Source organism: Punica granatum, chromosome 3 (genome assembly GCF_007655135.1).
Source record: "Punica granatum isolate Tunisia-2019 chromosome 3, ASM765513v2, whole genome shotgun sequence".
NCBI classification, from domain to species: domain Eukaryota; kingdom Viridiplantae; phylum Streptophyta; class Magnoliopsida; order Myrtales; family Lythraceae; genus Punica; species Punica granatum.
Window position 1 is genome coordinate 9,895,936 of NC_045129.1, and position 121,896 is coordinate 10,017,831.

Consider the following 121,896-nt stretch of genomic DNA (forward strand, 5'->3'; position numbering starts at 1 on the left):
TTGTGCAAGCAAGTTCGATTTGGACTATTACGGTGATTTTTGGGTAACCAAGTTTAGATGTGATTGAGTGCACATTAATTCATCGATAGGTTTGTATACAAATCTCGCGAGGTTTGATATTTGCACATCGACGGATTAGAAGCTTGTCTAGAAGATGATATGCATCGTTAATTTATGTGTTTTCTTTTTTTGTTTTTGGTTGCAGCGACAATACTGGATTATGTTTTCCATTTATAACTTTATCTATGCATGTTATAGATTAAACTCGAATTCATTGGTTGTACTGTTAGTAGTAGACATTGGTAAGATGAAATCACATATATAGCAAACATATAAAATTTGACAATGGATGGGGAAGTAGTTGCCATTGGACGAAAGGGATTCATTTCACCAAATTGTATCTCTGTAAGCTTGTTGCCAGCTAGTTGATAATGAGCGAATTGATCAAAAATTTCAACAGTTACCAATCTGACAACAAGTTGACAGCTTGTTAACAAATCTTGGACGACCGATAAAAGCGTCGCCCAAAGTCTTGATTTTTTTAAAAAAATTAAAACGCCAAGCGGGAAAGGTTTTGCCCACCGCCCAGCCAAAGATTCAAAAAATAAATTCTTTCTTTCCTTTATCATTTCTTTGAAGGACTTTGGCTCTCATCTTCCACAAGGAAAAAAAAAACCCTCCCATCTTTCTATCATAAAAAAAACCTCCTATCTTCTTCTTCTTTTTCCTTAAGTCTGTAACCCCATCATCTTCTTCCTTCCAAAAATCTGCCACCTCCAATAAAAGAACCCTAGAGCTTCTCCTCCTCATTCCTCAAGTCACTGCCATCTTTTATCCCTTCAACTCAACAACCAGTAGCGCCACCATCGATGGTGTCTACCTCAAGCGCAACACCTCATCCCCGTGCACAATCGCCCAACATCATCTCAACAAGCTCAGCCTAAGCTTTCTCCAGTGTAAGTGACCACATCTACAGTGCACCGAAACCCCATGCCCTTCTTACGTTGACCAAGACTCTATTGTCAGCCCTTGACGTCGTTGCCCTCCTCTTATTCCTCAGTTTGTTGCTGAGTCGGACTCCACCTTCAGAGCTTCGGCAGTCCTTCGATGAGTCCAACCTCGAGCCTTATTCCTCAGCCTCGAGCTAAGTCCCCTCCCATTCTCGGTTCCTCTATCTTTATCTCTTTGTCGATCTTTGTCATCATCTCTATCTTGCAGCTTCGGAGTCCCAGCTGCAGCTCTCGACCCTAGCTACTATGTCCTGTTCTATAGCTCTGCCCACTAAACTCGTCTTTGATGTCTCATATCATCTCCCCCAATAGACTTGGACTCAACCCCTTTCTAAACTCCTTTCAAATAGTGGCTCAGCCGGTGATAAGACGAGGCTAGGTAAGATTATTGGCCTCGAGCTTGACTATCCATGTGTGGACTATATTGTTTATATATATATATATATATATATTGATTGTTGATACGATGAAACAGGAGAATCTATATGCCTCCCAAGGAGGAGAAGGAGGATGGAGCCGAACAATGAGCTTTGTAAAAAAAAACTCCGTGAGGAGGCAAAAGCTCAAGTATAAAGGGAAGAAGAGTATGGAGTTGAACAATGAGCTCTACAAGAGAAAACTCTAAAGGAGAGGGAGGCTGCAGCTCGATAGAAGTTTCAAGAGGCGATGTTGCTCAAGATTATCCTCTAAGTAATAAGGTCATATTGTATGAGTATGACAAATTTTCAGTTGTTGGGATTATTATTGGTAATATTTTCGTTGTTGTTAAACTTGTGATGTTGACCTAGTTTGGTCGGAAATTGTAACATTAGGTTTGATAATTATGGTGCAATAATAATTTTCGACATAATTATGTGGTGTAATTCTTGAGTTTACATGCATATTTATTGTAATTGTTTGGGTTTGATTAAAATGAATTTCACGACAGTATCCTGATGACAAACTCACAACTTGTTGACAAAAAACCCACCATCTAAGCATCGGGTTGCTCTATTAAGGTGATTCTAGGTCGACACAAATGTGGGTCGTCTCATGTTGATGTTAGGCGACGTCTGCTACTTATCAGCGTAGGTTACTCGAGGCCGACATTAGCATGATTAGTCACAAGGTGATCATGCCCGATGTTTACCAAACGTCGTCGTAGTCAGGTCTATGGCTATCCATACAAACGTCGCCCTAGATGGTCCTCCGCTGACTAGGGGTTACAGGGACTACTGTTATGGGTCGGCACAAACGGGTCTCTGGCGACGTTTCTTATAAAAGTAGTAAAGCCTTATCCTGACCGTACCTTAGACGACCCATAGCTAAATGATGCGAGACATATCACGACGCCTTTATGGGTCGTCCTATACCCTTTTTCTTGTAGTGCGAGGCCACCCAAAGAGAACCAGAATTAAGCGACAGTTTGTATATGTTGAATGACTCAAATTTTATTGCACATTTCAAGGTCATTAATGTCTAATCCACCTTCACCCTTTGATAAATAAATTTCTCCCATTTAACTTTCGCACTGGCAAACTCCTAATCAGTGCCTTTCACAAAGAATCTTTGCTTTTTATATATATAGCAACTTAATCACTTAGACATTATAAAGATGGAGCACCAATAGTTAGTGAAAGTTATAGAATTCATTAACCTTACTCTCCACGCAAACAAGAGAACATGTTCCATGATACTGCAGATAATCTTGTCATGCTATATTTACAGGTGTGGCAGGACCGCAATCTTCGAATTTCTCAGAAGAATACTAGCTCGATTGCATCTCTTTTTTGCAGCAAATAGCGGGCCTTGTAAAGTTTAGAGTGCATTCTATATTTCTAATCTTGAGGTTAAACTTGAGACCTCACTGGCTACTCGAAATTTCTAATGGTTTTTAGGAGTGTATGTACATTTTTTGATCACTAAAAGTTCCAATCACTTATAAAAAACATGAATATTTATTTTAAAAATAATTATTTAAAAAAGGTATAAATAACCAAGAATAATGGTGAGTTACTAACCCTTATCTGTGCAAGACATCAATGACAGAGCTTTACCATGCAAATTTTAGTAAATTTATCTAGTCCCGCCCTCTACTATTCGAGAACGAGCTTAAATGAACACAATTGACTATGAAATGCAATATAATCGACTGCAAAGTGCAACACAATTAATTGGAGCAGAGGGTTTTAGTAGATGTCGTCTGTATTGCACTTTCCCAGTCGATGGTGTTCATTTGTATCTCAAGACGGTATAGGGCAAGACCCAATAAGCTTCTCAAATCTTATGGTATTACAAATAACCATGGATTAAGGCTGATACTAGAGGCTGCCATCCCATCAGAGGTCCAATCCCCAAGATTTCTTTCTTTTCTTGTTATGCAAAACTAAAAGAACATGAGGTTCCGGTTATCAAAAAGTCTAGCATGACGGTCATCATGGTCATCCATTCGCAGGACTCAAGTGAGGCCCAAGCGTGATAGACAATCATAATTTCGGTATCACCTGACACCGGATCATGTTAGACTCTCCGTTTGATTATTAGTGGGCAATCGTCACTCTCCCTTCGCAGGCGGCTGTTATGAAGTCTATAAAATACACCACTGAGGTGCTAGTAGTGGACAAGCTGTGACACACACACATAATTGTTGTTATTAGGAAAATTGTGGAATACACGTACGAAGGAAAGATTCAAACCTAGAACGTTGGGTAATCAACTCAAGTTGTTCGGCGACCGGACTTTGTCGTGGTGCGTAGTCCCCGGTTGACTCTGGAACTGAAGCACCTTCTAGGGCCGAAAGCCGATGGATTCGATTAGACAAAATTAAACCAAGACATCAGCTTTACGATATCGGGTGGCCCATTCCTATGGCAATTGATGAGAACAAGGGCTTGTTTGCACGCCTTCTTTTTAACCAATGCACACTTCCTTCCAAAAACCAAAAAGGAAAGTAAAGAGGGCATCCTCCCCACCACAACACCAACACAATACAGAACACTGATGCAGTGGCATTATCCTTGATCCGGGTCATGACATTGACATTGATATAGAATCAAGATGTCTCACTTTTTTTTCGATATGTCCTAATATTCGGAAACCCAACGAATTTTGATTAATATAGTTCGAGTGGGGTCAACCAATTAATAAAATAAAATTCTCTTAACATGAATTAAATTTTTTATTTTTACCAATAAATTTTACTATATTCCTTCTTTTTCTCTGTTATGTTATTGTATGTCATTCTAGATTCACGATCGTTATTTATAATTGGAAAAAAAAAAATACAACCCCAACAAACAAGCCAATCAAAGGAGTGGAACCCACACTTCCCACATCTTCAAACTCCGCTTTCACTTTTCCACGGTCCTCTCTCCACCGTCCATGTCATGATCCTGTGTTTCCTTCCCCTCCCTTTCCTAGTCACGACCATAATTTGCCTTGGCTGATATGTGGAAATGGCCAATTCTCGAATCGAACGTGACATAGACGGATGGTCCTTTGCACCATTCACCTCCTTGCTTTGTACGACGAGAGATCGGGTCCGGAACCATATCCTACTTCTCGGGCTTCGATGTTGTACTCACACCTATGCTACCAAACAAAAAGAAATTGTTTGATCAGTCTCGTTCACACGGGGATCGTGATTAGTTGGTCATGTTCTCGATGTACTAGATGTATTCTAACAAGTTACTAAAGTCGGTATTTTGTATAACTAACAATTTCCATATAACAACAAGTGACAAGTAGTAGCACATAATTGCGCTGATTCTATAAACCGTATGATAAAAGATAATCTAAAGGAGAATTAAAAATTGCAAAATACCGATAAGATTACAAATATATCATAAGACTACATCGAAATGCTCGCAATATACTGATATCATATGTATCTTCCTAACATACCCCTAATACTATTTCTATATATAACTAGCTAGTACTCTTTGTACTCGTTTTTATCCTCGTTACCATCGCGGGAAAATGAAAAATCTATAACATGTACGATTTCTCTCGAGTAAATTCTTGCTTTCATGCGTTTCCTTTTGGGGAATTGGACTTGCGTCCTAACCCCGAAACTGCCACCAATTTGTTAATAAAGTCTCTAAGATTATATAAAACCATTAAGGGGAAGCAAAAGGTGCCTTGCCACTCGAAGAACGAACCTCGTATGACGTCGTATGCTCGCAAGTTGTCGTTCCACTTGTGCACTCGAAATTCCAACTCCCGAGAAAGCGCCACGTCCGCACTGTTCCCTTCAATTTTATAATAAGAAAAATAATTATTTTTAGTTTTTCAATTTCAATATATTAATAACAAAATTAATTACGAGAATAGAATATGACATAATGCCTATTAAACACACCAGTGGCCATCACCGACACAGCATGAATTAATTTCAATCAATAAGTTGAGGATCCGTAATTTCGTCGAGAAAAATAATAAAATAAGTGGAAATATCAGTGGTCGTGATCAAAACGACATGAATTAATCTCAACTAATAAGTGCGACACCCATAATTTCGTCGGGAAAAAATAATAATAAAATAAGTAGTTGGTGATTAGCACATTCATTCCATCCCCACCGTTACTAGCAGCCAATATTCTTCAGGTCGTTGCCTTCTGCAAGGACTACTACTGCTGGCGGTCCAACATAACACCCTCACCTCTCTCTCTCTCTCTCTTCCATTTCACGCCTCCGCTTCCTTAATCAGTCCCATAGTATCTTCGATCACTCCGTGTCTTCTTCTTCTTCATCATCATCATCATCATCAATCAGTCTGGTAAGAAATGGAGCGTTATGAGATACTGAGGGATATCGGGTCGGGCAACTTCGGAGTGGCCAAATTGGTGAAGGACAAGTGGACTGGTGAGCTCTACGCTGTCAAGTACATCGAGAGAGGTCAAAAGGTGATGAGGGGATCCGACCCCTTCTGCTTAAGCTTTCTGGGTTTTGTTCACCTTGGCTTGGTGTGTTCTGTTCTGCTCTGTTCATCAAAAGGTTGATTCTTGATTGGGGAGTTTCTTGGTATTGGTCAGATTGATCAGCACGTGCAGAGGGAGATTATGAACCATCGCTCTTTGAAGCATCCAAACATCATAAGGTTTAAGGAGGTATAAATACATATATATGTGTATATATTTATGTATTATGTATTTATTATGGCCATTTTACTATAATAGTTTGCTTGGCCTAACTTGGATGGAAAATTTCAAGCTTTTCATCATCAGCTGGGGAAACCAACAAGATTAGAGACCAGAGCTGTTGTTGCTAAATTAAAGCTTCGGATGAGGTTTATGTTTGCCTTGCTTTGTGGGCACTTGCGGCCGCTGCTCTGTTTTCTCTGTCACTTAGATTTGAGGCAGTTCTCGATTTGATTAGACCGCGATGCTTAGCAGCATGACTTCACCGCTTTTGTTGTTTTTAAAGGGAGATCTTGACTTGGAAAAGAGAATTTTGGGAAATATTCCAAGTTTTGCACTTGAGATTATGGTTTTAAAAATGAGAGATGATGAATCTACTTCTTGTAGACCAAACAATCTGAGGATAGTATCTGTTGCATTTCATTTGTTTGCTTATTTGCTTGAGCTGCAGGGTGATCCCAGAAAATAACGAAAAGTTAAATGAAGGCTCTTTATCTGCAGGTTCTGCTCACACCGACCCATCTTGCCATCGTCATGGAATATGCAGCTGGAGGCGAGCTCTTCGAACGGATCTGTAATGCCGGTAGATTCGGCGAAGACGAGGTATGCTGAATGGAACAATTTGGCTTGTGTTTCCATGGTTCCGTTCGCTTCCAATTCAGAAATGTTGATCCAGTTTTGTTCCTTGCAGGCAAGATTTTTCTATCAACAACTTATATCGGGAGTCAGTTACTGCCACTCGATGGTACCCCCCATTCCTTTGCCCATTAATCTTATGCCAATAGCTTACAACTTAGTTTCTTTTCGGTCTTTAAGAGATCTTGTTTTCAGCAAATTTGCCATAGGGATCTTAAGCTCGAGAACACACTTTTAGATGGAAGCACAGCACCGAGGCTCAAGATATGCGATTTCGGCTACTCCAAGGCAATTCACTAAACTTGATCTTTTAATTATCGTCCCTGTGCCATTGGTTATAAAAGCAATTGATAGCTTCAGTCCCTTTTCTTCCCTTCTGTTCAGTCCTCTGTGTTGCATTCACAACCCAAATCTACAGTTGGAACGCCTGCATACATTGCACCGGAGGTCCTGTCGACAAAGGAGTATGATGGGAAGGTACAAGAAGATATATTTTGCTTTCGAGATTTGAATTTCGGGCCAAGTTTGGTGACCTAAACAAAAGATCCTTCTTGATTTGTTCAAACTTGTGGATTTATTCTATAGATTGCTGATGTTTGGTCTTGTGGGGTCACCCTCTACGTGATGCTTGTGGGAGCTTACCCGTTCGAAGACCCAGAAGATCCAAGAAACTTCAGAAAGACAATTCAGGTTTTCAATTAGCTGCTCCAAGTCAATTTCTTTCCTTCTACTACCAGAGGTTTCTTGAAGTGCTAAAGATTTTCGATTGCGCAGCGAATCCTGAGCGTCCACTATTCCATTCCTGATTATGTCCGAGTTTCAATCGAATGTAAGCATCTCCTGTCTCGAATATTCGTGGCTAATCCTGAGAAGGTACCAGCTCTTGGAAGCTTTATCTCTTTGGTTGGTTTGACTTCTGCAATTCTTTTATTAGGCCATCATTATCTCTAATGACCAATGGAATTGTCTGTTGTAGAGAATAACGATCCCCGAAATCAAGCAGCATCCGTGGTTCCTGAAGAACTTGCCAATAGAATTCACGGACGATGGGATTGTGATGTTACAGAATGACAGCCTTGGTGAATCTACGCAAAGCATGGAAGAGATTTTATCTGTAGTTCAAGAGGCAAGGAAGCCCGGGGATGTTCCAAGAGCTGGTGGCGGTTTATTGCTTGGAGGCAGCATGGATCTCGATGACATCGAGGCAGACGCCGACATAGACGATATAGAGATGAGCGGAGATTTTGTGTGCGCCCTATGACTTTGGACTCAAGGACTTGGAGCGAAATCTTAAGGACGAAAGACACTTTAAATTTAAAAAAAAAAAAAAAGAAAAAAAAGAGGGGATGTAGGTGCGGATAAGGTTTGTTTTTTATGGAGGGGATCAGATGGTCTACGCTGTCTATGCCCGTTTCTCAATTGGAAGCTTCTCCTTCTGGCCTTGCTTGAGTTTTATGAGATAATATCCTGATGTACATGTCTGTATTTATAAATATGTAACTGTGACTCTGCACATAGTCATAGATCAAAAGAATGTGCAACTTCAGTTGCCTTTTCCCGGAAGAGCCGAGAAGTTTGTTTGTGTAATATTTATCGATAAGCCCCTGGGTGATTTGAGAATGATGATAGTCTGATGGGGAAGATCTCGGACAAAATCTGTGTTCTTGTACATTGCAAGTGACAGTTCAGTTCAAGATTCCAGGGATGCATGGAAATGCCCCCTCAGATAATCCATCTATGGTCATTTATGTGCCAGCGAGGAGACAGTACCATTTAGTTCAACAAGCCCGTACAAGCAGGTGCGAAGATGTGATTAGTTTAACATTGATTGAAACGCGAAAATATAACATCATGAAACCAAGTTCCGTATCTCAGCTTCTAAAAGAGTTCTGCTAGAGCATTGAAATTTAAAAAAAAAATGGCCAAAAAGGACCCACCTAAGCTCTGACCTAGGCAGCAACTGATGGTTTTGAGGCAGCAGAGAGTCTCGATCTCTTCTTCGCCAAGCTCTCACTGCGTCGCTCCCTCTGCTCCTTCAACCTGGTCGCGAGAAGTTTCTGGTACTCAGCCGCCTCTGCTTTGGCCTTGGCAATTCTCTTCTTCTTCTCTGCAATTCTTGCACGCTTCCTCTGAAGTGTTAATGGAGTCACCAGCCTCTGAATCTTCGGTGCCTTACTTACATTCTTGCCTGCAAGACATCCACGAGATTACTAACAATTCCACAAGACGGAAATCAATCATGAGAGGATGGTGCACTCACCAGATTTAGTTGTGAAGGTTCGGCGATAGGTGTTGACGTATTTCCTGACATCATCCTCCTTTGAGAGGTTAAACAGCTTCCTGATCTTCGATGCTCTCTTGGGGCCTCTCATTCTTGGCTTCTCAATGTCGGTTAAACCGGGAAGATCATTCTCCCCTTTCTTCACAATAACCAAGTTGAGAACTGAGAGGTCAGGGCTAACGATGCAGCCACGGACAGACTTCCTTCTTCGCTCTCCATTTCTCCTGCCATATCCACGGAAGCAAGGCGTACCTGTAGATGCAGAGTCAGTAGATAATCATATGTGGAAACCACAAATGCTTCACGCTTCCTTAAATGTCAAAATCACATGAAAGAATCGGCAAGAACCAACCTCTGTGAAGCAAGAGACGGACACGTCCAGGGGTCAGCACACCCTGTTTCATAGGGAACCCTTGCTTGTCGCAGCCTCCCATGATTTTGAACACATAGCCCTTGAATTCCTATGGAAAATTCCATCAAATCAACAACTAATTGGATAATAAACGATCAAAAGTTTATATTCGGACAGGAGATTAGAAGAAAGAAGCATACCTCACCCAGAGCATCACCGCTAACTTCTTGGGATATTCTCTTATCGAAGAATGCCCGGCTGCACCAGAACAATTGCTTTGAAGTAAGCAAATCCACTCAACAGAACCATATCAAGGACAGAATGCATCTAGCAAAACTTGGACATAGATTTGTTTGCAAGCCATCTGGACACAGTGTTCACACACTGGTGCAGCTTGCTTAATGTGGAAGACAAACTGCCAAATCCGAGGGCATTAATGTCGTAGGAAGCAACAAGTCAACTCAAATTCCATCTGAAGAGGCATACATGATCCATTGACTACATTTCAAATTACCAACAAATCGAGCATGCTCACAAAATTTACAGGGAGCAACCGCGGCAAAGGATTAAAAATGCAAACTTTCACTCGGAATGCCATGTTCTATCAATCCACAAGCAATCAGAAGTTCATATTGTGCGCTTACAGTTTCTGGTCATCGTCGATTTCGAGCTTCTTCTGGCACCCAGTAGTCGGATTCGCAATATTGAACTATCGAAGAAACCCAAAAAAAAAATAAAAAATTAGAAGCTGAAAAGTACAAGTCGTTGAAAAACCGTCACCGTTGAGTAGAAATCGGGTCAGAATTTCGATCGAAACCTTCATCTTGATCCAGGGGAAGTGGCCTCAGGTTGTAGCAGCCGACCAACTATAGCGAAATTAGGGTTTCTCCGGTTGAGCGAATATAAGGAGACGATGAAGGTGGGAAATTTGATTCTGCGCCCTTTAAATTTTGCTTATTTCCATATTGACCCCTATATTATGTATCATTCTATTTTACACCCTGAATTTTGGTTTCGATCCGGCCCACTTTGCACCATAATTAATCCTAAGTATACCAAGGAGAAATATTTACCAGAAAAAATGTGTAAGATTTACCCTCTGTCTTCTCAAGTACTACAATCTTTGGTCCGGTTATCGGTACCTCTATATACATTCAACACCTTGCCAAAATGTCTCACGAGTCTTGAAACGTATACGGATATGGATGTTGAAACCCTTCGTGGATGCGTGGAGGAGCTAAAGGTAGGGGGGAATTCTCTTACTGTCCTACCTGCTAGCAGTTCTTTCTAGTCTAACTTGTTGAATGCTAGCTAACTAAAAGCGACTAGGAGTAGGAGCAGTACCTATGCTCAACCAGGTCCAATCCAATCTGAGAGCCCAACCCGACTTGGAGCCCAGTTAAGAAATCAAATAAGACAGGAGGGAGGAGTTCGACATTTTCTCTTCCTCAAGAATTGGGTTAAACCATTAATGGTGAAGAATGGTTGGAGAGATGGTGCACGTTTAGTCGTTTTGATGGATCGAGAAGCCGCCCGTCTTCCATAAAAAATCAACGAGGAACAAGGTCTAGTTGGGAAGCTTACAATTTCTCCAGGTTCAAAAACCTCAGGGGGAGCACACTCAACACACCAGCACAAGCAGTAGTCGGATATCAATGCGTCCGGTCAAGACTAGTAATCCCCCTCTCTAAGAACCGTATTTGAGTATTTCCATCTCCTACGGGCCAAACAAAGAACTCAAATATATATATATATATATATATATATATATAATGGAGGGGGCAAAAGCTGGTACAGAAAAATTAAAATAAGAGAAATCAAAGCAAACAGAAACGGGATATAGAGGGAGTTCCAACGATATCTCCTAACATGAGATGACCTAAACTGTTAGGAATCGAGCTAAGGAAATGAAACCCAAGTGGAAAGGAAGAAGCTCTCCTCACAAGACAGCCTGTGCAACAGTTGCCTTTTCGATAATGTATGGACGACATGAATATCTCATTTCCTTGAAATAAATTCAAGAATGTTAGAGAGAATCTATCTAAACTTTTGTACCCAAAATAAGTTGGTGTACGACAAAGGAGTCGACCTCGACAATAATCTTTTGACAACCTATCGACCAAACAAGTTCGAGACCTGAGCAAACTCCCCACATATCAGCCAAAATAGAGGTTGCAACACCAACACTAAGAACGAAACCGCAAACCCAATTGCCACCGCCGGAATCACGAATGAGCCCACCTGCCCCAGCTATGAACCCAAATATTGCTTTTGTTGCAAGAGCTCCGCATCAAAAATGTTTCCTTTCTGTTTTTTACAGCCAAGTCTAGCTTTTTACATTACCTTGTTCTTGGTTTAGCCAAGTCATTCGTCAAGTTTCATACGTAACTTTCGATTCAATTTCCTTACGGTCTTTAGTTCGATAGTTGTTATCTTTGTCCACCTTGCTAGTTTAATGCAATCAATTCTCTTTATGGCAATAATGCTTTTTCGTACTTAATATTCTCTGGTTCTATTGCAACCCGAGTCTTTCAAAGTTTCTTTTTTTTATTACTCCTTCTGCATAGCGGAGAGACTGATGCTGCGTTTGGTTTCAATATAGGATTTTAAAATCAGATTTTAATTTTGAAAAAGAGTGATATAAATGAGTTTATCCTTTGACTTTGTATGTGTTATTTTGTTTTGTTGTTGAAAAAGAGTAGTATAAATGGGTCCACTCTTTGACTTTATATGAGTTATTTTGTTTTGTTGTGAATAAAATTAAGTTAAAGTTATGATTTTAAAATCACATTTGCAAACCAAACAAGTCATGAATCATTCATCTTTCGTCCATGTAAAAGTGAATTTTGCACACCACTCGCTCTCGAGATTCTTCATCTCCAGCACGGCCGTACCATGTAACCGGCCACCTCACGGTTTTAAATCAACAGAACTGAAATCAAGACATTATGGATGATATTTCTCAATTTTCCCTTCTACTCTTTCTTATATTAGTTCAATGAGACTCCTCTGTGAAAAAAGAAATATGGATGATACAGTGACCGGCAACCAAATTTGTGATATATGGCAAATGAAACCCCAAACCCTATAATTTTGATCCATTTTAAGGTCTCAACCAGTGACTGGCCCACCTTTTCTGTTGTTGATGTTGTTTTTTTTTCTATTTTTTTAAAATCTCGTTCTTCAAATAGTTTTTCTTGCTGGTTGGGTTACTGCTAAATTTGATTTTCTTGCTGTTTGGGAGATGATAATCGAGCATCTTAATTATGAAGAAGATCCTTTCCCTTCTCTATCATTATTCTACTCAAAGTAAATTTTTTTTTTTTGGGATAAGTAAATCAAGGTAAAACTTGTATGCCTCAGTATAAGAGAAATAACTTTGTGTAATATGAGATGGTATCCAAAATTGTTCAATTTAATCTTCCAAATAGGAATAGTTTCCTCTGCTTATAAGAAATTTTCTATTTATGTTACTTTAACATATAAATTCAAAGGATTTCTATAGAGAAAATTGAAAATAAAAGAGATATTAAAAAAAAAATTGCAACAACTTATTCAGTTGTTGTTTTCTACTCTCCTCCTTCTGCTGTACCTTCGACATGTTACTGGATTGCATCCATTTGTATGATTGTAATTGACTATGTTTAGATTTGGTTTGAGGGAATGTCTTCTATTTGCCCAAAAAAAAAAAGACTATTGTAAGTGGGAAATAAAACTTTAGAAATCATTTTTCATGATTTTCGATGTTTCTTTCATGAAGAACTCAAAGTCAAGAGAGTGCCTCTATCCCTCTACTATTAAAAGGAAAAGTATAATCTTCAGAAATGGTTTAAATGTAAAACATCTTATCGACTTGAGATTAACTCCAATTGATCAACGAAGAACTCCCATCGCCGCCGACCCACCAGCAGAATGCTAGAAAATGCCAAAATGGTTGCCTGAAGACCTTTGTTTTTTTTTTTTTTTGGTCAATAGGTTGATTGAAGATTGTAGAGTCCATCGGTGACCTTGACGGGACAATGGTGACTGGCAGGAAGGCTCCATTGTTCACTGCTCGTTCTCTCTCCATCTTACTAGTCGTCTCAACAAGGCAAATTCACTTTTCAAGATATAACCAAGCAGATAAAATTGATTTTTATACTATCATATTAAGGTCTAAGAAATGGACCACTCTTTTTTGTTTTCTTTTCCGAAATTACAGCCGAACAAGTGGAAACTTAGAAGATTTTCTGCCGGGCACTAAAGATACAAACGAGATCTTGGAGATAATAATATGGAAAAAGGGCATTTTTTATTCCCACTTGCAAAGGTGGGTTTGTCGCTATTGTTGACCTGACTCGCTCACTCACTGAAGAACAGAACACGACCACCAAAGTTGCTTCACTTTAACCTCTTTCAAAGATTTCAGTTACATGCAGAGATGAAGACAGCAGAAGACATTTATCTTATCCCACAAGACACAGCACCCCGATTGGGTTGGCATCCTCTCTTGTGTCTTCCCATTTCATGACAATTCCCCACCACTTATATCTCGACACCACCCACAACCAACCCCCCCATCGTATCCGTCCCGCTCCCATCAGCTCCAACTTGACGATTCCAAGCTCTGGCCGTGATTCGAATTACTATCTTATCGGGATACCCGACTTTGGACCGGTGACGTCTTCTTATGACTCGACAGACTTTCATTCGTGATCATCGGTCATTGTACGTCTTAGGTTGTAAGCAGCCTCGACCAATTGACATATCAACCTCTAGGCCAGCAGCAGTGAATGTTGATCGCATTTGTTGAAGGTTAAAAAATTATAAATCTGATGTCGAGTGGTTAGGTAAGAAACTCATGATGAGTCTGTAACGTAGTCGAATACTATTACTTGTCAATTTGAATTTTTATGTCGAAAATGTACTCAATCACTTAATAGAATAGAAAATTGATATAATATCTTATCAGGTTTTATGTGTCCATGAGCATTTATATTTCATTACAGCTGCATGGATGATGGAAGAGGAACTCTGTTTCAGTATTTGAACGCAAAAATAGTTAGCCTGCCCCGTGCCAATTATCCCCTTAATCCGAATGCAGAAGAGAAGCTCACTATGATCAATAAACTCGAGTACATCCAGCGAAAAAATAAGAACCCGAGTACGGGATAAGAAGCCCACAGGCCTCTTTGACAAGAGAACTTATCATCTCTTAAAATCCAAACCAAAAATCACCGGTAATGAAGAAAGGGCATCAATTGACAGCACCATCCATCGTATTATCAGGTCAAATCCCAAATTTAAGACAATGCATAATCTTGCATTTAAGAATCCTAAGATGCTTTTATCCTAAAAAATTAAGGTAATTAATAAGCAGTTATGCCGGCCAAGTCATCTGGCCAAAAGACTCCACCCAGTAATTCTTCCCACAATATTAAATCAATTTCCCTTTTTTGGGTAATAATATTAATCAACTAACACCTTCATTAAATATTTGCTCGTCTTTTTTTTTACCCAAAAAAATAAATATTTCTTCTTGTCATTTTTTGATTTGGTAAAATATTAAAATGTCTTTCACCGAAAAAAAAAAAATAGTCTCCCTTCAGACCCACAGGTTTTTTATATTTATAAGATCCCAAAATGCAAATAGGAGCAAATTGGTCCATTGGGACGCCAACTGACTCTCTCCACAGTAATCGACCCTCTCCCAGCAGAAAGAAAAATAAAATAAAATAAAATAAAAACAGAGCAAGCAAATGGCCCCTCCCTCCGCCGTCCCGTTCACCGCCGTCGTCCTCCTCCTCGTTGCAACCGCGGCGGCCTCGGCCCAGCTCCGCCCGAAATACTACTCCCAGACGTGCCCCGACGCGGAGAGGATCGTCCGGGAAGTGATGAGGAAGGCCATGATCAGGGAGCCCCGGAGCGTCGCCTCGGTCATGAGGTTCCAGTTCCATGACTGCTTCGTCAACGTACGTAAAGCTTTTTCTCTCTCTCACTCCATCAGAACATAAACTCTTCGGTTTCTCGTCCGTGGATTATTAGTAACCGTTGCTCATCAAAACTTTCGCCTGGTCAAATCATCGTGTTATCGTTGCAGGGCTGTGATGGCTCTCTGCTGCTCGACGACACGCCGACGATGCTGGGGGAGAAGCTGGCCTTGTCGAACATAAACTCGCTGAGGTCCTTCGAAGTGGTCGACGAAATTAAGGATGCCTTGGAGAGAGCCTGCCCCGGCGTGGTCTCTTGCGCGGACATCGTGATCATGGCCGCAAGAGATGCCGTTGCCCTGGTTCTTGTCTTTCCTCTTATTATATTTCCTCGTTGATTCATTCACTTTCATATCTCATCTACGAGGACCTCAATTTCAGTTAGCTTAAATTTTCAGCTAAATAAGCCGAGCCCGAATTCATCGGCAACCAATCCGATGTCGTCCGTAATCTACCTCTTCAACTCTTTCTCGATATATCTATCCCGAGTTTCAATATATTCCTATTTTCTTATAAATATGAATAGTCTTCTCATCCCGAAAACTACTTGATTAAAGGTTACAACTCTTCGTGGTTGCATCAATGCCTTCATCAAAATTCAGAATTTAAAAAATCTTTCTTTGACTCGGGCTGTCCCTATCGCCTCATCTTTCGCTTGGAAATACTCCATAAATTACAAAAAGGTCAGGCGGTGTGATCAATTATTAGTGTATGTGCCGCATTTCAATCATATATATTTTTTGGGTCGAAAAAGATATATTTTATTACCCAAAGGAATTTCTTTTCTGCTTTTCCTGGTAATGTACAAAGAAAATAATTATATGGCCAGGCTGTTGTCACCTGAATTTCTGCAATTGGTCCCCTTCTCATGTCGAATTCTTGAGCAGGTCCCAGATAAAAACATGTATTTATCAAGTACTATGCTTCAGCAATGATTCTTTCAGTGAAAAATAAATAACTAAAATCAGAATTATTACGAAAATTCAGCATGGCTAGAAGAGAACTCACCTAACTCTGCTCTTCCAAAAAAAACAAAAAAACAAAAACTGTATCATATGTTTCGTGATCATGCGATGAAGTGTAATATAAAGTCAGTTTAGTTTTAATCTGAATATAAAGAGTATAGTAGTACAGTCGATGTTTCTTTGGTCCTCAATTTTGTCCCTGAAAAGAATCAAAGGCTTGTACTGAACACTGTTTTTATGTTGTTATAACAATGTTCATTCGATCTATAATGTTTGTACTATCTAGACCGGAGGACCTGATTGGGAGGTGAAGTTGGGCCGGAAGGACAGCTTGACAGCGAGCCAGGAAGACTCGAGCAACATCATGCCGAGCCCAAGAAGCAACGCCACCTTCTTGATCAATCTCTTTGCTAAGTTCAACCTCTCGGCTAGAGACATGGTGGCCCTCTCGGGCTCTCACTCCATTGGGCAGGCACGGTGCTTCTCCATCATGTTCAGGCTTTACAATCAGTCTGGGACGGGCAAGCCCGACCCTGCTATGGATCCCGAGTACAGGCTCAAGCTCGACAAGCTGTGCCCACTTGGCGGGGATGAGAACGTCACCGGGGACCTCGACGCCACCCCTAGAGTGTTCGACAATCAGTACTTCAAGGACTTAGTGGCAGGGAGAGGGTTCTTGAACTCGGACCAGACGTTGTATACCATGGCGGAGACCAGAGACTACGTTCGGGCTTTCAGCAAGGACCAGATCGAGTTCTTTAAGGCTTTCGTAGAGGGAATGATTAAGATGGGCGACTTGCTATCGGGTCGGCCCGGGGAGATCCGAAAGAATTGTCGGGTCGTCAACAGTTGGCCCGTGGACATTTTGCTGGAGTCTTAATATAGGACAAAATGTCGTATTATTAACCATGGCCATGGGATAATGCATCGATCACGAAGCGAGGCAAATAGTAAATGTAGTGACAGTTTGGAAGCATATAGAGATTTAACTGATCTAAATCCATATTCCGTGTCCTTCATAAGATCATATTCTTATTGCTTGCAATTTCTTTATATGAAGGGGGTGGTTCGATTTCAAATTAGTTTAGGACCACGGGACATTACTCCGACGACCACTGAATTCAATGATCGTTTTAGCGATACACGAATCTGAGGGGAGGAATATGTCGTCCGGTTACGATCGGACATCTGTTGCGACGACCATAGGAGATCGATTCGAAAGTGGTCTTGGGTCCCTATCTCGATTAATTCCATTGATGGGAGGTCTTCCCAATTGGGATGAATTTGCTTTGAAGCTGTGGACCACTTACCACTTATAGCCACAAGACTTTCCAAAACCACAAAAATATGTCTTGCGGGTACTTTATTGCATCCTATAAACAAGCAACGTGCGACGTGGCGTCCTTCGAGTTATCACCATTTTGATTTTGGCAAGTCATAGTCTTTTGACTTATGATAGGGCTTTATGATTTGTGACCATTTTGCTCATATGAAATATGTTCTCAGCATCCTCTCATAATAATAATGTTTTTTTCGGTGCAAAGGGGGCGTAAACGCCCGCTCTCATAATAATAATGTGACATACTATGGATATTGAATTTGGAGACTGCTTTCAGAATGGTCGAAAGAATCTTAGACTAAACAAAAAGTTAAAAAAAAAAAAAAGCCTCGATTGAGGACAAATACTTACTAGGACTGTAACAAACTTCTGATTCAATAGAATTTTATATTCGTATCCAGTATTTGCGCTTTTCATTTATCATGTAACACATTTATACGAGGGAAATTGGAATGATATGCATTATGTGTGCATGTCTCGAGTTGTTCACATCTCACTCATAAAAGAGAGGTCCTCCTCTCCCCTCTGTTTTCTTCTGTTTCCCTCCATCCAAATAGAAGATTAGTGTTACTTACTCACTATGGTTGAGTAATAGCTAATCATAATGCTTGTAAGCGGGAATCATGGGACTTTAGTGCTGCCAGTGTTATGAAAGGTATTGCTCATTCAAGTGAATCCGTAATACTCGCTCAATATTCGCTCGGTAAAGAGTGGGGGAAGAACTTTTCATGTGCCGTACAATTGCAATTGGGCCGTCCAAAGGCTCTAATGGGCCCTCATCTCTACCATCAATAATTCATCACTGGGCTCAATGGCGCGGCCCAACCCGCCTGCTTTCAGTCTTCCGCCTTCGCGATCGCGAACGCAGGAAAGGCGCTCCTAGTTGAAGGAACGGTTCCTCAGCAGCACCAGCAGGCGGAAGCAGCGACCATGGGGGGCGGCGGCGGCGGCGGAAGAGGGAGGTCCCGAACTCAGCGGCGGCATTTCGCTCAGAGCAGGGAGAACACCTGGAAGCGCCCAAGGTCCGACCCTTCCGACGCAAACCAGGGAGAAGGCAACTCCCAGAGCGGCGACCCGACGTGGCAGCCCTTCTCGACTCAGAATCCCGCCTTCGATGAGTACTACAAGGTAGTCCTCGCTCCACTGCTAAGTTCATGTCTCCATTTGCATTTAGATGCTCATTCGAGCTTCCATGACAGGAGCAAGCGATAGTATCTCCCGAGGAGTGGGATACTTTCATCGAATACCTTCGGAAGCCATTGCCTGCTGCATTCAGAATCAACTCCAGGTGAGCTTGCTGTCATCCATTCGGAGAAATGGAATGAATTGAATTTACTCGTTACTTGTGGTTATCCTATATATGTGTGTGTGTGTTTATCGATTGGCAAGAGAACGGTCATTATGCGACTCCTGAGCTAAAAATGAAGTTAGGTTTGAATAATTGTGATAAAATTTCCGATTTTGATTTCGTTAGATTTGCACTGAGGAGTTCATTCATGGCGATATTCAAATGTCACTCTGTTTAACAATTTGGCATTTTCTTATGAAATTTGCAGTAGCCAGTTTTGTATGGACATCAAATCACAACTGGAGAATGACTTCATGAAATCTCTTCAATCTGAAGTAAGACACATCACCTTGTTATGTTTGTTAGCTTTCACAGTTGCTGTCATTTGTATCATGTCTTACTCCCCTGTTTATTATGTTTGACATTAATATTTTCCGTATTCTTTTCAGTTCGTTGGAGGGGATGAGGCAGAGGCCATTAGACCATTGCCATGGTATCCTGATAATCTTGCCTGGCATTCAAATTTTTCGCGGATGCAGCTGCGCAAGAATCAAGCACTTGAGAAGTAAGTGGTCCATAGGGTGAAAGTTTGTTTATCGTCTTTATAAGGGTTTGTTAAGTAACTGCTTCAGCAGTGTGGATAATGTCTCCTCTTATTTCCATGCATCATTGGCTATTGAATTTCAGGTTTCATGAGTTCTTAAAGCTTGAAAATGAAATTGGAAACATCACAAGACAGGAGGCTGTCAGCATGGTGGGTCTTTCTCAGATCTCCAGATTGTCCAGTCTTAAACATCGACTTTCATTTATCCATCTTACTTATTTACTTTTGATCCGTATGATCTAATGGCTGCTTCCTGTGCATGTTGTAGGTCCCTCCTCTCTTTCTGGATGTACAATCTGACCATTTTGTACTCGATAGTATGTGACTCTTTCCATCTTTCCAGATCACCTCTTCATGCTTTACCTATCAATGAGTATTAGTTGTTACATAGCTCGTACATATAAATCGCACATACTTTTATCATGAAGATTATCTCTTCTTTTTTTGCCTCTTCACAGTGTGTGCTGCCCCTGGATCAAAGACCTTTCAATTACTCGAGATTATTCACCGTTCAACTGGACCAGGAAGACTACCTGATGGACTGGTATATAACCTTTCTTGTCTGTCTTAATTTCTAATTCTCTCCTGCGGCTTTTCATGGCTATTTCCAATTTTGATCGTTCGGGAGATGCACTATCTTGATGATGATCAATCATTTATTAAACAATGATCTGTCAAACGATGTTTATGTGGTCGTGTAGATACGCATTCAGATTAGTTCTGATCAGCGATATTATATAGATAGGATCTTGTCGTAGTATATGATCTTCCTTTCTTCTTCTATTAGGTTCTTGCTAATGATCTTGATGTCCAAAGATGCAACCTTCTCATTCACCAAACAAAAAGAATGTGCACTGCCAACGTGGTGGTCACTAATCATGAAGCTCAACACTTTCCTGGTTGCCGTTTAAATAAAAACTGGGTTGGTGCTTCGGAAGTGAATGGTCAATCGGAGGCGAGTCCCAATCAACTATTATTTGATCGGGTCCTGTGTGACGTTCCTTGCAGTGGAGATGGAACCCTTCGCAAAGCTCCAGATATCTGGAGAAAATGGTAATTTCCATATTTTCAACGACTGTAATCTTTTCCTATGTTTCTATTTGATATTTGATGAATGTGTGGTTACTTCAATCTAGGAATTCGGGGATGGGCAATGGGCTTCATGGGCTCCAAATTCAGATCGCCTTGCGAGGTATCTGCCCAGCCACTTATTGTGATGGCAGAAGAAAAACCAAATAAGTTTTCTTATTTTGGAGTCTGTGTACAATTTTCATCCATGAAATTTAACCAAATCTGATAACCTAGTTCTTTCATGTGGCGATTAATAAAATGATTGTCTTTCGAGATGATAATTTCCTTATTATAAAACCCAGTTTTCCTTCTCAAAATCATTTGAGGTTTTACATGTAAACCTGATGAGCTGAGAATCTGACTCCTGTTTGTTTCTGTGCAACATCAATAATGTTCTATCTATGCCCTTGCAAAGATTTATAACCTAAGCTGGAATCCAATGTTCTACTACAGGATTGTCATTGCTCAAAGTTGGTGGGAGAATGGTTTACTCGACCTGCTCAATGAATCCAATTGAAAATGAAGCTGTGGTTGCTGAGGTGATGTATTTCTGTAATTCAGAAACTTCTTCCTCTAAGCTCATGTCTTATAGTGTAGCCATTTTGTAACAGGAAAAAGCTGATTGTTATTTGTAAACCATCTATTGTAGTTACATCAACATCTCTTTCTCTCATGTTTAGATTCTGAGAAGGCGTGAGGGCTTTGTTGAACTTGTTGACGTTTCTATGGAGCTTCCTCAACTTATTCGCAGGCCAGGCCTTAGAAAGTGGAAGGTCAGATCTAACTGCTACTAGTCCTTGATTGTTTATTTGCACTCAATTTATCAAATAGTATCATGTGCTACACAAGTTGGCAGTTGCCTATTGGGTGTTATGGCATGAATATATTCCTTATCTTGGTTCGTGAAGATCTTCATTTAATACAAAATAAGAATAGTTTGTAGTCTCTTTAAATTTTTCATTGAGCTAAGACATATAAGAAACATGTGAAGGGAATGTGCTTTTATAAAGCTCTCATCTGTTATCTTTTCTTTGGGCGGTGCAGGTACGTGATAAAGGCACCTGGGTAACTTCCTATAAAGATGCTGAGAAGTCTCGAAGAGCTGCTGTAATTCCCAGCATGTTTCCTTGTGGGAGAGGTCTTACAGATCCTGCTGATGAGAATTCAGAAAGAGATGACCTTGCTGGCCAGGAAACAAAACCTGAAGATGATACTGAGCAATTGGAAAATGATGCTGCTCCAACGACGGACTTAGAAGAAGAAATTTCTAATTTGCCTCTTGAACGATGCATGAGAATAGTGCCTCATGATCAAAATGGTGGAGCCTTCTTTATTGCTGTCCTCCGCAAAATAGCCCCCTTCCCAGGTATCTTCATAGCTTGTCATGGCCACATCATATTGATTACAGATGGTCACATGTGAGAAAATTGGTTGTCAGTTGTAATAAAAATAGCTGTTTTTTCTTTTGTATTGTTTCTTTTTCCTATATGTTGTTGTATTGATGTATTTTACTGCTTTGTCCACATTCTATGTCAACAGCCGGTATGCAGAAACCTATGAGCAAGAGGGCTAAACCTTCATCTGAGAAGGATGAACTGCCCAAAGAAGTACCAGATAAAGCCAGCGAACATGTCAATGGGTTGGGAGATAAATCAGCAGACGCGCTAAATGAGAAAGTTCCAGAAGCAGCTTCAGATCATACTGATGGTTCAGAAGCTGCTGTTTTGGAAATCGATTCTTCTAACATGCATGAAAGTGGAGATGGTAGCGCAAGGGGAACTGGAGTGTCCGGTAATGGGGGAACTGACCAAATGAAAGCAGGTGGAAAGAGGAAGTTGCAGATGCAAGGCAAGTGGAAGGGGGTCGATCCTGTTGTGTTTTTCAAAGATGAAGCTGTTATCAACGGCATCAAGACATTTTATGGTATTGTCGAGTCCTTCCCTTTGGATGGTCACCTAGTTACAAGGAATGAAGACACCAACCATGTAAAGAGAATTTACTTCATTTCGAAGTCAGTGAAGGAGCTTTTGGAGCTAAATTTTCAAGTGGGTCAGCCACTCAAGATCACTTCCATTGGCCTAAAGATGTTTGTAAGTATCATTTGGCTTATTCTTTTTCCTATTGCTATGTTCTTGCTAGAGTTACAATCCTGCCTCTGCAAAGTACCTGTTACAATCTCTGTTTCTTCATAATATTCATTCTTGATGCAATTTTGCCCAAAATGACTTATGCCAAAGTAATCAGAACTTTGAGCTGATGTTTTTGGAGTATAAATTTTGTAGTCTGATTGCTTATGATCTATTCAAAAGTGCATTGGGTCCATTTGGTGCTCTTTCTTGGTGCTATGTGCTCATCTAAGATGATATATTTGCTTCCTTTGGAGACTTTCTGAGAGACACGTTATTAGAATTTTATTGAGCCAACCTTTTTTTCCTTGTTCAAAATAAAGGAACGACAATCTTCGATCCAAGGTACCTCTGCCCCGTGTTCCTTCCGAATATCGTCCGAAGGGTTGCCCCTGCTTCTCCCATACATTACGAAACAAATCTTACGTGCCTCCTTGGTGGACTTCAAGCATCTTTTGCAGTATAAGAGCATCAAATTCTCTGATTTCGTGGATTCTGAGTTTCGCGACAAAGCATCCGATCTACAGCCTGGATGCTGTGTAATAGTTCTCAAAAGTGGTATGCCATAACCGCTTAAGATTTGTTCCTCATTGAAATAATATTTGCATTTGATTAGGGATGAAAAGTCACAGTTTTCGATTTCTTGTGGAGAAACACTTCGATATTATTCCCTTTTGTTATCTTCATCTCTCTGTTGAATCTGATGCAAATGATTTTTGTGCAGCAGAAGAAATGCCTTTGTCGGGTCTGGATACAGCAGACAGAATAGCCATCGGGTGTTGGAAGGGCAAAGCCAGCTTGAGCGTGTTGGTCACCGCCATCGACTGCCAAGAGCTGATGGAGAGGCTCGTAGCCCGCATGGAGACTGGGAAAGATTCTTCACTCCAAGAAACCGAAACCACCTCTGACAATGCAATAGATGAGGAGATAAACAAAGTTGAGAAGCCCGAAGATGCAAAGACCATAGAACCTGCCATCGAGGGCTGACTGTTGTACCGATTTTGACTATACGGAAGTTTGTACTGTAGTTGATTTCTAGTGGTATCCAATAGCTATAAAACTTGCTAATCCAGTTTTTCGACCCCTTCGGCCCTGTCTTTCTGTTGGGTTTGTATTTTTTCAGGGATGAGGCTACACTGTGATGCGCAATTCTTACAACTCAGGAGCTTTTATTCTATACGCGGCTTCAGTCTGCTTCCTTGTCCTTAGAAATGGCTTATGGAAACTTATTTCGAGAAGTTTGAAACCCTGCTTGATTCGCATTTCCAAGATTCAGAGCACGCTCTCCCCTTGCTCGTGTAAAGGACTCTGCCTCGCTCAAAGCCTCAAATGCAGAGCTGAAATCGAGGGTTTGGAGCGTGCATGTAGTCGATGAATGTTCTTGTCGCCGACTTTCCTCATCCATCAGAATCAATGTTGATGGGAAATTAAAAGCCAATCCACATTCCACCAGTTCCCTCTTCTGATGTCATAATTATTGAAAGACTGGCCTTCGGAACTTCTGCCAATCCATCTGAGCTGCGGCATCACCTCCGAAGCAGTGACTTGTGATCGTGCCTTCATCGGTTAGAAAATATGCCCGCAATAGCAGAGGTGAAGCTGAAGCTGGTTATTCCTATTTTCTTATCTTTAATGCAGTACCCACCGATGTCGCTGTATTCGGACAGACGGACTTGGAATTGCCAACCGTTCATTAAAATCGTACTGTGGTTGAGATTCATATGGATGTTGGTCCCTGTAGCTTGTCCTGACATACAAGGATGGACTGGAAAACCAACCTTCATATCCCATTACATGCACGATGCCCGGCAAGTGCAAATGGGTTGGATTCACTGAAGTGTCTTCGAGGCTTATGGTGTGCTGATACGAAGAGTACCGGTAATTTTGCAGCCCCGAGATGACAGTGGTTACATAACGGTCGTGTTTAGAGCCCGAAGTAAAATATTGCTGCGGCATTAATGGGAGGCCGTTTGATCTATTTTGGCATGAAAGAGATGCTGAATCTTATCGCAACTCTGCTGCCTGATAAGAACCCTCGAGCAACTCCATTGCATGTTACCTTCTTGACTGCCGCATCATCCGCTATTCATTATATATGTTTGGGGACCGATATCATTGGGATATCGAGTAGGAAACAATCTTAATTATGAAAACGGTCGCATCATCTTGTTCATATCGAGTTAGTTACCTGAATGAGTTTGATTTACTCGCAACCACACAACGAATGAAAATCAACAAGACCAATTAAACATGATTTCACCCATATCTAAGATCAGAAAAATATAAAATATATATATGATAGCAAACACAACAAAGAATAACCTTAACAGATCGATCCGGGATCTAGTGCGTAATATCTAGAGTTATCATATCTGATATACAGTGAAATTGCAATCTCGTATCAAAAATTCCTATTCAGGACCTAATACATCCAGCCAATTCTAGAGCCCAATACTCCTCTTCCATCTAACAATCAATTCAAGACGATCTACAGCAAGTGTTGCTCTTAGCAGGGATTACTTGTGCAGGACCAGGGACGACGATCTTCTTGCCCGACAACGAGGCCGGGTTACCATTGCCTTGACTCTCGTCTGCAACTAGGTTCTTCTTGTTCACAATGTTGAAGATCTCAGTCAACACAGTCAAGAAGGCTGTCTCGACATTGGTAGCTTCCAAGGCAGATGTCTCCAGGAAGAAGAGCCCTTCCTTCTCAGCGAATTCCTTGGCATCTTCAGTTGGGACAGCTCGCTGGTCTTCGAGATCGGTTTTGTTGCCGATCAAAATAATCACGATGTTCTTATCTGCGTGGCTCCGGAGCTCTTCTAGCCAGCGGGGTATGTGGTCGAAGGTCTGGCGTTTTGTTATGTCGTATACAAGCATTGCCCCGACAGCACCTCTGTAGTATGCACTGGTGACAGCTCTGTATCTGCTCATCATAAAACAGAAATAGAAGAGTTATGAACAGTAGATGGGCACCATCGATAACATGATCGATCCAATTATGACAATGACTTACATCAAACAGTATCGTAGTTCAATATAGTAACACATCATGCTTAATTGCTTACTCCTCTTTACAGTTCTGACTGAGGTTAAGATTTATCATTCATGATCACAGGAACTCCATACAAACATATCTTCAATCAAACGAGATCTATATCTTGCTTTCCATCAAAGCAAAACTCCACCTCAACAGAACAACCAACCTCGGGAAAGCACAAAACTTAAGGAATTGCAGAAAAGGAAGGTCTTTTTCAACAAGATTATATAATTAATGAAACCTACTTACCTAACATCCCTTTTCGATTACCTAACATAACTTTTCAATGAATTTTCGACGGGGCATCTTCACCCAGATTGCATGGTCACGCTCTCCACAGGTGAACGGAAAATGGGATCTGTCAAATGGATTGGGCAGTGAGGACCAACCGAAACTATTTTCCTTGTTTTCCTCTTTAACGATGAAGCACACTTCATCTATTCATATACCACTATGCATCAAGAAATGAAGACGAACCGATCCCATTAACGGCCTACTAATGAGATAGACAAGAAGCTCTTATGAAACCTACCATCATATCATGATCTGCCATATCGATGAACTAAAGGGTGCGCTACATCATGTCAACAGAGTTGACAACAAGCCAATTTATCGAGTTCATCTGATCGAGCTAAATCACACTCCTTAATCAGCTAGCACAATACACAAATGCATAATCGGTTGCTCCAAAAGCTACACCAATCACAGCTGAATCACGCATAGTATAATCACCATATGTTTGCATCAGATCTTCTCTCGAACTGAGATCGAGCAACTACGACTCCAGCTAATCCATGAATTACAAGAACAGAGCATCAACAACCGGATGAGCAAATTTAAAAAAAGAGGAAGTTGAAGAAACTCACCTTTCCTGACCAGCAGTGTCCCAGATCTGAGCCTTGACGCTCTTGTGGTCGATGACTAGGGTCCGGGTCTGGAACTCGACGCCGATGGTGGCCTTGGAGTCCAAGCTGAACTCGTTCCTCGCGAATCGGGACAGTATCTGAGACTTCCCGACGGCGGAGTCCCCAATCAGCACCACCTTGAATACGTAGTCTATCTTCTGGCTCGCGTCGCCGTAGCCTCCCCCGCTCGCCATTGTTGCAACCACCGGTGCCCGCTGCTCTCCGGCGAAGTAGAAAGAGAGAGAGAGAGAGAGCTACTGAAGCAGCTGAAAAAGTGAAGACAACGATAATGGAGCTTTGAGATATTCAAAAGATCCTTTGAGGACGACACCGTGAAGACAAAAAGTCTTGGACCGTCCCTCTATAATATAGTACTCCGGGACCACGTACTGACGTACACCCAACACAGACCAAAGTGGGCCCCAGAAGCTTTTATCTGTAGGTGCACATGCCCCCGGAGCACACTTTTCCCATCCATCCCCGATGATTATATAGACGGTAAAATGCGTTTGCTTTCACTATCACACGTGGGGGCACGTGATTGGAGACGTGGGGATGATTAGTGTAGATTCGGCAGCAGGGGATACGAATTTTCTTCAATTAATGAGCAATAATCCTGAAAATTTAGATTATGTTCTGGGGACAGCTTCAGCGTTAATGGCGGCGGGTTAGTGGAAGTTGAGCGCGGTTGTCTAGGTATGTTTGTCTCTATTATTGCGGTTCGAATTTTGGGAGCGGAGAAAATCTATATTAAAGGAATTTTATTTTTTTAGCAGATCAATCCGACTCGAATTGATTAGTTAAGTTCTATTGAACTTTCGAATTCCAAAGTACAAAACGGAAAAAAAGAATGGATGGAATATATTCATATTAAGTGAAGTATACATATTCTAAATAAATTATACGCACTGAATTGATTATTTGGGGCTATGAAACTTTTTTTTGATGAACTGAAATATTTGAAGTTGGAAGCACGAAACAACCTCCGGAGATAAATGACCTCCAACAAGCTGGTTTTAATTTTCTTCCCAATGGCCTAGAATCCTTACAGAATTGTCCGACAAAACTAAGATCGAGACGTAAACTCATTCATGTAGCCTATTAGTCACTTGAACAAGGAGACCATGATGGTCAACATACACTTTAATGATCACTTCAAAGAATCATCATCAATATAAACTCCTAGATGATCACTCCCAAGTGATCATTGCTTGCACTTGATTATATTAATCGTTGGATTTATCTAAATGGTGGATCTTGATGTAGATAAGTTTGATGGATGGACCGCCCGAAGTGGTAATGAAATAGCCATGGAATGGAATTTCCCGAGGCCCGAATCTTGGGTTGGACAGATAAGAGTGCTATGATTGGTGAGACATGATCTTCTACATTGAATTTGTATTGGGTGGGAATTAATGCAGTTTCAACAATTGGCTGATTTGAAAATTTTGTTTGGTGAAAAAAGACAGTATTCTCATTGTAGTTCGTCCATTGACACAAGACATTATGGAAAAATCTTCCCCAATCTCATAATTTAGGAATTTTTATTTAGTTAAATAATTCTAGAGGCACTTTTCTCTTTAAAATTTGTGGAGAAATGATGCAGAGACACATTTGGTATAAACTTTTTTGATCGTTTCGGCCGTAAGAAGTTTGAACCACATTGGGCTAGATCTGCATGATTCGGGCCCGGTACCCCCCAGATTCAACGAGACATAACCTTTTGATCGGGGAAGATCTACCAAACCCTTCATATATTAAGTCGAAGCTTGTCCGGACAGCTTGAAGTTGAGTCCTGATCATCTCCAGGCATGTCGTATACTGTTTACGCTATATTTTTGGATTCTTTTGGGGCGAATATTAGTTTCTAGATTATGTTATGCCTATATGGTCATTTGCCCATTTAAGATCTTGCATGCCTTTAGGAGGCACCACTTAATCGATGATTAATAAATTTTTTCCTAGTATTTCACTATTGTGCTCTTCATTTCTTCAAAACTAACGCATGAGCAAAGCTACACGAGTAAATAGAAAGAGAGTTTCTAAGTTAGTCATGCTTATTCCTCAAATACCATTCGAACAATGTGATATCTCACATTGGGTAAATCCTCGTAATTATTGGGGTAATAATTAATCACGTTAGGACTGTAGTTATGAGTGCTACAGATGGTCTAATTCTAGAGGAATAAAAGTCATTTATGGCACGCTGGAAGGGCTCGTGTACCTGCAGCGGATCATTCCTTTGTTTGAGATACAAAATAGGGATTTTCACTTGTGTACATATAATAATAATTAACAAGGAGTAATCTCCAATTCACCCAATCAAAAAAAGAAGAAGAGTAATCTTCTTTTTATCTTATAGACGCTTGAATGAAATTTGTCTCAATCATTTTTTTCGATGAACTGGGGGCAAAAGTCTAATATCCTCGGTCATTAATTTGAGAACACCTGAGATCTCACCAATCAGCACTAATAACAAGTCGGAAATCTTTTTCAAATTTTCCACTTACTAGAAGGATTAATAAAGTAATTGCGAAAGGGAAGAGATTACTCGACACAGCATGTGACTACGGAGATCGATCATGGTAAGATACCTACAAAACAAGGTTTACCTCATCTCTATCAATAAAATAAAGGAAATTTTCGATTACTTTTTTCGGTCGTAAGGGAGGCCATAGGGTACACGGAAATTTTCGACCATTTAGACAGGGGAAGATCACCATTTGGTTCGAGGGAAACAAATTTCCTAGACAAAATATTGCTTACATGACCACCGAAAAAAAATATCGCTTACATTTAGACCTGATGCCGAATTACTGAGTCCTAGGCTGAGGTGGACGTGCCATGATCAGTTTAATAGCTTAAGGAAAACTGACGTTGAGTTGCAAGCCTCCTCTTCCTGAGTCGCTCGGCGATGATGAAGGACAACTCGAGGGATTGTGAGGCATTGAGCCTGGGGTCACAGTGGGTGTGGTAACGTGAGCTTAGGTCATTGAATGTGACAGTCTGTGATCCGCCGATGCAGTCGGTTACGTTCTGGCCAGACATCTCAAGATGTATTCCTCCTGGGCGACTTCCCTCTTGCTTGTGGACATCGAAGAACGCTCTCACCTCAGCCTGTGAATGTTGCACATAGAGAGTAATCTTCAGTAATGCAACTCATTGTACTACTATGGAATCGGAGATAGATGAAGTTGAGATGTGATCGTAAATGATCGAGATGATTTGTTCATAGACAATGATAAGGATCCAACACGAGAATAGCATGTCTTATACATATGAAGTTATTGTCATTTTTGGCCTTGTTATCGTGATAGGAAATGTGTACCAGGATAGCATCGAAGGATCGGGTTTTGAGCCCACAAGGTGCCTTGATGGTGTTTCCATGGACAGGATCAGTGACCCAAGTCACAATGTGGCCTGCCCTACGTACGGCCCGGATCAAGTTTGGGAGCTTCACCCTCAAGTTCTCGGCGCCCATTCTCACTATGATTGTGATCCTTCCCGGCTTATTGTGCGGATTCAGGATCCCTATGAGGTTCACTAGCTCATTCGGGTCCATCTTGTGACTCGCCTGCAGTAATATGACAAGTCGAACACTAATAACATTCTGATAATCTTTTCATACGATAAAATACCATTCTATGTGTTTACATGGTATGTGTTACCTTGATGCCTATAGGATTGGCAATTCCCCTCATGAACTCGACATGGGCACCATCGAGCTGGCGGGTCCGTTCCCCAACCCAAAGCAGGTGGGCCGAGCAGCTGTAGTAGAGGCCAGAGGTCGAGTCAAGCCGGGTCAGTGCTTGCTCGTAGGGCAAGTGGAGGCACTCGTGGGAGGTCCATAACTCTGTCGTGGTCATGAGTGGATGCTCAAGCGTGAGCCCAGCAGCAGCCATGAATCCTAGGGCCTAGTCCACCCTGTTAGCCAATTCCTCGTACCTGTCGGAAACAATCCAACAAGTTCAATACACCTAATTATTACATATTTAGTTCATATATTATTTTTTTATTAGATTTTTTTGGGGAGACGAGGGAGGACAACGAGTTTAATAAGGGTACATGGAAAACTAAATGAAGGGATATGGGAAGTCACATTGATAAGAGTCAAATCGAACTTCTTAATTCCAGGCGACAAAGTGATGCTAATCCATGCATGCAATGTTATATAGTGCATATGTATGTACCTATCTCCTTGCTCGCTGTTCTGAGCAAAGTCGAGGTTCCACTGGGTGACCCTCTGCATGGCGGCATAGCCACCGGTGGCGAAGGCCCTGAGAAGGTTCAGCGTCGAAGCCAACTGGCTGTAAGCCCTAATCAGCCGGTGCGGATCTGGAGTTCTTGACTTCAGGTCAAATGCATCTCCGTTGATATTGTCTCCCTTATAAACAGGCAGTTTCACTCCGTCCTTCTCCTCGAAGTCGTCCGACCGTGGCTTCGCGAACTGACCGGCCATCCTACCCACCTGACGAAAATTTATCGTCCATTAGGACAAAATGATGGATGACATGATTAACTAATAATTCCGATCTCAGAGTGAGGAGGTATTTTATGAAAGTGTGGTTGGCACAGTACTTTGGAAGTTTTCATGACCTTACAAACTCCTTATAATTGTTGGTAGGTCCACATAAGAACATGAAAACGTGTAATATCTAACACGAGTGGTATCGAGCTTATCCATTTTCGGCTTACGTGGACCATCAAAAAATTATCACCCCGTCGTCCATTACTTCAACATGAGTGAGATAAGGTGATTATTTGCCCGGCCAACATAGCCTACTTAGTCGGAAAAACACGTTTCTCGAGTTTCCTCTTGCTAACGTCAATGATTGACTGTCCCGATACGGGCACTGACCAACTCGTGATAGTCACATAATGTCCTAAACGTCTTGAATATATCATTAGAGTTACACCTCATGCCACTGTGCGTACCTTAATGACGGGCATTTGCCCTCCGAACATGAGGACAACACCCATCTGAAGAAGCAGCCTGAAGGTTTTGTTCCATGGCCATGTTTGCCTTGGTTAAGGATGATCAGCATGTTGCTGCTACTGGACATCGGATTGGGTTTATATCTAGAATTATCCTGGTTGAATCCAGGGCATACTTTTTCTTTCTTTTCCCCATCGTCTACGTCTTCTATTATTTGGAAATTCAACGGACTCTACCTAATTCAGATTCAAGCGGGTCGGTCCACTACGGAGTGATGCTCTCACAAACGTGTAAAAAGAACAAGCGCCGATACCCCAAACTAACTGATGTTTAACCAATGACCATCCATGGCGTACTTCGTCTACAAGTAGTTCGATTAGGGATAAAGTATGGGCCAAGTAGAAGTAAAATGATCCACTTATTATTTCACGTGCTAGATTTGTCCATCATTTAATTAAAAAAAATGTGCTAGTTTGAAGATGTTATATATATATATATATATATATATATAGGGTAAGCCTAAGGTGTTGACATAAATTGAAATCGATATGCTGAATTAATTATAAGTGATTTGCATAAATGTTATTAATTACTTGACAAATTTGACGAAGACGTCTATGGTTCATTGAAAGAATTAGAAAGGTATAAAAAAATTTTAATTTTAAATTATTATATTATATGCAAAAATAAAGGAACAAAAAAAATTAACTTTTAGATTGTGTCTATAAATGGGGAGTTACTTGGGATAGGAATAACCTATATATCTTGATATTTTTTTCACTGTGAACTCTAATATCTGAAAGCTCAGTAAACTTTGAATAATCTAGTCGAGTCAGGTATACCCTCTAATGGGTAAAGTTACTTCAATCAAGAATTTTTTTCATTCACTAGACTTGAATCAGTGAGTTTCAATTAATTCAGTCAAGTTGAGTTGGTCATCTAAGGAGTAAAACTCTCCTAATCAAGATTTTTTTTTCATTCACAAGGTTTGGACCCGAAATCTTGATTAAAGGGAATAAGAATCGAACCGCTTGAATCAACCATTGTTGGTATATATATTATATTATATATTTTGACATTTGATATTAATGAAGTTTTACTACTTATTAAAAGGACAATAAGTACAATATCAAATCAGGAGACAATATATCGAAAATGGAGATGGCTCTTATATTGTTGCAGGATAGGATACTCTCCAACGCACATTATAAGATATACTTTCTCTAATACTGTGTGGGTTTAACTTCGTGGGCGTGCTCTCCTCCTCTCAGCTTTTGGCGATATATTTCTTACAATTTTTGCGTAACGTATGAATAATAGTGCCTCATTATTTTAAATTGACAAGCCACTCATCCAAGAGAGTACTATCAAAACCAACAAAGAAAAACAAAATTTAAAGTCCCCCCGAACTCTGAGGTCTCAATCTAATATTATCAACTGTACCACTAACAATGTTATTTAACAAGAGAGACTTCTCGGTTGAAGACTCTTTTGCTCCTTTCCAGCTAGACCCTGCACAAAGTTGTATATATTAGGATGTTGTCAAGATCGAGGGTAGCGCTTGTCCGGGGGGGCCATGTCCTCCATCTTTGGTCAGGGTCGCGCATACTAAGGGGCGATTGCCCATGTGGTCGTCCGATTACCCAAAGAAAGGCCTCTCTCATGTTGACCTGCCGTAGCATGCTTTTTATGTTGCCGTCCGCCCGGGTCACGTCAATATATTACGAACATTATACTCGAAATTTTTAACGTTCGAGAGCATATGATTGTCTCAATACTTCACCAGGAATAAGATAAAAGCGACAATTATACCGCGTTTGATTTGCTGGAATGAAATTAAGAAACGGTAAAATTGAAGAGAGAAGGGAATTTGAATGATGAGAATTGAAATTTTATTTTTGAATGTTTTGACGTTTGTAAGCAAAGGACATAAATACACCCGATTTTTAAAAATTGGAAAAAAAAAAAAGAGTTAGAGCCAAACTGCGGCATAGCAGCTGTGATGGTGATCCCATGGCTTTGTAGCCACGAGGGCTCATCTTCTTGGTTCGGCATGCACTCCCGAGCCCAACCTAGGGACGCGATGACTGGATAGGGTCGAACCGAGGCTCGGGAGCGATGACCAGATGCCCCGATGAGAAGCTAAGAAAAGGGATTACCCTTGGGCAGCATTTCCCGCAGTTGGAGCAGCGGATGAACTTGACGTGGCCGCGGCCGTTCTTGTTGCGGCCTCCATTTCTTCGCTTGAAAGTCTGCCAGAGCCAACATCACAGGTGAAGAACATCAGCGGCAGAAGTCAGAGAGACTAACGATTCAGGCTTCAGTTAGCGATCTCTCCATGATTGATTAGCTCTGGCTCCTTGGGACGGAGGATCTCGAGCTGCCCCAGAGTCGTCGGCTCTCTCGCTCTCTTTCGCTCGCTTGCTAGGGTTTCCGCGACCCTCCCCGACGCCCATATCTCACTGTTCCCGGCTAGATATGGCCAAGACGAGGCCAGATCCGGCCTCGACGTGCCGAGACCAGCCCGGAGAGGTCGGTCGAAGTTCCATAATCAGAGGTCAACCGGTGGCGGAGGGAAGCAAGTGCTATATCTCATCCTCGGGCCCAATCCTGATGAGATCCGAATTTGAAATCTGGGCTGGCTGGGAGGGGGGATTTGCTAATCCGGGCTTGAGGGGAATAATGGTTTCCTCAGAATTCGAATCCAGGCGGAATTGGGCCGGAATAGAATTGGGTTTCGCCCAATCAAACGGGCCAATATCACATCTGGAATCTTTGTTATTCCGTTTCCGTTAATTCCATTTTTTTCCTTTTTTTTTATTTTATTTGTGAAACCCTTTCATTCATCTTACCAATTTGGAATAATACAATCCAACCACAATATATATATATATATATATGAAGTGCATTTAGTGCATACCTAATTTACAAATGTCTACTTTAATACATGTCAATGATGTCATAGATGCTGATGCTGCAATACAATACAAAGTCACCAGTTAGCTTATCAAAAGCCATCAGGCCCATTTCACTAATTTATTAAAAAAAAATTACAATAAAAAACAAATGTAAAATAAAAATGTGTGGCTCCCAGAAGAAAAAGAAAACTTTTTCTTTTTTCCTTTTATTATTATTATTATTACAGGTGTGCCATTGCCTTCTATATTTTTACTCTCGTAAGAAGCTACAACATCGTTACATAGATTACACCATGAACAAAGGCTGTTAAGTTACTAGACTAGACTGGCGCCGGGGAGAGCAAGAAGTCGGGTTGGAATCTCTGCATAAGGATCCCGCAAAACGGGCATAAGGGTTTTGCTAGCACTTTGCGAGGATGAGATTTGAGCAAAGATTTAAAGCTTGCGGGACGCCCAACCATAGTAAAGAAAGGCGAGGGTGCGAGTTTAAAAGCTCTCCTGTGACAGCAAATGCAGAACCATAAGGGAGTCGTAGGAGGGCAAATTTGCAGGGATACGGCACATCTGACGAGTCTATGTCTCAGTCTCTCTCCACTGGTGACGTGGAGACCTTCACAGAAGGCGACTTCTGGAGACTCGAAAGGGACTGAAGCCGAGCAATAGCTGCATTTCTCCTCCACTTGGTATTCACCAGACTGAAGCCTGTGTTTAAAGGAACATACGTTTCCCGATTATTAATAGAAGGTAAGTTCGTGAAAGTGAATAAAAATACCACTCGAGTAAATCCTGATCATGCGGGATGCATTAACAACTAAGTACCTCTTCTTATGAGTCCCAAATTCAGTCAAAAGGCCCTTCAGTTGATTATTCCGCGCAGCATTATTCTGGGAAACCCACTGCTCCATCTGCCCCAACCCCGTGGGACACCATTGCCCACCTTGATGTGAGCTTTTCTCGGGACAAGGCCTAATACTCGAACAGGCAGAAAGGCTATAACCCACAAGACGTTCCCTAAGCTCCCTTTCACATCCAGAAACTAAGCCAACCCATGATTCAACATCCTCTGCACTTTCCTGTAACATTGCTTCCTTTAGTACCCCGTGACTGATCTGATCGGGCTTCACTTCCGATAATACAATGCGCTTACATATCACATTAAGGAGGTGCAACTGTCGAGATGTAAATTTGGAGAGGCTTCTCGACACATCAGACAGAATGCTTTCAGCAGTTAGGTTCACATGCGATCCCAAGTACACCGTCGAGAGCCACTCGACTAGAAACTGTTCCACAAATTTCGGGGCTGTGCGCTGGAAGGCCAATAAGGCAGCTACAACATCCCATACAACGAGCGGCTTTGAGGGACTTTCATATTGTTTTAAAGACCAAAACATGTTGGATTTCCAACAGGTTATTTCATTCTCTGGAATACTGGGGACAGGTTCGATTTTAGACTTTAGGGATGGATCCAACGAAATCTTGTGTTCTAGCCCACCAATCCAGAAGAACTCTACTGCAGCCTTAAGGGACCTGGGTCATTAGTGAGGATGTGAGTTTCTCAAAGTGCAACACAATCTTGTTTCTTGCAACCATTTTAGTTTTCTCAAAAGTTACAAGCACTAGAAAGTTTACCTTGATTGATACATGGGATTTAGAAGATCACTATCGAAACTTCGAACCTACAAATGACCAAAGACAGTCTAGTAAATAAAAAAGAAAACGAAGATAAAGTTCAAGTTTATATCTTAATCATCACAAGTTGAAACCACAGTATATGGCAGCAAATCTCTGAAGAACAAACATGTAAGCTTCAATCCGAGAATTCTCTCTCAGAAAATATAGAAAAAGGGGGTCTGTGCACCAATATCTGCCATATCGACAAGACTTGAGGATGCAGAACTACAATGCCATACCATTGCAAGCACAAGATTTCCTGGGGAGACTGCCACACCATAGCAGGAATAAAATGCATTTGGAAGCTGAAATAGGAAGGAAAGAGGAATTCATTATCCGTTATTAATATACATATGTGAAGACAAAGTTGTCTCACTTTCCTCTCCAGAAATGCTGAGCTACCAGTAGTAATAAAATGGGGTACTTTTCAACACATTTACACATCACATCTTAATTCTACTTTTCAATCTTAGTTTTCAGTTTCTCACTTATTTGGTTCAAACAAATTTCGAATTTATAATTCATTTTTGTAACTAATGATTTGGTCGTTAATATTGTCTCAATCCCTTTTGAAAGGCATCCTTTGCCTACTGCTATCACAACAATTTACACATCTAATCATACCATTTTAGCAATTCTCTTTCCAAATTTTGTATTATATATGCTCATGCTTATGACAAAATTGACCAAGGTCAAACAATATATGTGGAAAATCCACGTGCTGGTTTAGTATTTAGTGTGTAGTGTCTCTCTCTATATATATTCATAACAAAAGGGGAAAGACATGAAGGCAAAACACCTACATCGCCAAAGCCTCTCTGGCCAGGAGTACTCGAAGCAACAGGCACCTCAGCTATGGAATTCTGATTTAATCTCCATCTTCTGACAAAATTATCCTGCAAAAAAAAAAAAAGATGCCCATATTATAAAAATTTATATATAAATGAAATTACATGATATGAACAATTTAACTCTGTGAAACTATAATACCTGACTGCAACTGTACAAAGAACTCCCCTCATAGGCCCAAGCTAAACCTGTAACCTAACAATAATTTCACAGCTTCATAAATCAAATATCAATGTGCATGTCAGGACTGATCAACAGCAAGAAACTTACAACATGATCATGCGCATCTAATGAACAGATCTTTTCGAATCTGCCGCTTAATTTGTCATCTACCCATACTTCAAAAGATCCAGATCCTTTCCCCACTGCTATAAGCATCTTGTGTTGTGGATTTGCAGGCACAGTAAGTGAGAGAACAGATACAGAGGCAGAGATAGTATCAGCACTGATAATCTGTACAAAGAAAATAAAGCAGGTCAGAATAAACTTATTCAACAATAAGAACTGACAAGCAAAGTAAGTCTAATAACATGCAGGATACCTCCTTCAAAAGGATAAAGGGACAGTGACTTGCTTCCGATGGCTTCGAGAAATTCTCAGCAGACCCAAGCCAGATCCTCACACTTAAAAAGAAAAGAAGAATGGTAAAACACTGCACAAGTTTTTCTACAAAAGTTGGATATTTCTAGTCTGAAGATCTGCAACGCCAGAATATCTTGGGTACGAATATGATAAGTTTAGTTTGGAAACATAGGTTTCCAGTTTTCTTTTGCAAATTACCTGCCATCAGAACTACCACTGGCCAGCAAAGCCTGGGGAGTCGAAGAATCAGCAGTAAGCAGCAGCCAACTTAATGCAGTAACCCACGAATTGTGTGCCTGAAGCAACCAGATGAGCATCACAGAAGGATGGACATTGGCATGCTCAATCGAGTAGAACTTAGGCATGTCAATTCTCCAAAGTGAGATTCCACCTGACTTCCCTCCCACGGCAAGCACAGAAAAGCAGGAAGGACTAGATTCAGTTCCCGAGCTACTTTCAGAATATGACTGCAACAGAGGCGACCAGGCAACGACGAGGGCTGATAGCATTGCACTACGAGAAGCATATTGATCAGCAGTTATCATTGGGAGTGTGGAACTCCCATCTTTCTTCCCCCGAGATTTCGCTCGATATTTGGGAAGATTCGGACTCGGCTCATCTTCTGTCCAAAATTCAATAGGCAGAACCTAGGAAGGAATGAGCAATCAACCAGAACAAGCTTTTCAATGGAACCTATTTTAAGCAAAGAAAATCACTTCCATAGTAAACAAATACAATTATCGGAAAATGAAATAACAAAAATGAGGCAACGATGTAAGCAATACCTCTGGTGACCCTTGATCCAGGGTTTCAGCATCACTGCTATCTCGTCGGGATGATGACTGTTCTGCACCTGAACCTGGGTCCTTGGTGTTGCAGCAAACTCTGAACATACAAAGGAATACAAGCAAGAAATCTAAGGAGACTCTGTAAATACCAAAATAATAAAAGACAAGCAAAAGAAAAGGGAAGAAAGATCATATGGATACATAATTAAATGCCCCCATAGCTGAAGAAAAAGAGAAGGATTTCCAATTTACATTGTGCCAGATTCATTCAAACGCTTTCGCTTCCGCTTCGACTCTCCTCTTGGACCTAAATTCAGTGGATTGTCCACATTCTGATGCTCCCCTGCAAACTTTTTATGAGAAGTAAAATAAAGAAGAAACTCAAATATTATAATTCAGAAAGTGAAGGATCTGTGGAATTTAGGATTAGTCGGCAATCCAGACATGATGGAGAACACCCAAATGAACGGCAATAAACGCTTACATCAATAAATTCTGAAGGAACCTCGGGCTTTTTAAAGTTGATTTTTGCAAGATGATTGAACAGATTCTCTGAAACATCTACAACCTGAAAAACAATATAAATAAAATAATAATAATAATAATTCAGAAGTACAATCAGTAATGGTAAGTGAGAAGTCACATATTTGCACAATTGTTTTAGATTACAGAAATATATTGTCTCAAATTATATGTCCTCTTTCAATTATGATCAGATGAGAATAGGCACTTGACAGAGTCCATAATAAATAGATTTTTCCCTTCATAAGAATCATTACGATCCTTTATATTCACTTCCTAAAGACATATCAAAGTCCACGAGGCCCCCTAAAATGGGTGAACCAGCTCAGAAAGCTCCTGTCTCAGTTCAATTACTGGAAGGCATGGGCACTGGGGGACAGTGCATCTGACGTTTTATCATTCTTTGGAGCTTAACCATCAATCAGGTTCTCCTTGATTTTGCTAGTTTCCAACTGAATTGACCTACTGAGCTTATTGACTTCCATACTGAGTGTTTTAGTTTTCCGTTCTCCATATTCTGTCCTCCCTGTGACCATAGAAGATTCCCAATTTTTACCTCTATCCATTCAGCAGAATAATCACAAAATGGCTGACGGTAAAGTTTAATACGTCCTTCCACAGTGCAAATAGCGAGCAGGCACCTATTCACGAAAAGTGAAGCAAGACGATAAGTTAAAACAGGATTGGCTACCTGAGGCCAGAAAAGAAAATGTTACCCGGAGTTATGCGCCATTCCTAGCGGAGACCATGAAATTGATTGGACACATTCACGTTCCCGCGATAAACAAATAGGCAACAAGCAGCCAGAGGCCATATCTGCGAGAGGGAAAAAATCTCATAATTTTTATGCATAACAATAACAGTAATTGGAAAGACAGGAATCTCTTGCACATTGAATCTTATAGCGGATAACTGCTGTTACATCACGGTCACGAAAACCAGGAAGTCATTATTCTGTGCTGTGTAATATTCTTTAGCTAGAGGGCAAAAAACAGCCTTAAGATAACGATTAACATTAAGAACAGTCCCATACCTTCGGCTTCTATAACCCCAATTGGAAAAGGCTTTCCAGCAGGAATCTTTATCAGCCCTCTCGGTCCCAGAGGCAACTCCGGGTTCTGCCACAAAATTCAGTTTAAGAAACATATCAGATTCCATAAAACTATGCAGTTCCCTCTAGGGAAAATAGAAATGGTTTGATTGGAAAATATGCTGAGTAAAGCAGGAGAACTGAACCATGCGAAACACATCAACTTTTTTCCGAATACAAAGCATCTGGGCAAGGGAATCAACCCAAACAGATCAATAAAGAGAATAATTTCTCCAGAATTTATACTAAGTCGACCAACTTTCCACAAGAACTGAACCAGGAACAGTCAAAGTTGCTTAATTTGATGTGATCTCGAGGTTACCAATATGGTGACAAGGTGACCGCTGGCTACAGCTATCAGGTTCTCCTCGGACCACGCTATGGAGTTGGGGTACGACGGCGAGGCCACGAGCGCCGCCGCCTGGAACCGCGAGCACATATTCGCAGCCGATGGGGTAGCTGTTGGGTTGTGGCAGTTTTCTCTTCCAACAGTTAATATAGCAGAAGAGCAATTTTGGAGGGAAAATTGAACTGTCGGAACAGCAAGGAAGCGAAGACGCAAAGGTTGCAGGAAACCCTAGTTCGAGTCCCGCTTCAGTTCAGAGCTGAATGAAGTTTTCTTTTTTTTTTTTCTTTCTTTTTTTTCCCCCCTTTTCCCCTTACCTCCGCAGCTGAAGATTTGGGCTGGGCCCAACTGGCAAAATGGGCCGAGCAGGATCATGCTTCGGTGACGGCGGGTGTCTCTTCCGCAGGAGTAACGTCCCGACTGCCGTTCCCTGCCCGCCCGGCCGTGACTGATTCCTTCTGTAGTTCTGGGAAATATTTCGACGAGGGGGAGGGGGAGAGAAGAGGCGGACTGGAGCTCGTTGAGCCATTGGCGATGGAGGAACTGAAGAAGCTTGAAGAAGCACAGGTGGTTCTGGAGCTCCTGCTATCCCGCAGCGTAGTAACGGCCTCGTCGGATCCCGGCGCCGACCGTTTCCTCGCCAACCTCGTGCTTCTCCTGGTAATGACTGTTGGAAACCGTTCACTTTCCTGTTCTTCTTCCTCATCGGTGAGCTTATGGTTTCCCTGCCCTCATCTGGAGCTTCACGGAGTTCACTTGAATATATTGAATAGAGTGATAAAACATACGATTAATCAATCAATTGAGCTTGCATATTGGCTTTCAGTATAGAGCTTTCTCGAGCAACTTGATCGCCGTTTCGGTTCTAATTAGCAATGCTGTTTGCGAACTGTTTTGCTCTGTTGCATAGGTTGCGTCTTTTTTTACCTTTTTGTTGTTTGTGATGTAGTAAGGATGTTTCACAATCTAAGTTGCTGATCATCCCTGATGATTTCGCTTTGCTGCAGATACAGCCCTGTGCAGACCTTGATTTGAACACAAAGCGACGTTTGGTCAATGAAAATATGCCACAGGTTAGAAAAGAATCCCCAAACTTTCGGTTAATCCGTTCCTTCGGAAACGCTGATGCGATTGATTGTGCATCTATTTGCAGATCTCAAGTGCACTCCTTGAGGAAGCATCGATATTGCTTGGTCAAAAAGATAGTGTGAAGCTTGAAAAGGCTGGTCCAAACTGTAGTATGTAGCTATTCCCCATGACTTATCATCTCTTTTTCGCACGTTGTCAATTTGCCATTTGCATCCATTCTGGAAAACACAGTGAAAGAATGGGATTATCAGTAATAAGATTATAATATTCTATTTATTTCCTGAGTTTAGATCATCCTAGGATCCATATATTTATATATGAGAACTGATTTGAGGATATTTAAGTTCTGGATGCAAAGTTTCTCTTGGGGTTGCCTTAGTTTATGCTTCGTTTTCTGTCAATAACATGTTAGCTCTAGATGGTTTCTTTGGCATAGTTGCAGTAATCCGTTAAGTCTGAGACATCCATATTTTTATCTAACAGGTAATTGGACAACTTTAGCTGGAAGTGCTCCAGTCATTAGTTTTCATGATAAGGTAGATCAGGATTTCTTGCAATCTGAACTGGGAAATGAGGCTGTGATTGGACTTGATTCAATGCAGAGGGCAAATTCAACACTAGAGGATTTTGTGAGTAATTTGTTCCTCCTTCATAAATGAAGTGGCGCAAAAGACTGATGTATTAATGTTTGAACAATAATCTAAACCTTATTGTGCCAATCCGCATTAATTGCAGCGGTTGTCTAATGACATTGTGTTCACTTTGCAGTGCAGATCCTACTTCATGTTTCACGGAATGGATGTGAATAGGCCACAATCAGTGTTCAAATATTTACCTATGCTTTTCTTTGTCGAAAGTTACATATATCAGGTAATATTCGGAAACAACATAGACTGAAGTTTTGTGTACATTGCAAAGTCAGTTTTTAGCTTTTGTTAGCCTCTGAAATTTGTCCAGAGGCGTCAGCATTTGTTCATTGTGTATGGAAACTAATCTTCTCGGGCAAGCATGTATATCTAATCCCTGAGAAACAGTCTCAAGAATGGCTTCATTCTAAACATGAAGCATTTCCAGCTGACTTGACTTTCTGCAGTTTTACTTCCAGAAATAATCTTGTGCATTTAAAAGAAAAAGCTTTTGATGAAACTCATTATGTGAACGTGTTTATCTAAGCCATTTGAGTTATTTTCTTCCACAAAACCTATTTAACGACCGAATATTTGAGATGGAGGGCTTTAGATAAGCAGGAAGAGTAATTCAAAAGAAAAAATATTGTCCTATCATTAACATTGCTCAAGAGTTTGCCGACAGCAGCATTGCATAGCTTTTCTTTTTCTTTGAGCTGGTGAGTTACTTTTGGTTTCTCTATTTATCTTCTAGTGATGGTACTTTTCTGTTTTAGCAATGCAGCTGGATACTTTGAATGAGAAAGTAGTAAACATATACATTGATGGGAAGACCATGGCCCCCAGTCAGTCTGAGGTCGTAACTCCAATACCTTCTCTCCTTGCTGAAACAATTGTGCATTTATTTAATCATCAAATTTGCATCAAATATGCAGATAACTGAAAATGGCGATACTGGTGGAGTCATTTATAAGTTCCAAACTGATCCATTCAGACCACTTCTCCTGCTTCTCGAATGTCATGGGCTGCTGACAGAAAGGTCTAGCTTTTAAAGTAATTCGTTTTCTGGTTATGAACAGTTAAGACTGGTTTTATAACAGATCTAACTTCATGATTGAAGGATTAAAGAAGAACTTAGATCAGGAGCAGAATACTGGGCTCTTGAAAGGAAGCTTTGCTTTGCCTTGAAGAGCAGACAAGAGGTTCGTAATATAGTCTCATATGTGCTAATTTTGTCCGTGTGGAGGGTGCTTTTATTTTGGAGAATCATGTGCCTGCTACTTAGGTTGTAACAAAATGTTGGACACTTTAGGTTTCAGCTGAAGATGTGATGAGGGCTATTCATCTGAAATCTTTCGATTACCGAGTGTTGAATCTTCTGCTGTATCAGCTGAGAGGAGAGGAGGTATTTTTTCTGTACTGTTTAGACCACAAAGAATTATCTTTTTTAGTTTGTTTCGATGATTAACTTTATTGCCCAGCTGCTACTTTCCTTCTGTCATGATGATTAAGTTTATCATACTAGCTATAGATAGTAGAAGATGGGGAAATTCCTTCTCAGCACTTGTATTCTCAATTCTGTAATCTATGCTACCCTTGTTGAGCTTCGCTTAATTTTACCATGTCTTTTCCTCTTTTGTTCTCTAGACCGGTGTGTTTGTTTCTCAATTGTCTTTCAATTTCTTAGACGAGGTTTTCTTTCTCACTGTTGCTAAGGTGAATGACTTGCATATGGATTTTCTTTCCACATCTGAATTCTTGGTAGAGGTTTCCGATGATCTGTAAGTGGTTCTTTTTGCAGCCTTTTATCTTTCCTGGCATTCAATGTCTGTCAGAATTCCACAACTATCATTTACTTGAGCACTTTTACTCAAGACTTTCCGCTTAATGCAAACAATAGTAGTTTAACTGTTCCAATTGATACTGACAAACACTGTTGGTGTGCTTGGACTGATCCAACGGTGTGATCGACATCTTATTTAGGTTTGACTACGAGGTAATTCCATACGGTAGACGATATCTTACGACATTAACTCAACATAAATTAGCGCTCAATTTCTTAATATTGCGACAATTCTTTTACAGGAAGATGTATTGGAGAACAGCTTCAATATCCTGCGCATGTTTGTGAGAATATATGGAGCTTCAGCAGCCCCAGCAATGCTTGCAAAATGCATAGCAGAGGCGGAAGAGAAATATGACCAATTGCTACATGCGCTGGGTCCTCAGCTCTCTTCACAATACCAGAGAAGGTGTGAAGAAGCCACTGCAGAAGGTAGTAACTTTGAATCGACGGTCCAATAGATAAAATACATCCTATTATTCATGAGTCTAATGCATAAAATGGTGGAATTCTGATTAGGTGGGAAGACGGGCGCACACCCTTTTGGGACATGGAGCATGCCAACGGTGATTGTAGACGAGGAGTTGTATCGAGCCAACGTGTTAAATTGTGAATGAGTGGAGGGACCTCCACAGTAAGAACATTCTCGCTGAAATAGCCCGACCTTCATCTAATTACACTAATCGGATTATATTATTTTTCTGTGGCTTGTTTCACATTCCTGACTCATATTATTGACTACTATCGTAATGCAACCGGACACCCTCTCAACTCATCCCCGGATCGCTGGCTCTGGTCCATATTCATGTGATCTCTGACCGGATCGGCCTCGGGTCCACGGTGTAATAATTCGGTCAAAACTAACAGCTTCCCTACCCGAGAGAATCTGCCAGGGAAGTGCTCTTGTCCCTTGTAACCCGAGGATTTTGTCTGATGGCAAAAATTTCTGAGTCCTTTGGAAGGGTGAGTGAATTCAACAGTGGGAGGCACAGAGAGAGAGGGGGAGAGACCAAGCCAAAGACAAGAGAGTACTCATCAGCTTCGTGTGGTCACTGCTCAGGTACTGAAATCGATGGATCATTCAACCCCTCTTGCATTGCCCCCCTCTATTCAGATTCTCTTCTAAAATATGTTCCTCTGATATTGTTGGTTATGATATTTAATGCAAATATCCGCCATTGATGCAATCAATCTGCTTAGAAGCTGCTTCTTGCTCGCCGGGCCATTGCCTTCCATCTCGGTCCGTCTGGACTGCAAGGAAATTAAATCGTTCCTGGAGGCCGGGAAAGGAGGGCGCAGCATCATGTGTAGTGGTTGCATCAACAGTTAAGAGTGGAGAGAGCTTTCTGGGTCATTTATTACTGGATTTGGTTTTTGACTGATCCCGCGGAGAGCTCTACTTGCAACCCCCCTCAAAATATTATCGATCCATGAAGCTCTGGAATGGGGTTATATCCATGCCGACAATCGAGAATGGGAGTGCAGTATTTGATGTTGTAATTGTACTTCAGGTCATGCGCAAAAGGCACACATTGTGACTCGGCATCACTACATGAGTGCAAATCAGAGCAGCCATTTCCCGGCTTTTCCATGCGATCGATCGACCAAACCAAAGATGAACTGAGAATGCCTCGAGTGTTGGCATACAAATTCTACCACCTCTTGAAAGTCATTTTATCTCTTCTTTTACAAACGTGATGGTTAGTCAAAGGAGTGGAAAAATCTTTCAAACATGTCAAATCACATGGGCAGAGTTCAAATCAAACTTCCTTTGGTTGAGACAGCTTAGGATCCTGTCTTTGAATCATACCCGTCAAAGCATCTTGTCTCATCGGAGACATCCAACAGAATTGAATTGAATCCTATGATGCATTTTTAGTCAAATTGACTGTTGCTGCACAGTGATCATGAAAGAGAGGGAGAGGACATGAGAGAAATGGGCCATGAAAAGTGAAAATCCCAAGAAGATAAGATAAAGAAAGAAGCCCTCATACAATCAAGAAAACAAAACGGATTGGCAGATGATAAAAAAGGAGTAAATTTTCCATATGCCCAGTGATCAAGAGAAGAATAAGATCTTCGGTACAAATTTTTTCTGTACATCTAAAAATACGGTATTCTTCTAAAGTAATGTGTCATCATCGAAACCCGGATACCTCTCGTGGTAAAAAGAAAAACAAAAAACCATAGCAGTAAATCAACTCCATCAGCACATCATCTAAATTCTAATATTAAAGTTAACGAGCTTAAAAAATTTTACAGGATTCATTAGTTTTGATGTTTTCTTTGATTTCCAATCGACCTGAACCTAACTACGGGTTGAACAAATGGTTGCGGCAACGGCATTTCCACCCGAGCGGCTTGTAGTTGGAGTACCGGCCGCTTTCAAGGGAAGGGTTGAGGAACTCGGTCGGGGCAACCGGTGAATGGTGGCGGCGGCTGCCCGGCGGCCTCTTCGAGCGGAGGCTGATGGGCAGACTGGGGACCTGAACCGCCAGGCAAGGGTGGCAGCCGTTGCACTTGTTGTAGCAGCTCGGTGGGGTCGAACCCAGCCTCGCCTTCTCCTCCATTGCCAGCAACACCTGCACTTGTAATAATTCTGAAACTCCTAAGAATTATTTTGCCACTGTACACATACATTTATATATTGAGGGGATGCCCTAATATATAATTTCCCTGGTATTTTTTTCTTTTTTGGTCAAGAGATCACGATATTCTCAGCTTTTGGTGGTGACTAATCCTATTTAGAAGTCGGCTTCGTCATAGCCAATTTCTGTAGTGATATAAACGCATGCAAGAAAGAGAGAGAGGGAGGGGTTTGAACTTTGAAGACTTACCCGATGATGAGTGGAAGAAGGGTGATGTTGAAGAAGTTGCCAATGGTGGAAGTGTGATGAAGAAGGAGAGGAGTGAAGGTGGAAGAAGAGTGAAGGTATAATAATAATAATAAGAAAAAGGAGGAGGAAGAAGAAGAGAGAGAGAGAAGTGCAGAGGAGGAGATAGGAGGAGAGTTGATTAGTTAACTTCTTCATGGGGAGGATCTCTTCTCTCTCTCTCTCTCTCTCTCCTTTCTACTCAGCTCACCATGAATGAAATAGAATAGATTTTTTTGGCGAAGAAAAACAAAAATGTTGGATGGACAGACAACTAAATAAACATAATATTTACACACAATATATATATATATATGCGTATTTTTTTATAGGAAAAAAATAAGAAAATGAGAAGAATGCTTAGGACTTGAAGTTGCCTCGTGATGGAAGTTGAGGGGACAAGATATCCCAAAGAGAAGGTTGATGATACGGTACGTACATGGTCCCGAACTCAAAAGCGTAGGTGAACCCTCAGTAATAATTAACTAAGAGCAATTGTCCCTAGAAAAGAATACGAACTCGATCGTATATAAATTGAACGATCTAGATACCGTTTTAAGAATCTTATTGATCACATTATATTTTTAAACGTTTATGTATACAATTTAAGCCCAGAAATAAGATATGATAAGTGAACATCATAACAAATTTTTGGCCAAGGACTAATAAATAATAATGGTAAGATTTTTTTTATTTAATTTTTTGCATGTCGTAAATGAGGAAGGAGGGAGGGAGGGGATAGTGGAGAGTGGGGGTTCTGTCTGTCTGACCGCAATTAGAGAGGAGAGATGATGATTGCAGTACTGTGAAAGCAACAACTCGAACAATCAATTTTTACAAATTGGGAGAATCCACCCACATTAAATAGCCAAGTACCTTTCTGGCCCCCTTTTTCCCCACCCTTTCTCTTCTTCTTCTTCTTCTTCTTCTTCTTCTTCTTCTTCCTCTTGCTCTATTTCAACCTCAATGAATTGAGGAAAGGGTCATCAAACCGGCCGAGTCGGGTTTACAACGACATCACAATCCAATCGATATTGGTCATCACAATGCATGAACCCGAATAGATTGCATATTCGATGACCAATTGATTACCAATGGAGAAATACTACAACTCCACTTCAAATATCTAGTGGGGCATATTTTTCGCCTTTTTAATACTGCCCATAGTTGATTTTGTTTAAATTTTTGGGACTTCTAAATTTGATCGTTTTGCACATGAATAAATTGTATTGGTGTTTGATGTAAATTCATTTTATTATTAATGATAATTTCACCATTCATCCAAAAAAAATATCAGATATTATCAATTAGTTGTAGATGTCAATCGTTTGGTCGATGTAAAGTTGACTCATCGAACAGCTAGGGAAGTAGCGGGCATTAATTACTAAAAGTGCGACTATATATTTATTGCAACCTTTGCATTAAACTCTCTGTTTTTCTTTTTGAATGAGTAATAATTAATAAAGTTCTTTTAATGAATAAAAAAATCCAAAGAAATTAAAAAATCTTGGTCTTCAAACTGGAACTGGAGGATGGACATGGACAATGGACACACAATAAAACCAAGAGATTCCTTTGGAATGACATTGTAAATGGACCCCTATTTGAGTCATCAAACGTGTCAAAAAAATAGTACCTGAAATTTAATTTACTTGAGGGGCATGTGTAAATAATATGTCATGTTTGATAATTTATTTTTAAATTTTTGGGGGTTATTTTATCTGGAAATTTATTTTTCATGGCTATATAAGGTCCTATGATAGTAGCTGCAAAGAAAGCGATAGCATTCTGATGAGATTTTTCTCGTTCAGAGTGTGAGTTTGTGAGGTAAAAAGAGAAAAACAAAGAGAGGACAGTAGTTAAAAAAAAAAGGAGCAGTAAATAAAAGTTTTTTTTTTGACTAACTCGAGATGTTCGAGTTTCGCTCGATTAATCTCCGAAACTCCGTGAACTTCCGACGATATACGGAATAGGTAATCATATCAAATACGCTTCGGTGGTTTCAAGTGATTTCAAACTCGAGATCAGGTAAGTAATTAAACTCTTTTTATCACTAGATTAAATTCTTAGAAAAAAAAAATAGAAGCATTGAATGGGAGCGAATTAGTGAAGCTTTCACTGTGGCAGAATTCCCAACATTTTACGGATTATTGGGGTTTGACCGTGATTGATTGAATGAATAGTCAGAGCGAGAAAGATAGTGATTGAGGAAGAAATGAACAAAAATCATGTTTTCTTTTTCTTTTTCTTTTTTATTTTCTCGAAATTTTACCATTTTCGTTGGAAATACATGCTGCAGTGCATTTTTTTCCTTACCCAAAAAAAAACCTTATTTAACTAATAATTATTTTAAAAAAGAAATTTATCCCTTTTCCTTTTGCATAAAATTAAAATGAAAAATATATAATGCAATAATACACAACGTTATCTACAATTCAAAAAATTTAAAGTTCGATTCTCATTAGTGACCGGACTTCGGTATCCTCCTATTTCCTTACTAACTTTACGAGCACTTCTTATGATCGGGATAATAAAAAGAAGTGGGAACAACAGATTAACCCTTCGTCTTTTAAAAAGATATGAAGGGTAGAACAAAAGTGAACTTTCATGAGAATTGAGAGTGCCCCCTTTCTTTTTTTTCCTTCTTTTTTTTTTTGTCTAGAACCAGCTGCGATATTAGAAATTGGCAAAAAGATAATCATCAATCTTCTTAGCAAGCTGGCAAAATTTCCTGTCTTTTTTTTTCTTTTTCTTGGCATTGTAATAGTTTTTTAATATAAATAAGGTAAAAAATAGTAGGGGCATGTGTCTGAGCTCAAAACTTTGTTCCCATGCATGTAAGCTTTTAACTCTCATTCCATTTCCTGACTCGTTTCTGAGAAATTAAACTGATCATCACCATATCAGAATAACTAGCCATCTGCATGCTGCCTCTTCTCACTTCTCAGGTTGATAGGGAGACTTCATATATACTCTTCCTCCCTCACCTCTACATATATACATTTATATGTGTGTGTGTGAAAGGAAGCTGCCATAATTAATTACACAGTTTTAGAAAGAAATAGTAGAGGGGAAGAGAGGGATGCAACCGTTATTTTTTGGCGTGGACTGCTTAGTATATTTTAAAATTTTCAGTGAACTCTGGCTAACTCAGATTCTAATTACATTTGCCCATTAAATGATAAAATTCTCTATGTCATGATTTTTTTCCTTTAAAAAAACTCAAGATCTTATTTAAGGATAAAAGATGCCAAATTATACAAATCAAATCAGATTGGTGAGGGAGGGAACTATCATTTACAATGACAGTCAAACTACAGTACATAGGTAATTATTGTATACTGTTTAGAGGAACTTCCTACCTTCGATCATTAATTAACATGGAAACTCCTACTTCACTTACAGCCTAGAGAAAAGGAAAAAGAAAAGAAAAGGGAAAAACAAAAAAAAGATTCTCCAAATGTAAGAAAGGATGTAAGAAAGCATTATTCTTGCGGTACAAAGGGAACATAATCATCTGAATTAGATTTGTTTATGGTTCAAATATCAACATAGTTTCGATGGAAACCCTAGAGAAAGGTGTGCACTCTCCTCAGTTTCTCTCATCCGAGAGGAAGAAAACGAAAGACGAAACTGCATATAGCAACCGCCTCGATCGGTGCAAATTCTTTTGGAACAAACATTCGGGCTTTTATTTTTGTGATTCCTAAATTGAGCGTGGATGACTTGCTTTTAATTACTCCGGAGGTGGGCACATTCAGGTTCAAACGCCACGAGATCATCATCTAATGAAAAATGACATTTTTTTTTGCTAACCTGGGATGTCCGGGTTTCGCCCGACTAATCCCTAGGGTTCCGTGAACCCCCGGCAGCGCACGGAGCGGGTAATTACATCAAAGGCGCTCCGATGGCCCCAAGGGGATTCGAACCCGAGTCTCGGTGCAAACTCGAGTGCACATTAACCATTAAACCGAATCCCTTAGGGTTTAATGAAAAATGGCATAAGTGTTTTGTATTTGTACCCTTTCTACGATAATGAAATAAATCACGTGAATTAGCTTGCAAAAAATGGTCAACGGCTGTCCAACAATGTCGGATCTTGTCAAAGATTCAGAGATCCTCTTGGGCTAAATCGAGTGGTGTCCGCCTATTAAGGAATTTAGTGTGTTTTTAGTGTGTTTGGTTTCAAAGTTGAGTTGAATTTTGATTTTAATAATTGATATGTATATCCTCAGATTCCAGCAGTCTTGCAATTGATTTTGGTTTTCAGGGTACCGCAGCGTCTGTTGCTTATTGAAGAGGCTGGGCCAAATTTGACTGAGCTAGCCCGGCCCGTATTCGGCCCATTAGAAAGCGGGCCTCTTTTGATCTCCGCTTTCAAATGGTACCGCACACTACACGCTCTTGTTCGACAGCTTACCATGTCGAAGCTCCTTCTGGTATGTATTAGTAGTGTCATGGTTGAAATTTAGTTTCGAGCCATAGGTGACCGCCACTGACCGACTCCACCGCCACCAAATTAAGGAGATTAAATTGTACCTGGTTTTATGTAATTTAGTTTCATTTTGACCTTTGGGTCACTGTTCGGCTTAGTCGTAACATTAACACGCATTCTCATGGTTCGGCTCGGCGGGCCTCCCACTTGCCTACCAACTTCTACATGTGAACGGGGTTTTCCTCAGTCTTTCTTCCTCTTGGGGCATCGTCCGAATATTTATTTGTCGATAGTCAGGTGGACTGTCTAGAAGTATAAGACGCTGTAACCCGATCGCGCAATACATTTCAAGATCATGCTACGAACACGATTGAAACACTAATGTTGCCAGTGAAAGCGCCTTTAGTTTAATGTTTACGACTATGCATCAATCAACGGGGAACGGCGTGGTCGTTAAATCGGTTGAAGCAGAGTGGGACCGGACCAAGACTAACGGTCAAACACAAACAGAGCAGACCATACGAGTGGAATCTCCCATGACCAAAACTCACAGCAACCTTGTCCACACAAACAACACGACCACAGCTTCACCCTTTACCCAGGGAGGAGAAGAAGAAGGAGCAGGAGCAGGAGCAGAAGCAGAAGCAGGGCTGATCACTTGATTCCAATTCAATGGCGTCTATGCTTCTCCCTCAATCCTTCTCCTTCTCTTCTTCTCCCTCTTTCCCCACCAACAGATACTACCACTCTCCCCTCTCTTCCTTCTCTTCTTCTTCCTCCTCTCTCTCTCTGGGCTCTGTCTCTCCCGCCATCTTCAGCCTCCGCCCCACCTGCAGGCCCAAGTCCCGAGCTTCCTTCTCAGTCTCGTGCGCCCTCCGGGCTCTGATCTTTGACTGTGACGGGGTGATCCTCGAGTCCGAGCACCTCCATCGACAGGCGTACAATGACGCCTTCACCCACTTCAACGTCCGGTGCCCCTCCGATGAAGCGGGGCCCCTCAACTGGGGCTTGGAGTTCTACGACGAGCTACAGAACCAAATAGGCGGCGGCAAGCCCAAGATGCGATGGTATAGTATGATCAGTATTGAAACTGTTTTTGCAGGTCTTCTAATTAAGCAGCAATGACTATTTCCTAGCTGCAGTTGACACTGCTTTATTGAAGAACTTTCCAGTCATGTGTGCAATTCGGTATCGATAAGTAATCAAAGCATTGCTAATCTGGATAGTCTGAACTGTTGCATCAGTTTCTCAATTACACAATGTAGAACGATTTCTCTGTGAAATGAGTCACTGTCACGAAAATGTCCGGTTGGGAATTTCTTCTGACCCGGAGGTGCAGGTTCTTTAATGATACTTGTGTTTTTAACTGAAGGGTATTGCTTCTGAGTAGTATGCACTGATTGCTGCCCTGACCGGTCACGCTCTAAGACTCTTTTCCTATGGATTTACATCTTGGATTCGAGATGCTTCTTTTCTCCGCCGTGCTAGCAACATCTTCTAGGTCCAAATCAAAGAATCTTTTTCTTGGTCGTTCATAACTTGGGGTGCTTTTGGGTTCGGTTTAGGTACTTCAAGGAGCACGGGTGGCCCACTTCGTCGATATTCGAGACCCCTCCAGAGAGTGATGAAGACAGGGCTAAGCTGATCGATACCCTTCAGGTGTTGCACGCTATTGTTCTTTGATTGATTTAGCCTTTTCCCTGTAAATTAGATATGACATTAGATATAGAACAGATGTCAAGAAGTTCTGTCAAACATTTTACGCCTTTATGTGATTAACCACATACAAACTTTGCAGCGAAGAGATCGAAACCAAAGCTAAGATAAACTGTATGTTTATGAATTCCAGGACTGGAAGACCGAGAGGTACAAAGAAATAATCAAATCGGGAACCGTAAGACCGCCACTGTGCTTCCTGTCTTTGTAGAGGACATCATCAATGATGTTGTCGCTGAAATTTTCCCTTCTACAGGTAAAACCGAGGCCCGGAGTTTTACGACTTATGGATGAGGCCAAGGCTGCAGTAAGATCAAAAACACTAACCTACACCAAATTTTTGACATTTGTTGTTCGAAAAATTGATTGGCTTTTTGACAATCTTATGCATTCCTTAATGAGAAGTCCCACGTAATAATTATCAATTCGAGTTCAATAATTTCTTTTGGGGATTTTTGTATTGCTTTTTTTCGCTTACCATTGTAGGGAAAGCTACTGGCTGTTTGCTCAGCAGCGACTAAGAGTTCAGTCATATTCTGTCTCGAGAACCTTATTGGGATGGTACTCTACTTCCTGAAAGTCATAAACTCATAATTATATGCTTTTTATCTGTCTCAAATCGTGATAGCGTCTTTAAATTTATTTGTTTCTAGGAACGGTTCCAAGGCTTGGATTGCTTCCTTGCAGGTACCTGGAAACGTTACATGAAACTAACATATCTGAGTTCCCCGTAATGAAAATTGAAGCTCTTTGCTTCCTTTCTCTGCAGGTGATGATGTGAAGGAAAAGAAGCCAGATCCATCGATTTATTTGACTGCTTCCAAGGTTTCTAATTCGATAAAATAACTACTCACCTTTCTGGACTTAGAAACCGGATTGCAATGTCCACAAGTTACTATCACAGATTGATGTTTTGGTTTTCCTGCAGAAGTTAGGTGTGTCGGGTAACGAATGCCTGGTGGTAGAGGATAGCGTCATTGGGCTTCAGGTAGCCATTTTCTCCTATTGCTTCTCGAAAGCATCTCTTAGTTGCTTTCACTTGGTCTATACTATGCTGAAATGAGTTCTTTCTTCTTCATCTGTCATCTAATTCTTTATTGAGCTTCACTTAAAAACTTTCCCAATTTTCCAATCATTGCAGGCAGCAACAAGTGCCGGCATGTCTTGCATAATTTCTTACACTTCTTCAACTGCTAATCAGGTAAAGAAGGCCCTATCATCTTCCGTTTTTGGAAAAAGAAAAAGGAAGATGAGAGCAGGCAAATCTCTTTATAACTTCTCATTGGTCTCTAAGAAGACTCAAAAGATATGTTTTGGACTGTCTGTATTGGATGACTTAACTTGGCCTTTTCGGGTTATCAGGATTTTAAGGAGGCTATTGCGATTTACCCCGATCTGAGTAACGTAAGGTATGGTCTCTTCAAAGCTGATTCGAGACTAAACTTTCTCATTATGAACTTTTCAGCAAGGAATTCATCTTTATGTGCAATGACATGTGCAGATTGGAAGATTTGGAGCTTTTGCTTCCAAAGGAGGTTGCTTCAACTTAGGAACTTTAACACAGAAACTAGTCTAAGAGAGCTCATTGTATCTTCCCATCTTCGCAATTTCGAATTTCCCTTGGATTCTGATTTCCAAGGAAAATGTCAATGGCCAAAGATAGAAAAGATAGAGCAAGTATATTCCAGCAATTCATCTCCGTAAATTCAATTCGAACGAATACCAGAAATGCAATGAATTTGCAAGTTAAGTAATGAATTTTTGGAGCCTCAACGACTTTACTGATGTTTAATCGCTTTCTGCAATATATTTACTTAAGCATAAAATCTATGTTCACAATCCATTGACTGTAGCCCATATTCACCCTGAATTAATTGGGATCTCAGTGACAATTCAGTGGTGGCCGTGACCTCGGAAGGGGGTCGTGGCCAGTGGCGCCCCTCCTATCGGTTCCTTGACTAACAATTATCATTTCTCACCAAGCTAATCTTTATTGTTTATCTGATGTATCATATCACTTGCAGCCAAAGAGAAGGAGGTTAAAAATCCAGACTAAATTGCACTAAAGTCAGCAAAGAACTTGGTGATGACCAGTGGACCAATAATTTTTATACATCATCATCATTATTTTTTGGATTGGTTTTATTATTATTATTACTGTTATTATTTAATCTTCCCGTATACCATACTCAACTCAAGAAATTATTTAAACTAACGATAAGTTGTGACGCTACATCTAGCTTGACATAAGCTCCAGCTACGAGTTTCCAGCCTCTCGAGATGTCAGGTCCCCGAAGCCCCCACGCCGTGTGCGTCCCGTTCCCCGCGCAGGGGCACATAAACCCGATGATGCAACTTGCCAAGCTCCTTCACTGGAGAGGCATCTACGTCACCTTTGTCAACACAGACTTCAACCATAGGCGCCTGATCAAGTCCAAGGGCCTGGAGTCTCTAGACAGGGTGGATGATTATTTCCAGTTTCGAGCCATCCCTGATGGGCTACCTCCATCGGATCGAAACGCGATGCAGGATGTGCCCGCCCTGTGTGATTCAACACGCAAGAACATGTTGGGCCCATTTAGGGAGTTGCTGGTTGAGATTAACTCATCCAAGGAGGTTCCTCCCGTGAGCTGTATAGTTTCAGATGGGGTGATGAGCTTTGCCATTGAAGCTGCCAAAGAAATTGGGGTCCCTGAGGTTCAGTTCTGGACCGCCTCTGCCTGTGGGTTCATGGCTTATTTGAAGTTCCCTGAGCTTTTCAATAGGGGCATTGTTCCATTTAAAGGTACCTTCTTTTGGTTCTACGAGCTATATTCGTTGCTAGACGGCATGTCTCGAACCACCGTTCTTGGTTGGAGCCATTTCAATACACAACTCCATGGTTTGCCCTGGTGGGTTAGCTATATTTGATTAAGAACATTGGTCCTAACGCCCTCATCAGATATAGGGAAACTTGCCACTCACCCTTTAGTTACAATTTATCCTTTCGATAATATTTTAGAATTCTGATGATATGTTGATGTGCATTTTTACCAGTTAAAATTCGAATTTATATCGCGAACACCAGTTACTGGGTAGCGGAATATGCACGTCCGGCTCTAACTATATTGTAACCTGTAAATGTTATGTTGATTTCTGCTTATTGGGCAGATGAAAGCTACATGACCGATGGAACTCTTGATACCCCGGTTGACTGGATTCCCGGCATGAGAAACATCCGTCTCCGAGACATCCCAAGCTTCATTCGGACTACAGATGCAAACGACATCATGTTTGACTTCATGGGCAATGAAGCACAGAGCTGCTTGAAATCACCCGCTATCATATTCAACACGTTCGACGAGTTCGAAAATGAAGTGCTACAAAAGATTGCAGAAATATCCCCTCCAATAGACAGCATAGGCCCCCTTCCATTGCTTATAAGGCAAGTCCCCGACGAGGCTCATTTGAAGTCATTCCGGTCTAACCTATGGAAGGAAGACTGCGAATGCCTGGAGTGGCTTGATCAGAGGGAACCTGACTCAGTCCTTTATGTGAACTATGGGAGCATCACGGTGATGAGTGATGAGCACCTGATTGAGTTTGCTTGGGGTCTTGCCAATAGCAAGCACCCATTCCTCTGGGTGATCAGGCCAGATCTTGTGAAGGGCGATTCGGTTAATCTGCCTCAGGAATTCCTGGAGGAGACCCAGGACAGAGCATTCCTGACCAGCTGGTGCCCCCAGGACCGAGTTCTGGCCCACTCTTCTGTCGGGGCGTTCCTGACTCACTGCGGGTGGAATTCTATCATAGAAGCTCTGTGTGGCGGAGTACCTCTGATCTGCTGGCCTTTTTTCGCAGAGCAACAGACAAACTGCTGGTACGCATGTAATGATTGGGGTATTGGTGCAGAGGTGAACCCAAACGTGAAGAGAGACGAGATAGAAGGCCTCGTGAAGGAGGTTATGCGAGGGGAGAAAGGAAAGCAGATGAGGAGAAAAGCTAAGATGTGGAAGGAGAGAGCTTTGGAAGCAGCTAACCATGGAGGGTCGTCCTACAAAGATTTCGACAGATTCATCAACAAAGTCTTAAACTTTGATGTAAAGATTTAAGCATGTTTCGACTATCAGAACCTTAATAAAGGCATTTTCGCCTTTGTATCCATAAAGCAAAGTAGTTCCACCAATCAATAACCTGATTAATCCATTCCTGGTTCCAATGATGTGGAAGATGAACATGGGGAAAGCGAAATGCGATCAAGCACGCAAACACCTAACACCCCAACATATTATGCAGCTTTTGATTTAAAGGAACTGCCTTATACATTCTTAACATCATACAAAAGGTATCTTGATACCAAAACTGGAGTTTTACCTTTCTGCTATCAGAAAGTACAGTAAAAGTTTTGTCCATTCATATAATGAGTATGTATATTCCTCGTTATATATGCTGCAATCTCATCTGCTTCACAAATCTTCTGCTCCTGCTAATTACATCACTACAAGCTCACTTTATCAGTGCCATCCATCCATATGACTTATGTCTTGGTCTCAAAGGATTGAGAATCGAGGAGACTGCAAAAATCTTCCCAAGAGCTTCAATCGGCCTTGTGCCCGTTCACCTCACTCTTGAACTTAGAGGGGGGGAGTGGATCAATAAGGAAAGACTTCAAGTGCCTAAACATCTCTTTCGACTTCTCCGCATTGATTGCATGTCCTGCATCCTTTATCACCACTAGCTTTGCATCCTTGCCCACATGCCTGTATGTTCAAGCAAAGTAACTCTACTTACAAAAAGATTAGCATAACAAATAATTTCTCGGGATTTTGATTGCTAGTTCTCAGAATAGGCATTAATGACCTTATCAATCTGTGAGCCAATTCTATTGGGAATACTTGATCATATTCGCCCCAGATTATGAGTGGTGACTGCAGGAAAGTTGGTTAAAACTGTTAGAAATTAAGTACCACGACAAATTAAACTTTTAAGAGGAAGCTGGGAATGCAACTGGGGAGATGAACCTTGTCTATCTTAGGGAGATTAGACAGTTTTCTGTCCTTGTGAAGTGCCTGGATCAATTCCTTCTTTTCTTGAAGGTGCTCAGTGCACATCACCTGAAAATTGAAATGATAATGAACTTATGATCGAAAAGCTCAAGAACTGCTGCATTAGCTCTAGCAATTCTCTATTGGCAAATAAAACTCGAAATCAAGCAACAGTAGAATCACAAGTATAATGAAATGATAACGAACTTATGATTGAGAAGCTCAAGAACTGCTGCATTAGCTCTAGCAGTTCTCTATTGGCAAAAACTCGAAATCAAGCAACAATAACATCACAAGTATAATGAATTTCCGCAACTTATATGTAGAATACACCTCCACCTAAAGCCAGGGGTAAACAGTAACAATGCATATCGAAACCTCCAACCTCTGAAACTACTAGAACACTATTTGTGTTTTAAGGGTATTGAATGTCAGATCAGAACACTATCCGAAGAGCAAGCAATTGAGAAATATCACCGGCAATCACTGACCCCAGCACGTCTGATAGATCACCAGCATCAATAGACAGTTCACATTGTTCATCGTGAGCTAAATGTTACAAGAGCGTTACCTCAATGAAGTCCTGGAGAAAGCAAGAGGGCATCGTCTTGACGGGCTTGTAGAACGAGAGGTTGACCAGTTCCCTGGCCTTGTCGGGGGTCTGCGGCAGTAGTATCGAGGTTGCTTCATCAACGCTCTTAACCTTGAACATCCCCTCGTCCATGTCCTTCTCCTCCATGCACACTCCCGCGCAGCACAGCACCAGCTTCTCGACTCTCTCAGGGAACTGGGCAGCCATACTGTAGGCCACGAACCCACCGTAGCTTATCCCCACCACGTTCATCGTATCGACTCCGAGCTTTGTCATCAATCCTGCGACACACTGTGCCTGTGAAGCTCGAGCCGATATCATGTCAGCGCTTATTAATCCGAAGATCAATATAATCAAATAGACTGATCTTTTCATTATAACACGGACGAATGCATAGGCGAGAACCCACTGCCGAATTCGGCACCTTTACGACTCGAAATTACTGGTTTTTAAAGCCGAAGATCAGTCAGGGGCTCTAGGATGATCCAGTAATGCGTGTCTCATAAGCCCGATTAGCAGAAAGATCATCGAGCCGGGTTGATGTCAGTACCTGAAAGGCCTCGGTGCGGTCGGGCCGGGAGGTGTAGGACTCCCCGAAGAACACCAAGTCGGGCACGTAGAGGTTGAACCGCGATACCAGCGGGGAGATGAACTCGTTCCACTGCCACATTGCGTTGGCCCCCATGCCGTGCAGGAGCAGCAGGTTCGGCTTTGATTGCTGGCGCCTCCTGGGGACCCAGCAGTGCATCACAGTCCCCTCGCCGAGGTCCGTCGACGTCGACTTGAGTCCCGACTGCGAGAACGACAGCCGGAAGCACTGGTCCCTCGTGGCGGTGAAGCTGAAACACCTCGCCATTGGTACTGTTTCAGGGAAAGGAAGAAGCTTTGCTGAAACAGAGCACAGAGGCAGTGCAGGGGATGAACGGAGGAGGCTGCGCAAGGAGTTTGGATCTGATTAAAGATGGTGGGTTTGTCTGTTTCCGATGGACTGAGGGGCTACACCATTAACAAGAAGAGGACTTCGATTTTTGTCTTCTTGCTCTGTGGGGAGGCGATGATTGAGAGACAAGCTGCGGATTCCTGTGTATTTACTGACACGGGTTTTTCGGGTTAAAGAAAAACAGAGGACGAGATGTTCAGAAATGGCAGCCGGCCGGACGAGGAAGTCCTGAAAAAACCATTAAAAAATTATTTGTTTTCAAGGCCTTGAAGTTTGGAATTTTTCTATTTTGCATCCTAAGCTTCGTATCGTCTCGTTGTGCACCCAGAAGTTTGGGTTCTTTTTTCAAACTTTGAGGCACAATCCAAATTATAGAAAGGATTTTTCTCCGTGAAAGGCGAGTATTACCTGATGTCCGAATGGTCAATGGATTCAACAATATACTTTAAGCTTATTAAGGGAAGCTTTTTGGTAGTCTAAACAATAACAACTATATTAACTGTAATTTAATTAACACTAGGCTTTTTTAATATATATTCTCGTATTCTTTCTTATAATGTAATTATTTTTTTTTGAAAGACCAATTTTTTTATTACAATAATATTTTTTAATTATATTAACTTCAATTTTAAGACAATAATTTTTCATAACTTGATATAAAAAATTATAGAAACTTAATTAATTTAATGATAACTTTGCAACTAACCATCTCATTTAATATGTATAATCTATTTAAGCTATTTATCAATTTAGATTTGTCATGTGTACTTCAATTTTGAAATAATGATAGAAATTTATAATTACCAACTTTTTCTTAAAATAATTTTTATGACATCGATGTGTGTTTTTTTATATTTTGTTATCGATGAGCATAAGTACATATATTGTTCATAAAGTTTTTTATCAATAAATTATTTCTCTATAGTTGTATCATTCGCGTTGTATTTTTAATGCATTTATATTTCACTTCTTTTAATAATTATATATTGATTTTATGAAAACATATTTGTTTCTTCATATAATAAAATATATTGAATGATTAATTTTATATTACAAGCAATGATATACTAACAAAATTAAACCAATTTTAGAATAGTTCAATAACAATTTTGCAACTAACTCTATTAGTTAGTATGCATGACATATTTATTTGATTATTTATATATTAGGTATACCCTTTTATAGATACTCTAACAAATTTAACTATACATTTTTTTAAAGTTAATATTTTATTACATCTTTAATTCAAATATTTTAAGTTTATATAACCATAACTTCGTAAAATAACTATAACAATATCTTATACTATTATTTAAGTGAAAATTCGATTTTGTAACTACCTTCTTATTTTTAGTATTAGGTTGAAATTTCAAAAGTATTCTTTATTCTTAGTTTAGATAGGATATGATTTAAAATAAAATAGACAAATTGAAGGACAATATTGTCCACTTAATATTACTTTCTCCTCTCTTTTTTCTCCTATATGTCAATCTCTCCTTATTTTGCCTTTTTCCTTTTTGAACCTCAAAATTTCACTTTTTATCATAATTTTTTAAATGACAAAAATTTAAATTTAAAAATAGTAATTAAAAGATTCAACAGTAACTAAAAATTTCAAATAATAATGCTGATTAGACTAATTTCAAAATTTATTGCCAATTTTGCAACTAATTCCCTCATCTGTGTTGCATATTTATTAAATCATTAACATTATGTAGATCCAATGCATACATTAAATGCAAGTATACAAACTTGATTTTGAATTTCTTTTTGAAAATTATGTCATGTTATATCCTTACTTTATTTTATGGAATTTTTACTTTTTTATGATCCTAATTTCATAGAATTAGCCATGTGGTACGGTTCTTTTTTTAGGAATGTTGTGTGTAACTAAGTAATTATTTTATTTGTTTGATAGTTAATATCACATGTTGATATATTAAAGACATCTTGCACAAATATATAAATGTCATTTTACACATTTTTTAGAATAGTTCTAGTCAAATTCTTTATTTTTACATGTTAAATTTTATATTTCAATATGCTCCTAAATTTATATAATTAGTGTTTTGTGATAATTTATATATATGATTAAATAATTATCTTGAAATATAAATTAGTCTAATATCTATTTTCATATTTCTTTATTAGATAATTTATTGTTCTGAAAAAAAGTTGCATTTGGTGATAGAAGCTATTAAAATGTAGTCATTTCATTGATTCATGATCTTTATTCTTAACATGTCAAGTTTTATTTTTTAATATAGTCGTACATAAATCTAATTAGTAATTATTGATAATTTATATATATTATTAATTATTTATTTTCGACTGTAAATTATTCTAATATCTATGTTCATACTTATTTATTAGATCATTTAGTTTTCATTCGGCACGATACACAAGCTTTTTGTGCATATTAATTCATTTATTTTCTTATAGTTAAATGTAATATTAAATTATAAGGAAGCTTTTCTTAAATAAGATTAAGGTTTTCACTGGTTATGAGACCATTTTTTTAATAATAATAATGATAATAACAATAATTTTTTAAAATAATTAATTTCAAATAAATAACAGTGTTCAATAAAATTAGAGTAGTTTTAAATGATTCAAAAATAATTTTGCAACTAACCATTTTATTTAATATGCATCATAGATTTATTTGATTGTTTGTGCAGATTTATCGCAGACAATTAGTAAAAAAATTTCCAGAAAAATAGTTTATGGTATCCATAATCCATGTATTCAATTATTGCTTTCTTTCCATATAGGACCATAAGTTCTAGAAGTTTGTGATTGTTTTCCTTGTGTCATGGACAAATTTGTTGTTGTATGTTTCTATATCATTTCTTATTTGTAATTATTTGCAATTTGAAATGCCAATTTACTTATTAAACACTATAATATTTTTCAATTTTTACTTTCTAACATTAAATAATAATCTTCTATATTTTTTAAAAATTATAATAATTTAAATAGTTCGATGATAATTTGCTACAAACCGTTTTAATTAATATGCATCTCATTAAGTTAATTATTTATATACATTTATCATTTGTATATAATTTAGAAATTGCAACATGAATTTTTCATCCCGTTAAATAGTATTTATGAAATCCTTATTTTAAGTATTATTTTTTATTATGTTTATGATCATAAGTTTATAGTACCGACTGTCATGTGTATAAAATTTTCTATTTATTATTATAATTCAATATAATTAGTGGGTATGACAATTTCTCAGGATTTAGCATAGTTTGTTTTGCTATATACTAAAAATAGATTTTTTTTGTTCCAATTGTAATTTGGAAATCGGTTCTTATTTAATTTTTTATGTTATATATTTCTTATTATTATTCTTTGTTTTTTTAATTTTCTTTTTTCCCTCTTTTTAATTTTCTTTTAATTGTAGTTAGTAAGAGATTTAGGTACATCTTTTATTAAACTTATTATGCACCCAAATTAATTTTACTTATATATAGATTTGGGAGTGTCTATTACATATGAGGATTATCTCTCTTTTTTTGTGTAAATATAAATTTTCCTTTATTTCCTATAAAAATTTCCTTGAGTATATATATATAATTATCTTAGAATTATCTTAATAGTATGAGTGTGTTGCCACCACAAGTTACTGAATATGCATAGGTTCCAACAGAGACGCATGATAAAATTTGGTACCGTCATGAATGAGCCAACATCAATAATAATCTACATATATTTAGTTATATCATCTCAGTTCGGGTCTCAAATTCATGAATAAACTTCATCTTTCATTCTTTCAACTCAACTAGGTATTGCCGTCAGTATAAGGAGTGTCATACGGTACGGAGAAGTGCCGATCCTCATGAGCGTTAAACAATAGCTGCCTTGGCGGCTAGAATCGCCATCCCAAAACCACATCGCTCCATCAAATAGGATAGGGAAGGGTCTAACCTCGCCAGTCTTAAAGTTCTCCGGCCGCATGCAATTTAATATGGAATGGGAAGACTTTTTTTCTCTCTCCAGTTTTAGACCCTTGAAATGAAAAGATTTTTTAGCATATTTTCTAGAAGATTTTTCTTGTTATTAGTAATAGAGAAAGTAATGAATTATCTTTCTTTAGGCAAAATATAAGTTGTCCTTTTTTTTCCCCTTACAATTTCCTGCCTAGAATTTTACTTGCCTCTGATAGTGTAATTATAAGTATACTTCTTTTTTTTCGGTTACAAAATAGTCCAACAAACTTAATATAATAAAATAAAAAATAATTCAAACCTAATTTTAAATAAAAGATACATATAGTCTTACTAATAAGAATCAATCATTTCCTAAGCATTGGCATGTACTAATATACTATATCACCTTTTGCAAATATTTTAGTTAATGAATTAAGAATTTAAGAAAGCACTCCATGGTTTACAATATGAAATGAATTAAAATATTTTTTTCCCTAAAAGAATTATCACCAAACAAATTAGAAGAAATGCACTTTGCTTATTCTGTTAACTTTTCAACAGATTCAGGGTTTGTGGTGTATATGGTACAAAATCCGAAACTTCAGGGTGCATAATGAGACGATATAAACTTTAGTGGCACAAACACAAAATAGTCCTAGGTCAAAATTTGTGGTGGAAAATTATTTTGCATCGTACTTAGAGAGTGCTTTGACTATGAAATCTGTCGTGTCGTCACCTGACCGGCCAGAACAGTCAGGCGTGTGGACGTATTCGAACAAATATATTCGCCCCATTAACGGGTCAATTTGGCACCTAGAAAATTATTTTGTTGGAGAAATATAACTCGCTATTATTAGGCAACAAGCCGGAAAAAATAACACTATTCTGTATTAATTAAAATTTTATTATTTTAATGGAATTATAAAAATGTATTGAATTTCGAGTCAGGTCAATCTAGCATTGAATTCGAATTGTTTCAAGTAATAAATTAAGAATATATGTGATCTCACGAAACAAGAAAAAGAAATGTGTTAGATAAGCACTTTGGGTGTCTAGCATTTTTTTTTTGGTGTACTAGAGTGATAATTCTGGTGTCTAGCAGGTTGAACTAAGTATGCGCACATGTTAAACACGTCGATGAATTCTTTTTTATAGCTCTAGTTTATCTATCCGGAAACTTCATTTTAATTTTTATTTATTTATGTTGAGTGAGTGAATGTCGTGGACCTCCACCAAACAACGAAAATTAAAAGGAATTTTATTTTATAAATTAGAAAAATTCTTCTTTCGTTGAGTTTCATGACAACTTTTTATGTAGGGGTTCCAAATCCACCGTGTTAGGAAATAAGCATGTTGGGTAAAATGCTTGGTACCAATCACCAAGATGGTGTCAGTATTTTGATTCCCATTTGATAATGGTATATATTCAATCCCCCACTTTCAAAATATAGATTCTTCTTAACCGGTTCACTCATCACCGCATTTAAATTCAAAAATTTTCAATGGGCAATCTTATTTGGCAATATGATACGAGAAAACACCAATAATATTGTGACAAAATCATAATAAATCAAATTTATCAGCACGCGATCAATATATCATGAATTTATTCAACAAAACAATTAATATTTTTCACCATCTCATAGTGAATATGAAAATACCATTTAAAGTTACAATATATTGAGATGAAGCAGGCGAAAGAACTTCCTTCTAGTGGAAACAAGGAGGACTAGGAAAAAGAAAAGACGTGAATAATTTAACGAGGCCTCTAATGGAGAAAGAATTGGTACCACTTTGTCGTTTCATATAAGATTGTACTTCTTTTGTTCGCGTTGAAGCATATTTGACTTTAACGACAATCTACTAAGTCGGTAGCTTTATAGTTTGGTGACCGGCCCCCATCGAACTATTCGAAGATATCGTACATATGTTACAATGAAATGTTGCTTACCCCATATGCTGGGATAGACATCAATAACTGTCTGACTAAAAATCTATTTATCTCTATCTTTGGTCCAATGATTGAGAAAGAGCTCATATATGCACCTAGTTTCGAGTTCAAAACCCGTTAGGCCCATTGGAGCACCTTTGGTATTATCCGCTCCGTGCGCCGCTAGGGGTTTACGGAACCTCGAAAATTAGTTGGGTGAAGTTCGGGTACTCTGGGTCAGCAAAAAAAAAAGTATCACCTCCTCAATATTATTTTATATGTATACTAAGAACGAATTAGCAGCTAGGCTTGACACAAATGCGAAAACCCACACAAAGAATCGATCTTCCCGTTTGCAAATTAAGAGGTGGAAGTGGCTTTATACTCGGTGGGAGTTGTTGAGAAATTTGAAAAGAGGAAGGTGCGAAGATAAAAAGAGGATCCCAATCTATTCTTCTTATACAGAAAGAAAAAAAAAATTAGTTAATTAATCTATTAATAGTTTCGGACCTTTCGGTGATAATTGTTTAATTTCTACTTTAGATTGTTCACCTAGCTAGATTAATTCACTTGTACGATACACGCTCTTACATTAATGGCTGGTTTGATTTACAAATATGATTTTAAAATCACAATTTTAACCTAATTCTACTCACAACAAAACAAAATAACTCATACAAAGTCAAAGAGTGGGCCCCATTTATATCACTTTTTTCACAATAAAACAAAATAACTAATACAAAGTCAAAGGGTGGGTCCCATTTATACCACTTTTTTTCAAAATTAAAATCCAATTTTAAAATCATACTTTAAAACTAAACACAACATTAATAACTCTTGGATTTCCTTTTGTTTTTATATTAATATGACGTCATTAAAATTGCATTAACCTATAATCATAAAATACGTGTATATGTTGAAGGATATAACTATTTGCAATAAATATTTCAAGTCGATTTCGACCGATTTTTTTTTTCAAGTCAATGAAAATTTAGATGCAGATTAATATATCCAATTTAGTAAATACACATGATAAAATAAAAGATTATTCTATATAAGAGAATATTTTATAGAAGATTGTGAAGTTATATAAAATTGAAAACGAAAAATAATTTAAATTAATTAATATCTATTTTTATAAGTAATATATGGATCTTAAAAAACGTATATAAAAATAATGCATTATTCTTTCGAAAATTTACATCTTTAAGTATATCTCAAGTGTTTGTATATATTGGGAGTATGATAAATATATTGATACAGATACAAATAGGTAAAGAACAAGCCCATGCCCCTCTTAAGGGCCATAAAACCTAATCTATATTTTTATTCTGTATAAGCCACACCATCTAACCATTTGAAATAGTCCTTTATATTTATTGAAAGAAGAATGAATGGAATTTTAAAATATTTTATTGTAAAAATCCTTATTGAATGCACAGCTAAAAGAGAGTTCCTCTTAAAACTCTCCTTCAGCTTTCTACTAGATTAATTCACCCATTTGATGCACAAGTCTATAAAACTAATTGCTTTTAGATTTCATTTGTTTTTATTAATGTTATATTATCAAAAATTACATTATACATTTAAGGATATTGTTATTTCTATAAAAAAAATCAAGTAATTAATAAGAATATAAATGCGTATTGATGCATCCTATTTAGTAAATATATATGATAAAGTATAAGATAATTATATATACAAGAATTTCTTATGGAAGATTGTGAAGTCTTAAAAATTAAAAATAAAACAGTCTAAATAAAATTAGGAAAATTAATATCTATCTTTTATGAGTAATATAAGATCCTTTGAAAAAACGTAAATTGAAATTTTCAAATTAAATTAAAAAATGTAAATAAAAATTAACATGGTGTTCTTTGAAAAAACTCATTTTTAGTGAAAAAAAGATTAAATTTATTGAAGTACATGGAAGTGTTAGCATTATTGGGAGTTTGATAAATTTATTGATACAAATATAAAAGTATTAAAGTTCTTGAAGTATATGCAAGTGTTGGTATTACTGGTAATGTGATAAATTTATTGATACAAGTGTTATTCTGGATTGAATCTTGCGTGGTCCTTGAGATGCCACTGGCTCACTGTCGAGGTCAATTCATTGATTGTCCAATATATGATTCAGGCGATTGTGGTTTGTGGCCTTTTTGATCGTTGTTTGATTGACGATATTAAGCGTCTCATCTCTCGAAAGATTGTGAGGGTATATCCAACAAGTGCTCTGTGAAGAAACCTATTGCACGGATTGACTTGTTTGATGCGCCTTCTCCTGCCCTCTTAGCGTTCACGTTCTTATTTCGATTCCTAATGGTTTAGACTCTTTTTTATTAGGCGATCTTATAGAGGTGCCAAGCTCATTTTGCTACTGAAAAAGGCCCTAGAAACCTAATTTATATTTTTATTATATATACCCGTCATCTAACCGAATTTTTTTTTAAATTATGAAGAAAGAAGAGAGAATGAATTTTAAAATATTTTATTATATATTACTAATGAATAACACATGGCTAATAGAGAATTTCCATTTAAAACTCTTCTTTAACTTAATGTATATATATAGACATAGATTATTGATCGATCTTTAACTTAATGTATATATATAGACATAGATTATTGATCGTGATCGTCTAATAGCTTCATATCATCAGTTATCTTTAAGATTATATACTTTATTTTCCAGGCCTCTCATAATCAGCAAGGGTCTGACATACTCAATGAATTGGTAAGTAACTCCCAACTAATTTTTTAAGTATTTAATTAATTAGATTTTATCAAACACGATTTCTAGGCAACCGAATATCTCACCTGTTAATGTTTTGTAGGCTACCGACATGGATCTCTCCTGTACGTAGTTTAAGCAATAAATTCTATATGTTGCATGTCACTTCACGGCATCTGAATTTTGGTTTTCTCGCTGTTGTTCCAGAAAGAAAGAGTCATTATCACTTGACATATTAATGAAAAGGTTGTAATATATATTATTTATCAAAAGGTCTGTGTTTCTTGGTTTTTCAGTTTTGCCGTGATTAAAAAAAAAAAAGCTAGTCAAATTTTAATTATATATGTTGCTTGGTTAGTAACCTACAATGGCATATATTTTTGTTAGCCGTTTACTGGTATTCAATTTACGCCAATTAGTTGTCATCGCGGCTATCCTGCGATAATGAAAACAATTAGTTTTTGTAAAATCTATTTAAATATCAATAAAGATATATATACATATATATATATATATATACGTCGTTAAAACTTCAGAATGATTGAAGAACGATCCAATTAGTTCTAGCAGTGATGCTTGCACGTATATGGCACTAAATTATATGACGCATTAGCAATATTGAACAGCTTGATTGACAAAAGGACCAAATGAAATGATTATTATAATGTAAAGATAAAAAGAATGAAGAGCAAAAAAGGAAAAAGGAAAAGGGCGAAATTAACTACTTGACCAAGCATACAAGATTAAAAAATGTACATTTCTCTTTCAGAAATTGTAAGAAAATGCGTTCTCCTAATTGACGGAGTCGATACTTACTAATAATCACTCAACAACTAACAGCTTGTTGACCGGGGGATATAATTTTAGATGTCAAATTTAGGTTGTGTGTTTGTTTACAACTTAATTAATTAAGTACTTAAAAGTTAGTTACATATGAAAATGAATAAGAGAGAAAAAGAAAAATAAAAGATAATGGTCATATCTACTTAATGATAAATCCACTTAACGAGTGAGCAAAATATTTTAACTTAATAAAATAAGTCATTTTTCACTTATTGATACTTTCTTTCGCTCACAAGATATTTTCTCATCCTTGTCATTTCTACACTCTTCCTATATATATTTTTCTTTAATTAATTAAGTGCTTAATTTTTAAGTACTAATTTATCAAACCACCTTAGTTTGATAAATTAAATGCTTAAAACTTATGCACTTAATTAGTTAAAGAAAAATATATATAGGAAGAGTTGATGAATGATAAGGATGAAAAGATGTATTTGTGAAGGGTGAAGAGCATTAATAAGTGAAAAATGACTTATTTCATTAAGTCAAAGTTTGTTAGTTAATAGCGTTTGATAAATTAAGCATTTAATTAGTTAAGAGAAGAAAATGTATAGGAATTGTGGAGGAATGATATGATAAAAGTTTTGTGAGGAGTAAAGAGTACAAATAAGTGAAAAATCACATATTTCATTAAGTTAGAACTTTCTACTTATCTCATTATTTAATAATTAAGTAGTTTAAATCCTCATCTCTTATCTTTCTCTATTTCATTCACTTACCATTGTAACTAACTTTTAAGCACTTATTTAATTAAGTTGAAATAAACACACTTAGTGCTTAAAAGTTAGTTACATGAGAAAATGAATAGGAGAGAAAGAGAAAGATGAAAGATAATGGTCTTCTTACTTAATGATTGAGTCAAAATTCACTTAACGAAAAGCAAAAAAAATTGACTTAATGAAATAAGTCATTTTTTACTTATTTATGCTCTATTCCCTTCAGAAAACATTTTCTCATCCTTATCATTCCTACACTCTTCCTATATATTTCTTTCTTTAACTAATTAAGTGCTTAATTTTGAAGCACTTAATTTATCAAACACCACCTTAGGTTGTATTTGTTTACAACTTAATTAAATAAGTGCTTAAAAATTAGTTACAAGTTAATTACATGGGAAAATGAATAGGAGAGAAACATAAAGATGAAAGGTAATGGTCTTATATGCTTAATGATTGAGTCAAAATTCACTTAATGAGTAAGCAAAAAATTTTCACTTAATGAAATAAATCATTTTTTACTTATTGGTACTCTGTTCCCCTCACAAAACATTATCTCATCATTATCATTCCTACACTCCTATATGTTTCTTTCTTTAACTAATTAATTACTTAGTTTTTAAGCACTTAATTTATCAAACACCACCGTCCTCATTAAGTGATTTTTGACTTAATGATTAAGTAGTTTAGACTTTCACCTCTCTCATATTTTCCTATTTCTCCTATTCATTTTCCCTTCTAACCAATTTTGTAACTAACTTTTGAGCACTTATTAGATTATTAGATTAAGTTGAAACAAACACATGCTTAGACTACGTTAAACGACTGTCAACCAATTCTTGAAGAAAAGTTAAATGAAATACTCTCATATAATTTTCCTAAAAAATTTTCGAGAAAAAAAAGAGCACAAAAAATTAAGCAAGAATTAACGTATAGGTGTAACATATAATTCACTTACAAGTAGATGTAGATGGATACATGATTCACATATATACAAGTAGATGTAAAGGAACGCCAAGGAGAAAACATGCAGCGTAAAGGCATATAAGTATGGTACTGTCATCAAGGTACTATATTGTGAGATAGAATTTCGTATACTAAACGTACTTCTTGATGGACGAACTGTATCCAGTTTTGTCATCGTAGTATTTAGACCACAACATCACGCCTCCATACTTGCTAGAGCCTTTGATGGTCGGGAGAACTTGCGAGATCAGGTCCCCAGGAGGAATGTAGCCGCTTCCGGTTGCATCAGGAGCCGCAGGCAATCCCAGGAAAATCTTGGTGGCCGGAATGGAGTTCCATTGTTTCCAAGCCTCTTCGAAATCAGACACATTGTCGGAACTGTATTGGCACGGAGGGTTGTTGTAGAACTGGACCCATACGTAATCAAATAGTCCAGTCTGGAGTGCACGTCCAACCAAAGCATCGGGGAAAGGACACTGAGGAGCCGCTGTTAAGTAGACTCTCTTTCCGCTGTTGTTGTAGCCAGACAGGAACCTTGCAAGATCATCCCAGTGCCGACCCGTGCCTCCCTCGATATCAAAGTCGATCCCATCGAGAACGGCATCCCCCAAGGGGCGAGAGGACGACCTGCCCCCCAAAAAATTATTCCAGAGGTACATCCCGACTTGGCTAGCATCATTTTTAGATGCAATGGAGTAATTTCCTCCCCAACCTCCTCCAATCGAGAGCATCAACTTGACTCCCCTGGCCTGACAGGATTTAATATCAGAGCCGAGACCCATGCACCCGTTGCTGGCAGGGTCACAGTGTCCGGCAAGGTTGAGCACTGGCATCCGCCCGCTGCCAAAGGTCGGAAGGAAGGCTATATTGACGAAGTCATCGTTTCCCGAGGCACAAGTTTCAGCCAACGTGCCCTCGTTTCCATTCTGGCCCTAGTAGACGGCGATTTTACCAGCATCTGAGCTGATGATTGAAACCAAAAGTAGGGAAAGCAGGATGGCTGGGAAAATAGATGATTTAGACATCGTTTCAAGCTTGGTAGGGTAGAGATTTTCCTCACTAGTTTGCTTGAAGTTTAAGCAATTTCAATCTATGGGTGATGATGGAGGAGTCTAGTTAGTACCATGGGATTTTATAGAAGGGAAGCTGAGACTCCTCATATGGACATAGTATATGTATTTAGTTCAGAATCCGTGGATTTCAAGGAACTTTGGCATACCGATCAACAGAATGCTCAAGAAGCCGTATGGACAATATTACGAGAAATTCAAAATATTCCTGCATCAGAACCTACCATGCCTTATGTTTTTGGCGATTCATCTCTAACATGTAATTCTTAATTCTGTGAAAATTGTCTGCTCTCTTTGGACCTCTTGTGCACAAATCTGACTTACGTCCATGTCCCAAATGAAACAGATAATAATGTCGTCAACCGCAGAAAGGCTTACAGACCAAACAAGACAAATTGGATTTCTATGTTAGCATGTCCTCTCTAAACATGCATTACGTCCAGCATAGACTGTATGATCCTGTCTGGTACACCAACCGAATCGAATGAATGACAAGCTTTGCATCTGCTGCAAAAGTAAGCACCTGCAAATTTTGCAATTCTCCCAAACTTCAAACCCATATGGTAGCATAGAATAATAAAGGAGAGAAGAAGCAGCTGCAGCGAGACAAAATTCAATTAATCAAAAAAGGAGAGAGGGTCACAGGCCATAAAACTGTTCCTGCTCTTTTATTTGTCCGGCACTTCTTCCATCTAATTCTGAAAGCTTCGATTTTAAACTGTTTTAAGAATCACGATCAGCTCTTCCTGTTTATACCGCACCAAGCAGAAAGCTCGAAAGACCAATCTTTCTTCCTCCCAAACAGAAATTGATGGGTTAATTCTCAGCGATTTCACATAGAAAGGACATTGCACTTTTCATAGCCAAATAACACAATTGATCCAGAAGATACAGTCCCTACAGCAGAGCTCCCCATTTTCAAGCTTTTCAAAAGAAATGAAAGATTATAGTATATCATTCACAAGCAAGGAAGCTAAAGTGGCTGCAAGAAAATAGAACATTTACATTGAAGCTAATTAGATCTCCATTACAGTAAATATTACGGACCCTTCGTTACAGGCAGAGTCTCTTATAGGTGTCAGATTCAATTAGATTGGTGATAGCCACTTATGAGCTGTCCGACAAAGACGATTTCAAGCTGTCCAACTTATGAGCAAAGGGGAACAACAGGAAGAGAAGCAAATTCAACTGACTTATGAGTACTACTGGTTCGTCATTGATGTCATAGGCATGAATCTGTCTTCCTCCAACCGATCTTTAATATTGCTGCCATCAACAAAATATCCTGCGACTGCGAATCTCTAACTCTCTGATGCCGTTTCATGTCTATTCTGCAAGTCATAGAGCAGAAAAGGGAAAACAATCAACTTCCGTTTTACCATATAGACATATTCATTTACGATTTATTAAATTGAAGAGTAAGGTGACTATTGAGTAACCGATTTTCTATTTGCACAAGTTCAACCCGACTAAAAACGTCTGCTATGGTATTCGAATAGGTTGGAGTTGATATAGATCAAGTCCTCAATTATGACAATAGTTTTTCCTTGCATTCATATCAACTCATATCTAACCCCCAGAGAATTTTTATTTTTTTTTAAAGGGCAAATTTTGTGTTCCTGACTGAGATTTACAGTGTACGGAGAAAAGCTAGCACACAAAGGAAGATATTCTCAGTTGGAAAGAAGTCAGTCCGTTACCAGGGCTCCTTAGATCTCATTCACAGCATTCAGCGTCTCTTGCACTCATGGAGTTTATTCAGTAAGTGGATTGCAGCTAGCATGAGCAAGATCATCATATTCTCTCCTGGCTGATCTGCCTCAACTGCGAACTGAAATCGCCGCTTATCTGAGATCTCAAACTTTTTTCTCGCTGTATTCTTTTAGAAGATTTCTCTAGAATGACTGGGCCCTCAAACTTGAAGAATTCGAGCAGTGGACAGCGTAGAATTACTGGCAGCAGTTAAGGGTTCCTTCAGCAGAAGCCTACAAAGGCAAGTCCCAAGACCCATATACACTCAGACTTCATTAGGAAATAGTCTCAACTGCTTTGGCACAGAGTCAGACAGAACCAATGCACCTTCCTTGTGAGTTGTGGTCCAAGTATGAGAGGTGGGCACTCAATAGTAAATTTGCAAGATAACCTGCAATCCCTTTGTGCCATGCTGGATGAGAGCGAAGTCCTTAAAGGTTCTAGTACTTGGGCGTCTGGTTGGTCAAAGCTCCAGGAGCTATGAGAGAGGCAACTTTTCCACTCTCTTACATTTTTCCAGAAACAACTATTTACTTACAGATGTGATGTTGAAACAATCGACGGTTAGGATAGACTGGCAATCCTTCTACTCTTGAAGAACTTTTATGAAGGTTGTCCAAAGATTAGCCATAAAATTGAAGTGGGAGCTCTGATATCATTCAAATAGCAGTTTCCTCTTCGATTATATTGCACTCCAACCTGCTCGCCTTTCCTCGATTCGGCCCTTCATCGTCCTCCTCACCATCTCTGCCTCTTCCCAGCGTCCGATTGAAGTACACATGTTTGATAGCAGCACATAGTACCCGTCATTTCCTGGGTCAGATTCAATCGCATGCTTCGCTACTCTAACACCTATATCGATCTCACCATGGATCCTACAGGCACTAAGTAGAGCTCCCCAAATTCCTCCATCAGGAGACATGGGCATCGAGAGAACCAACTCCTCAGCTCCCTTCAGATCACCTGACTTGCCGAGAAGGTCCACCATACAAGCATAGTGCTTCAAGTCAGGCTTTATGGAATAAGACTCCATTCTGTCAAAGAGATACTTCCCTTCTTTGACAAGACCCGAGTGTGCACAGGCGGAGAGAAGGCCAAGAAAAGTGAGGTTGTTAGGCCTTCTGTTTGAGTTCTCCATCAGTTGGAAAACATCAATGGCAGATTTTGCATCACCGTGCATCCCATAACAAGAAATCATGACATTCCAGGAGATAACATCTCTCTTGTTCATCGAGTCAAAGATTTGTCTCGATTTCTCAAGCTTCCCACATTTTGCGTACATATCAATCAGAGCTGTTGCGAGGGAAACATTCAATTTAAATTGGTTTTCTGTAATGAACTGATGAATCCTTTCTCCGTCCTCCAGAGAAGCAAGATTGGAACAGGCTGAAAGCACTGTTACCAATGTCGCTGAGTTTGGGCTTATGCCTTTTAATCTCATCCTATTAAACAAGGAAATAGCATCGACATAACGTTTATTATGAGCGTAAGCTGACATCAATGTGTTCCATGAAACGACATCTCTCATTGCCTTCGAAAATATACTATGTGCCATTGACAAATCCCCACAACTGCCATAGAAATCAATCAGTGAATTTGCTACTGAGACATCACTGTCCATTAAACATTTGATTGCATAACAATGAAACTGCCTGCCTATAGAGTTTTCTCTCATACGGGAAGATGAAGAAATCACAGAAACCAAGCTGTTGGAATCAGCTTCAATGCCCAAATAATGCATCTCTTTGAACAGCTTGATACAATTCTCCTCTAATCCTATCTTTCCATATCCAAGAACCATTATGTTCCACCGCTCCTTATCAAGTTTATTCCCTCGATCAAATAGCTTATTTGCTATATCCAACTGCCTGAATTTGCAGTACATGGACAAAAGCGCATTGTCAACCATCTGATCGAACAAGTAACGCCTCCTCAGTACTAATCCATGAAACGTTTTCCCCTCAAGGACATTCATTGAATTCCCAAAACCCAAAAGCATGCAACTGATAACAATCCTATCAGGATAAAACTCAGCATCCTGCATTTGGTGAAACAAGGAAATGCATTCTCTCATCTTCCCGACCCTTGCATGTACCCCAATCACTGATGTCCACGTGAAAATATTCTTATCTACAACTTCACAGAAAGACCGATATGCCTCATCAGGGCATTCACACTTTGTATACATGGACAAAACTGAAGACTGCACCACGGGAGAAGACCCAGCTCCATTTTTCACCATTAGACCGTGCAAGCAACTACCCTCCAATAAAGCACCCATATTACCACAAGCTTGAAATGCACCCTCCATGGTCCTAGAATTCGGCCTCACATCGCAACTAAGCATCTCACAAAGAAACTCTAAACCCTTCTCCTCCTCGCCATTCTGAAGACACCCCACTAAAACTGCAGTCCATGCCACAACATCTCTGTCAGGCATTTCATCGAAAATCTTGCAAGCATCCCCGATTTCACCACTCTTGCTGTACATGTACACCAGAGAAGACCCCACTGCGGAACTACACCCCAAAAGGCCGCATTTTGAGGCCAAACCGTGAACGCACATCCCGAAATTAGGCCACCCGGCCTCTCCACAGGCCGACGCAACCATCGGGAGCGTGAAATGATTGGGCAAGCAATCGGCCGACCGCATCTCAGAGAAGAGCTCAAGGGACCGAGAGTAGAGCCCATTGGAGAAGTGGGACTTGATGATCGAGTTCCAGAGGAATGCGTCCTTGTTGGGGGTCCCGCGGAAGATCTCAATGGAGGAAAAAGGAGAGTTGCTGGAAGCATAGAGGTAGATGAGCTTAGCGGAGAAAAAGGGGTTGGCAGAGTTGCCGGAGGTGATGATGAGCGCGTGGGACCGACTGAGGCAATCGCGGGTGGGGCAGTGGGGCGACGAGAGGAAGCGGTCGAGCTGAGCGATTACGTAGTTGCAGACGGCCGAAGAGTTGGAAGAGATCGAGGAAGAAGACGAACGCCTGAAGATGAGGGAGGCGGGACTGCGGGCGAGGAGATGCATGGGAAATTTGGAGGGAAACGGTTCAAACGGCTCGGACTTCATTCATTTCTTAGAACTGGTAATGGGCCGAAACGGTTGGGCCCAATTCTGCAAAGCCCAATACACCGGCCCATAATGCACTATTTTTCGGGTTTTTTTTTGTTGTTGCCCTTTTCACTGCAAAGAAAAATCATTCGATTTTGTATTCGGTCGAAGATGGGGAAGGTCCACGGTATTAATTGCTCGGAGCATACACAGGAAATTATTTAAAATTGTAATTTTAGTATCTCAATATAGAGTAAATTTCACGTATATTTTGAGTATACTGCACGTATTTTAAGAAAATTAGTTGGGGTAAATTACTTACAATTGCTTTCTCAATACATATGCATTCTTGTAATCCGACCGTCATGCACGAATGAAGTCTTATTATTGGCAAGAAAATAAATAAATATATATATATATACATTTAAAATTGAAGTAAATACAATGAATCGAAGAGTTTTACTTAAATTATTGGTAAATTACATTAATTATGAGAAGATTTTTTTTACTTTAGCTTTTATTAAAAAAAATATATGATCGTATTATACCATCATTTTTGTTTATGACAATCATAGAATTTCTCGTAGAAGACACATAACATCAATGATTTTGAGCTCATGCAAATGCGATCCAACTTCACTCAAGTCTGATTGCATATTTGCTGAGTCTAATTCTTCGACCAGCTGGTTCATCGATGAACCTCATGTTAGCTTTTCAACTATGTTTCTTGTGACAGACATTGCAACCACCTAGTAAGCATTGGGATTAAGATATTATAGTTTGTACGTTAAGTAACAGAAGTTTTTAAATTATAATTACAATTACATCAAATTGCAGAAAATCTAAAAACCAATAGAAAGATCTTAAATTTGCAATATTTATCCGCTACCAAGACAGATCCAATTCCGCTGCACCCATCGGGCTAGTGGTCTTTTATCTGGTATATTATTATACTATAAGCTTCCTTTTTTTTATTTTCAGGGAAAAGTACAAAACCCCTTGTAATTTGAGTTTGAAACAAATTGGACCATGTGATTTTTTTTATGGACAAATAACACCATGCAGTTTATTTTGTGAGACATAATCGACCTTATTGTTAATTTTTCATCACTTTTGGCCCTCAAACTTTTTTTTTGTCATTATTACCCTCAACCTTTCAACTTTTTTGTAATTTGGTCCTAAAATTCGAAGAAAAAAGGGGAAGGGGCTTGGACCGCCAATCGGCGACCCTGACCCTGCCACCAAAGTTGCCAACACCCACAAAAGACACCCGAAACCTCGAGGGTGGGGTTCAGGTTTCCGATTGGTGGCCCTACTCAAGATCTCGATTGATTCGGGGGCGGGGCCACCAATCTGCTACCCCGACCCCACCTCCATGGTCGCTGACATCCTCTGTGGGTGCATGCGACCTCGGTAGTTGGGTTAGGGTTGCCGACCGATGGCCCATGCCCCTTTCCCTTTTTTCTGAATTTTAGGATCAAATTGAAAAAAAAAAGTTAAAAATTTGAAGATAATTAGGATTTTAGCGAAATGAAAAATTTGAGGGCCAAAAGTGACGAAAAATTAACTGTGAGGTCCATTATGTGTGAATCATATGGTGTTATTTGTCCATCAAAAATCATATAGTCTAATTTGTTTAAAGCTCAAATTACAAGGAGATTTTTGTACTTTTCTTTTTTTTATAAATATATTATTATAAGCATTTTATTTATTACTCAAAATATCATGAACATCTTTTCGGGAGACACCATATGATATCTTCAAGTCCATTGCATCCCTATCAATCCAGATTCGAGCCCTCTCTAAATGAAGAATATTTTTCATTTAAAAAACTCAAATTTAATCTTATTTATTAAGAAGAATAACATCGCATCATTTTAATTAACTTCCATGTGCTAATAGTCACAATTAAATAAGAAGCGGGGGGCAGCATCAAAATGTTGGAATCAGTGCAAACTGTGTCGCATGCTTGACCATCATATTCATCAATTGTTGACCAACAACAGTAGCCTTGACCAACAACCATAATAACAGTTTTTTTTTTTGCTGGGTCAATAGCAGTTAACTAATACATACATACGTATATATTCGTACTCTGCTAATTTAATAGATAAAATTAATAAGAATGCAATTGACCACACCGGTGTCTGTCATTGACCAAGTTTCAGAGTAAAGGGAAATTCCACAGCATCATTAGGGTACCATGCAATCTATTGGTTTTCGAGTGTGGGCACGGTATATAGTCGGTACTGTAGGAGATCTTGGAGTATATATTTACCATCCAGATTTGACTGTGAACATTATTATGACTTGCTATCCAACCCATTAGTGATTAGCACATGTAAACTTTTTCATCATAGAATACAACTGTTATCCAATTCATCTATAAAAATTCACACTTGAACCTGCACAGACTTGAACCCGTATGCAATTCAAAAACTTAAGCTGATAAGTTGCTGGACCCAAGTTTCATATAAGCTCGTGGTTTCTTTTTTGAATTTTTCCGTGTGGGATAACATATCTCAACACCTGTCCTCACATGGCAGTGTGTGGTCCAGCACGTGTCACGTGCTCTTAAACACCCGCCCTCAACATTTGACCATGAGTCGTGCATCCCTTTCCGTGCTCGAACGAGGGGAACAAACACTAAACTAACCTCGAGTTTGGCACTCGGGCTTAACTAGAGGTACATCTTTAGCTACCTCGAAACTGGATTGGTCTACTCTCGGACTTGACTAACATGAGACGCACTATTGACTACTTTGAAACTGAATCTGAGGCTTGGATATCAACACTTACAAGCTCGAGCTTTTGGATTGAACATGAACTCAATCGCTTATAGTCTTAGTGGTATTTTACTTGCTATCAGAGCTGATTACACTTCTGCGTGCCCATATTGGCTCACACTATGCAAACCCAAATATCGAGAGCAGCCAGAAAGAGCGTCTCGTGCTCGTTGGAATGTTGGAATAGCACAGTGCTCCTTTATTAGATATTTAAGATTTCTATTTCAATACATTAGGCCATGGATTTCCCTTATAATCTGAAAAAAAAAAAAAAAAAAAAAAAGCCTCCAAATTTATTTAAAAGGGAAATTCCTCGAGTGAAGTGGGTCAAGAGTGATGAATTGGTGGAGACAGCCACCTAAACAGGATGGAGGCCACCCAAAAAACAACCAAGTTCAAAGACTTTCGGCATATTGCTACATTAAGTCAAATCCAGAATTATTTCAGAGTCATTATCTAATTAAGAAAAGTCGGTTTATCTTTATTCGACCAATTTTCCTACTTCAACTGTCCACCATTTTGTCCCTTTATTTATTTCCTAAATAATATTATGAACATTCAATGGGCTGGTAAAATAATTGTGGTTTAGATGATAACAGCCGTGATAAGAGAAATTGATGAAAAAAGTTTCACTTCCATGGGATAGATTTTTTCTTTTTAATTAAGAGTTGGACCACCTCAGCGGCCTTATGGCCAAATGGACCTGTTACGAGAAATTGTTGGATATTCATGTGTACTATAGAGATTTGTTGGACAAAATATAGAAATCTCTCATTAAAAGAAATAAAGAAAAAAAAGGAGAATGTACTTGGATTTAGAAAATGTTGAATTTAATTGTGTAAGAGTTTTGTTTTAATCAGAATAATGTACTTTTTTAAAAAAACTATAAAAAAGGGCTTTTGTTTTTTTTAAAATTAATATAAGCATTTTTTTAATGAATATTAATAAGCACTTGATTACTGCACTGGGGGCAACTTATATTTGAGCTCAATATAGTTATGTAAGTTAAGCTTCCATGCAAATTCATTACTTGCATTAGTTGTTTATGCATTCATATGTTTATTTAAAAGCTAACCAAAGATCGATTAACAATAGTGAACTAACGAAGCTTGAAATAATTTCCTTGACTCGTGAATTTTTTTTATTTTGTTTTTAGCTCGTGCTGTGGGAGGGGAGAATATTTAAAATTTTATTTTATTACAATTATGGCCCGCCTGGTGATTCTCCACGGGACACACTTATCAACCAGAATTTGAAGAGTGGCAATACAATACGCGCAATAATGCCCCCAATGAACAGATTAGGAGCACTCATATATCTAAACATACAAATTGATATTATCAATGTAATTTCGAATTAGGAATTATAGATTTGAATAACCCCATCTTTCATTGTCTTAGATTGACAAACATAAGTATCATCTTTCATTATCTCATATTGATAAACATAAGTATAACTAGATAAAAGCGGAATATCATATAATTTTGATACTATTGGAATAGTGTTTTTATCTTTCCCAACTTGAGGATGAAGGATGAAGATAAAGGGGAAAACAATTCAATAATAGAAGGTCATAATTAAAGATGAAAAAAAGCAAAATCTGGAAAAAGAAAAAAGTAATTTACTGAAAGAATTACTTTATATATTAAGAAAAATGGGTTAAGTCATGAACTTTGTCTCACTTTTCACTTTTGTCGTCAACTTTTTTTTCAAATAAAATCACAGATTGTGATTTTCTTCTTAAGTTTGTCATTTGTCTCATTTTTCGCTAATGTGGCAAACAAACAGTATTAAGGTGACAGTTGGTGACACACTATATCTATAAATAATATAAAATAAAGAAATTTGAGGAAAAAAAGAATACAAGGCTATGTTTGATCGTCATATTTGGGTCAAGGTTAGGGATGGGATGACATGGGATTTTAAATCCTCTAGACATTGAATATCATAATCTTGTGTTTGGAGTAGACCAAGACTTATGATTTGGATATTAAAACCAACTTATCATGATGTCCTTATATATTAGTTTAAGAATATCTAAAAATTTTCAAATATTTTTAATAATATTAAAATAACTCACAATAATTAAATATTAGTGTATGCTTACCAAAAGAATATAGAATAATAATTTTTTTTTATTTTCAAAATAAAATAATTTCATAAATTTTTTATTAAAAAAAGTGGGGAAGAGAACCAGTTGAGAAGGAAGGAAAGGGGCAGTGATCAGCATTCCAGCCACCATCGCCCTACTGAGGCCGCTACTGGTCTTAGAGGTTGCTCGCAGAGGTGCCAATATGTATCGTGTTGTGTTTAAACAAGTTATATCTAAACGAGTTCGTGTCAGAAAGTTCTAAACCAAAACACGACACGTTTAATAAACAAGTCAAGATTTTCAAACACGAACACGATACGTTTAATTACGGGTTGACACGGACATGACAAGTCGAACCCATTTAATTAAGAGTGTTTAAATGTATATGTATACTTACCTACATGATATAACACTATTATCTTTAGGTACATATTATATATAGATGATATGACACTATTAACTTTAATTACATATTACTACACGATTGACATGATAAAAACACCATAAATGGGTGGTTTATATGAATAAATTTAAATGATTTTAGTGTACTTTCTTTTATTAATTGATACAATATATAAAACAAATTTATTAATACGATAACATATAATATAAACTGGTATAACCGTGTCTAAATGGGTCATAAGGGTTGAGCCCGTTTAAACACAATTATTTATCGTGTCTAAACGAATTTGATCGGTTTAGACACGAAACACATTTAGCCTTAACCCAAACCCGCTTAACTCCTTGTCATATTTATGTCGTGTCGTGCAATATTGTCGATCTTAGTTGCTCGCGACTTCATTTGAGTGGCGGTGGCCATAATTGGGCTACTGCTGTAGTAAAAATGCCTCATTTCTCTCTCTCCGATGAGAGAGAAAGAGAGAGAGAGAGATGAAGCAAAGGGGCATGGTAGTGGCCCTATTCTGGCCACCACGGAGCTAATCGAGGTCATCGGCATCCTTAGAGGTTGCCATCGACCTCGGTTGGCTTGATGGTGGCCGCAATCGAGCCACCATCATGCCCCTCTGCCACTCTCTCTCTCTTTCTATCTCTCTCTTCGAAGAGAAAGATGAAATGGAGGTGATTTTCCTGATAGCGGTGGCTTGATTCCAGCCATCGCCGCCTAGACAAGATTGCCAAGGCAGTAATGGTCGGAGTTTGGCCATTATCACCCTTTTTGGTTCTAGCTTCAACCAAAAAAAGAAAAAGAAAAAGTTGTAATGGTAATTTTGGAAAATTTGATGTTAGGGCAAATGCATTTTCGTCTTTTGACATAAATATTAATCACAATCCACTTTTATCCCACCCCATTCATGGGATTAGTCTCTTAATAATTATCTCATATTATCCCTATCTTATCAACACCAAATGGAGATAAGGATTTTGGAGTTCTAATCCCAATGCATATCCTAACGGTCAATCATGACCTATGGTTTTTATTAGAGAAGGGATTTCCAACACGGAGGTCATCGGCGGGCTAAAACTTCATGGTCTACTTCTATGAAGGGCTACGTGGCCAACAAGATCGTCCCTACTTCTCGAAAAAGGTCACCAGCAGGTTCTGACCTCGCTGGCGACTTCCATATGACAATGGATGATCGGCGATAGCTCCAGCCCCAGCCCCAGCCCTCATATGGTTAAAAAAATTTATTTCTTTTTTATTTTTATACTATTTTAATGACGTAGGGGGTGTCGCCGTTTGTAACTTAAGTACTGTTTGCCCTCCACGTTAGCATTTTTGATTAAAAAAAGTAATGAATGATTGATGTGAAAAGAAAATCAAAAATCAAAAATCTATTTATAAAAAAAAGAATCACAAAAGTGAAAAATTAGGGACAAAAAAGTTCATGACCTTTTGGTATTTAAAAGAAAATGGGAAAAATACATATTATAGCACAATATTTTCTTTTTGTGTCAATTTTATCATAATTTTTAAAAATTACACTGTATAGCATAGCGTTTAGAGTGTAGTGTCAATTAAAACCCAACGTTAAATTTTCCATGAAAATTAAACGGAATGATGATGTGTGGCACATGTGGTGAATAGTGGTCCCAGACTCTTGCCACATGCGGAATAATCCATATTCCAATCCGTCCGGTGTCCTTTTGTCCTTCCGAATCCTTCACCATCAATACTTGAATCCCATTACATCTCTTAACATATGGAATTACTCTACCTAAAAAACAACCACACCATTAATATAATGAAAAAAAAAGCCACATACTGAACTTATTGCAATTCATACAATGAATAATGGATGAAAAATTATTAGAAAAAAAGGGAAGCTAATACCTATCAAATGAAATATAAATCTTAATTCGTTTTCTTTTATCGGAACAAATGACAGAGAAGTGTGAAGAGAAATATTAGCAAGCTTGTGGGTAAAGAGAAGAGGGAAATGGTAAAACGCTGAACTGAAGAGAAATTTACGGATATAGTTATGCGGGAGATGCGTGAAGAGGTAGGAATGAGATTCAGGTGTTAATGGTGGAGAGTCGAATGGATAAAATGGCACTAAGTATATCTGAATATGGGTAATTTCGCATATGGCAAGAGTTTAGGCTCACTATTTATACATTGGTGCGCCACGTCAGTTTTTCGTTTAATTTTTACGAAAAAATTTGATGTGCCGTAAATGATACTCTAAACGATGTGTTATATAGTGTAATTTTAAAATATGATAAAATTGATACAAACTCAAAAAGTTGTGCTATTATTAATGCTATACCCTAAATGATGTATTATATAATATAATTTTTAAAGATTGTGATAAAATTGATATGGAAATAAAAGGTCGTGCTATTAGATATATTTTTTCCGAAGAAAATTCTTCAGTGCTTTGGACCACTCTTAAAACACGAGAGACACGACACACTCCGAGGTAGAGTTTGAGGCAGTAATAATTGCATGGCTTGCATTTTTTCCCTTAATATTTTCCCAAATTTACAGACCAGACCAGAAAGACAGTGAGAGAGAGAGAGAGAGAGAGAGGGAACAGAAGCTTCTTCTTTCCGGAATTTGGTACTGGGCGCTCTTTAACTTCATGAATATTCATCAGGGGAATTCCAGTTCACTTCCCTGATCTTACCCATTAAACAACTGAAATTTTCCAGAGCAAAAGGCAGTGTGAAATCTCTCCAACTTTTCAGCTCCTTTCCTCTTGATTTTGTTATGGACTTTCTCCAACACAAGATTCGAGCTTTGCTCCTCCTCCAGCTTCAATTCCCAACAAGGTGGGTGCCCTTTTATCCTTTCTCTTCAATGCACTTCATTTCCTGGAATTGTTGCATTCTGCGCTGCTGGGTTCGTTCAGTTTCTGTGGATTCTTGGTTCTGGAGTTGGGGTTCTTTCCTTTGCTGATGTTCTAGTGCGTTTGGTGGCTTCGTAATTAATGAGAATTGACATGGGATTGACTAATATCAGTTCTTGTTCTTTGTTTCCTGTTGGTTTGGAGCTGCAATGGTTTCACGATCTGGGAACCCCGCCTGTCTTTTCTTAGGATGAATTAGATACAGAAGCATAGAAGAGAAGCTCGATGAATAAACTGAAATGTGTTTAAAGGCCTAATTTTTCAAGCTCTAAGTATTGCCCTTTACCATTGTTGAAGAGCCATCATTTTATACTGGATTCGGATTCTGGGACAAAACCCATATTTCCTTTCATGTCAAACTGGGAAAATATTCACGGAATCCTGAGCTGGACATGGTTTTTTCAGTGTTGCACGTGCAATGAAGATATCAAATTCCAGAAACATCTCGATATTGTTACTTAGTTTGAATTGTACTGAGGTTTATTCAAGTTTTTGAGTTATATTTCCTGCATTGCTCTTTGAAATGAATTATGATTTTCTAGGAGTAATGTTGACAAATAGAACATGCGCATTTGTGTTTTGGGTGAGATGTGGGGTCATTATACAAGTTGAATTACCTTCTTTGCCTTTGCCGTATTGAAAATGGTTAGGAGAGTATAGATGCCCCCAACAGTGTTAAGACTAAAGATTTAAATCCAAATGTAACCTAAAACTTTGTCGGATGCCGCTGAGGATATTTAGTAATCAGTTCAGGCTGTTTCTGCAGGAATAGCACGTGTTGCCAAATTTTATTGCATGGAACACATTAGCTGTTGCTGGTAAAGATGGAATTCTACTTCGCAGTTTTGGCTTTGGCTTGCTTGCAGTCATTTGTATTATCTGATTTTCAAGGTAAATGTTGTTTATCTGATCTGTTTTAGTGGTTACTGAGATACTGAAGCTAAGTAAATTGCTCATCAGCCAGTACTACAAGTGAAGATGTAGAACTGGTTTAGGATGGATAGATGGGAATCTGATGAAATTTGGCCTATTCTACTATTTGGCAGAAGATTGCACCTAGCAAGTTATATCCGTACTTGCAACATCAAATGATGTCGGAAACTCCAAATTGTTGCTTACGAGTCTCGTGGAGAAAGATATATCTGAAAGGGCTGGTCTCCACTGTCTCCACTCTTCTGTGGTTTTGACTGAGAGATGTTGAATGATAGAAAAGGGCAATCATTGTTAAAGATTTATCTAAGGATATTTGGTTAGAAAGATAAACATCGTGATTAAGGCATTAGAAAGACTACAGTCCTCTGTTAATTATGAAATATCCAGAGGAACCCAAAAAAAAAAAAGAGTACCAAGCAACTGCGGACTGCAAGCACTTATTCTCATGGTTTTGGTCATTTTGCACTGACTTACATATATGGGTTTTGTTGCATTTTGTAATCCATGCTGGGCCTTTGGTTGGTCGCTATATTAGTTGCTTTTTTTTAGGTATCCTCATCAGTTAGTATGTCTATTGGGCCATTGGATTAGAGCTTATCCTGCTACTAATTTTCACATGGTTTTAATTCTTCAATGGCAAAAGGAGCTTTCTGCTCTTAGTCTGTCGTAAATATGTGCCTTAGTGGTGCACCCTTGGCCTTGGTACCATTTGAATGAAGATTTCTGTTGAAGCATGTAAGAAAACTCATACTTAATGCATTCCTTATGGTAGGTTACAACTTGTTCATTCTGAATTCCTAATTACTTGTTTTCAGGAGAAGCACTTGCATCACTGATGGCTTCATTGAATGCAACAAACGATCAGCTCATGGGTTGGAATCCTAATCAAGTTGACCCTTGCACTTGGTCTAATGTTAAGTGTGACCCTAACAATAATGTCGTCTCAGTGTAAGCTTTTCTTGTTGCAACCATTCAATTTTACTGCGTGCATTTATAATAGTAATATGTGAGCTACACTGTCAAGGGATTAAGAGAATTATTGAAATGCAGAACGCTGTCATCAATGAACTTCTCTGGGTCGTTATCCCCAAAAATTGGTCTGCTCAGGACCCTTACTACACTGTAAGTATGTGGAACTGAAATAATTAGGCTCTCTGGTTTGGGTCTTTTTCTTCTTCCTGGAACACAAAGAATCTTCTTGAAACACAGAGGAAATCAAGAAAAAGGTGTCGATTTGCCTTCACGTCTGTAATATTATCCTCAGTTCTCTAAAAGAAACAAAGAACCATGAAGTCCTGGAAGACTTCTGCAGTCTCATAGAACCAAATAGACCAAAATCTCAACAATGTATGCCTTCCATTGTCTTTAATTTCTGATGATCACAGCCATCTATCCAAATTCTTAAATCCAATCTCTTGCATGATGTATGGCTTGAGCTGACTTCTTAGTGTGTTTTGTCTCTGTAATTTAGGTAGTAGAATATTTCTGATAGAGCTTTACTTCTTGTTTCCCAAAATAGAGCCTTCAACTTTTTTAGGATAACTTGTTAAGTATTTATAGAAATTTGAAGGTTCTATAGAATTACTTCTTATGCATTTCCATTGTTGTCCTCTTTTTTATAAGGCAGTACTTTGCGAGGGAATGGCATAACAGGTGCGATACCTGAAGAGTTTGGGAATTTGACGAGTTTGACTAATTTGGACCTTGAAAATAATCGGTTGACTGGTCAGATACCGGCTTCTCTCGGAAATCTTGAGAAACTTAAATTCTTGTAAGAAGCTGCTTGTCTATTATTCTTTACCCTAAATCTAATAATGAGAATTTCTACGATGAAGCATATGACGTGGAAATAATCCTAACAGGTCTCTGAGTCAAAATAATCTTATTGGAAGCATTCCAGATTCACTTTCAACTCTTCCCAGCTTGGTCAATTTGTAAGTTGCCATGCACTATTGTACAAACATTACATCATTATAAATATGTCATTGCTGCATGCCTTTTGGATTGCCTGTGAAAATACTGAACTACATGAACAAAACTATTCAGGCAGCTGGACTCAAACAATCTTGGAGGGCAGATTCCCCCAGCCTTATTCCAAGTTTTCAATTACAAGTACGACGATGGTGATAGTCATGCGGCTATTATTTTCCTTTTACTTTGTTCTACTACTTTAAGACTCTCTTTCACTGTTTCTGATCAAAACTGGTGTTTTTGATGTTGCAGTTTTACTGGAAACAAGTTGAATTGTGGAATAAATTTACCCTATCCATGTGCATCTGAGAGTGGCAGCTCCAGTGAGTATTGTCCTCACAGGAAAACGAATTATTATTCCCATAACCTTCCTTAATAACTGATGGCGTCCTTTTTATAGGTTCTTCTCGTAAGTCAAAGGTCGGAATTATTATTGGTGTTGTTGGTGGACTTGTTCTTCTCCTCCTTTGTGGCATGCTTGTTTTCCTATATAAGGGCAGACAGAAGGGCTACAGACGAGAAGCGTTTGTGGATGTAGCAGGTTTGTATCACATGCTGATGAAGTTTTCTGATATTTATAATTGTGAATTGTTCATGTGACTTGCTTTTTTCTTGCTTTTAACAGCCTAGTAAAAACCATTTTTTGCTGCTTCTGGTTTCCACTTTGGATTGCCATCACCTTGCACACCACATTGTGGTTCCTAAGTTTGGACCCTTTTGTGCCCTAAAGTTTACATGAAATAAGGTTGAACCTTAAATAAATTTTACAATATGTTAAACTAGTGCAGAAATGCAGAACTAATATTTTGAAATCTTTCTTTTGTTCTCCAAAAGTTCTGAAATTTCACCCATTGGTATGCCGATATGACATTTTCTGATTATTTCATGGACTGTTAGGGGTTTGTTGCAATGTAGAACCAAAATTGAAGCTTTAAGGTGTGAAATTATCTAGATGCAGAAATTCAGGGTGCCAAGAATTATTTGCCTTTATGCTACATTCATTACTATTGTCTTGCCTTTTGATCAGGTGAAGTGGATGGGAGAATTCCATTTGGTCAGTTGAAAAGATTTGCATGGAGGGAATTGCAAATAGCTACAGATAACTTCTGTGAGAAGAGTGTTCTGGGTCAGGGAGGTTTTGGGAAGGTCTACAAGGGGGTGCTTGCTGATGGCACTAAAATAGCCGTAAAACGGTTGACTGATTTTGAAAGTCCTGGTGGAGATGCAGCTTTCCAGTGTGAGGTTGAGATGATAAGTGTTGCAGTCCACAAGAATCTCTTGAGGCTGATTGGATTTTGCACCACTCCCACTGAACGGCTCCTTGTCTATCCCTTCATGCAGAATTTAAGTGTCTCCTATCAGCTCCGAGGTAATTACACAATAGGCCTGAAGATGTTATATATTGCTAATATTCACTGGTGTGGAGTTATCATGCATGTTCTAAGAGTGGTTATTGGAGCCAACTCAGACGTGATGAGGCATCTCAGGGTCGATTCTTGCCTACTGATTTGACACTTTATAGGCAACCATGGACAGGCACAGACGATTCTTGGCTTCAGGTCTTGTGGGTTTCATCGACCCAACTGGATTTTCTAGCTAGTTTTTCCTCAACAAAGACAAGTAAAACTGACATGAGTTATGTTACGTTTTTTCCCCATCACATTTGATGCTAGTAGTGCTGAGTTACGTATCTTTGGATGCACAAAGGTGAAATTTCTGCATTTTCTTTTAAGTTTGTTGGTAGGATCAGTTAGTTATCATCTTATGATCAATTTGCTTAAGTTGATCTGTCCCCTTTAACCCCATTTTATTTTGGGTTTCTCATTTATCTAATTGCCAAAGTCATTTATTGGAAGCATTTGTGATTAGTGGTTCTGCAATCTTATATTCGGAGATTTGGCATTTTTGATGACTCTTGGTCGCCAATTAATGTTGATTGCTGCAGAGATCAAACCTGGGGAGCCTGTTTTAGACTGGCCTATGAGAAAAAAAGTTGCTTTGGGAGCAGCACGTGGCCTGGAATACCTACACGAGCACTGCAACCCTAAAATCATTCATCGGGATGTGAAAGCGGCGAATGTCCTGCTTGATGAAGATTTCGAGGCTGTAGTTGGGGACTTTGGGCTGGCGAAATTGGTTGATGTCAGGAGGACCAATGTAACAACTCAAGTTCGAGGGACGATGGGGCACATCGCGCCTGAGTATTTGTCCACCGGGAAGTCCTCAGAGAGGACGGATGTTTTTGGTTATGGGATCACGCTTCTGGAGCTTGTTACGGGTCAACGTGCAATTGATTTTTCACGCTTGGAAGAGGAGGATGATGTCTTATTGCTCGACCATGTAAGTCCATTACTTCTTCAGAAGTAACCAAGTCCTCCTTCTGTAATGTATTGTCCCTTAACGTGTATCCTGTTACCTGCTTCTTGTGACATTGTTCGTCATTAATGTAGCTGAGTTTGGAAAACACAAAGAATTTGCTTTTCCCGTTTTAAGCTCTGTATGGTTCTGAAGTTTTCCATCTGTTCTTCTCTCTTTGGGAGAAAAGTAAAGGATGTTCTGCATTTTGGAAAAAAAATTTGTATTTACTGTTAGACATGTAGTCTAGGTTGCTCTTTTCGGTTTATTTGTTTCTTGAGAAGACAAAAATGGAAAATATTTTTCCCAATGATTCTGTACCAGTCTGAACCAGATTTTCAAGCTTTGATCTGGGGGTTTTGTTTGGCTGAAATCTCGATTATACATGTGGTTTTTGAAGGTCAAGAAGCTTGAAAGGGAGAAGAAGCTTGATGCAATAGTGGACCGAAACCTGAACAAGAATTACAACATGCAAGAAGTAGAGATGATGATCAAAGTGGCTCTTCTCTGCACCCAGGCTTCGCCTGAGGAACGGCCCCCGATGTCTGAGGTCGTGAGGATGTTGGAAGGGGAGGGACTGGCGGAGCGGTGGGAGGAGTGGCAGCACATCGAAGTGACTCGGAGGCAGGAATACGAGCGGTTGCAGAGAAGGTTCGACTGGGGAGAAAATTCCGTGTACAATCAGGATGCGATCGAGTTGTCAGGTGGAAGATGACCGTTTCTAGGTAACCACAGTTCATATGTAGATTTGTTCTTATTTCCTTTTTTTCCCTGAAATATTTTGGGACCGCATGTTTGCAAGGTCGTAGCTTCATCTGTTGATGCTTTTGCAAGGTTCTAGTATCTAGTTTTCGGGCACTTATGCTTGCGCTTGGGGCCTGGAATGGTTGGGTTATATGTAATATTGATGTTGTAAATTGATTCTCGAACATTTAATTAGACACATGCGAGCCGATCATAGGCTTAATTCAAATGCTGAATTGAACTCCAAAATAGCCGATCGTCTTCTCCGAAACATTGAGGAATAACCAATACAGGGAAGGGGACATTATATCTTCGCTCAGTGGATGAGTTGATTGATCAATCTGTCTATACTGGCAGTGGAATATCCTCCTTTGCTGGTAGCTTCAGGTGCCTTCCTTTTCCACTCCATTGCCTTTTCCCTCTTCTCTTTTCCCGTTTCTCCGTTCATCATTTCCTTTACAAGCCGGGCAATTGCATCCTGTCTCGCATTTTGCTGAATCTCCATCCCGTTGCCCCAAACAGAGGACACGCTCTAGGAATTAATAAGTATCGAAAATAAAAAACAGAGGACACGCTCTAGGAATTAATAAGTATCGAAAATCATAAATTTTTTTCCATTTAGAAAACTCGAATTCAACCTTATTTATTAAGAAGAATATGCACCCAACCATTTTAATTAACTTCCGATGTGCTAATCGTCACAATTAAATAGGAAGCGGGTGGCTGCATCAAAATGTTGGAATCAGTGCAGACTGTGTCACATGCTTGATCCTCATATTCATCATTTGTTGACCAACGACAGCAGCCTTGACCAACAACTATAATAACAGTTAACTAATACATATATATATATATACACACACATGTAATCTGCTAATTTAATAGATAAAATTAATAATAATGCAATTGACGACATCGGCGTCTGCCTGTTGACCATGTTTCAGAGTAAAAGGAAATTCCACAGTATTATTAGAGTACCATGCAATCTATCGGTTTTCAAGTGTGGGCATGGTATACAGTCGATAACGGAGGAGATCCTGGACTATATATTTACCATCCAGATATGACTGTGAACATTATTATGACTTCTTGTCCAACCCATTAAGTCATTAGCACGTGGAAACTAGTTGATCTCAGGATATAACTGTTATCCAATCAATAGAAAAACAATACTGTCCCCCAGAGGAATGGGACCTCCCACAACCATTTGATCTAACTCTTTTATTATTATTATTATTTATTTTGATTCAGTAGGATATAGGTCTGCCTTATCACCTATATAGACCAAATTCCTACTTATTTTAATGGAATTCCTTTCTTTTTTTTGAATTAATTAAGGTTATAAAATATTCTCATTGTCTAGTCCTTTTCTTTTGTGGGTAAAGGACTCCTAATTTATTTAAAAGGTTATGGAAATTCCTCGAGTGAAGTGGGTCAAGTGTGATGAATTGGTGGAGCCAGCCACCCGAACAGGATGGAGGCCACCTAGAAGAAAACCCAAGTTCAAAGGCTTTGGCATATTGCTACATTAAGTCAAATCCTGAATTATTTCAGGGTCGTTATCTAATTAAGAAAAGTCGGTTTATCTTTATTCGATCAATTTTCCTACATCAACTGTCCACCATCTTGTCCCTTTATTTATTTCCTAAATAATATTCTGAACATTCAATGGGCTGGTAAAATAATTGTGGTTTAGATGATAACTTAAGAGAATTCGGTGGAAAACGTTTCGCTTACATAGGATACTTTAATATATAAAGTAAATTAATGATTTAATCGTCGAGAGATGCATGTTATATCAAATATAAATTCAAAATATTTTTTACATCAAATTAAAAGTGTACATCAAATCCGACATTCCATCAATATTTCCGTTAACTTTAAACGGAAATCCTGATTTGCACATAAAGTGTCACGCAAACGATGATTAGACAATAAAAAAAATTCTATACGTATACATAAAAATGTATACATATACATATACATATATAATATAATATTTCTCTCTCTCTCTCTCTCCCCCCTCCTCCTCCGCCCCTGCCTCCGCCCCTGCATGATTTGAAAATTGGGGGAGCTGAGCTTCCGGAGGACGAGGGGCTGCTTCTGGCTAGTGGGTGCGGAGGAGCTCGTCAAATGGCTCCGATTTGGGCTCGATTTTGGGGGCGAGGAGGGCGGAGGTGGAGGATGAGGAGATGGTGGGGGTGATGTGGGGGTCAGGAAGAAGAAGAGTGTGGAGGTCTGTGAAGAGAGGAGCTGAGCTGATTTCATGGCTGATTTCAGGGCACAGTGGAGGGAGGAAGGGGTGGGTTGGGTAAGGGGAAGGGGAAGAGGCAGGGGTGGAGGAGGGGTGAGAGAGAGAGAGAGAGAGAGAGAGAGAAATATTATATTATATATGTATACATAAAAATATATACGTATAGAATTTTTTTATTGTCCAACTATTGTGTACCACGTGACACTTTTATGTACATGTCAGCATTTTCATTTAAAATTAACGGAAATATTGATGGAAGATTGAGTTTAATGTACTTTTAATTTCTCGAGTTTTAATTTGATGTAAAAAAATTTTAAAGTTAAATTTGATGTGACATACGTTTCTTGATAACCTAATCATTAATTTACTCCTTTATATATTAAGAAAAAAGGGGTTAAGTCATGAACTTTGTCTCACTTTTCACTTTTGTCATCAACCTTTTTTCAAATAAAATCACGGATTGCGATTTTCTTCTCACGTTTGCTATTTGTCTCATTTTTCATCCATTCTGTTGATTTGACAAACAAAAAATGCTAAGGTGACAATGGGTAACACGTTATATCTATAAATAATAAAAAATAAAGAAATTTTGGGAAAAAAAAGAGCATACAAGGCTATGTTTGATCGTCGAATTTGGGTTAAAGTTAGGGATGAGATGACATGGGATTTTAAATCCTCCAGACATTGAATATCCTAATCTTGTGCTTGGAGAAGATCAAGAATTATGATTTGGATATTAAAACCAAATTATCATGATGTCCTTATATATTAGTTTAAGAATATCTAAAAATTAATATTTTTGATAATATTAAAATAACTCACAATAATTAAATATCAGTGTATACTTACCAAAAGATTATAGAATAATAAATTTTTTATTTTCAAAATAAAATAATTTCATAAATTTTAAAAATAGTGGGGAAGAAAACCAATTGAGAAGGAAGGAAAAGGGCAGTGGCCGGCATTCCGGCCACCACCGCCCTACCGAGGTCGATGGTGGTCTTAAATGTCGTTGTAGGGGTGGTAATATGTGTCGTATCGTGTTTAAACGGGTTAGTATTAGAAAGTTCTAAACCCGAACACGACATGTTTAATTACGGGTTAACATGGACATGACACGTTTAATTACGGGTTAACATGGACACGACACGTCTAACTCGTTTAACTAAGCGTGTCTAAATGTGTATGTATACTTACCTATACGATATGACACTATTACCTTTAGGTATATATTATACTTACATCATATGACACTGCCAACTTTAATTATATATTACTACACCATTGGCATGATAAAAATACCATAAACGGGTGATTTATATGAACAAATTTATATGATTTTAGTATACTTTATCTATTAATTGATACAATATGCGAAACAAATTTATTAACACAATAACACATAATACAAACTGGTATATCTGTGTCTAAACGAATTACAAGGATTGAAGTCATTTAAACACGATTATTTATCGTGTCTAAACAGGTTTGACCTGCTTAGACACAAAACACATTTAACCTTAACTTAAATCCGTGTCGTATTCATGTCATGTTGTGTCAAATATTGCTACTCCTAGTCGCTCCCAACCTCGTCAGAGTGGCGATGGCCATAATTGGACTACTGTTGCAACAAAAATGCCCTCATCTCTCTCTTCGACGAGCGAGAGAGAGAGAGAGAGAGAGAGAGAAGAGGCAAAGGGGCATGGTAGTGGCCTTATTCTGGCCACTAAGGAGCCAATCGAGGTCGCCGACATCCTTAAAGGTCGCCATCGACCTCGATTGGCTTGGTGTGGCTGGAATCGAGCCACCATCATGCCCCTTTGCCACTATTTCTCTCTCTCTCCTCGAAGAGAAAGATGAGATGGAGCCGATTTTCCTGGCAGCGGTGGCTCAATTTTGGCTACTACCGCCCAAACAAGATCATTGTGGCAGTGGTGGCTGGACTTTGGCCGTTATCACCCTTTCCGGTTCTAGCTTCAAAAAAAAAATTTGAAATGGCAATTTTGGGAAATTTGATGTTAAAGGGCATTTTCATCTTTTGAAATAAATATTAATCACAATCCACTCTTATCCCATCCTTTACATGGATTAGTTTCATAATAATTATATTACACCTTATCCCCATCCTTATCCCTATCCTATCAACACTAAATGGGGATAAGGATTTCGAAATTCTAATCTCAATCCATATCCTGACAGTCAAACATAACCTATGATTTTGTTTGGAGGAGGGATTTCTAACACGGAGGTCATCGGTGGGCTTAAACTTCATGGTCTACTTTTGTTGAGGCATACTTGGCCGACGAGACTGTCCCCACTTCTCAAAGAAGGTCACCAGCAGGTTTTGACCTCGTTGGCGACCTCCATCTAAGAGCGGATGACCAATGATAGCTCCAGTCCCAGCCCCAGCCCCAACTCTTCAATATTAAAACTTTTTTTAATATTATTTTAATGACGTGGGAGGTGTTGTCGTTTGCCACTTAAAGTGCTGTTTGTCCTCCACGTTCGCAATTTTAATAAAAAAATGTAATGAATGATGAACGTGAAAATAAAATTAAAATTCATAATTCTAATTAAATAAATAAATATATATATATATATGACAAAAGTGAAAAATTAGGGACAAAAAAGTTCATGATGTTTTGGTATTGAAAAGAAAATGCGAAAAATAGATATTACAGCATAATCTTTTCTTTTTGTGTCAACTTTGTTATAAACTTTTAAATTACACTATCTAGCACACCGTTTATGGTGTAGTGTTAATCATAATCTAACGTTAAATTTTTCGTAAAAAATAAATAGAAGGCTAATGTGTGGCACATGTGAATGAATAGTGAGCCCAAACTCTTACCACATGCGGAATAATTCTTATTCCAACCTGCTCGATGTCCTTTTATCCATCCGACTCCTTCACCATCAATACTTGAATCCCATTCTCGCATCTTCACATACGAAATTACTCTTTCTTGAAAGCAACCACACTATCAATAAAATGAAAAAAAAAGTCATATACTGATTTTATTGCAGTTCATATAGTAAACAATGGATGAAAAATTGTTAGAAAAAAAAGGGAAGCTCATACCTCAAATAAAATGTAAATCTTAATTCGTTTTTTTCTATGGGAACAAATGAAGGAGAAATGTGAAGATGAAGATTAGCAAGCTCGTGGGTGAAGAGGGGAGGGAAATGACAAAACGCTAAACTGAAGAGAAATTTGGGGTTGCAGTGACGCGGGAGATGCGTGAAGAGGCAAGAATGAGATTCGAGTATTGATGGTGAAGGAGTCGGGTAGGTAAAATGGCACCAGACATGTCAGAATATGAGTAATTTAGCATGTGACAAGAGTCTAGACCCACTATTCATACATGAGTGCTCTACATTAGTTTTTCGTTTAATTTTTACGAAAAAATTGATGTGTCATAAATAATACTATACCCTAAATGATGTAATATATAGTGCAATTTTAAAAGATTATGATAAAATTACCACAAAATTTAAAAGTTGTGATATGATTAATATTGCACCTTAAATGATGTGATATATAGTGTAATTTTTAAAGGTTGTAATAAAATTAACTTAAAAATAAAATATTGTGATATGAGATATATTTTTTCCAAAGAAAATTCATCAGTGCCTTGGACCCCTCTTGAAACTCAAGTGACACGACACACTACGAGGCAGAGTTTGGGGCAGTAATAATTGCAAGGCTAGCATTTTTTGTTCCCTTAATATTTTCACAAATTTACAGACCAGACCAGAAAGATAGAGGGAGAGAAAGAGGGGACAGAAGCTGCTTCTTTCCGGAATTTGGTACTGGTCGCTCCTATATTCATCAGGGGAATTCCAGCTCACTTCCCAGTTCCTACCCATTAAACAACTGAAATTTTCCAGAGCAAAAGGCAGTGTGAAATCTCTCCAACTTTTCATCTCCTTTCCTCTTGATTTTGTTATGTACTTTCTCCAACACAAGATTCGAGCTTTGCTCCTCCTCCAGCTTCAATTCCCAACAAGGTGGGTGCCCTTTTATCCTTTCTCTTCAATACACTTCATTTCCTAGAATTGTTGCACTCGGCGTTGCAGGGTTCGTTCAGTTTCTGCGGATTCTTGGTTCTGGAGTTGGGGTTCTTTCCTTTGCCGATGTTCTGGTGCGTTTGGTGGCTTCGTAATTAATGAAAATTGACTTGGGATTGACTAACATAAGTTCTTGTTCTTTGTTTCCTGTTGGTTTAGAGCTGCAATGGTTTCACGATCTGGGAACCCCGCCTTTCTTTTCTTAGGATGAATTAGATACAGAAGCATAGAAGAGACGCTCGATGAATAAACTGAAATGTTTTTAAAGGTCTAAGTTTTCAAGCTCTAAGTAATGCCATTTACATTGTTGAAGAGCCGTCATTTTTTACTGGATTCGGAATCTGGGACAAAACCCGCATTTCCTTTCATGTCAAACGGGGAAATAGTCACGGAATCCTGAACTGGACATGTTTTTTCCAGTGTTGCACGTGCAATGAAGATATCAAATTCCAGAAACATCTCGATATTGTTACTTAGTTTGAATTGTGCTGAGGTTTATTCAAGTTTTTGGGTTATACTTCCTGCATTGCTCTTTGAAATGAATTTTGATTTTCTAGGAGCAATGTTGCCAAATAGAACATGCGCATTTGTGTTTTGGGTGAGATGTGGGGTCATTATAAAAGTTGAATTACCTTCTTTGCATTTGCCGTATTAAAAATGGTTAGGAGGGTATAAATGCCCTCAACAGTGTGAAGTCTGAAGATTTAAATCCAAATGTAACTTAAAACTTTGTCGGATGCTGCTGAGGATATTTAGTAATCAGTTCAGGCTGTTTCTGCAGGAATAGCATGTGTTGCCAAATTTTATTGCATTGGACACAGTAGCTGTTGCTGGTAAAGATGGAACTCTACTTCGCAGTTTTGGCTTTGGCTTGCTTGCAGTCATTTGTATTATCCGATTTTCAAGGTAAATGTTGTTTATCTGATCTTTTTTAGTGGTTACTGAGATACTGAAGCAAAGTAAATTGCTCATCACCCAGTACTACAAGTGAAGATGTAGAACTGATTTAGGATGGATAGATGGGAATCTGATGAAATTTGGCCTACACTACTATTTGGCACAAGATTGCACCTAGCAAGTTATATCCGTACTTGCAACATCAAATGATGTCGGAAACTCCAAATTGTTGCTTACGAGTCTCGTGGAGAAAGATATATCTGAAAGGGCTGGTGTCCACTCTTCTGTGGTTTTGACTGAGAGATGTTGAATGATAGAAAAGGGCAATCATTGTTAAAGATTTATCTAAGGATATTTGGTTAGAAAGATAAACAACATGATTAAAGCATTAGAAAGACTACAGTCCTCTGTTAATTATGAAATATCCAGAGGGAACCCCCCCACCCCAAAAAAAAAACAAAAAAAAAAAAGAGTACCAAGCAACTGCAGTTTGCAAGCACTTATTATCGTGGTTCAGGTCATTTTGCACTGCCTTACATATGTGGGTTTTTTTGCATTTTGTAATCCATGCTGGGCTTTTGGTTGGTTGCTATATTAGCTGCTTTTGTTTTGGTATCCTCATCAAGTATGTCTATTGGGCTATAGGATTAGAGCATATCCGGCTGCTAATTTTCCCATGGTTTTAATTCTTCAATGGCAAAAAGAGCTTTCTGCTTTTAGTCTGTCGCAAATATGTACCTTGATGGTGCACCCTTGGCCTTGGTACATTTGAATGAAGATTTCTGTTGAAGGATGTAAGAAAACTCATACTTAATGCATTCCTTATGGTAAGTTACAACTTGTTCATTGTGAATTCCTACTTACTTGTTTTCAGGAGATGCACTTGCATCACTGAGGGATTCGTTGAATGCAACAAATGGTCAGCTCATGGATTGGAATCCTAATCAAGTTAATCCTTGCACTTGGTCTAATGTTATGTGTGACCCTAACAATAATGTCGTCTCAGTGTAAGCTTTTCTTGTTGCAACCATTCAATTTTAGAGCTTGCATTTATAATAGTAATACGTGAGCTACACTGTCATGGGATTAAGAGAATTCTTGAAATGCAGAACACTGTCATCAATGAACTTCTCTGGGTCGTTATCCCCAAAAGTCGGTCTGCTTAGGACCCTTACTACACTGTAAGTATGTGGAACTGAAATAATTAGGCTCTCTGGTTTGGGCGTTTTTCTTCTTCTTGGAACACAAAGAATCTTCTTGAAACACAGAGGAAATCAAGAAAAAGGTGTCGATTTGCCTTCACGTCTGTAATATCTTTAGTTTTCTAAAAGAAACAGAGAACCATCAAGTACTGGAAGACTTCTGCAATCTCATAGAACCAAATAGACCAAAATCTCAACAATGTATGGCTTCTATTGTCTTCAATTTCTGATGATCACAGCCATCTATCCAAATTCTTAAATCCAATCTCTTGCACGATGTATGGCTTGAGCTGACTTCTTAGTTTGTTTTGTCTCTGTAATTTAGGTAGTAGAATATTTCTGATAGAGCTTTCCTTCTTGTTGTCCCTTTTTAAATCGAGCCTTCAACTTTTTTAGGATAACGTGTTAAGTATTTATAGAAATTTGAAGGTTCTATAGAATTACTTCTTATGCATTTACATCGTTCTCCTCTTTTTTATAAGGCAGTACTTTGCGAGGGAATGGCATAACAGGTGAGATACCTGAAGAGTATGGGAATTTGAAGAGTTTGACTAATTTGGACCTTGAAAATAATCGTTTGACTGGTCAGATACCGGCTTCTCTCGGGAATCTTAAGAAACTTCAATTCTTGTAAGAAGCTGCTTGTCTATTTTTCTTTACCCTAAACCTAATAATGAGAATTTCTAAGACAAAGCATATGATGTGGAAATAATCCTAATAGGTCTCTGAGTGAAAATAATCTCAGTGGAAGCATTCCAGATTCACTTTCAACTCTTCCCAACTTGATCAATTTGTAAGTTGCCATGCATTATTGTACAAACATTACATCATTATAAATATGTCATTGCTGCATGCCATTTGGATTGCCTGTGAAGATACTGAACGACATGAACAAAACTATTCAGGCAGCTGGACTCAAACAATCTTGGAGGGCAGATTCCCCCAGCCTTATTCAAAGTTTCCAAATATAAGTACGACGATGGCGATAGTCATGCGGCTATTATTTTCCTTTTACTTTCTTCTACTACTTTAAGACTCTCTTTCACTCATTCCGATCAAAACTGGTGTTTTTGATGTTGCAGTTTGACTGGAAACAAGTTGAATTGTGGAATAAATTTACCCCATCCATGTGCATCTGATAGCGGCAACTCCGGTGAGTATTGTCCTCACTGGAAAACGAATTATGATTCCCACAACCTTCCTTAATAACTGATTTTGTCCTTTTTTATAGGTTCTTCTCGTAAGTCAAAGGTCGGAATTATTATTGGTGTTGTTGGTGGACTTGTTCTTCTCCTACTTTGTGGCATGCTCGTTTTCCTATATAAGGGCAGACGGAATGGCTATAGACGAGAAGTGTTTGTGGATGTAGCAGGTTTGTATCACATGCTGATGAATTTTTCTGATATGTGTAATTGTGAATTGTTCATGTGACTTGCTTTTTCTTGTTTTTAACAGCTTGGTAAAAACCATTTCTTTCAGCTTCTGGTTACCACTTTGGATTGCCATCACCTCCTCGCTGTTTTGCCACATTGTGGTCCCTAAGTTTGGACCCTTTTGTGCCCTAAAGTTTACATGAAATAAGTTTGAACCTTAAATACATTTTATACTATGTTGACTGAAAATTGGTGCAGAAATGCAGAACTAATATTTTGAAATATTTCTTTTGTTCTCCAAAAGTTGTCCTGAAATTCCACCCATTGGTATGTCAATATGACATTTTCTGTTTATTTTATAGACTGTTAGGGGTTTGGTGCAATGTAGAAATTCAGGGTGCCAATAATTATTTGCGTTTATGCTGCATTCATTACTATTGTCTTGCCTTTTGATCAGGTGAAGTGGATGGGAGAATTGCATTTGGTCAGTTGAAGAGATTTGCATGGAGGGAGCTGCAAATAGCTACTGATAACTTCAGTGAGAAGAGTGTTCTGGGTCAGGGAGGTTTCGGGAAGGTCTACAAGGGAGTGCTTGCTGATGGCACTAAAATAGCCGTGAAACGGTTGACTGATTTTGAAAGTCCTGGTGGAGATGCGGCTTTTCAGTGTGAGGTTGAGATGATAAGTGTTGCAGTCCACAAGAATCTCTTGAGGCTGATTGGATTTTGCACCACTCCCACTGAACGGCTCCTTGTCTATCCCTTCATGCAGAATTTAAGTGTCGCCTATCGGCTCCGAGGTAATTACACAATAGGCCTGAAGATGTTATATATTGCTAATATTCACTGGTGTGGAGGTATCATGCATGTTCTTAGAGTGGTTATTGGAGCCAACTGAGACGGGATAAGGCATCTCAGGGTCTATTCTCGCCTGCTAATTTGACACTTGATAGGCAACCATGGACAGGCACAGACGACTCTTGGCTTCAGGTCTTGTGGGTTTTCATCGACCCAACTAGATTTTCTAACTGGTTTTTCATCAACAAAGACGAATAAAACTGACATGAATAGTGCTGACATGTTTATTCCCCATCACATTTGATGCTAATAGTGCTGAATTACGTATCTTTGGATGCACAAAGGTGAAATTTCTGCATTTTCTTGTGAGTTTGTTGGTAGGATCAGTTAGTTATCATCTTAGGATCAATTTGCTTAAGTTGGTCCATCCCCTTTAACTCCATTTTATTTTGGGTTTCTCATTTATCTGATTGCCAAAGTCATTTATTGGAAGCATTTATGATTGGTGGTTCTGCAATCTTATATTTGGAGATTTGGCATTTTTTATGACTCTTGGTCGCCAATTAATGTTGATTGCTGCAGAGGTCAAACCTGGGGAGCCTGTTTTAGACTGGTCTACAAGAAAAAAAGTTGCCTTGGGAGCAGCACGTGGCCTGGAATACCTACATGAGCACTGCAACCCTAAAATCATTCATCGGGATGTGAAAGCGGCAAACGTCCTGCTTGATGAAGATTTCGAGGCTGTAGTTGGGGACTTTGGGCTGGCGAAATTGGTTGATGTCAGGAGGACCAATGTAACAACTCAAGTTCGAGGGACGATGGGGCACATCGCGCCTGAGTATTTGTCCACCGGGAAGTCCTCAGAGAGGACGGATGTTTTTGGTTATGGGATCATGCTTCTGGAGCTTGTTACGGGTCAACGCGCAATTGATTTTTCACGCTTGGAAGAGGAGGATGATGTCTTATTGCTCGACCATGTAAGTCCATTACTTCTTAAGAAGTCTCCAAGTCCTCCTTCCGCAACGTATTGTCCCTTAATGTGTGTCCTGTTACCTGCTTCTTGTGACATTGTTCGTCATTAATGTAGCTAAGTTTGGAAAACATGAAGAATTTGCTTTTCCTGTTTTAAGCTTTGCGTGGTTCTGAAGTTTTCCACTTTTCTATTCTTCTCTCTTTGGGAGAAAAGTAAAGGATGTTCTGCATTTTGCAAAAAAAATTTGTAATTACTGTTAGACATGCAGTCTAGCTTGCTCTTTTCAGTTTATTTTTTTTCTTGAGAAGACAAAAATGGAAAATATTTTTCCCAATGATTCAATACCAGTCTTAGCCAGATTTTCAAGCTTTGATTTGGGGGTTTCGTTTGGCTGAAATCTTGATTATACATGTTTTTGAAGGTCAAGAAGCTTGAAAGGGAGAAGAAGCTCGATGCTATAGTGGACCGAAACCTGAACAAGAATTACAACATGCAAGAAGTAGAGATGATGATCAAAGTGGCTCTTCTCTGCACCCAGGCTTCACCTGAGGAGCGGCCCCTGATGTCTGAGGTCGTGAGGATGTTGGAAGGGGAGGGATTGGCTGAGCGGTGGGAGGAGTGGCAGCACATCGAAGTGACTCGGAGGCAGGAATACGAGCGTTTGCAGAGAAGGTTCGACTGGGGAGAAGATTCCGTGTACAATCAGGATGCGATCGAGTTGTCAGGTGGAAGATGAACGTTTCTAGGTAACCATAGTTCATATGTAGATTTGTTCTTCCTTTTTTTACCTGAAATATTTTGGGACCTCATGTTTGCAAGGTTGTAGCTTCATCTGTCGATGCTTTTGCGAGGTTCGAGTATCTTGTTTTCGGGCACTTCTGTTTGTGCTTGGGGCCTGGAATGGTTGGGTTATATGTAATATTGATGTTGTAAATTGATTCTCGAACATTTAATTTGACACATTCTAGCCGATCATAGGCTTATTCAAATGCTGAATTGAACTCCAAAATAGCCGATCGTCTTCTTGGAAACATAGGGGAAGAACCAATACAGGGAAGGGTACATTATATCTTCACTAGGTGGATGAGTTGATTGATCAATCTGTCTAAACCTTCAGTGGAAGATCATCCTTTGCTGGTAGCTTCATGTGCCTTCCTTTTCTATTCCATTGCCCTTTCTCTCCATCCTGTTGCCCCAAACTGAGGACACGCTCCAGGAATTAGTTGGCTGTTCTGCACTGAAGGGGAAGTAGAGTACAGGGACGCCGTGGGCCAAGCTCTCTGAGAGGGAATTTCACCCCGGCATGAATGATGAACAGCCCGACGGACCTGTGCGAGAGCACCTTCTCCTGGGGACACCAGTTCGCTATCAGATCTTTCCCTTTGGTCTCCTCCAAGAACCCCTTGCGGAGCTTGGCTGAGCTACCCGTCGCCAGGTCTGGGCTCAGGACCCACAAGAAGTGGAATCCCCAGGCTCTGAGACCCCAGGCAAACTCTGCTATGGTCTCGTCCGTAGTGACAACCATGCTCCCGAAGTTAACATACACGATCGACTGTTAATCTCTTTGGTCCAGCCACTCGAGGCACTCTGCCTCTTCCTTCCAGAGGGTGTAGTCCATAGTGGAGTTGGCTCGGGGTTTCCGGCTCATTCCGGGCGGGAAGATGTAGTGGCCCGATAGTATAAACAGGAGGGAAGATTGATCCCAGTTGCGAGAGTACTTCCTTTTCAAGTTCATCTAACGTGTTGATGATGAGATCCGAAGAGATCTTGCAGTTCTCCATTTGCCCGATCATGAAATTGAGCATTACGTCTTCTGGGTCCGTCATGAGGCAGAACGCCGGCACGTGCTTGAGCTTCAGTCATTCCATCGTTTTTACCACTCCAATGGAGTCTCAAGGTATCCATTGTTCTTGTCACTCTCATTTATAAACACACAAAGAAACATTAAACAAATGTATTAGACTGCAGTTCTTCGTAGTTTGCTAACAGTACCATAATTTTGAAATGGTGGGCTTTAAAGCAAGCAAGATCAAATGGACCTTTCAATGGAAGTATTCCTCTCCTGATAAGCTCAGCATACTGATTTCACCCCATAAGGCCGCAAGCCGAAGCGGTCCAGAACTGAAACTCGACTATGCCCAGTTCCTGAGCGACCCGAACCGTGAAGCTCATGACTGCATCTGAGATAACACAGGTCATTATCTGGTCATTTATAATTAAGAAAAGTCCGTTTATCTTTATTCGACCAATTTTCCTACATCAGCTGTCACGCCATCTTGTCCCTTTATTTATTTCCTAAATAATGTTTTCAGTGGGCTGGTGAAATAATTGTGGTTTAGATGATAGCAGCCGTGATAAGAGAATTTGTTGGAAAAAATTCCACTTACATAGGATAGAATTTTGTTATTATCAGGAATTGGACCACCTGAGCAGCCTTATGGCCAAATGGCCTTGTTACGAGAAATTGTTGGGTATTCACATATACTATAGAGATTTGTTGGACGAATTCAGACACCTCTCATTAAAAAAAGAAAAAAGAAAAAGGGAGAATGTACTTCGATTTAGAAAATGTTGAATTTAATTGGGTAAGAGTTTTGTTTTAATCAGGTTAATGTACTTTTTTTTAACTATAAAAAGGGCTTTTGTTTTATTTTTTAATTAATATAAGCATTTTCTAATGAATAATAATAAGCACTTGATTACTGCACTGGGGGCAACTTATATTTGAGCTCAATATAGTTATGCAAGTTAAGCTTCCATGCAAATTCATTACTTGCATTAGTTGTTTATGCATTCATCTGTTTATTTAAAAGCTAACAAAAGATCGATTAACAATAATGAACTAACAAAGCCTGAGATAATTTCCTTGACTCATGAATTTTTTTTTTTCTATTTTGTTTTTAAGTCATGCTGTGAGAGGGGTGAATATTTAGATTTTTATTTGTTTACAATTATGATTCCCATGCTGATTCTCCATGGGACACACTTATCAACCAGAATTTGAAGAGTGGCAATACAATACGCGCAATGATGCCCCCCAATGAACGGATTAGGAGCACTCATATATCTAAACATAAGAATTGATATTATAAATGCTATTTCGAATTAGGAATTACAGATTTGAATAACCCCATCTTTTATTGTCTCAGATTGACAAAAATAAGTATCACCGGATAAAAACGGAATATCATATAATTTTGATACTATTGGAATAGTGTTTTTGTCTTCCCAACTTGAGGATGAAGATAAAAGGGAAAAGAATTCAATAACGGAAGGTCGTAAATTAAAGATGGAAAAAAAAGTAATTTACTGAAAGAATTACTCTATATATTAAGAAAAAAGGGGTTAACTCATGAACTTTGTCTCACTTTTCACTTTTGTCATCAACTTTTTTTTTCAAATAAAATCATGGATTGTGATTTTCTTCTCAAGCTTGTCATTTGTCTCGTTTTTCGTCCATTTTGCTGATGTGACAAACAAACAGTGCTAAGGTGACAATTGTTGACACACTATATTTATAAATAATATAAAAAAATAAAAAAACTAAAGAAATTTGGGGGAAAAAAAGAATACAAGGCTATGTTTGATTGTCGGATTTGGGTTTAAGATTAGGGATGGGATGACATGGGATTTTAAATCCTCTAGAGATTGAATATCCTAATCTTGTGTTTGGAGTAGACCAAGACTTGTGATTTGGATATTAAAACCAAATTATCATGATGTCCTTATATATTAGTTTAAGAATATCTAAAAATTTTCAAATATTTTAATAATATTAAAACAACTCACGATAATTAAATATTAGTGTATACTTACCAAAAGAATATAGAATAATATATATATATTTTTTATTTTCAAAATAAAATAATTTCATAAATTAAAAAAAAGTGGGGAAGAGAGCCAGTTGAGAAGGAAGGAGAGGGGTGATGGTCGGCATTTCAGTCACCACCGCCCTGGCGAGGTCGCTAGCGACCTCATTTGAGTGGCGATGGCCACAATCGGGTTACTGCTATGCAAAAATGCCCTCATCTCTCTCTCGTCGAAGAGAAAGAGAGAGAGGAGGGAGAGAGGCATGGTGTGACCCTATTCTGGCTACCACCGAGCCAATTGAGGTCGTCGGCATCCCTAGAGGTCGCCAACAACCTCGATTGGCTTGGTAGTGGTTGAAATTGAGCCACCACCGTCCCCTTCTGTCTCTTTCTCTCTCTTCGAAGAGAGAGATGAGATGGAGGTGATTTTTCCAGTGGCGGTGGCCCAATTCTATCCACCGCTGCCTAGACGAGGTCACAAAGGCAGTGACGGTCGGAGTTTGGCCACTATGGCCCTTTCCGATTTTGGCTTCAACAAAAAAAAAAATTGAAATGGCAATTTTGGAAATTTTGATGTTAGGGCAAAGGCATTTTCGTCTTTTGAAATAAATATTAATCACCATCCACTCTTATCCCACCCTCTACATGGGATTAGTCTCTTAATAATTATATCACACCTTATCCCTATCCTCATCCTTACCCTATCGATACTAAATGGGGATAAGGATTTTGAAATTCTAATCCCAATCCATATCCCGACAGTCAAACATGACCTTTGGTTTTGATTGGAGAAGGGATTTCCAACACGAAGGTTATCAGTGGGCTTAACCTTCATGGTCTACTTCTGTTGAGGGCTATGTGGCCGACAAGACCGTCCCCACTTCTTGAAGAAGGCCACTAGCAGGTTCTGACCTCGCTGGCGACCTCCATTTGAGAGCGGATGACCAACGACAGCTCCAGCCCCAGTCCCAACCTTTCAGTGATTAAAACTTTTTTTCTTTTTTTCTTTTTATATTATTTTAACGACGAGGGGGTTGTCATCATTTGCCACTTAAGTATTGTTTGTCTGCCACGTTCACAATTTTGACGAAAAATGTAACAAATGATTGAAGTGAAAAGAAAATAAGAATTAATAATTCTATTTGCAAAAAATCATGACAAAAGTGAAAAATTAGGAGGAAAAAAGTTCATGATCTTTTGGTATTGAAAAGAAAATGGGAAAAATAGATATTATAGCAAAATCTTTTCTTTTTGTGTCAATTTTATCACAACCTTTTCAAATTAAACTATATAGCACAACGTTTAGGTTATCGTATCAATTATAGCCTAACATTAAATTTTTCGTGAAAATTAAATAGAAGGCTGATGTGTGGCACATGTGGATGAATATTGGGCCCAGACTCTTGCCACATGAGAAATAATCAATATTTTGACCCGTCCGGTGTCCTTTTATCCGCCCAACTCCTTCACCATCAATACTCGAATCATATTCCTGCCTTTCACCTATGGAATTACTCTTTCTGAAAAACAACCACACCATCAATAGAATGAAAAAAAAGTCACATACTAAACTTGTTGTAGTTCATATAGTGCACAATGAGTGAAAATTTGTTAGAAAAAAGGAAAGCTCATACCTATCAAATGAGATGTAAATATTAATTCATTTTCTTTTATGGAGAACAAATGAGGGAGAACTGTGAAGAGAGAGAGTGACAAACTCGTCGGTAAAGGGGGGGAGGGGGAGAAAGGGCAAAATGCTAACTGAATTTAGGGCTGCAGTGATGTTGGAAATGCGTGAAGAGGCGGGAATGAGATTCAGGTATTGATGGTGAGGGAGTCGGGTGGATAAAAGGGAACTAGTCATGTCGAAATATGGATAATTTCGCATGTAGCAAGAGTTTAGGCCCACTATTCATCCACGAGTGCACCATATTGGTCTTTCATTTAATTTTTATGAAAAGTTTGATGTCATGCATGTAATAATTGATACTATACCCTAAACGATGTGTTATATAGTGTAATTTTAAAATGTTATGATAAAATTGACATAAAAATAAAAAGGTTGTGCTATGATTGAAACTACACCCTAAATGATGTAATGTAATTTTTAAAGGTTGTGATAAAATTAACTATAAAAGGTTATACCATGATATGTATTTTTCCCAAAGAAAATTCATCAGTGCTTAGGACCACTCTTGATATCGATGGGTAAAGTCCGTAAACTAAAAAAGAAGGATGATGAATCTGGGGTGGAGTATAAGAGTGAGAGGATGTGAACGCAGAATATATCAACTTCTGCGTTAGTCGATCACTTTGAGAGACAGCAGACGACTAGAACATAAATAGAGAAGAAGGATAAGGTAGAGTGGATAGAGCATAGAGGGGCTTCATGCATAGTGTGCAGTCTTATCCACTTAAGCTTGTCCTGTTCATCCCTTTTGCCAGGCACATTGTTGTCCTCTTGCTTATAAATAATACTAGATGCAATATGTTTCCATTGGGGAACAAAAAAAAAAAGAGAGAAGGAAACAAAAGAAATCGGAAAAAGAAAGGAGAAAGGTATGAATTTAAATGTTTGACTGTTGCTGTCAGTTGTCACCCCAGCAGGGAAAATCAACTTATCTGATGTGATGAGGTGAGTGGGATCGAGCTTCTGCTTGAACACAGAGGATCCATTCTCTCTCTCTCTCTCTCTCTCTCTCTGAGACTGATGGAAAGGAATGGAACCTTAGCATCAGCATAAAGGAGGAATAAAAGATGTGCCAACGGGATAATGGCAGTTCTTTACTTGCAATTATCAAATCAAAATAAAGCACAAAGACAAAGAGAGGAAGCAAAGAAAGAAAGAAAGTGAGTGGGATTCTCATTCTCTATTTCCCATCACCACCCAAAAAAACCAAAAGCATATATATATGTGTGTGTGTGTATGTATATGTATATATTCATCACATTACAAATTTTAGCTTTCACTATTGTACTCCTTTTCCACATGGTATTTGTTCCATTCCACTTTCACGTCCAACTGGCCCTTCCCAGAATTCTTTCACCTCCTTCCCCTTTACCACCTTGTCAAATGCTTTGTGGGCTCCACCCCTCAAATCCAACATGATTTTCATGGGGTGATCATGGTTGTGATTGTTGTATTATATGCAAATCTTCTTCCCTCCACCCTCCTCATCATTGATCCTCTCCAGTGCTTCATCATCTTCATTAAACAACTGAAATTTTCCAGAGCAAAAGGCAGTGTGAAATCTCTCCAGCGTTTCAGCTCCTTTCCTCTTGATTTTGTTTCTAACAATAATATCGTCTCAGTTTAAGCTTTTCTTGTTGCAACCATAAAATTTTAGTGCTTGCATTTATAATAGTAATACGTGAGCTACACTGTCATGGGACTAAGAGAATTATTGAAATGCAGAACCCTGTCATCAATGAACTTCTCTGGGTTGTTATCCCCAAAAGTTGGTCTGCTCAGGACCCTTACTGTACTAATAAGTATGTGGAACTGAAATAATTAGGCTCTCTGGTTTGGGCGTTTGTCTTCTTCTTGGAACACAAAGAATCTTCCCGAAACACAGAGAAATCAAGAAAAAGGTGTCGATTTGCCTTCACGTCTGTAATATCCTCAGTTTTCTAAAAGAAACGAAGAACCATGAAGTACTGGAAGACTTCTGCAGTCTCATACCAAATAGACCAAAATTTTAACAATGTATGCATTCCATTGTCTTCAATTTCTGATGATCACAGCCATCTATCCAAATTCTTAAATCCAATCTCTTGCATGATGTATGGCTTGAGCCGACTTCTTAGTGTGTTTTGTCTCTGTAATTTAGGTAGTAGAATATTTCTGATAGAGTTTTTCTTCTTGTTGCCCCTTTCTAAATCGAGCCTTCAACTTTTTTAGGATAACTTGTTAAGTATTTATAGTAATTTGAAGGTTCTATAGAATTACTTCTTATGCATTTAAATTGTTCTCTTTTTTATGTGGCAGTGCTTTGCGAGGGAATGGCATAACAGGTGAGATACCTGAAGAGTTTGGGAATTTGACGAGTTTGAATAATTTGGACCTTGAAAATAATCGGTTGACTGGTCAGATACCGGCTTCTCTCGGGAATCTTAAGAAACTTCACTTCTTGTAAGAAGCTGCTTGTCTATTATTCTTTACCCTAAACTTAATAATGAGAATTTCTACGATGAAGCATATGACGTGGAAATAATCCTAACAGGTCTCTGAGTGAAAATAATCTCAGTGGAAGCATTCCAGATTCACTTTCAACTCTTCCCAACTTGATCAATTTGTAAGTTGCCATGCATTATTGTACAAACATTACATCATTATAAATATGTCATTGCTGCATGCCTTTTGGATTGCCTGTGAAGATACTGAACTACATGAGCAAAACTGTTCAGGCAGCCGGACTCAAACAATCTTGGAGGGCAGATTCCCCCAGCCTTATTCCAAGTTTCCAAATACAAGTACGATGATGGTGATAGTCATGCGGCTATTATTTTCCTTTTGCTTTGTTCTACTACTTTAAGACTCTTTCACTGTTTCTCATCAAAACTGGTGTTTTTGATGTTGCAGTTTTACTGGAAACAAGTTGAATTGTGGAATAAATTTACCCCATCCTTGTGCATCTGATAGCGGCAACTCTGGTGAGTATTGTCCTCACAGGAAAACGAATTAATATTCCCACAACCTTCCTTAATAGCTGATGGTGTCCTTTTTGTAGGTTCTTCTCGTATGTCAAAGGTCGGAATTATTATTGGTGTTGTTGGCGGACTTGTTCTTCTCCTCCTTTGTGGCATGCTTGTTTTCCTATATAAGGGCAGACGGAAGGGCTATAGAAGAGAAGTGTTTGTGGATGTAGCAGGTTTGTATCACATGCTGATGAATTTTTCTGATATGTATAATTGTGAATTGTTCATGTGACTTGCTTTTTTCTTGCTTTTAACAACTTACTAAAAACCATTTTTTGCTGCTTCTGGTTTCCACTTTAGATTGCCATCACGTTACACGTTACTGTTTTGCCACATCGTGGTTCCTAAGTTTGGACCCTTTTGTGCCCTAAAGTTTACATGAAATAAATTTGAACCTTAAATAAATTTTACACTGTGTTGACTGAAAACTAGTGCAGAAATGCAGAACTAATATTTTGAAAACTTTCTTTTGTTCTCCAAAAGTTGTTCTGAAATTGCACCCATGGGTATGCCAATATGACATTTTCTGTTTATTTTATGGACTGTTAGGGGTTTGGTGCAATGTAGAACCAAAATTGAAGCTTTAAGGTGTGAAATTATCTAGATGCAGAAATTCAGGGTGCCAAGAATTATTTGCCTTTATGCTTACATTCATTACTATTGTCTTGCCTTTTGATCAGGTGAAGAGGATGGGAGAATGGCATTTGGTCAGTTGAAGAGATTTGCATGGAGGGAACTGCAAATAGCTACAGATAACTTCAGTGAGAAGAGTGTTCTGGGTCAGGGAGGTTTCTGGAAGGTCTACAAGGGGGTGCTTGCTGATGGCACTAAAATAGCCGTGAAACGGTTGACTGATTTTGAAAGTCCTGGTGGAGATGCGGCTTTTCAGTGTGAGGTTGAGATGACAAGTGTTGCAGTCCATAAGAATCTCTTGAGGCTGATTGGATTTTGCACCACTCCCACTGAACGGCTCCTTGTCCATCCCTTCATGCAGAATTTAAGTGTCGCCTATCGGCTCCGAGGTAATTACACAATAGGCTTGAAGATGTTATATATTGCTAATATTCACTGGTGTGGAGTTATCATGCATGTTCTTAGAGTGGTTATTGGAGCCAACTGAGGCGAGATGAGGCATCTCAGGGTCGATTCTCGCCTACTGATTTGACACTTAATGGGCAACCATGGACAGGCACAGACGATTCTTGGCTTCAGGTCTTGTGGGTTTTTGATCGACCTAACTAGACTTTCTAACTAGTTTTTCATCAACAAAGACAAATAAAACTGACATGAATTATGTTACATTTTTTCTCCATCACATTTGATGCTAATAGTGCTGAATTACGCATCTTTGGATGTACAAAGGTGAAATTTCTGCATTTTCTTGTGAGTTGGTCCGTCCCCTTTAACTCCATTTTATTTTGGGTTTCTCATTTATCTAATTGCCAATGTCATTTATTGGAAGCATTTGCGATTAGTGGTTCTTCAATCTTATATTTGGAGATTAGGCATTTTTGATGACTCTTGGTCGCCAATTAATGTTGATTGCTGCAGAGGTCAAACCTGGGGAGCCTGTTTTAGACTGGCCTACGAGAAAAAAAGTTGCCTTGGGAGCAGCACGTGGCCTGGAATACCTACATGAGCACTGCAACCCTAAAATCATTCATCGGGATGTGAAAGCGGCGAACGTCCTGCTTGATGAAGATTTCGAGGCTGTAATTGGGGGCTTTGGGCTGGCGAAATTGGTTGATGTCAGGAGGACCAATGTAAAAACTCAAGTTCGAGGGACGATGGGGCACATTGCGCCTGAGTATTTGTCCACCGGGAAGTCCTCAGAGAGGACGGATGTTTTTGGTTATGGGATCATGCTTCTGGAGCTTGTTACTGGTCAACGCGCAATTGATTTTTCACGCTTGGAAGAGGAGGATGATGCCTTATTGCTCGATCGTGTAAGTTCATTACTTCTGAAGAAGTCTCCAAGTCCTCCTTCCGTAACGATTGTCACTTAATGTGTATCCTGTTACCTGCTTCTTGTGACATTGTTCGTCATTAATGTAGCTAAGTTTGGAAAACATGAAGAATTTGCTTTTCCCGTTTTAAGCTCTGCATGGTTCTGAAGTTTTCCACTTTTCTATTCTTCTCTCTTTGGGAGAAAAGTAACGGATGTTCTGCATTTTGGTAAAAAAATTTGTATTTACCGTTAGACATGCAGTCTAGCTTGCTCTTTTCAGATTATTTGTTTCCCCGTGATTCTATACCAGTCCGAGCCAGATTTTCAAGCTTTGATCTGGGGGTTTTGTTTGGCTGAAATCTCGATTATACATGCGGTTTTTGAAGGTCAAGAAGCTTGAAAGGGAGAAGAAGCTTGATGCAATAGTGGACCGAAACCTGAACAAGAATTACAACATGCAAGAAGTAGAGATGATGATCAAAGTGGCTCTTCTCTGCACCCAGGCTTCGCCTGAGGAACGGCCCCCGATGTCTGAGGTCGTGAGGATGTTGGAAGGGGAGGGACTGGCTGAGCGGTGGGAGGAGTGGCAGCACATCGAAGTGACTCAGAGGCAGGAATACGAGCGGTTGCAGAGAAGGTTCGACGGGGGAAAAGATTCCGTGTACAATCAGGATGTGATCGAGTTGTCAGGTGGAAGATGAACGTTTCTTACTTCCTTTTTTTCCCTGAAATATTTTGGGACCTCATGTTTGCAAGGTTGTAGCTTCATCTGTAGATGCTCTTGCGAGGTTCGAGTATCTTGTTTTCGGGTACTTATGTTTGTGATTGGGACCTGGAATGGTTGGGTTATATATAATATTGATGTTGTAAATTGATTCTCGAACATTTAATTTGACACATTCGAGCCGATCATAGGCTTATTCAAATGCTGAATTGAACTCCAAAATAGCCGATCATCTTCTCGGAAACATAGAGGAAGAACCAATACAGGGAAGGGTACATTATATCTTCACTCGGTGGATGAGTTGATTGATCAATCTGTCTAAACTGGCAGTGGAAGATCCTCCTTTGCTGGTAGCTTTATGTGCCTTCATTTTCCACCCCATTGCCCTTTCCCTCTTCTCTTTTCCGGTTTCTCCGATCATCATTTCCTTTATAAGTCGGGCGATTGCATCCTGTTTCGCATTGTGCTGAATCTCCATCCCGTTGCCCCAAACGGAGGACATGCTCCAGGAATTAGTTGGCTGTTCTGCACGCAAGGGGAAGCAGAGTACAGGGACACCGACGGCCAAGCTCTCTGAGAGGGAATTCCACCCGGCATGAGTGATGAACAGGCCGATGGACCTGTGCGAGAGCACCTTCTCCTGGGGACACCAGGTCGCTATCAGACCCTTCCCTTTGGTCTCCTCCAAGAACCCCTCGGGGAGCTTGGCCGAGCTACCCATCGCCAGGTCTGGCCTCAGGACCCACAAGAAGTGGAATCCACAGGCTCTGAGACCCCAGGCAAACTCTGCTACGGTCTCGTCCGTAGTGACAACAATGCTCCCGAAGTTAACATACACGACCGACCGTTTATCTCTTCGGTCCAGCCACTCGAGGCACTCTGCCTCTTCCTTCCAGAGGGTGGAGTCCATAGTGGAGTTGGCTCGGGTTTCAGGCTCATTCCGGGCGGAAAGATGTAGTGGCCCAATAGTATAAATTGGAGGGAAGACTGATCCCAGTTCTGAGAGTACTTCCTTCTCAAGCTCATCGAACGTGTTGATGATGAGACCCGAAGAGATCTTGCAGTTCTCCATTTGCTCGATCATGAAATTGAGCATTACGTCTTCTGGGTCTGTTGTGCGGCAGAACGCCGGCACGTGCTTGAGCTTCAGTCCTTCCATCGCTTTTATCCCCTCCAATGGAGTCTCAAGGTATCCATTGCTCTTGTCACTCTCATCTATAAACAAACAAAGAAACATTAAACAAATGTATTAGACTACAGTTTTTCGTAGACTGCTAACAGTACCATAATTATGAAATGGTGGGCTTTAAAGGAAGCAAGATCAAATGGACCTTTCAATGGAACTATTCCTCTCCTGACAAGCTCAGCATACTGATTATACCCCAAAAGGCCGCAGGCCGAAGCAGTCCAGAACTGAACCTCGAATATGCCAAGTTCTTGAGCGACCCGAACCGTGAAGCTCATGACTGCATCCGAGATAACACAGGTCACCCGCGGGATGTCCGGGGTCGAGTTCAGCTTGATCAGTAGCTGCTTGAATGGAGCGACCGAGTGCTTCCTTGTGGAACCACACACGTCCGCGGTTCTCTGGGTGGCATCGGGGTTGTCAGATGGGGGTAGGCCATCAGGTATTGCTTCAAACCGGAAATCCGACAGGCCCTGGATGGATCCCAGGCCCTTGGCACGGACCAGGCGGTCCCTGTGGTACTCGGTGTAGACAAACGTGATGTGCAAGCCCCTCGAATGTAAGAGCTTTGCGAGCTGCATTAGTGGATTGACGTGACCTTGCGCTGGGTATGGAACAAGAACTGCATGTGGCTTCTGAGATTCCATGGATTGATTCTACCTCCCCAAGTTATCAGATTGTTGCATCAACTCTCAAATGACTCCAACTACAATTATCCACAATGTATATTTTTATAAACAAATTTTTTTTTCACTTATTTTTTCTTTTAATTTTCCAATGGCCTACCTAGAAAAATTATCGACCAATTGTGATTCACTTTTCGAAAGCTCAAAGGTCACTGTACTTTGCCTAGATTGACCCGGCAAGGCTCATTAAATTATTGGACTGACCGACGCCCCTATCTTATTGGTAAGAGTGAGATGGACACGGTTCGATTTGCTGAGTGGGCTCCATCTCTGATAAAAACAATATAGTTCAATGGGAAATTCTATCATGATTTCGTGTCACGGTGACATCACATTGAGAGCCATTGGTTGAGTTGCTCTCCCGCAGGTCCCGTGGGCAATCAACGGCTCCCGACGTGATATCACCATGACACAATGTCTTGTCAGAAGCCCTCTAGTTCGATTGTCCTTTGTCATCAAGTCCGAAAGGTTTTCTGCAACTTTTGGATCCCCTCAGGCTTTGTATTCATGTTGGTGGAATGGGCAGATGAAAGATGAAATATTATCGGGAGAACAATAATCTTTCTTTCACAGAGAAATTTGTACAGTATTAGCGAATTAGTGGTGCAAATCTGTATTTCGAATATTCTGGATTGGTCTAGGACCTGTTGTGACAATGATTGAGATTCTGAGCCAAGCAGAAGATAGCATTAATATTGAGAGTTGAAATTCGCTTGATATGGCTTTGTCAAGTTGCTGTTAGAAGATTGCCCCGTTTCACATTGCAATATGATAAAAACAGATTAAATTGCAAAGTCGTTGTCATTGACATGTTCCACCAAATGTCCTCATCTTGTCCCAAAATGAAGCTAGACTAGATTGGATTATTGAATCGGATGCAACCTCGCATTCTTAAGAAAGCACGCTTTTGAAGGTCGAGAAGCTTGAAAGGGAGAAGGAGCTTGATGCAATAGTGGACCGAAACCTGAACAAGAATTACAGTCTCTGCACCCAGCCTTCGCCTGAGGAATGGCCCCCGATGTCTGAGGTCGTGAGGATGTTGGAAGGGGAGGGACTGGCGGAGCGGTGGGGGGAGTGGCAGCACATCGAAGTGACTCGGAGGCAGGAATACGAGCAGTTGCAGAGAAGGTTCGACTGGGGAGAAGATTCTGTGTACAATCAGGAGGGACCTCATGTTTGCAAGGTTGTAGCTTCATCTGTCGATGCTTTTGCGAGGTTCGAGTATCTTGTTCTTGGGCACTCTGTTTGTGCTTGGGGCCTGGAACGGTTGGGTTATATGTCATATTGATATTGTAAATTAATTCTCGAACATTTGATTTGACACATTCGAGATGATCATAGGCTTATTCAAATGCTGAATTGAACTCCAAAATAGCCGATCATCTTCTCGGAAACATGGAGGAAGAACCAATACAGGGAAGGGTACATTATATCTTCACTTGGTGGATGAGTTGATCGATCAATCTGTTTAAACTGGCAGTGGAAGATCCTCCTTCGCTAGTAGCTTCATGTGCCTTCATTTTCCACTCCATTGCCCTTTCCCTCTTCTCTTTTCCGGTTTCTCCGATCATCATTTCCTTTATAAGTAGGGAGATTGCGTCCTGTTTCGGATTGTGCTGAATCTCCATCCCGTTGACCCAAACGGAGGACACGCTCCAGGAATTAGTTGGCTGTTCTGCACGCAAGGGGAAGCAGAGTACAGGGACACCGACGGCCAAGCTTTCTGAGAGGGAATTCCACCCGGCATGAGTGATGAACAGACCGACGGAACTGTGCGAGAGCACCTTCTCCTGGGGACACCAGTTCGCTATCAGACCCTTCCCTTTGGTCTCCTCCAAGAACCCCTCGGGGAGCTTGGCCGAGCTACCCATCGCCAGGTCTGGCCTCAGGACCCACAAGAAGTGGAATCCACAGGCTCTGAGACCCCAGGCAAACTCTGCTATGGTCTCGTCCGTAGTGACAACAATGCTCCCGAAGTTAACATACACGACCGACCGTTTATCTCTTCGGTCCAGCCACTCGAGGCACTCTGCCTCTTCCTTCCAGAGGGTGGAGTCCATAGTGGAGTTGGCTCGGGTTTCAGGCTCATTCCGGGCGGAAAGATGTAGTGGCCCAATAGTATAAATTGGAGGGAAGACTGATCCCAGTTCTGAGAGTACTTCCTTCTCAAGTTCATCGAACGTGTTGATGATGAGACCCGAAGAGATCTTGCAGTTCTCCATTTGCTCGATCATGAAATTGAGCAGTACGTCTTCTGGGTCCGTCGTGAGGCAGGGCACCGGCACGTGCTTGAGCTTCAGTCCTTCCATCGCTTTTATCCACTCCAATGTAGTCTCAAGGTATCCATTGCTCTTGTCACTCTCATCTATAAACAAACAAAGAAACATTAAACAAATGTATTAGACTGCAGTTCTTCGCAGTCTGCTAACAGTACCATAATTTTGAAATGGTGGGCTTTAAAGGAAGCAAGATCAAATGGACCTTTCAATGGAACTATTCCTCTTCTGATAAGCTCAGCATACTGATTATACCCCATAAGGCCACAAGCCGAAGCAGTCCAGAACTGAACCTCGAATATGCCCAGTTCCTGAGCGACCCGAACCGTGAAGCTCATGAGCGTGTCCGAGATAACACAGGTCACCCGCGGGATGTCCGTGGTTGAGTTCAGCCTAATCAGTAGCTGCTTGAATGGAGCGACCGAGTGCTTCTTTGTGGAACCACACACGTCCGCAGTTCTCTGGGTGGCGTCCGGGTTGTCAGATGGGGGCAGGCCATCAGGTATTGCTTCAAACCGGAAATCCGGCGGGCCCTGGACGGATCCCAAGCCCTTGACACGGACCAGGCGGTCCCTGAGGTACTCGGTGTAGACAAACGTGATGTGGAAGCCTCTCGAATGTAAGAGCTTTGCGAGCTGCATTAGGGGATTGACGTGACCTTGCGCCGGGTATGGAACAAGAACTGCATGAGGCTTCTCAGACTCCATGGATTGATTCTACCTCCCCAAGTTATCAGATTGTTGCACACAATTATCCAGAATTTATATTTTGATAATAATTTATAAACATAATTTTTTTTCACTTCTTTTTTCTTTTAATTTTCCAATGGCCTGCCTAGGAAAATTATCGACCAAATGTCAACCGGATTCACTTTTCGAAAGCTCAAAGGTCACTGTAGTTTGCCAAGACTGACCCGGCAAGCCTCATTAAATTATTGGACTGACACCCCTTTCTTTTGATCTTACTGGTAAGAGACTGAGATGGACACGGTTCGATTTGCTGAATGGGCTCCATCTCTGGTAAAAACAATATAGTTCAATGGGAAATTCTAACACGACTTTGTGTCACGATGACATCACATTGGGGGCTATTGGATGAATTGCTCTCCGGCGGGCCCCCTGTGCAATCAACGTGATATCACCATGACGCAATGTCTTGTCAGAAGCCCTCTAGTTCGGTTGTCCTTTGTCATCAAGTCCGAAAGGTTTTCTGCAACTTTTGGATCCCCTCAGGTTTTGTATTCATGTTGGTGGAATGGGCTGGTGAAAGATGAAATATTATCCGGAGAATAATAATCTTTCTTTCACAGAGAAATTTGTGCAGTATTAGCAAATTGGTGGTGCAAATCTCTATTTCGAATATGCTGGATTGGTCTAGGACCTGTTGTGACAATCATTGAGATTCCGAACCAAGCATAAGACAACATTAATATTGAGAGTTGAAATTCGCGTGATATAGCTAGGTCGAGTTGCTGTTAGAAGATTGCCCCGTTTCACATTGCAAGATGATAAAAACAGATTAAATTGCGGAGTCATTGTCATTGACATGTTCCACCAAATGTCCTTATCTTGTCCCAAAATGAAGCTCGACTAGATTGGATTATCGAATCGGATGCAACCTCGCATTCTTAAGAAAGCATTCAAGCGTTTTGTCTGTCTTGATGGAATGACAAAATTCGGAAGTGATAGATCGTGTTATCGTTTTGAAACGAGAAAAGCATGACGATTTTGAAACTTACTGTTTTCATTAGCGCAGGGCAAAAGATTATCAACAAAAGGAACATGTCACTGTCTCTCAGTTTTTTCAAAGCTGAGATGAGTAGTTTAAGAAACTGAATGCTGCAAGCACTTTTCTTGAGGGCAACTTGCTCGTTGAAGCTAATGACCACATCTCAGATCACATATGAAACATCGGGAACATATCGAGTTCGACCGGGAGCATCATAAACAGAGCGACCAACTTCTTTTTCATTGAAATCGTGCAAATATGCACAATCATGGGCTGCCTCTGGCCACCTCATCTGGGACAGGCAATCTGGAGCAGCCATGAACCAGAAGTCTTGTAAGCCCAGAACACTTTGAGGTTTGAGGGCCCTGGCAAGGACGGGCTAGTTTTTGTTCGGCATTCAGTGTACAGGAAGATAAGTTAGAAGCCTTGGTAGGTCACATGGAGGATTAATATAGCCTTGTGATGCCAACAGAACAAAGACAGCACGAGCCTTCCATAGTTTGAATGCTTCCGACCGAGATTTAGAATCATAGAGCAAAAACAATTCTAAGTGCAAAAGTTTGGACTTCACAATGGAGTTAAGGACTCATACTGGCATTCTACAATATTTCTTGAATTCCTGTTTTGCTTTCAAATCTTTTCTGTTGCTCTGTTTTGTTGATCGACCATTCCCGACTGGTCCAGGGTCTGGACCACCTCGAGTCCGATATTTATCATAGATGACAAATCGAAGACGTAAGCTTTTGTCTAGATGTCATCCCATTATGTTAATTCGCCATAAAGACCAAGTTTGTGGAACGGTTGAAAAATTACAGGTTAGGTCAGTTTGCAATGCCATGTAAAGCCGATTACATAACTGATTAATTTATAGTTCCTCCTCATCTATCAAGGGAATACTGTTAGAATCCTCCAAGTTTTCGGATTGTCTTCTGATGCCAATGTTCAAGACGAAACTACCACAAAATGCGATCGATACCTATAAAGTGAGCTCGGGTACTGTCTATTCGTGATTGAGCATATTTACTGAAGAATGATGAAGATCAACATTTGGCTTATCAGCAGATTTAGTACTTCCAATTCCCAAACAAAATCACAATGTTTTGAGTGATTTGAATACCAGAACAATAAGTTTTAGCAAAACTTCGAGGGCCAAATCCTTATATCTCACTCATCAAAATTGAAAAGTCACAACTCACCATTGTCTTCTTGACCTTCACTTCCCAAGCTCGAAATATCGATCATTCCAACACGCTTATCCTCGGGCAGAACCGACCAGTTCGGGGACTGCACTGCTTTCAACCACTTGAAATCATCAACACTCGACCAATTCCCTGTCTCCTCAAGCAAATTCGCCTCCCTCAGATCCTCCTCTATCCCTTTGTACCTCAAGCAGTAAGGACCGAATCTCACCCTGCAACAGTCCTCGATGATCGGCCGACTCCTCACCCGCAAGTAGAAGTCGCTGCCCCTCGCATTGTGGATTCGAATCTGATGTGATGCGAGCACGAAGGTGCAATTCTCTGCCTCCTCGATCAGAACTGAGCCCACGACAGGCCCCACGTAGACCCTACAATCCTTTAGTCTGTGCACGAAGAGCGCCCTTGAACAACCGAGCAATCGAACCTCGCAGGACTCGAGGTCTGTTATCGTGAATTCCCCGATCTCCAAACCCCTGAGATCTTTCACAAGAACCTGACCCACATTGTTCCTGAAACCTTGGGAGCTCGACAGCACAAGGCTATGCGAGGCCTCAAGGTCCGGGTTTCGGCGCTCGGGTTCGGTTTCGGGCGGTTTCGAGGCCTCAATTAGGGAACTTTTGGCAGTCTTGGACTTGAAGGAGAACTTTTTCTTAGGGATCAGACTCTCGAGGGACTGCTTCAGATCGGCGACGGTCATAAGAGAGGACCGGACCTCATAGGAGGGCAAGTAGTAGGAGCTCTCCGCGACGAGCTTCTCGAGCTCGGAGATAGCGGCGGATATCTCACAAAGCTGGGGCTTGAGGTCGGATGGATCGGCGAGCCGGGACTGGGCGAGCTGGGACTCGATCGATCGCTTGGACTCGGCGAACCTTGAGAGGAACGAGGAGGTGGATTCGAACGAGGCCGCGGATGCGGAGGAGCTGGACCTGTGAGAGAGAGACTGCTGACGGTTGGAGAGCCTCTCGAGCATCGCTAAGTGCTTCTTCTTGAGGTTAGGGTTCGAAAGATCCGAGCTTCCTTCTTCTTCCATGGCGTCTCTGAGACAAAGATGCGAGGAGGAAGACGAAGGGAGCGAGCGAGAGTCGCGGAATGGAGTTGGCGGGGAGGAGCCGAGCGGGGCCTAAATGTAAATTAGGAAATTCATTTTTTCGGTTAATTCCATTTTGATCCCTATATTTTATACCTCTCGGAATTTTCCCCTTCACTTGCAGGATCTCACTCTCTAGATCCTGAAGTTTGGTGATTTTATCTCGATGTGCCTAAATGCAAACTGACAACAAGTTCAATAGTCAATGCAATGCCCATGAAATCACTCACACGCCTAAATTGGTCGTATCACACG

General features: G+C 39.4%; 19 protein-coding genes across 29 annotated transcripts; 9 read left to right on the forward strand and 10 right to left on the reverse strand.

Moving 5' to 3' along the window:
• Positions 1 to 5,562: 5,562 nt before the first annotated feature.
• On the forward strand, positions 5,563 to 8,383 carry LOC116200218 (serine/threonine-protein kinase SAPK2). 2 transcript variants are annotated; one of them, XM_031531011.1, is made up of 9 exons: positions 5,563 to 5,893; positions 6,023 to 6,097; positions 6,614 to 6,730; positions 6,819 to 6,872; positions 6,959 to 7,051; positions 7,148 to 7,240; positions 7,349 to 7,453; positions 7,538 to 7,636; positions 7,740 to 8,383. In XM_031531011.1, the coding sequence occupies exons 1-9, from the start codon at positions 5,774 to 5,776 to the stop codon at positions 8,022 to 8,024; spliced, it is 1,041 nt and encodes a 346-aa protein (XP_031386871.1). In that variant the 5' UTR covers positions 5,563 to 5,773; the 3' UTR covers positions 8,025 to 8,383. The 2 variants fall into 2 exon arrangements, with proteins under 2 accessions (XP_031386871.1, XP_031386872.1); XM_031531012.1 differs by having other exon boundaries at positions 5,565 to 5,893; positions 6,629 to 6,730.
• Positions 8,384 to 8,535: 152 nt separating this feature from the next.
• LOC116200219 (40S ribosomal protein S6) lies at positions 8,536 to 10,348 on the reverse strand. Its single transcript, XM_031531013.1, has 6 exons — positions 10,214 to 10,348; positions 10,041 to 10,105; positions 9,597 to 9,654; positions 9,397 to 9,505; positions 9,024 to 9,296; positions 8,536 to 8,951 (listed from the first exon to the last, which is right to left on the reverse strand). The coding sequence occupies exons 1-6, from the start codon at positions 10,217 to 10,219 to the stop codon at positions 8,713 to 8,715; spliced, it is 750 nt and encodes a 249-aa protein (XP_031386873.1). The 5' UTR covers positions 10,220 to 10,348; the 3' UTR covers positions 8,536 to 8,712.
• Positions 10,349 to 15,024: 4,676 nt separating this feature from the next.
• Positions 15,025 to 17,344, forward strand: LOC116198698 (peroxidase 17). The gene is made up of 3 exons (XM_031528921.1): positions 15,025 to 15,347; positions 15,476 to 15,667; positions 16,617 to 17,344. The coding sequence occupies exons 1-3, from the start codon at positions 15,135 to 15,137 to the stop codon at positions 17,208 to 17,210; spliced, it is 999 nt and encodes a 332-aa protein (XP_031384781.1). The 5' UTR covers positions 15,025 to 15,134; the 3' UTR covers positions 17,211 to 17,344.
• Positions 17,345 to 18,538: 1,194 nt separating this feature from the next.
• Positions 18,539 to 23,963, forward strand: LOC116200977 (RNA cytosine-C(5)-methyltransferase NSUN2-like). 2 transcript variants are annotated; one of them, XM_031532008.1, is made up of 15 exons: positions 18,539 to 18,797; positions 18,869 to 18,957; positions 19,226 to 19,292; positions 19,407 to 19,522; positions 19,645 to 19,711; positions 19,830 to 19,878; positions 20,020 to 20,105; positions 20,349 to 20,614; positions 20,698 to 20,753; positions 21,086 to 21,171; positions 21,313 to 21,405; positions 21,677 to 21,998; positions 22,172 to 22,722; positions 23,082 to 23,316; positions 23,483 to 23,963. In XM_031532008.1, the coding sequence occupies exons 1-15, from the start codon at positions 18,600 to 18,602 to the stop codon at positions 23,743 to 23,745; spliced, it is 2,544 nt and encodes an 847-aa protein (XP_031387868.1). In that variant the 5' UTR covers positions 18,539 to 18,599; the 3' UTR covers positions 23,746 to 23,963. The 2 variants fall into 2 exon arrangements, with proteins under 2 accessions (XP_031387868.1, XP_031387870.1); XM_031532010.1 differs by having other exon boundaries at positions 23,486 to 23,963.
• Positions 23,964 to 25,025: 1,062 nt separating this feature from the next.
• On the reverse strand, positions 25,026 to 27,022 carry LOC116198633 (ras-related protein Rab11A). Its single transcript, XM_031528828.1, has 2 exons — positions 26,665 to 27,022; positions 25,026 to 25,684 (listed from the first exon to the last, which is right to left on the reverse strand). Exons 1-2 carry the CDS (start codon positions 26,895 to 26,897, stop codon positions 25,237 to 25,239), a joined length of 681 nt encoding a protein of 226 aa, XP_031384688.1. The 5' UTR covers positions 26,898 to 27,022; the 3' UTR covers positions 25,026 to 25,236.
• Positions 27,023 to 29,295: 2,273 nt separating this feature from the next.
• LOC116198632 (phospho-2-dehydro-3-deoxyheptonate aldolase 1, chloroplastic-like) lies at positions 29,296 to 31,258 on the reverse strand. The gene is given in 4 exon segments (XM_031528827.1): positions 29,296 to 29,820; positions 30,032 to 30,277; positions 30,372 to 30,648; positions 30,894 to 31,258. Coding segments are annotated over 4 exon segments (1,056 nt in total). The 5' UTR covers positions 31,163 to 31,258; the 3' UTR covers positions 29,296 to 29,556.
• A 3,373-nt stretch (positions 31,259 to 34,631) lies between these two features.
• Positions 34,632 to 40,680, reverse strand: LOC116198630. Of its 2 annotated transcripts, XM_031528823.1 has the most exons (16): positions 40,382 to 40,680; positions 40,003 to 40,087; positions 39,686 to 39,785; positions 39,526 to 39,610; positions 38,932 to 39,015; positions 38,700 to 38,797; positions 38,445 to 38,544; positions 37,858 to 38,306; positions 37,619 to 37,700; positions 37,348 to 37,530; positions 37,219 to 37,272; positions 37,032 to 37,124; positions 36,468 to 36,533; positions 36,187 to 36,233; positions 35,377 to 36,084; positions 34,632 to 35,259 (listed from the first exon to the last, which is right to left on the reverse strand). In XM_031528823.1, the coding sequence occupies exons 1-16, from the start codon at positions 40,496 to 40,498 to the stop codon at positions 34,878 to 34,880; spliced, it is 2,733 nt and encodes a 910-aa protein (XP_031384683.1). In that variant the 5' UTR covers positions 40,499 to 40,680; the 3' UTR covers positions 34,632 to 34,877. The 2 variants fall into 2 exon arrangements, with proteins under 2 accessions (XP_031384683.1, XP_031384684.1); XM_031528824.1 differs by lacking the exons at positions 40,003 to 40,087; positions 40,382 to 40,680 and having other exon boundaries at positions 38,932 to 39,008; positions 39,686 to 39,749.
• Positions 40,681 to 40,817: 137 nt separating this feature from the next.
• Positions 40,818 to 45,556, forward strand: LOC116198631. Of its 4 annotated transcripts, none has more exons than XR_004155357.1 (14): positions 40,818 to 41,065; positions 41,419 to 41,478; positions 41,559 to 41,643; positions 41,978 to 42,123; positions 42,263 to 42,364; positions 42,905 to 42,976; positions 43,056 to 43,159; positions 43,241 to 43,322; positions 43,433 to 43,525; positions 43,837 to 43,901; positions 44,104 to 44,116; positions 44,206 to 44,395; positions 44,483 to 45,023; positions 45,164 to 45,556. XR_004155357.1 is itself a non-coding variant. In XM_031528825.1 (13 exons), the coding sequence occupies exons 1-13, from the start codon at positions 40,940 to 40,942 to the stop codon at positions 44,578 to 44,580; spliced, it is 1,242 nt and encodes a 413-aa protein (XP_031384685.1). In that variant the 5' UTR covers positions 40,820 to 40,939; the 3' UTR covers positions 44,581 to 45,556. The 4 variants fall into 4 exon arrangements, 1 of the variants encoding a protein (XP_031384685.1); XR_004155355.1 differs by having other exon boundaries at positions 40,820 to 41,065; positions 41,413 to 41,478; XR_004155356.1 differs by having other exon boundaries at positions 40,820 to 41,065; positions 41,413 to 41,478; positions 45,167 to 45,556.
• A 429-nt stretch (positions 45,557 to 45,985) lies between these two features.
• On the reverse strand, positions 45,986 to 47,099 carry LOC116198634 (EPIDERMAL PATTERNING FACTOR-like protein 1). The gene is made up of 2 exons (XM_031528829.1): positions 46,801 to 47,099; positions 45,986 to 46,545 (listed from the first exon to the last, which is right to left on the reverse strand). The coding sequence occupies exons 1-2, from the start codon at positions 46,993 to 46,995 to the stop codon at positions 46,276 to 46,278; spliced, it is 465 nt and encodes a 154-aa protein (XP_031384689.1). The 5' UTR covers positions 46,996 to 47,099; the 3' UTR covers positions 45,986 to 46,275.
• A 4,720-nt stretch (positions 47,100 to 51,819) lies between these two features.
• On the forward strand, positions 51,820 to 54,760 carry LOC116199577 (haloacid dehalogenase-like hydrolase domain-containing protein At4g39970). The gene is made up of 11 exons (XM_031529978.1): positions 51,820 to 52,338; positions 52,837 to 52,930; positions 53,121 to 53,165; positions 53,244 to 53,294; positions 53,474 to 53,548; positions 53,641 to 53,674; positions 53,757 to 53,812; positions 53,916 to 53,975; positions 54,129 to 54,188; positions 54,350 to 54,396; positions 54,489 to 54,760. The coding sequence occupies exons 1-11, from the start codon at positions 51,944 to 51,946 to the stop codon at positions 54,535 to 54,537; spliced, it is 966 nt and encodes a 321-aa protein (XP_031385838.1). The 5' UTR covers positions 51,820 to 51,943; the 3' UTR covers positions 54,538 to 54,760.
• A 167-nt stretch (positions 54,761 to 54,927) lies between these two features.
• LOC116199576 (linamarin synthase 2-like) lies at positions 54,928 to 57,156 on the forward strand. Its single transcript, XM_031529976.1, has 3 exons — positions 54,928 to 55,070; positions 55,228 to 55,772; positions 56,138 to 57,156. Exons 2-3 carry the CDS (start codon positions 55,268 to 55,270, stop codon positions 57,076 to 57,078), a joined length of 1,446 nt encoding a protein of 481 aa, XP_031385836.1. The 5' UTR covers positions 54,928 to 55,070; positions 55,228 to 55,267; the 3' UTR covers positions 57,079 to 57,156.
• Positions 57,157 to 57,239: 83 nt separating this feature from the next.
• Positions 57,240 to 59,710, reverse strand: LOC116199578 (monoacylglycerol lipase ABHD6). The gene is made up of 5 exons (XM_031529979.1): positions 59,154 to 59,710; positions 58,583 to 58,900; positions 57,988 to 58,080; positions 57,827 to 57,894; positions 57,240 to 57,726 (listed from the first exon to the last, which is right to left on the reverse strand). The coding sequence occupies exons 1-5, from the start codon at positions 59,457 to 59,459 to the stop codon at positions 57,564 to 57,566; spliced, it is 948 nt and encodes a 315-aa protein (XP_031385839.1). The 5' UTR covers positions 59,460 to 59,710; the 3' UTR covers positions 57,240 to 57,563.
• Positions 59,711 to 70,632: 10,922 nt separating this feature from the next.
• Positions 70,633 to 71,928, reverse strand: LOC116201961 (hevamine-A-like). Its single transcript, XM_031533449.1, has one exon. It carries the CDS (start codon positions 71,504 to 71,506, stop codon positions 70,805 to 70,807), a length of 702 nt encoding a protein of 233 aa, XP_031389309.1. The 5' UTR covers positions 71,507 to 71,928; the 3' UTR covers positions 70,633 to 70,804.
• A 645-nt stretch (positions 71,929 to 72,573) lies between these two features.
• Positions 72,574 to 76,519, reverse strand: LOC116201960 (pentatricopeptide repeat-containing protein At4g39952, mitochondrial). Its single transcript, XM_031533448.1, has 2 exons — positions 73,444 to 76,519; positions 72,574 to 73,074 (listed from the first exon to the last, which is right to left on the reverse strand). Exon 1 carries the CDS (start codon positions 76,515 to 76,517, stop codon positions 74,178 to 74,180), a length of 2,340 nt encoding a protein of 779 aa, XP_031389308.1. The 5' UTR covers positions 76,518 to 76,519; the 3' UTR covers positions 72,574 to 73,074; positions 73,444 to 74,177.
• Positions 76,520 to 84,362: 7,843 nt separating this feature from the next.
• On the forward strand, positions 84,363 to 90,982 carry LOC116199725 (probable LRR receptor-like serine/threonine-protein kinase At5g10290). 3 transcript variants are annotated; one of them, XM_031530190.1, is made up of 12 exons: positions 84,363 to 84,653; positions 85,497 to 85,621; positions 86,479 to 86,611; positions 86,714 to 86,785; positions 87,291 to 87,434; positions 87,526 to 87,597; positions 87,710 to 87,775; positions 87,887 to 87,957; positions 88,035 to 88,175; positions 88,662 to 89,003; positions 89,580 to 89,974; positions 90,390 to 90,982. In XM_031530190.1, the coding sequence occupies exons 2-12, from the start codon at positions 85,555 to 85,557 to the stop codon at positions 90,702 to 90,704; spliced, it is 1,818 nt and encodes a 605-aa protein (XP_031386050.1). In that variant the 5' UTR covers positions 84,363 to 84,653; positions 85,497 to 85,554; the 3' UTR covers positions 90,705 to 90,982. The 3 variants fall into 3 exon arrangements, with proteins under 3 accessions (XP_031386050.1, XP_031386051.1, XP_031386052.1); XM_031530191.1 differs by lacking the exon at positions 85,497 to 85,621; XM_031530192.1 differs by lacking the exons at positions 84,363 to 84,653; positions 85,497 to 85,621 and adding an exon at positions 86,301 to 86,398.
• A 5,743-nt stretch (positions 90,983 to 96,725) lies between these two features.
• LOC116199724 (probable LRR receptor-like serine/threonine-protein kinase At5g10290) lies at positions 96,726 to 103,296 on the forward strand. Its single transcript, XM_031530189.1, has 12 exons — positions 96,726 to 96,998; positions 97,840 to 97,964; positions 98,830 to 98,962; positions 99,065 to 99,136; positions 99,644 to 99,787; positions 99,879 to 99,950; positions 100,063 to 100,128; positions 100,240 to 100,310; positions 100,389 to 100,529; positions 100,988 to 101,329; positions 101,910 to 102,304; positions 102,722 to 103,296. Exons 2-12 carry the CDS (start codon positions 97,898 to 97,900, stop codon positions 103,034 to 103,036), a joined length of 1,818 nt encoding a protein of 605 aa, XP_031386049.1. The 5' UTR covers positions 96,726 to 96,998; positions 97,840 to 97,897; the 3' UTR covers positions 103,037 to 103,296.
• Positions 103,297 to 109,124: 5,828 nt separating this feature from the next.
• LOC116199727 (probable LRR receptor-like serine/threonine-protein kinase At5g10290) lies at positions 109,125 to 113,630 on the forward strand. Its single transcript, XM_031530197.1, has 9 exons — positions 109,125 to 109,605; positions 110,098 to 110,241; positions 110,333 to 110,404; positions 110,517 to 110,582; positions 110,692 to 110,762; positions 110,840 to 110,980; positions 111,488 to 111,829; positions 112,359 to 112,753; positions 113,142 to 113,630. The coding sequence occupies exons 1-9, from the start codon at positions 109,496 to 109,498 to the stop codon at positions 113,454 to 113,456; spliced, it is 1,656 nt and encodes a 551-aa protein (XP_031386057.1). The 5' UTR covers positions 109,125 to 109,495; the 3' UTR covers positions 113,457 to 113,630.
• Positions 113,614 to 118,508, reverse strand: LOC116199726 (7-deoxyloganetin glucosyltransferase-like). Of its 3 annotated transcripts, none has more exons than XM_031530194.1 (2): positions 114,811 to 115,388; positions 113,614 to 114,694 (listed from the first exon to the last, which is right to left on the reverse strand). In XM_031530194.1, the coding sequence occupies exons 1-2, from the start codon at positions 115,310 to 115,312 to the stop codon at positions 113,757 to 113,759; spliced, it is 1,440 nt and encodes a 479-aa protein (XP_031386054.1). In that variant the 5' UTR covers positions 115,313 to 115,388; the 3' UTR covers positions 113,614 to 113,756. The 3 variants fall into 3 exon arrangements, with proteins under 3 accessions (XP_031386054.1, XP_031386056.1, XP_031386055.1); XM_031530196.1 differs by lacking the exon at positions 114,811 to 115,388 and adding an exon at positions 117,833 to 118,508 and having other exon boundaries at positions 113,670 to 114,694; XM_031530195.1 differs by lacking the exons at positions 113,614 to 114,694; positions 114,811 to 115,388 and adding exons at positions 116,243 to 117,716; positions 117,833 to 118,502.
• A 1,878-nt stretch (positions 118,509 to 120,386) lies between these two features.
• On the reverse strand, positions 120,387 to 121,666 carry LOC116198536 (tubulin-folding cofactor C). The gene has a single exon (XM_031528703.1). It carries the CDS (start codon positions 121,582 to 121,584, stop codon positions 120,541 to 120,543), a length of 1,044 nt encoding a protein of 347 aa, XP_031384563.1. The 5' UTR covers positions 121,585 to 121,666; the 3' UTR covers positions 120,387 to 120,540.
• Positions 121,667 to 121,896: the final 230 nt, after the last annotated feature.

Coding starts and splice junctions, on each gene's coding strand:
- LOC116199725 (XM_031530190.1), top strand. CDS start 85,555: ATGGAATTCTACTTCGCAGTTTTGGCTTTGGCTTGCTTGCAGTCATTT. Junction 86,786..87,290: donor CTCAGGACCCTTACTACACT/GTAAGTATGTGG, acceptor TTTATAAGGCAG/TACTTTGCGAGGGAATGGCA. Junction 87,435..87,525: donor CTTGAGAAACTTAAATTCTT/GTAAGAAGCTGC, acceptor TAATCCTAACAG/GTCTCTGAGTCAAAATAATC.
- LOC116199578 (XM_031529979.1), bottom strand. CDS start 59,459: ATGGCGAGGTGTTTCAGCTTCACCGCCACGAGGGACCAGTGCTTCCGG. Junction 58,081..58,582: donor TTCTCCAGGACTTCATTGAG/GTAACGCTCTTG, acceptor TTCAATTTTCAG/GTGATGTGCACTGAGCACCT. Junction 57,727..57,826: donor TTGGCTCACAGATTGATAAG/GTCATTAATGCC, acceptor TTGAACATACAG/GCATGTGGGCAAGGATGCAA.
- LOC116199724 (XM_031530189.1), top strand. CDS start 97,898: ATGGAACTCTACTTCGCAGTTTTGGCTTTGGCTTGCTTGCAGTCATTT. Junction 100,129..100,239: donor TTCAAAGTTTCCAAATATAA/GTACGACGATGG, acceptor TTGATGTTGCAG/TTTGACTGGAAACAAGTTGA. Junction 100,530..100,987: donor AGTGTTTGTGGATGTAGCAG/GTTTGTATCACA, acceptor CCTTTTGATCAG/GTGAAGTGGATGGGAGAATT.
- LOC116198698 (XM_031528921.1), top strand. CDS start 15,135: ATGGCCCCTCCCTCCGCCGTCCCGTTCACCGCCGTCGTCCTCCTCCTC. Junction 15,348..15,475: donor TCCATGACTGCTTCGTCAAC/GTACGTAAAGCT, acceptor TTATCGTTGCAG/GGCTGTGATGGCTCTCTGCT. Junction 15,668..16,616: donor CAAGAGATGCCGTTGCCCTG/GTTCTTGTCTTT, acceptor TGTACTATCTAG/ACCGGAGGACCTGATTGGGA.
- LOC116200219 (XM_031531013.1), bottom strand. Junction 9,655..10,040: donor ATCGACGATGACCAGAAACT/GTAAGCGCACAA, acceptor GTTCTGGTGCAG/CCGGGCATTCTTCGATAAGA. Junction 8,952..9,023: donor AACCTTCACAACTAAATCTG/GTGAGTGCACCA, acceptor GATGTCTTGCAG/GCAAGAATGTAAGTAAGGCA.
- LOC116198634 (XM_031528829.1), bottom strand. CDS start 46,995: ATGAAGAAGTTAACTAATCAACTCTCCTCCTATCTCCTCCTCTGCACT. Junction 46,546..46,800: donor CTTCTTCCACTCATCATCGG/GTAAGTCTTCAA, acceptor TTACAAGTGCAG/GTGTTGCTGGCAATGGAGGA.
- LOC116200218 (XM_031531011.1), top strand. CDS start 5,774: ATGGAGCGTTATGAGATACTGAGGGATATCGGGTCGGGCAACTTCGGA. Junction 7,241..7,348: donor CAAAGGAGTATGATGGGAAG/GTACAAGAAGAT, acceptor TTTATTCTATAG/ATTGCTGATGTTTGGTCTTG. Junction 7,454..7,537: donor ACTTCAGAAAGACAATTCAG/GTTTTCAATTAG, acceptor TCGATTGCGCAG/CGAATCCTGAGCGTCCACTA.
- LOC116198536 (XM_031528703.1), bottom strand. CDS start 121,584: ATGGAAGAAGAAGGAAGCTCGGATCTTTCGAACCCTAACCTCAAGAAG.
- LOC116198631 (XM_031528825.1), top strand. CDS start 40,940: ATGGAGGAACTGAAGAAGCTTGAAGAAGCACAGGTGGTTCTGGAGCTC. Junction 42,365..42,904: donor TCGAAAGTTACATATATCAG/GTAATATTCGGA, acceptor TTAGCAATGCAG/CTGGATACTTTGAATGAGAA. Junction 43,526..43,836: donor ATCAGCTGAGAGGAGAGGAG/GTATTTTTTCTG, acceptor ACTGTTGCTAAG/GTGAATGACTTGCATATGGA.
- LOC116199577 (XM_031529978.1), top strand. CDS start 51,944: ATGGCGTCTATGCTTCTCCCTCAATCCTTCTCCTTCTCTTCTTCTCCC. Junction 52,339..52,836: donor GGCAAGCCCAAGATGCGATG/GTATAGTATGAT, acceptor GGTTCGGTTTAG/GTACTTCAAGGAGCACGGGT. Junction 53,813..53,915: donor TTTATTTGACTGCTTCCAAG/GTTTCTAATTCG, acceptor GTTTTCCTGCAG/AAGTTAGGTGTGTCGGGTAA.
- LOC116198630 (XM_031528823.1), bottom strand. CDS start 40,498: ATGTGCTCGCGGTTCCAGGCGGCGGCGCTCGTGGCCTCGCCGTCGTAC. Junction 38,798..38,931: donor TTCCTTCAGAATTTATTGAT/GTAAGCGTTTAT, acceptor TCTCATAAAAAG/TTTGCAGGGGAGCATCAGAA. Junction 37,125..37,218: donor CTTTGTACAGTTGCAGTCAG/GTATTATAGTTT, acceptor TTTTTTTTGCAG/GATAATTTTGTCAGAAGATG.
- LOC116199727 (XM_031530197.1), top strand. CDS start 109,496: ATGGGACTAAGAGAATTATTGAAATGCAGAACCCTGTCATCAATGAAC. Junction 109,606..110,097: donor CTTACTGTACTAATAAGTAT/GTGGAACTGAAA, acceptor TTTATGTGGCAG/TGCTTTGCGAGGGAATGGCA. Junction 110,763..110,839: donor ATCTGATAGCGGCAACTCTG/GTGAGTATTGTC, acceptor TCCTTTTTGTAG/GTTCTTCTCGTATGTCAAAG.
- LOC116198633 (XM_031528828.1), bottom strand. CDS start 26,897: ATGGCGAGCGGGGGAGGCTACGGCGACGCGAGCCAGAAGATAGACTAC. Junction 25,685..26,664: donor GACACTGCTGGTCAGGAAAG/GTGAGTTTCTTC, acceptor TATGATGAGCAG/ATACAGAGCTGTCACCAGTG.
- LOC116199576 (XM_031529976.1), top strand. CDS start 55,268: ATGTCAGGTCCCCGAAGCCCCCACGCCGTGTGCGTCCCGTTCCCCGCG. Junction 55,773..56,137: donor GGGCATTGTTCCATTTAAAG/GTACCTTCTTTT, acceptor CTTATTGGGCAG/ATGAAAGCTACATGACCGAT.
- LOC116201961 (XM_031533449.1), bottom strand. CDS start 71,506: ATGCCAGTGCTCAACCTTGCCGGACACTGTGACCCTGCCAGCAACGGG.
- LOC116200977 (XM_031532008.1), top strand. CDS start 18,600: ATGGGGGGCGGCGGCGGCGGCGGAAGAGGGAGGTCCCGAACTCAGCGG. Junction 21,999..22,171: donor CAAAATAGCCCCCTTCCCAG/GTATCTTCATAG, acceptor CTATGTCAACAG/CCGGTATGCAGAAACCTATG. Junction 23,317..23,482: donor TGTAATAGTTCTCAAAAGTG/GTATGCCATAAC, acceptor ATTTTTGTGCAG/CAGAAGAAATGCCTTTGTCG.
- LOC116199726 (XM_031530194.1), bottom strand. CDS start 115,312: ATGGAATCTCAGAAGCCACATGCAGTTCTTGTTCCATACCCAGCGCAA. Junction 114,695..114,810: donor AGGAATAGTTCCATTGAAAG/GTCCATTTGATC, acceptor GTTTGTTTATAG/ATGAGAGTGACAAGAGCAAT.
- LOC116201960 (XM_031533448.1), bottom strand. CDS start 76,517: ATGCATCTCCTCGCCCGCAGTCCCGCCTCCCTCATCTTCAGGCGTTCG.